Consider the following 144,179-nt stretch of genomic DNA (forward strand, 5'->3'; position numbering starts at 1 on the left):
CGCCTCCCACCAATCCCAGACAATTCCTTACTCAGGAGTTAAAAGAGGGAATGTAGGATGTGTCTGATGTTTCAGCTGTTATCTTTCAGGATAGCAAAACTCAGCTTTCTTACAAAAGGATCTCCACAACTTAGGATAATACTTGGATTCACAGCACAGGATATACAGGATATTCCATGCACCTGTTGCAGTGTATGAGCACAGTAAAAATGCACGATGAGAATTACGCTATTTGAACTTCATTGAAGTGCAACTAATTGTCAGGGTTTTTTTTTTGATTTATTAAAGTAGGGACAGGTGCCAAAGACTATCGCATTCCAAACTGTCAGGATAAATTTGCGAATTTCTATAATAACGTTCAGTATTAGAATTCTCATTCTCTTCCACACTGAAGTATATGACGTGTCAGGAGTATTCCATTTCTAATTTCACATTTTGTAGATCATTATGATTGAACTCCGTGTCGCAGTGATGAATTTGTAAAAAAAACTTTGGCCATCCCCTCATCATCATAAAACCGACATTTTATCCGAAGGAATCCTATGTTCTCAAGATATAAAGCATAATTTCGTATAATTTATTCAAAACTGGAATTGTGAAGTCCTGGAATCTTTGCCAACTATGGAGTGGGAAATCTGGCACTGCACAGAGAGGTAATTATATATTGAAAACAGGTTATGGACAAATGGCAACCTGTGAGGCTATTGGAGCTCTGGCATATTCTTGTTAACAAATTATTAAATATGTTTTGTTTAATAGAGGGTATCTTACAATGAATGAAAATCATGCAACATAAGTAACACTGGAAAAGCATTGATATCGTTTCTGTGGGATTTGATCATTTAAAGCAGTCTAACTGTGCTGGGTTATTGGATTACAGCTCTGTCCCCCTCTTTCCACAAACACTTAAATTCTTTTCTTCAAGTGCACATCTGTTTTCCCCTGAACCTTTCCTCTAAAGCAAAGAATTCCATGCTCCAACAACCTTTGCATAAAGAAGTTTCTGCTAATCTCTCTGCTCATTCCCATTGTGAACATGTTAAGCTTTATCACCTTTATCACTGACTAACCAACTAGGCAGGATAATCTCCCTCACTTCATTTCACCAAAACTGTGCATAATATTTAAATCCAATATCAAGTTTTCTCTTAGCTTTCTCTTCTCCAGTGCATTTCGATGCAATGTCCTGTTTTTCATCATCGATACGGTTCTGATCCCTGGCACCATACAGGTGTGTCGACGTTATCTGCTCTCTGCTCGAAAAGCCTTTCCAAAAGACGGAAGATATATCTAGTAGCCTAACGGCGGCCTTAGCAGCTTTTTACTTGTTTACTCTTGTGGTTTTACCAAATTTTTGTTGTTTTATTTTTGTGTACTTTGCACATCTGTGTCCCTTGAGGGTGTTGTTCATCCATACCCTGCAGCTCCTTTTCATTGAGAAGCTGCTCCTATTCTTTGGAGTTCCTGGCAGATTGAAGATAGATGGCAGATGAACAACTTGTAATTGATTCAAACTCCTGGGTATTTATTCTATTATTTTGTGGAATAATGTGCCAACGCATAATAAGCTGATTATTACCAAAACTCCTTTCTGACTGTCTGCAGACATTCAGTTAAAGACCAAATGTTCAATGTCAGTTTGACATTTTTTTGAATTTGACAGTTTTTTTGCATGTAACTTTATTCGAATATAATAGTTAATAACTTTATGATAAATTATTTATTACTGCATTTCATTAACATTTAGTTTCGGAAACTGGTACAGGATAGCAATACTAGTACTCATGATACTGTTATCAACTGTACAAGATGAAAACAGCAAGCTCTATCGATGATGAGTGACAGACACCAGTCAGTGGACAATCAACATTTCAATTCAGTATCTGGGGCAAAAGAATTGAAACGTCACATTGATCAGTGTCGAGTTCTGACAGTCTCCTCCATTCAAAAACTTCCCTGAATTATCGCAGGACCTTTGTTTCTGCACTAAGTGAAGCCTTACTGATTAATTTATCTTGTGTACCCAATACCAGTATTTCGAAACTAAGGTGGTTCCCTCTGTTACCCACATGCATGACGCCACTGCTGAAATCCATCATTGTTATCTTTGAAACGTGAACTTGAAATGTGCTGAATTTACAGGAATAAGTGATGTTTACTCAATGAATGATGGGTGAAGAAAGAATGTAATGAAAGAATAAAACGTATGCTACAAAATGGAAGAACAGTGCGCAAAAGAGCTCATCTAATTTTCAAATTTCCGAAAAGAAGGATCTTGTACGGTAGGAAATGTGTTGAAATTGAGCTTCAGATGTGAACAGGCTTTCTGTAATTTTATCTGCATTTTCTAACTAATTTCAAAAGTACTGCCTGGGGAGATTTCAACACATTCTTCAGCTCTTCTCTGAATTTTCTCTGGGTCACTACATAAATACATGGGTTTTGAATACAACTCAAATTTTTAAGGCAAGTTCCGGTTTCATAGGCGATATATTCGGGAGCCCTGCGGTCACCACGGTAATTATTAGTGTCGGTTAGTCTGGTCAACACAAAACTCACGGCAGCTGTCAACCACAACAGTATAAAACTGCCCGATACAGTGAACAATAAAATAATGGATTTCCTGCGGTTCTCCATTTCTGAATCACTGAGATTCTCACTCCTGTTACCTCGGAGTTTCCTGTGGATTCTATTGGCCACTAAAATACGTCCAATGGTTGAACAATTAAATGAGACAATTAAAGTAAAAGGAAGCCAAACGAGCCAGGCGCTGTGAAACCAGACACACGCTGTACCAAGTGGTGAAGAAAAAAATTCCACACTTGCCCGACAGCCCAACTGCACCTTGTTAATTATTTGCTGAGGTTTGTATGCAAATAAAAAGAGAATGTTCTTGACAAAACACAAGAAACAGAACACTGTTATAACCACGCCTGCACTTCTTGCTGTGCAATATCTTGCTTTAAACTTCTGGAAGCAGACAGCTACAAAACGGTCAAATGTGAAGGAGACTGTGAACCAAACAGACAAATCAAAGGTGATAGTTGTCATGTATATAATAATCCTACACACTGGAGTGTAAGACAGGAATGAAAGTGGAAAGTGATAACTAAAAATACGATACACCATGACATTGATGATCAGAACCAGGAGATCTGCTGTTGCCATGGACACCATATAAACAAAAATACATTTGGAAAGGCCGCAGTTTCTTCGGGAGAGAATCACAATCGCCACCAAGTTCACTGTAAAAAAGAGAGACGAGATAAATAACATTTTAGTGGCTGTTTGAAATATATATGGTGATATCTCTTAAAAGCATTTTACTCCATTCAGTATGATTATATCAGATTAGTTGTGAAGTAATTTCCTGGGAAACCTGACCATATATTTTAATGAGCTGCTGTAGCGCTCGCTCTGCGCGAGTAACACTTGATTCTTTCTATAGGACCTTGAAAGAACATTATAACATCAGTAAGGCTATCAGATTAATGGAAACAGAGAAAGTGTGGATACCCAGTTCACGAGTTTGCTCCAGTAACCACCGATTGTGCAATGCTGACATCGGAGAAACATGTTATCTTATTCAACATACAGTATAAACAAAGTGATAGTTTATACAGATTATGAACAAATAGTTTATGATGGCTCACCAAGGACACCCAGGGATGCGAGAAGCGGGTAGTAAATGTCCTTCATCAGCAGAATAGCTGGTTTCCCCATTTTATGTGAGAATGGATGGAATCTGTAGGAGCTGAAAGACTGGTACACTTCTGAACTTGTGCAAGGGAACCTATATTTATAAAATAAATATTCAAATTCCGATGAAGGGTCACAGACCCGAAACGTTAACTCTGCTTCTCTTTCCACAGATGCTGCGAGACATGCTGAGTGATTCCAGCATTTCCTGTTTTTATAACCTATATTTATACTCGCTTTAATCCTCCAAGGAGTCAATCTGCTTTAATTATAATTAACATTGTTGGCAGTCATTTCATAAATAAACTCGGTAAATTGATTTCTGACATTTCAGAATTAGGGAAAAGATTAACACTAAGGCAATTTTAAAAACACAGCATTAAAACATTATTTAAAAATTGAATGACTGTGGATCCTATTCCCACAGGACCAGCCAATGTCGCTCGCTTTGCACGAATTGTCCTGACGCTGACCTTCACTCTAACCTATTGATTCAACACCTGTAGATCAGGCAGCAGAAGAACTACTGCAATATTTGTGATAAAAATGGTCCTGCAGCAATACAGGGGAGTATAGTTTTCTGAGACTAGTAGGACCACTACATGTAAACAGAGGTCTTCAGGCTTATCCTTGTTAGAGTGACACCACATTCACACTAGAGGTGGCCATATGCCTCCAGAACTGGTGGTACCCTTCGATTATGCCGGAGGATACAGGATGTCCCTGTAATAGTGGTGTGACATCACTTACTCTAGAGGTGACCATGTTCCTTTCATACTAATGGCACCTATGATTACAGTAAACGTGTCCATCTTCCTCTGAACTAGTAGTACCTACACTGACAGGCAATGTGAACATCCTGCTCCAATACTAGTGGTTCCCTACACTTGCAATGGAGATAAAAACCATTGTCTGATACACGTAATTCCCTTTATTTACTGTCGATGTAGTCAATGGTGGTAACCCTACACTAATATAAGGTACATAATTACCTATAATTGCAATGGAGGTAACAGTGCTCCTCCGTTACAAATGGTTCCCTGCACTGACATAAGAACTAAAGAGCATAAGAGATATGATCAGGAGTAGGCCATATGTCTCTCAAATCTGCTCTGATACTCAATGCGATCACTGTTGATCTTTTTTCTCAACTCCACTTTTATGTCCACTCTCTATAGTTCTATTCCATGAAAGGCTATGAATGTGTCTATCTCAGCATTCAGCATATTTTTCAAGGATGGCGCATCCACTCGTCTCTGGGGTACACAATTCCAACGATTCACAACCATTTGAGTGAAGAAATGTCCCTTCAACACAGTCCGAATCTTAACCCTAACCCTTATCCTGAGACTGTGGCCCCACATGTTCTGGATGCCGCAGGATTGCAATTCAAACCGTTTAGTCTAACAAACCCCTTCAGATTCTTATTTGTTTCAATGAGACCGCCTGTCATTCTTCTAAACTCCAGAGAGTATAGGCCCAATTTACTCAGTCTCTCATCATAGGACAACTCATTCATCCCAGAAACCAATCTGGTGAACTGCTTCCAAAGCAATTATAATTTGCCTTTGATATGGAGACTGAAACTGCGCAAAGTACGCAAGGAGTGGTCTCACCAGAGCCCTGTACAATTGTAGCTAGACATCCTTATTACAGTATCCTGATCTCCTTGCAGTAAAGGCCAACATCCCATTTGTCTTCCTAATTGCTTGCTCTTCCTGCATGCTATTTTGTCAGCGTTCCTTGTACGAGCATACCCAACCCCCTCTGAACATCAGCATTTCGAAGTTTCTCAACTTTTTAAAAAATCAGCCTTTTTTCCTTACTACCAAAGTGAATGACCTTACACTGCCCTACATTATACACCATCTACCACCCCTTTGCCCACTCACTTAACCTGTCTATATCTCTTGCAGTCTTTTTGTGTCCTCCTCACAAACGAAAGGTGTATGTCCTACTCCAGCACAAGTGCAGCAACTACAATTGCACTGGAGGTGATCGTGCATCTCTGGTCCTAGCAACACTCTACACTTACACTAAAAGGTTTTCCTCCAGTATGAGTGGTAGACCTGCACATGAATTAGAGGAGACCATGCTCCTCCAGTACAAGTAGTGACCTGAACTCACACTGGAGATGGACTGCCAACCCCGATGTGAGTGCAAACCTAAACTTACTTTCGAGATACCATTCTTCTTCCAGTGCCAGTGATAACCCAACATTTACACTAGAGGTAAAAATGTTCCTCTGGTACTGGTGGTGCTCAATCCTTGGGCGAGATAATACAGTGTTCCTCTGGAATATAGTGGAGACATATATGCTGCTTCAGTACCAGTGGTACCCTGCAATTGCACTAACGATGACAATTGTCCTTTGGTGCGAGTGGTAAACTGCACTTATACAAGAAAGGAAAGTGTCCAACCGGTACCACCAGTAACACACAGTTACACCAGAAATGTTCATGCTCTTCTGTTACTCGTGCTGCAACATCAACTACGCTTGATCTGACCGTGCTGTTCTGGTCCTAGCAATGCCCATACACATACACCAGGTGTGATCGTGCTCTTCTGGCACGAGTGCTGTTCCTGCACATGTACTGGTTGTGAGTAAGCTCCTAAGTAACTAATGGTTCCCTACACACGTATTATAAGTGACTGTGCTCCTCCGTTAATAGTGTGCTTGACAAACACATTTGCAGGAAGTGTAACCAGCTGCAGAAGCTTGAACTCTAACTGTGGCTGGAGTCACTGTGGTGCATCCGCGAGGTAGAGAACGACGTTGAAAGTGTATTTCAGGAAGTATTCACCCCAGAGCATAGGAAATCACATGGAGAGAGTGACTGGGTGCTGCCAGACAGACAGGAAGGTCAAGGCAGGAGACCCCAGGGAACATCACACTTTGTAACCAGCATTCATTACTGAGTATCGATTGGAGAGAGGCTTGCTCTGGAGAGTGCAGTGAAAGTCATGACCAGAGAACCATGGATGGAACCAGGGAGCAATAATAACAGACAAGAGAGCAATAGTGGTAGAGGATTCCATAGTTAGTGGAACAGATAGGCGTTTCTGTGGTCGCAGACATGATTCCAGGATGGTATGTTACCTCCCTGGTGCAAGGGTCATGGATATCACTGAGTGGCAACAGGGCATTCTGGAGGGCGAGGGTGCACAGACAGAGGTCGTGGTCCACATTGATACCAACACTAGAGGGAGAAAGAGAGATGAGGTCCTGCAGGCTGAGTACAGGGAGTTAGGAAAGAGATTACCAAGCAGGACCTCAAGGGTCATCATCTCTCGATTACTCACAAGGCCACTTGCGAGTGAGTATAGAAATAGGAGAGTACACCAGATGAATGTGTGGCTGGAGAGATGGGGCAGGAGAGAGGGCTTCAAATTTCTGAGACATTGGGACCGGTTCTGGGGAAAGTGGAACCTGTGCAAGCAAGATGGTCTACACCTGAATAGGACTGGGACAAATATCCTTGCAAGAAGGTTTGCTCGTGCTGTTGGGGATGGTTTAAACTAGTTTGGCAGGGGGATGGGAACTTGAGAGCAGTTTCAGATAGGATAATTTCAGGCCAGGGAACGGAAGGCAGAAAATTAGCGGGTGACTCAGCAAAACAGAAGAAGCAATGGTGAAAAAGTGTGAAGAACAGGAATTTGGCAGTGTTAAAAGGTATTTATTTAAATGCGTGGAGGATAGTAAATAAAGTCGATGAGTTGACGGCACAGATAGACAAGGCAACACAATATCGTTGCTATAACGGAAATTTGGCTTAAAGTGGGGCAGGAATGGCAGCTCAGCTTCCCTGGATATAGAGTTTTTAGGTGGGAAAGAGAGGAGAATAATGAAAGGAGAGGGTATAACATTATTGGTTAAGGAATCAAATACAGCTGTGAGGAGGAATGATCTGCCAAATGATTCATCAAATGAGGCCAAATGTGTGGAAATCAGAAATAAAAGGACCAGCCACAGTACTGTGAGTGTACTGTAGACCCCCAAATAGTGAGAGTAAGATAGAGTAACAAATATGTAGGCAAATGTTTGAGTGTAAAACTCTACAGTGATAATAATTGGGAATTTCAGTTATCCTAATATCAACTGGAATACAAACAGTGTGAATGGCACAGAGGGCACAGAATTCTTGAACTGCATTCAAGGGAACTTTTTCAGCCAGCACATAACAAGCCCAATGGAAGGGGGTGCAATTCTAGATTTAGTCTTCGGTAATGAAGCTGGGCAAGTCGATGAAGTGGCAGTGAGTGATCATTTTGGAGTTAGCGATCATAACAGTTAGTTTTAGCATAATCATGGAAAAGTACAAAGATAAGACAGGAGTGAAAAGTTCTAAATTTGGGGAAGACAAATGTTATGAAACTGAGAGGCGATCTGGAAAAAGTGGACTGGATACAGCTACATGAGGGAAAATCAATGGCAAACCAGTGGGAGGCATTCAAAAGTGAGATTCTACAGGCACAGTGCAAGCATGTCCCCACAAAGGTAAAGGGTGGTACGGCCAAACCTCGAGCCCCTGGTTATTAGATTAGATTAGATTAGAGATACAGCACTGAAACAGGCCCTTCGGCCCACCGAGTCTGTGCCGAACATCAACCACCCATTTTTTATACTAATCCTACACTAATCCCATATTCCCAACAAACATCCCCACCTGTCTCTATATTTCCCTACCACCTACCTATACTAGTGACAATTTATAATGGCCAATTTACCTATCAACCTGCAAGTCTTTTTGGCTTGTGGGAGGAAACCGGAGCACCCGGAGAAAACCCACGCAGACACAGGGAGAACTTGCAAACTCCACACAGGCAGTACCCGGAATCAAACCCGGGTCCCTGGAGCTGTGTGGCTGCGGTGCTAACCACTGCGCCACTGTGCCGCCCTTAAGAGGCTTATATGGTAAGATGAAGCACAGAAAGACTTCACATGACAATCGCAAGAAAACGTAATACCTTAGAAAGTGTAGAGGAGTATAGAAAGTGCAGGGGTGAAGTAAAAAAGGAAATTAGAAAAGCAAAGCGAGGGCATGAAAAAGTATTGGCGGGTAAAAGCAAGGAAAACCTAAAGATGTATTATCATATTCAGAGCAAGAGGATAACAAAGGAAACAGTCGGGCCTATCAGAGATGTATAAGGGAAGTTACATGTGGATGCAAATGATGTGGGCAGGGTTTGTAATGAGTTTTTTGCCTCTGTCTTCACAAAGGAGAGGGATGATGCAGACATTGTAGTAAAAGAGGAGGAGTGTGAAATATTAGATACAATTAGCATAATGAGAGAAGAAGTACAAGAGGGACTGGCATCCGTGAAAGTGGATAAATCACCAGGGCCAGACGGATTGCATCCCTGGTTGTTAATGGAAGCCAGGGAGGAAATAACAGATGCACTGAGGATCATCTTCAAATCCTCACTGGATACGGGTGAGCTGCCACAGGATTGGAGGTCTGTGAACGTTATACCATTATTTAAAAAAGGAGCAAGTGATCGGCCAAATAATTATAGGCCGGTCATTCTAACCTCAGTGGTGGGTAAATTATTGGAATCAATTCTGAGGGACAGGATAAATTGCCACTTAGAAAGGCACGGACTGATCAGGGACAGTCGGCATGGATTTGTTGGGTGAAGTTCATATCTTACTTCCTTAATTGAATTCTTTGAGGAAGTAACAAGGAGGATTGATGAGGGTACTGCAGTGGATTTTAGTAAGGCATTTGATAAGGTGCCACATGGCAGACTGGTCAGTAAAATGAAAGCCCATGTGATACAGGGGGAATGTGGCCTGTTGGATCCAAAATTGACTCAGTGACAAAAAAAAACAAAGGGTAGTAGTTGACGGATGCTTTTATGAATGGAATGTAGTTTGCAGCAGCGTTCCACAGGACTCAGTGTTGGGCCCCTTGTTGTTTGTGGTCTATATTAATGATTTGGACTTAAATATGGGAGGCATAAATGGGAAATCTGCAGATGAGACAAAAATTGGTCGTGTAGTTGATAGTGAAGAGGATGGCTGTAGACTCCAGAATGATATCAATGGTTTAGTTGAGTGGGCAGAAACGTGGCAACTGGAATTCAATCCAGAGAAGCTCAGGTCTAATTAGATAGACATACACAAGAATACAATCAGACACTTAAGATATAAGGTCAAAAGGACAGAGATAGAGAGATTCATACACAGAGATAAAGATTCATCTGCAGGGTTACAGGAGTCAGGCACAAAGCAATGCAGAGTTAGTCAAACTTGAGAGCAGAGTTGGACACGCAGGCATAAAGCGTCAGACAGACTGCAACAGAGAGACAGATGCACCAGTACACTTAATTCATACAGGGAAACAATGTCAGACATACTGAGATATACACCCAGACTCATAGCACTAAATACGTCAGACACACCGAGATACAGTTTCATTGACTCCGGGACACATAATCAGACACATGACGGTTCATAGTCAACTACAGTGTGATTCCGAATCACGTGAAAAGGTATGAAGCGTCAGACACACAAACATAAAAAGTCAGACATGAAGGGGCAGAGACAGACACACTCGGACACAGAATCAGACATGCAGGTACAGAACACAACACATAGAGAACCAAAGTCAGACTCACACAAGGGTACAGAGAGAGAGAAAAAAATACGACACAGGCTCAGATGCACAAGAATATATAAAGAGGTGCACGGGGATATGGAGTCATAAATACAGTGTCTCAGAGTCAGAGACACAGGGATACAGAGCCAGTCAAAATATAGTCAGACACACAGGAATATAGAGCGGAACACGCAGAGATAGATATTCAGAAAGGTGGGGTACAGAGTCAGAGACACTTGGATACAGAATCAGGCACACTGGAATACAGAGTCACAGACACGGAGATTAAAGGATCACAGAGACTCAGAGCCATACAAACAGAAATGCAGAGTCACAGAGATAGAGGGTCAGACAGAGGTACAGGGTCATACGCAGAGTGATACAGGGTAATACACGCAGAGCTAAAGAGCCACAGAGATACAGAATCAGATACACAGTAATACAGAGTCAGATATGAGAGATTCAGAGTCAGACACATAGAGATACAGAATTATAAACAGAGAGATACAGTCATATGCATAGCATTACAGGGTGAGGCACAGAGACACAGAGTCATAGAGATACAGGATCGAATACACACAGAGGTACAGAGTTACAGAGATGCCGGCAGAGATGCAGAGTCACAGAGATACAGGGTCAAACGCACACAGAGGTACAGAGTCACAGAGATGCCGGCTGAGATGCACAGAGATACAGGGTCACAGAGATAGAGGGTCAAACGCACAGAGGTACAGAGTCATAGAGATACAGGTTGAGATGCATAGAGATACAGAGCCAGAGAGATACAGGATCTAATACACAGCAACATAGAGTCGAGGGAGACGGTGGTGTATCGGTAATGACACTCAGCCTGTGCTTTAGTGGCCCAGGCTAGTGCTGTGGGGAGATGGGTTCAACTTCAACTATGGCAGCTGGTGGAACCAAAATTGAATTAATTAATAAAAGCTTCAATGATGAAATTGTCATCAGTTGTTGTAAAACCCCATCTGGGTCACTGATTCTCCTTAGGGAAGGAAATCTGCTTTCCTTACCTGGTGTGTGCTACATGTGACTCCAGGCCGACAGCAATGTGGCTGACTCTTAACTCCCGTCTGATATGGCCAAACAAACCACTCCCTTGTCAAAAGCAAAATACTGCGGATGCTGGAAATCTGAAATAAAAACAAGAAATGCTGGAATCACTCAGCAGGTCTGGCAGCATCTGTGGAAGGAGTTCCGAAGAAGGGTCACTGACCCGAAACGTTAACTCTGCTTCTCTTTCCACAGATGCTGCCAGACCTGCTGAGTGATTCCAGCATTTCTTTTTTTTACTCCCTTGTTAAGGATGGGAAGAAAATGCTGGCCTTGCTAGTGATGTCCACATCCCATGAAAGATTAAAAAACAAAACAGAGATACAGAGTTGTATTGATACAGAGTCAAGCAAACAGGAATACACAGTCTGAGATACTCGAATAGAGAGTCAAACTCACTTAAATACAGAGGCAAATGCACTGATAGATTGGGTCAGGCTCATGAGTATACAGAAACAGGTGTAGGGAGCACATTTTAATGATAAATGCATTAAAAACGTATCTTGCTAATAGAAACAAAAACAGATATGTATGTTTGTGAAGAAGCTTTAAATGAGAAGACCAATTTGTTGACTTAACTCTTTCGTCACAATATTGAAAACTGATTTACTGATACATCTGGCATTATTTTTGCTTACATAAGTAGTTAATCTCTGTCCATGCACCGAACGAAACAATGCAGAGTATTCTGGATAGAGGTCCATCTTTCAGGAGAAACCTTGATTTCTCTCCCCCTCCCCCACCCCTCTCACTGCACTGTGTGTGTATGTAGCTCGTTCTCTCTCCTCTCCCGCACCCTCCCCACTCCCATCTCCTCGAGCTCTAAGGGACACAGATTGAAAGCTTTGTGAAAAAGATGCAGGGGGAATATGAGGAATCACTTTTTTACACAGCGGGTGGTAATGACCTGGAACCTGCTGCCCACAAGGGTGGTGGAAGTGGAGACAATCATTGATATCAAGAGTAGGTTGGATGGCTACCTGAATCAGATAGACTTGCAGGGCGACGGAGATCGAGCCAGGGAGTGGGACTGACAGCAGAGCTCTGTGGAGAGCTGGCATGGACTCTTTGGACAGAAGGAGGCGTCCTTCTGTGCCGATGTAAATGACTTTTTGACTCTCTCTCCCCTCCTCCTCTCTCTCTCCCGCTCCCCCTTCCTCTGTCTCCTTCTCCCTATCTCTTTGGCCCTCTCCACCCTCCCTCTTTCTGTATCTTTGCCAACTCTCTCTCTCTCTTCATCCCCGTGTCTCCATTGCTCCCTGCTGCCCGGTCAGTGTTCCCCACTCCGCATTTCTGACTCTCCACTTCATGTTACTTGCTCAGTGTTCCCTGCTCGCCACTCAGTGTTCCCCACTCCCTCTGCCCGTCGGTTCCCCTGTATCGCTGTTCCCCCTTTCACTCTCTCCCTCACCCTTCTCTCCCCTTTATGCTGTCTCTCCCTGTCCCCCTTTTTTCTCACTCTCGCTCTGTCCCCTCTCTGTCTCTCCGCCCTCTCTCTGTCCCTCATCTTTCTCTCTCTGCCCTCCTCTCTCTCTCTCTGTCCCTCCTATTTATCTCTCTGCCCCTCCTCTTTCCCTCTCTGACCCTCCTATTTCTCTCTCTGCCCCTCCTCTTTCTCTCTCTGCCCCTCCTCTTTCTCTCTCTGACCCATCTATTTCTCTCTCTGCCCCTCTTCTTTCTCTCTCTACCCCTCCTAACTGCTCTCTGCCCATTCCTCTTCCTCTCTCTGACCCTCCTATTTCTCTTTCTGTCCCTCCTCTCTCTCTCTCTGCCCCTCCTCTTTCTCTCTCTGCCGCTCCTCTTTCTCTCTCTGCCCCTCCTCTTTCTCTCTCTGACCCTCCTATTTCTCTCTCTGCCCCTCCTCTCTCTCTCTGCCCCTCCTCTTTCCCTCTCTGCGCCTCCTCTTTCTCTCTCTGCTGCTCCTCTTTCTCTCTCTGCCACTCCTATTTCTCTCTCTGCCCCCCTATCTTTCTCTCTCTGACCCTCCTATTTCTCTGTCTGCCCCTCTGCTTTTTCTCTTTGACCTTCCCCTTTCTCTCTCTGACCCCCTCTTTCTTCTGATCTCTCTCTCTCTGCCCTCCTCTCTCTCTTCCTCTCTTTCTCTCTGTCCTCCCTTTTCCCCTATCTCTGTTCCCTCGCTCTTCTTCTCTCCGTTCACCCTCTCTGTCTCTCTCCTCCCTCTCACTTGCAGAGAGTGGAATGCTGAGTGGGTGGCTTTAAAAACATCGCGCTGTCAGTTTCACAGGTGTCAGCTGCTGATATTAGGAACAGTCGTTTCCCAACAGACTCGGGGATTTTCCAGCAGTTTCTCACTTCGGAAAACCCGAAGCTATTGGGAAACGGCTGTTCCCAATATCAGCAGATGACACCTGTGAAACTGATAGCTCTGTAAGAAGAAGACAACGGGAAATGTTTCATCTCCAGTCATAGTGAGGACGAGGACCAGGCCGAGGAACAGTTTACAGCCGTGGGCTGTATGGAAACCTTCGCCAGGTCAAATTCTAGCCCGCGGGTCATATGTGGATAACCGTGGAACAGAGGGTCAGATATTCAGGAATGTAGAATCCAAGCCAGAGGGATAAAGAGTCAGACATACTGAGATACTGTGCGATTGACACATGAATGCAGTTAGACACACCACTTTACAGAGTCAGATAGAGTGGGATTCCGAGTCACATAGACAGTGATACAGTGTCAAACATACGAATATAAAGAGTCAGATATGAAGGGGATAGAGTCAGCCACACTGGAATGCAGAATCAATCATAGATTCAGTCAGAGGTGCAGAGTCAGAAACACCAGTCCACAGAGTCAGAAATTCAGAGAAATAGAGACAGACAAACAAGAATACAATTGGACTCACAGTGTATAAAATCATACACAGAGTTACAGAGTCATAACTACAGAGATACAGAGTCATGCACACAGGGATGCAGTGTCAGAGGCACTCAGATACAGAATGAGGCACACTGGAACATAGAGGCAGATCCACCTGTACATGTATTCAGCCACAAAGGGATACAGTGTCAGACAGACTGGGCAGCAGACTCAGATAAACGCAGGTCTAGTGTCAGATATACTGAGATACCGTGTTATTGACACGTGGATGCACATTCAGATATACCACGATGCAGAGTCAGATAAACTAGAATAGCAAGTCACGTGGACTGGTATGCAGTGTCAGAATCACAAACATAAGGACCGAGACACCAAGAGATAGTGTCAGATGCACTAAGACAGAGTCAGACACATAGAGGTACAGTCAGATGCACAGCATACAGAGTCAAAAACTCATCAATATGGAGTCTGGAATCTAGAGGCAGACAAATAGAGGTGTGGAGGCAGACACACCATGATACATAGTCAAATACAGAGATTTTCAGAGTCAGTCACACAAAGATACAGAAACTGGCAAAAGTTTGGAAGAGACAAACAGAGATACAGAGTCATATACACGTGTACATAGTTATACACGTGGGTATATAGTCGGACATACAGGGTTAGAAACGTACGTAAAGGGTCAGAAAAATGGGACACAGGGTCAGACACAGGGATACAGACACAGGCACACACGGTACATAGTCAGCTGCACTGGGATACAGAGTCAGAGGACTTGGATACAGAGTCAGGAATACAGAAGGTAATATATTGGTACACTTAGTCAGACGTACAGTTACACAGAGTCAGACACACGGGTATGCAGAAATAGATTCACACACAGACAGAGTCAGACAGTCAGGCACATAGAGAGACCCACAAGAACACAATCAGATACATGGGGTTTGGAGTTGAACACACAAGATGCCAGGTCATACACAGAGGGGTCCAGAGTCATACATACAGATACCGTCTCACACATAGAGACACAGGCTCAGACACATAATACCTGAATGGTCAAGGGCATATTGGATGACATCCTCAGCGGTCACCCCTTCATCCCAAATTTCCGTATCAAAATTAGCTTTGATATTGTTTGACAATTCACTAAAGAGCATTTTCTTAAGGTCTCCCTCTTCTAATTCGGGGTGAATTCTTTGAAATGTTGTTCACAGCTGTTTCACAGCGATTGGGCTGTCTCCGTTCTAAATGGACACCAATTCTCGAGCCAAGCACTCTGCATCGGAATGAGTCAGAGGTCCTGACTCCGTTCTGGTGTTTCCTCCCAGTGAGCCCGGGCCTTGCCTTTTCACAACCATTGTCAATACAACATCCTGTGATGCCTGAAAGTTAGTTGTTCCTCTTTCCTCAATCTGATACCACTCCCTTCCCCAGTCTTCCCTGAAGTTCCAAATCTTATTTTTTAAACATTCATTCTCCTCCTCCTGTTGTTTCAATTGACTTTTATTTTACTGAGGTCAATCACGGCAGTGTCAGCGTTCAGGTTGCGTTCAGATTTGCCGCTGCTGCAACAGAGCAATCGTACACTTGTAACACAGTGGAAAATCTCGAACCCGCTGGTTCAGTCGCTTAACCTCTTTATCTTTCTGAGTAGCGGTCTCTTGCATCCACTGAGTGCTGTAAGCCAGAAGGTTTGTTGCCTTCTTTATCTTTAACTTCTTCTGGCCTATCTTATCTTGAATGAACTCGATAACTTCCTTGCATTTATGCTCGAAAATCCGTTGAATATCTTTAGATAGCAGGACTTTATTTATATAAAAACGAAATACTGCAGATGCTGGAAATCTGAAATAAAAACAGAAAGTGCTAGAAATACACAGCAGTTATGTATTTTAGCATCTGTGGAGAGAGAAGCAGAGTTAACGTTTCTGGTCTGTGACCTTTCATCAGAACTGGCAAAGGTTAGAAAAGAATTAGGTTTTAAGCAAGTGAGGTAGGGGGCGGGAGCTGGTGGGAAAGAGAGCAATGGGGACGATGTGTGATAAGGCAGAGGGGAGGAGAGATTAAATAAGAAAGCTGTCATGGAACAAAGGCAAAGAGCGAGTTAATGATTGTGTTGAAATCCAAAGCTTTAGTCCAGTGACAGTGTTAACAACAGAATAATGAACAACTCTGTCCACGTGAAATACAGGCACATGGTTAAAAAATAAAATGAAATATATACAAAAAAGGCCTGCCGTACTCTGAAATTATTGAACACAATGCTCAGTCCACAAGGCTGTAGAGTGCCTAATCGAAAGATCAGGTGCTGCTCTTCGAGTTTGTGCTGATGTTCACTGGAACACTGGAGCAGTCCAAGGACAGAAATGTTGGCATGAGAGCAGGGTGTGTATGTTGAAATGACAAACAACCGGAAGCTTGGGCTCATGCTTGGCATTTCAACATCTTTGTTCGCAACATACGTGGAAAGTGTTAGAAATCAACAGTTCAGAGAAGGGTAGATTTAGGGATGAGTTGATCACCTCTTACAAGATGATGAAGGAAATATATTGTGTTCCAGTTGAGTTTGTCCCAAATAAATAGGTTCAAGCGGACGCTGGGTCAGAATTTGAAATTGTACAAGGCAAGGTCTAGGTTTGATGTCAGGAGATGGTTCATCTCACAGAGAATATTGGACCTTTGCACCAGGCTGCTTTCTCATGCGGTGGATAGCGATTCACTGAATTCTCTCAAGTGAGAGTTGGACCTGCTTTTGGTTGAGGCAGGTATCACCTCTTACAAAAGGATAGGGAGCCACAAGTGAACAGGGGATAACATGTGGAAGGTGGGGGTCTGCAAGTAATATTTTAATCCTGTCCCATTTCAAAGTTTATTTGTTGAAATCATTTTTTGTCTTTGCCCTTCACAAAGATGGCGGTCTCTGAGGGATGACGATGCCTGCCATGGCCGCCATTGTTGACGAGGAGGATTTGGGAGGGCACAGGAGTGAACCAAATGTATCCATCTATTCAATAGCACCATCGGGAGCTTGTGGCCATCAAGCAACAGTCATCAGCTTGCTTTGTTTGATTAAAATAGATATTAAACAAAATGCTACCTTTCCTACAGGCAATTTCTTCCTTAACTTCCCTCATTCAAGTGCCCAATCATACTCTGTGAAAGCAGACAGGGAGTTTTGACAGACTGTGCGGCCAAGGAAGGCTGCAGAACTAGGCCAGGTCTTGGAACTCCCTCAATAACCAACAACTGTGGGGGCTCCTTCGCCAGAAGGAACAGCAGCTGGTTTAAGAGAGAACACCATCTCCTCAAGGAGCAAGTAATGATGGTCAATTATTGCCGGCATTGCAAGGAATGCCCACATCCCGCGAATCAAACAATACAGTGAAAGAAATGCTTCCACAGACGAATATTATTTATTTAATGTTTTTCACAGACCCTGATGAGTGGAGAATTATTCTGCAGTATGTAATCAAGGTCTGTGAGTCTGTACATATGGTTATGGAATGGGTTCATCTGTAGTCTAAATCTCACAGTGCCACTCAGTGTTTGCTGGTGGGTGAATATTGCCCGTCACCTCCTTTGCCTCAGCTCATCTGCTGCTGAAATCCTCATCTCTGCCTTTGTTATCTCCAAACTTGCCAAATCCAACGTTCTCCTGATTGCCACCCCTCATTTTCCACCTTTCTACTTCCCCCATGTCCTACCTCACAGCAGGTCATGTTCACCCATCTCCCCGCCTTCACGAACCGACATTCCCTCCTGGTCCAACAACATCTCAATTTTAAAATATTCATCCTTGTTTTCAAATCCCTCTGAGGCCTCGCCCACCTTACCCCCACCCCCATGTTTTTAACCTCGTCAAGCCCGACAACATCCTCCAGTCGATACATTAGTCCCTATTTGTGTGACCTCCCCCAGACCCTGCATTTCGCCCTATCTCTGAAACCTCCTCCAACCCAGCCACCAACGAGCACTTTTTCTGTAACTTCCTCCAGCCCCTACCACCTTGCCTATCTTTTTAACCTTCCCCATTCATATCTCTGTAACCTTCTCCAGCCCATACAATCCTCCATATCTCAGTAACCTCTTCCATCCCCACAATCCTCCCTATCTCTGACCACTTCCAGCCCCTTCAACCCTCCTAGATCTCTGCACTCCTCTATTTCTTGCACCTTGTGAATCCCCCAAGCACCCCCACACACACCACTGTTTGACTTGAGGAAAGAGATAGACTGTGATGGCATTGTCTAGCTTGGAGGAATGGAAGGGAGTCAATAAAGAGTCCCCTAAATTAAAGCCATTAATAATAATCAACTGACACGAGAGCATTTCCAGCAGCTGCAGCATTTTACTTTTGTAAGAAAAGATTTTGTTTCCTTAGCAGATGTGAGGAACTGAGAATGGAATCATGCAGGTGAAGGAGAGTCTGTGTCTATTGTTGGCCCTGCTGCACTGTAGAGGGCGCGCTGACTCACTTCGTACCCCTTTCTGCCCGCTCCTCAAATGGACACCTCTTGCCGACTGCCCCACTGCTCTTTGGCATGTGTGACCTCCCTGCCCATTCTGCACCCACCCGCAAGTGTCTTCCATCCTGTTGTCAGTCACGTGTTGTCTGCAGCCCTGCTCCCCTTTGCCCTTTCTGAGGTCCTCCCACCCCCACCCCCGCCAGTATATTTTGAGCTGGGGGTCACCTCTTTCCCTCTTCACTGCTGCTCTTTTCCGTGTGTGACGCACCCGGACAATGTATTTAGGATCATCCAGCTGTCAGTCACCACTTGCCCATTGAGGATAAATGTTATATTCATGGACTGGAAACACTGGGATCTGTTTCTGGGTTGCTCTCAGTTATATTGTTTATTCATTCATTGAATAATTGATGTCAGTGGATATTTCACCGCGCTCTTGACCTGCTCCCTAAACTTGGACTGTTTCGTCCCATAAATGAATGTGTTTGTGCAGATACTTAAATTCATCAGCATCCAGCCGACTTGTTGAAATATATATTCAGAATCCTTGTAACTCCCGGGAGCTGGTCCGATTGTGGTATAATAAAATAAATCTATAACATACACCAACCACAGAAGTATAAAGCTGCTGGATATGGTGAAGAGTAAAATCACAGACTTCCTTCTGCTCTCCATCTCTGGGTCACTGTGTTTCTCTCCCTTGCTCTGAACCCTCAGCCCCTTACGGATACGACTGACTAAAATGTGTCTGACTGTCAGAGCGTTCAGCAACAGAATTAAAGCGAATGGTAGCAAAGGGGTTAAAACTGTAGTAAACCAGTCAAATCCCACCCATCCGGGCTCAGTAAAAAGGCTAGACTTTGCAGTACAGCCCCATGGTACACTGTCAATTATGTCTCCAGGTTCATATATGAAGTAGAATGGGACATTTTTTAAACAGAACAGAATGCAGTAAGTTGATAGAATCACTGCCGCAGTTTTCTTGGTGCAATATTTTGTTTTCAGCTTCTGGCAACAAATGGCCACATGTCGATCAAAGGTGAAAGTAACAGTGAACCAGACAGAACAGTCAATGGCTGCACGGAGCAGGACAATGATAACAGTACACACAGGGGTGATGCCCAGGAAAGATCCCGGGAAATAATAAAAACTGATCCTGTACAATATGACCTGAGTGATAATGATCAGTAGATCCGCCGTTGCCATGGCCACCAGGTAGAGAGTGGGACAGGTGGAGAGTCCACACTTTCCCCGGGACAGGATCACAATCGCCAGTAGATTCACTGTCAGAGAGAGAAGGGAGAAAAGACTGGAAATTACTGATCAAATATTCTCCGTGTCAGAGCCAAAGCAGGACTTTAGCACCAAAAACAGGTGGGTTGGAGGCGGTTCAGAGGTTGAAATTTAAAAATCTCAAGCTCAACTCCAATCCACTTCCCACCTGCCCACAACTGGGATTAACGGAGTTGGGAGAGGGCATGGGCAGACAACCACTACCAGAATGCTTATTGGCAGTTTCACCACTTCAATGAGGCTGGAGGTATCTGATTTTAACTGTTTTCCAGGTTTTACTATGACTGGCCATGTTTCCCTGTTATACCCCATTCCACACAAAGGTAATGGCATTCGGAACCATTCCGCACCCGGGTCCGACACTCCCCCGGGAGCAACACATCAGATCCCACTACCCACTACCAGGATTGGACCACCCCAGGATTGGACCCTCCTACATCAGATGCCCCCAAAGGATTGGATCACCTTATGGCATTTAAACACCCCCGGGATCAGATCACCACCCCCCCAAAATCGGTCACCCAAAGGATCAAGACTACACATCGAGTCTTGGATCAGACAGTCCCACCACCCCCTCCACCTCCCCGGACTCAGATCACACTCCAGGATTGGAGAACCCTACCCAAGGTTGCGGATCAGACACTCGCTCTACCTCTTCCCATTTCCCTTCACCATGTCAGACTCAGGTCACACTCCAGGATATGAGACCCACTCCCCGTGGTTGAGAATCAAACACTCCCCATTACCCTTCCTGTCTCCAGGCTCAGATCACTCTCCAGGATAGGCTAACGCTCCCGACCTTGACAGCTCAACCATTAGAGATGTCTCCACTCTCTTCCCATTGCACTTAGTGATTGGACACCACCCACACCCTCCCCAATATTAGGCAGATTCCCCCATACCCCGGGGTGAGTATTTGGACGGCCCTGGTCCTGGGGCCTGTTCCACTGTCCTCCCTACCCGGCTGGAAGCCAAGCCTGTCACTCAGGCTCACTTCAGGTGGGGAACTGTCAAGGGTAAAAGAGGCAGTCTGTGGAGTTCAAACTCTGTTCCCCAACGATGTCACTCACCCCTGTTAATATCTAGGCCTAAGCATTGGAGAAAAAAATATATAAATACTGAAAATCTGATAAAATAGGAGAATGTTGGAAACACTCAGCATGTCAGGCAGATTCTGTGGAGAGAGAGAAACAGAGTCAACGTTTCAGGCAGATGGTCTTTTATCAGCATTGAAAGATGTAAGAGATTAACAGTTTTAAAGTTATCACAGAGCCAGGGAAAAGTGAGATAAAGGGGAGGGAAAAAAGGGACAGGTCTGTGATTGGGTGGAGGGCAGGAGTGATTTAATGACAAAAGGGATGATGGTGCAAAGCATATGGGAAATTTAAAAACAGGATGGATCCAGAGGAGGTGTAAATGGTTCCATCAGAAAAACAGGGCGGGAGGGGAGCGGAAAATCTGGCAAAGTGGAGAAGGCTCCAGTGTTTCTGAAAAGTGACAATGTTGCATAGACCAGCCTGGCAGCTGTGTACCAACAGGGGATCCTCACCCCAAGCACCAGCCCACAATCCTTCCACTCCCAGTGGCTCTGGTTCAGGCATCTTCCATGATCAGCACCAGCCGTCCAAGAAGGTGAGAGCAATAGTTATAATATGAAGCTTTTAATCTCAGTATTGTGTTCGACAGGCTATAAAATGTGTAATCGAAAGATCCACTGCTGTTCCACATTGTGTTTCAGTGGAAGAGTGTACGAGGTCGAGGGTAGAGCGGGATATAGAATTAAAGTGAAAAGTCACCGGAACCTCAGGGTTATGCTTGCAGACTGAACAGAAGAGTCAAGCAAAGCAATCACTAATTCTATGTTTCCTCCTCTCCCAATGCCCAGGAGATACCATCGTGACCAGTGAATGCTGCTGCTAAATTGTAAGAAGTAGAAGCAAGTCCCTTTATCACTTAGAAGAATTGTTTGGGGCTTTGGTCAGTGGGAATGGAGGAGGTGAAAGGTCAGGTGTTACATCTCCTGCGCTTGAATGGGAAGCTGCTCTACAAAAGGGAGCGGATGTTCTGGATGATTGAGGGGTAGGCCAGCGTTTCACAAAGAGCTTGGGGACCGGAGGGAAGCAGTATATATGTTTGGTGATTAACTTAGCTGGTCGTGGCATAAATGTTGTAGGACATTGCGTAGCATATGAAAGCTAGAAATCATAGAAAGTTTAAGGCACAGAAAGAGGCCACTTGGTCCATCGTGTCTGTGCCGGCCGAAAAACAATCCACCTATTCTAATCTCACCTTCCAGCATTTGATCCATAGCCCTGCAAATTACAGTATTTGAGGTGCGTATCCTGACTCCTTCTAAATGAATTAAGGGTCGCTGCCTCAACTACCCTTTCAGGCAGTGAGTTCCAGACCCCTCTGGGTGAAAATGTTTTTCCTCATGTCCCCTCTAATTTGTCTACCAATCACTTTAAATGTACCCCGCCGCTGCACCACTGATGTTAGACTTACTGGACTGTAATTACCTGGTCTGTCCCTGCTACACTTCTTGAATAATGGTACCATATTCACTGTTCTCCAATCCTCTGGCACCTCTCCAATGGCCAGAGAGGATTTGGAAATTCGTGTTAGAGCCACTGTGGTTGACAGAGCCCTCAACCGTGTCCGGCCCATTTCCCACACCTCCACCCTCACCCCTTCCCCTCCCTCCCAGAACCATGACAGGGTTCCCCTTGTCCTCACTTTCGAGCCCATCAGCCTCCATATCGAAAGGATAATCCTTCACCATTTCCGCCACCTCCAGCGTGATGCCACTACCAATCACATCTTCCCCTCCCTTCCCCTGTCGGCATTATGAAGGGATCATTCCCTCCGCGACACCCTGGTCCACTCCTCCATTACCCCCACCACCTCGTCCCCGTCCCAGGGCACCTTCCCCTGCAATCGCAGGAGGTGTAATACCTGCCCATTTACCTCCTCTGTCCTCATTATCCCAGGCCCCAAACACTCCTTTCAGGTGAAGCAACGATTTACTTGTACTTCTTTCAATGTAGTATACTGTATTCGCTGCTCACAATGTGGACTCCTCAACATTGGGGAGACCAAGCGCAGACTGGGTGACTGCTTTGCGGAACACCTCCGCTCAGTCCACAAGCAGGACCCCTGAGCTTCCAGTTGCTTGCCATTTCAACACTCCCCCCTGCTCTCATGCTCAATACTCTGTCCTGGGATTACTGCAGTGTTCCAGTGAACATCAACGCAAGCTCGAGGAACAGCATCTCATTTACCGATTAGTCACACTACAGCCTGCCGGACTGAACATTAAGTTCAATAATTTCAGCCCCCCATTTTACTTTCATTTTTATTTACTTTTTCTTTTGTTACATTTTTTACAATCTTTTTTTTGCATTTATTTCATTTCATCTTAGTTTGTTCAGTTTGCTTACCCAGTGTTTTTTTTCAGGTTTGCACTTGCTGTTGCTCAATATTCAGTCCGTTAACACCTAATCTGTACTAATGCTTTGTCTTTCAATATACCATTAACATATTGTTTGCTCCATGACCTTCTGGTCAGCTATTCTGTGGCCTTGTCCAATCTACACCTTCTCCTTTGTTATCTCTTGTCCCACGCCCACCTCACTTGCTTATAACCTGTGACATTTTTAATATTTGTCATTTTCTAAGAAGGGTCACTGACCCGAAACGTTAACTCTGCTTCTTTTTTCACAGATGCTGCCAGACCTGCTGAGTGGTTCCAGCATTTCTTGTTTTTATTTCAGATTTCCAGCATCCGCAATATTTTGCTTTTATATTGCATTCTTCCTTGCCGGTTTGCAAGAAATTGTTAATTCACTCACTCAGCAGCTTGAGGATAACCAAATCGATGGTTTATGAATGAAATTGATTTTGATCCGAACTGGGTTAAATGCAAACCAAGTCAGACATCAAACATCCTTATACCTACACTGGGATGTAAACACCACGCCTCCCTCACCCCACCCCAGGTAATTGCTTAGTCAGGAGATAAAGGAGGGAATGAAAGATTTGTCCGATTTCACAGCCTTTATCTTTCAGGACAACAAAAAACACCTTTCTTCCAACAGAATCTCCATGTTTTAGGAGAATACTTGGATTTAGTGCACAGGAAATGCCATGTGCCTGATACTATGTATGGGTTCGATGCAACAACAAAAACTAATTTTTCTGCTTGTACTTCAATAAAGTGCAAATATCTGGGTTGACAGGTTTTGATTGGTTAAAGTAGGAACAGGCGCTGCAAACTATCCCACTCACAACTGTCAAGATAAATGTGTAACTTTCTACAACAATGTTAAATACTGGCTTTTCCTTGTTAAATAGCATCAGAATCTGGGAATGTCTGTTCCTGCCATGGCTGAAGGTTCAAGCAGAGGGGAAGATTCAAAGTGAACAGGATAGAGGATGAGTAGAAAGAGGGACTTAGTGACCGCCTATTGGGGTATCGCAGTCACAGGTGGAGGGAGTCCTTGAGTACTGGAACTGTCCGATAGATACCTGGCATTTGGGACTGAAAGCTGGATAGAGACGGATCTTCCTGAGTGACAGCGTAGCACCATGGCTCAGGGGACCATTTCGAGTGGCGTGGGGTGAGAAGCGAAGCAAAAGGGACACAAGAATAGCAGAGCAACAGAGCTGGTAAATTCTCTCGAGGGTGGGGGGGGGGGGGATAGAGAAACAGATTTGCAGACAGCAGCAGGACCTGAATGGAAAACGGTCTCACTGGTGCCAGAGGAAAGAATATCCTGGAACGGGTGGCATCATCTGTTTGATGAAAATGAGAGCAGACTCTAGTCATGGTCAGAACCAATAATACAGATAGAAATACATTTATAAGGGGAATATTAGGGCCTGAGCTGTAAACTAAAACAAGACATCATGGTGGTGATTTCGAGATTGTTTCCCACTGCGCTGTCGATGGATGGAAATATAAGGCAGGTGTGGTAGCAGTGCTGGTGCAGGAGGAAAGGCACCTTGTTTAGGCACGAAAGTGAGTTGAGGGGGAAGGGAAGGGATGGCTGCGATCTGAACTGATCACCAAAAATGGATTTACAGGAAAAGTACATGAAGCCATTGAAGGACCATTAGCCTTTATGACTGGATGAGTGAGCGGGAATATCCGGATCCGAGACTAGAGAGCGGAATTAATAGTATTGTTGGAACAGAAACATAAAAAAATATAAAATGGTGAAAATGTATTAGCAGGAGTAAGGAATGTGGCTTTGAAATTGTGAGAGGGAAATGCTGGGTACTTTTAAAATTAAAAAGTCAAAATTACTGAAAATTGGAGTGATTGTTGAATGTTTTGTCTGTGAATGTCCAAATCATTCAAACATATTTGGAAAGCCAGAAGTATGAGAGATGTTATCTACTATCTATTCGATAGAGCCTGGGTTTTTTCAGGATTCAGAGAGAAATGTTTCTGTTTTCCAGCACATTTTGAGGGGATAGGAAAAAAATGTGACCCTTTCAGAACTTTCCATTGCTCCTTCTTTGGCCTCTACAGCATCTCCCACTTCTTCCAGCCGCTATTGGCAGCTATTCCTTCAGTGTTTTAGGCCCAAACCTCGCTGCCTCTTTCTCATACTTTAAGACGCTCCTGAAAGCCTATCTCATTGACCAAGCTGTTGGTCATCTGTCCTCATATCCCCATAAGTGGAACGAAGGCAGTTTCCTCTGAACAATGTTTTCAAGAAGTTCTGCACTAAACTCTCAACATCAAGATTGGCTGGATGGAAGCTCTCAATTTCTTCAAAGAGGCCCACTTTCTCCGGATCAAACCGCTCTCCCTGAAAATTGTGGTGAATTCAGGAGAAATCTCCCAGCTAATCCCATATCTCCATCAGTCTGAGAGATCAACCTCTACACTGAATATCACTTTGATGTCACTATCAGCAAAAGAAAAGTCGTTATCTCAAATATTTTGTCTGAAAAATCTGGTCACAGCTGATTCAGTCGGAACTTTCAAAAGGGAACAGGATATATACTTCTAGCGGAAAACATTGCAGCAATGTCGGGGAAGAGCAGGAGAGTGGGACTCATTGGCAGTGTGTCAAAACCTCCTTAAAAAGTGTTCAAAGCCACAGGTTGCCAGAAAGGGAGTCAACGTTTTAAGAAGTATATAACAACAAATTAACTTATAGAAATAAGACCTCCATGAATCTGTAGCCCAGTCTGCGGTGCACAAAGGAGAGAAATAGAGAAAACAAATTGTGTACAAGTTACATGACCAGATGCCATGCACGGACCACAAAGTTTGCTCTACATCACAGATCATTTTTTGAAAGAGTCAGCACAGACAGTGATGGGTGGAATGCTGTTCCGATTGATTCTCTGGCCCCTATTTTGCAGTCAGCAGTGAAGTTACTGTGCTTGCCGCTGACCTCGACCAAAAATGTCAACTTCCCGAACTTTATGATCCAGGTGAAAATTGTAATGGGATTCCCAGATGATTTCCTCAGGATGTGGGTCCCACCAGATCTCTCCGGCACAGTTCAATGTAATTGTAAACGTTAGAGCATGTACAGGAGTGAAGAGGAGACAGGCTCACGGAATCAGCCAAAACTAACAGCAGCATAAGGCATGTCCCAAAAGTTACCTGGAGCTTACAGGAAGGTGAGTAGTGTTTACCTAACCTATTAAGTCCTTTTTCCCTTAAAACTGGTGAGTAAAACTTTTATAAACGTTGATTTTTTTAAATTTTCCAAAACATTTTGAAAACGTTTAAATAAATGGCAAAGTGTATTGGACTGTTTGTAAAAAAAACATTGAGCTAACATAAATAACAGTTGTTAGAGGTGTGCAAAATAATTAACAGTCATTAAAAGACATGGACGGAAACAAGAAATAGAGGGAACCAGAAAAAGTAATATGTTGGCTTGGAAGGAGGTGGCATGGAGAGTCGACGAATGGCAGAGGAGTTTGATTCATGAAACATGATCTATTAGAGCCGAGGAGCGCCAGGAGACAGAGAGCAGCAATGGCCGAGGAGTGGCGGAGCCAGGAAACATCGAGGTCTGGGGAGTAGCGGGAGCCAGCAAGCAGCGATACCCGAGGAGCAGTGGAAGCAAGGGTGTGGCGATGACAGAGGAGTGGAAAGGACTGGTGAGTGGCAGGAGCTGGGACAGGGCCCAGGACCCGAGTTGAATGTTGAGGCGGGCATTACTGGGAGGGTCCGATGTTAAGGCTGGGTTTCACTGAGGGAATTTGATGTTGAGGTGACTTTTTATTTCTCAGCGGGTTGAATGTTGAGGTGGGCAGTACTGGAGGTGTTAATGTTGAGGTACTCTCAAACCCAGACAAGAAGTTTTTAACAGCGGAAAATGGAATGTGAGGACACCCGACCAGAGTGGGAAAATAGACATCTGCATGAAAGAGTTGTTTAGACTCAACATCAATAATTTAGAAGAAGGGTCACTGACCCGAAACGTTAACTCTGCTTCTCTTTCCACAGATGCTGCCAGACCTGCTGAGTGGTTCCAGCATTTCTTGTTTTTATTTCAGATTTCCAGCATCCGCAGTATTTTGCTTTTAGATTTTCTGATGATCAGTGAAAGAAACAAGAACAACATCAAGAAAGCCATCACTTGCCCAAGTACAACCATTAATTCAGATCATTGCCTGCTTGTAATGACGATGAAGAGGGGCAGTAACTGCAGTGAGACAAGGACACCAGGAGATGGAGATGGTGAGAGGGGGCAGTAACTGCAGTGAGAGAGGGACACCAGCAGATGGAGATGGTGAGAGGAGGCAGTAACTGCAGTGAGACAAGGACACCGGGAGATGGAGATGGTGAGAGGGGGCAGTAACTGCAGTGAGAGAGGGACACCAGCAGATGGAGATGGTAAGGGGGGCAGTAACTGCAGTGAGACAAGGACACCAGCAGATGGAGATGGTGAGAGGGGGCAGTAACTGCAGTGAGCCAAGGACACCGGGAGATGGAGATGGTGAGAGGGGGCAGTAACTGCAGTGAGACAAGGACACCAGCAGATGGAGATGGTGAGAGGGGGCAGTAACTGCAGTGAGACAAGGACACCAGGAGATGGAGATGGTGAGAGGGGGAAGTAACTGCTGTGAGAGAGGGACACCAGCAGATGGAGATGGTGAGAGGGGGCAGTAACTGCAGTGAGACAAGGACACCGGGAGATGGAGATGGTGAGGGGGGCAGTAACTGCAGTGAGACAAGGACACCAGCAGATGGAGATGGTGAGAGGGGGCAGAAACTGCAGTGAGACAAGGACACTGGGAGATGGAGATGGTGAGAGGGGGCAGTAACTGCAGTGAGGCAAGGACACCAGGAGATGGAGATGGTGAGAGGGGGCAGTAACTGCAGTGAGACAAGGACACCAGCAGATGGAGATGGTGAGAGGGGGCAGTAACTGCAGTGAGAGAGGGACACCGGGAGATGGAGATGGTGAGAGGGGGCAGTAACTGCAGTGAGACGGGGACACCGGGAGATGGAGATGGTGAGAGGGGGCAGTAACTGCAGTGAGACGGGGACACCAGCAGATGGAGATGGTGAGAGGGAGCAGTAACTGCAGTGAGAGGGGGAGACCAGCAGATGGAGATGGTTAGAGAGGGCAGTAACTGCAGTGAGACGGGGACACCAGCAGATGGAGATGGTGAGAGGGGGCAGTAACTGCAGTGAGATGGGGACACCAGCAGATGGAGATGGTGAGAGGGGGCAGTAACTGCAGTGAGACAAGGACACCAGCAGATGGAGATGGTGAGAGGGGGCAGTAACTGCAGTGAGATGGGGACACCAGCAGATGGAGATGGTGAGAGGGGGCAGTAACTGCAGTGAGACGGGGACACCAGCAGATGGAGATGGTGAGAGGGGGCAGTAACTGCAGTGAGACGGGGACACCAGCAGATGGAGATGGTGAGCGGGGGCAGTAACTGCAGTGAGACAAGGACACCAGCAGATGGAGATGGTGAGAGGGGGCAGTAACTGCAGTGAGACGGGGACACCAGCAGATGGAGATGGTGAGAGGGGGCAGTAACTGCAGTGAGATGGGGACACCAGCAGATGGAGATGGTGAGAGGGGGCAGTAACTGCAGTGAGATGGGGACACCAGCAGATGGAGATGGTGAGAGGGGGCAGTAACTGCAGTGAGATGGGGACACCAGCAGATGGAGATGGTGAAAGGGGGCAGTAACTGCAGTGAGACGGGGACACCAGCAGATGGAGATGGTGAGAGGGGGCAGTAACTGCAGTGAGATGGGGACACCAGCAGATGGAGATGGTGAGAGGGGGCAGTAACTGCAGTGAGATGGGGACACCAGCAGATGGAGATGGTGAGAGGGGGCAGTAACTGCAGTGAGATGGGGACACCAGCAGATGGAGATGGTGAGAGGGGGCAGTAACTGCAGTGAGACAAGGACACCAGCAGATGGAGATGGTGAGAGGGGGCAGTAACTGCAGTGTTTGGGGACACCACAAGATGGAGATGGTGAGAGGGGGCAGTAACTGCAGTGAGATGGGGACACCAGCAGATGGAGATGGTGAGAGGGGGCAGTAACTGCAGTGAGATGGGGACACCAGCAGATGGAGATGGTGAGAGGGGGCAGTAACTGCAGTGAGATGGGGACACCAGCAGATGGAGATGGTGAGAGGGGGCAGTAACTGCAGTGAGATGGGGACACCAGCAGATGGAGATGGTGAGAGGGGGCAGTAACTGCAGTGAGATGGGGACACCAGCAGATGGAGATGGTGAGAGGGGGCAGTAACTGCAGTGAGATGGGGACACCAGCAGATGGAGATGGTGAGAGGGGGCAGTAACTGCAGTGAGATGGGGACACCAGCAGATGGAGATGGTGAGAGGGGGCAGTAACTGCAGTGAGACGGGGACACCAGCAGATGGAGATGGTGAGAGGGGGCAGTAACTGCAGTGAGATGGGGACACCAGCAGATGGAGATGGTGAGAGGGGGCAGTAACTGCAGTGAGATGGGGACACCAGCAGATGGAGATGGTGAGAGGGGGCAGTAACTGCAGTGAGATGGGGACACCAGCAGATGGAGATGGTGAGAGGGGGCAGTAACTGCAGTGAGACAAGGACACCAGCAGATGGAGATGGTGAGAGGGGGCAGTAACTGCAGTGAGATGGGGACACCACAAGATGGAGATGGTGAGAGGGGGCAGTAACTGCAGTGAGATGGGGACACCAGCAGATGGAGATGGTGAGAGGGGGCAGTAACTGCAGTGAGATGGGGACACCAGCAGATGGAGATGGTGAGAGGGGGCAGTAACTGCAGTGAGATGGGGACACCAGCAGATGGAGATGGTGAGAGGGGGCAGTAACTGCAGTGAGATGGGGACACCAGCAGATGGAGATGGTGAGAGGGGGCAGTAACTGCAGTGAGATGGGGACACCAGCAGATGGAGATGGTGAGAGGGGGCAGTAACTGCAGTGAGATGGGGACACCAGCAGATGGACATGGTGAGAGGGGGCAGTAACTGCAGTGAGATGGAGACACCAGCAGATGGAGATGGTGAGAGGGGGCAGTAACTGCAGTGAGATGGGGACACCAGTAGATGGAGATGGTGAGAGGGGGCAGTAACTGCAGTGAGATGGGGACACCATTCCCACTGACCGAGAGAGAGAGAGAGAAACCCACACCGAGACACATATATTCACATTGACCAACTTAGACAGGTAAACACAAACACTTCCCTCTGTGTAAATAATGTTTTTACAAACATCAAAATCTCTCTTTTTATCCTTTCATATTTCACTCTTGGGGTTTAAATTTATTGTCAATCTGATTTCAAAGGGACCAGAAGTTTTGCTTTCCTTTTCCTGGGGTCAGGGGGTTATGGGTCAATGCCTGTGTCTGTGCAGTCTGTGACCCCTGACCCAGTGTTGTGACCCCGAGGTGGAACAGGGAGGGGGTTAGTCCCAACCTCTTAAAGGGACCCCGCACCGCCAGAACTGCTCCTCAGATTTAAACCTTCGAGTGAGTCAGTAGGAATTTGAACAAGGATGGGAACAAAGTGACATTGAATCTTCAAATATTTATTTATTCAGTGATGTTAATAAACAGCAAATTATCTGTCAACCCAAATTCACACAAGTAAAATTGTGAATTCAGATTAATAATTTTAAAGGAGAAATTATTGTTAGTTAATTCCATTTAATTGGCTAAAAATGATCATCACTACCTTGTTTAGTTCAGTATTTAATATTAATAAAGCCCTTAGGAAGAGAGGAGTAGGCCGTTCGGCCCTTCGAGCCCGTCCTATCACTTTGAGATATTTTATTCCTCACCCTCTCCCTTACTGTGTGTGTCTCTCTCTGTCCCTCAGCCAGTCTCTCTCTCTCCTCCTTACCTGTCTCTCTCCCTCCCTCACCCTGTCTCTGTCTATCTCTCTCTCACCCCGTCTCTCTCTCTATCACCCCATCTCTGTATCTTTCTTTCTCTCTCTCTCCCAAACCCATCTCTCTCTCTGTCTCTCCCTCACCCCATCTCTCTCTCTCTCTCTTACCCCATCTCATTCTCTCTCTCTCTCAGAACAGGACCATCGAATCATAGAGTACTATAACACATTAGGAGGTGATAGGATCAGTAATCTTAAAGGGGTAACTATTGTCAATTAATTCCATTTTATTTATTCAAAATTATCATCACGACCTTGTAATATTAGTAAAGCCCTTAGGAAGATAGGAGGAGGCCCTTCGGCCCCTCAAACTTGTTCCATCCCTTTGGGATATTTTATTCTTCACCCTCTCCTTCACCCGGTCTCTCTCTCTCTGTCCCTCAGCCAGTCTCTCTCTCTCTCTCTCTCCCCCCCACCCCCCCCCCGCCTCAGTCCGTCTCTCTCTCTCTCTCTCCACCAGTCTCTCTCTCCCCGTTTCTCTCTCCCTCCCTCCCACTCTCTCACTTGCCCTCCCTCTCCACCTCCCACTCGCTCTCTCTTTCTCCCCCTCCCGCCCCCTCTCTATCTCTCTCGCTCTCTCTCTGTCCCTCTTTCTCTCTCTCTCTGTCTTTATTTCAGTTCTTTCAGATATATGGATAGATTGGAGAGCTTGGGTTGTTCTTCATAGGCTCTTCCTGTCCACTGTATCCAGGCTCTTCACAATTTTATACACCTCCATTAAATCTCCGCTCAGCCTCCTCTGTTCCAAAAAAAATAACTCCAGCCTGTCCAATCTTTCCTCACAGCTAAAATTCTTCATTCCTGACAACATCCTCTATAAATCTCCTCTGTATCCTCTCTCCTACAATCACATCCTTCCTGTAATGTGCTGACCAGAACTGTATGCAGTACTCTAGCTGTGGTCTAACTAGTGTTTTATGCAGTTCCAGCACAACCTCCCTGCTCTTATATTCTATACATCGGCCAATAAAGGAAAATACAATCGAAAATCCTGTGAGTAAAACAATCCCTATTGTTAAAAAAAACTGCTAACAATTGTCACAGTGCAACACAAGTGTGATTTATTAAACTTTAACACAACAGAGTTTGTTACTCAGCCGTGTAAAATGCATTGCACTGTTACTGACCTTTACTCCAGTCCCTCAATCCCACTTCATCTCTGGGAGATTGTTATAAGATTCACCCCATCCTTTCAAACATAAATATTACCCACATCAAACCAGAGCAATTAGAAATTGTATACAGCGGCTGATAGCTAGTAACAAGACTGAAGATATTCTAACAACTAAAAATGATTCCATCTCCAACCGAGACAAATATATATCTTTATTTATATTAATATCCATCCATCCATCTGAATGGAGTCAAATGGAGGTCAGGCCTCTCCCATAACAACATTGTTTAACCATTTCACTTTTTATGACAGACTGAAAGCTTTCACCGATCTGGTCTCTATTTTACTCCAATTCTCTGTCTGATATTAATGAGTTGTTTATTTCTGTAGGATCTGCGATGACCTCTCCCATGACAGAGAATCCTGTGACAAGAACATCAGGTGAAACCTTTCTCTCCTGAAATCCCTGTTTCCTGTTTGTTTCTTGCTGTCTTGTTGCCAATTCCGTCTGGAGGGAGCTGAGTGAAAAGGCTGAGGGGATTTACGGGGAAGGAGGTTTTTTTAAATCTCAAACTGTACCAGAGTGGAACTCTCTTCCACAAACAGCAATTGATGCTGAGCCACTTGTTAATGTTTAAATCTGAGTTTGATAGATTATTGTTAACCAAAAGTATTAAGTGATAAGGGGCCAAGACGGGTATATGGTCTTAGATCACAGATCAGCCATGAGCTTGTTTAATGACAGAACAGGGTTGAAGGGCTAAATGGCCTCCTTCTCTTCCTATATTCTGTGACAAAATTACTGCTATCACTCTCTGTGTCTCACTCACCCTCTCGGTCTGTGTTTTCTCTCTATCTGCCTGTCTGACTCTCTCTCCTCTCTCAGAACGTAAAGACCAGACATCAGTCAGACATTTTAGGTTTGTTCTGTGTTCTCTGTTCAAAGTCATGAGGGGTCCAGACAGGTTAAAAGGTTGGGACAGTTCTGGCAGTGCAGGGTCCCTTAATCTGAGGCAAAATTTTGTGGATGCTGGAAATCTGGAAACCATCTCTCTGTCTCTCTCCCTCCCTTTCGCTTTCTCTCTCTCTCCCTCCCTCTCTCTGTTTCTGTCACTCTCTCACTCCATGCCTCTGTCTGCCCTCTCTTACTCGCTCTGTCTCCCTTGCTCTGTCTCTGCCTCTCTCTCTGTCTCGCTCTCTTCTCCCTCTCTGCCTTTCTTTCACTCCCCTCCATCTATTTCTCTCTCTCTCTCTCCCTACATGTCTCTCCCTCCCTCTCTTTCTTGCTCCCTCTCTCTGTATGTCTGTCTCTTTACCCCTCCCTCACTTCGTCTCCCATTCCCTCCCTCTCTGTCTCTCTCTCTCTCCCTCCCTCCCACTCTATGTCTCTCTCTCACCCTCCCTCTCTCTGTCTCTCTATGTCCCCCTCTCTCTCTCTCTCTCCCTCCCTCACTCTCTACATCTCTCTTTCTCTCTTTCCCCCTTTGTCTCTCTCTGCCTCCCTCTCTGTCTCTCTATGCCTCCCTCACTTCGTCTCCCTCTCTCTGTCTCTCTGTTTATCTCTCCCTCCCTCTCACTGTCTCGATGTCTCCTTCTCTTTGTCTCTCCCTCCATCCCTCCCTCTTTCTCTCTCTCCCTCCCTCTCTGTCTCTCTCTCCATCTCACTCTGTCTCCTTCTCTCCATCTCTCTCTCTCTCTTTCCCTCCCTCTCTCTGTTTCTGTCACTCTCTCACTCCATGCCTGCCTGTCTCCCTGCTCTGTCTCTCTCTCTCCCTGTTCTGTCTCTCTCTCCCTCTCTTTTCCCTCTCGCTCGCCCTCTATCTCGCTCTCCCTCTCTCTGTTTCTGTCACTCTCTCACTCCATGCCTGTCTGTCCCTCTTGCTCTGTCTCTCTCTCCCTCTCTTCCTCTCTCGCATCCTCTTTCTGTCTCTCTGTCTCTCTCTCCCTCTCCCTCTGTCTCTCTCTCTCCCTGTTCTGTCTCTCTCTCCCTCTCTTTTCCCTCTCGCTCGCCCTCTATCTCGCTCTCCCTCTCTCTGTTTCTGTCACTCTATCACTCCATGCTTCTGTCTCGCTCCCTCTCTACCTCTCTCTGTCTCCCTTGCTGTGTCTCTCTCTCACTCTGTCTCACTCTCTTTGATGTGTCACCTCTCTCTCTATCCCACCCTCTCTCTGTCTCTCTATGCCTCCCTCTCTCTCTATCTCTCCCTCCCTCGCTCTCTCTAGCTCTCCCTCCCTCGCTCTCTCTAGCTCTCCCTCCCTTGCTCTCTCTTTCTCTCCCTCCCTCTCTCTGTCTCTCTCCCATCCTCTCTCTCACTCTCTCTGCCTCCCTCTCTGTTTCTCTCCCTCCCTCTCTCTGTCTCTTTGTCTCTCTCCCACCCTCTCTCTGTCTCTCTCTATGCCTCCCTCACTTCTGTATCTAACATTGACCAAGAGACAGAACACAGAGAGTAGTGGTGAACGGTTGTTTCAGACTGGAGGGAGGTATAGAGTGATGTCCCCCAGAGGTTCGTATGGGACCACTGCTCTTGTTGATGTATATTAATGACCTGACTTGGGTTTCCAGGGCAGAACATCAAAGGAGTGTGAGCTGTGAGGAGGATGCAGAGAAACTCCAGTGTGATTTGGACAGGTTGAGTGAGTGGGCAAATACATGGCAGATGTGGATAAATGTGAGGTTATCCACTTTGGTGGCAAAAAACAGAAAGGCAGATTATTATCTGAACAGCGATAAATTGGGAAAGGGGGAGGTGCAGCGAGACCTGGGCGTCCTTGTGCACCATCGCTGAAAGTAAGCATGCAGGTGCAGCAGGCAGTTAAGAAGGCAAATGGTATGTTGGCCTTCATAGTGAGAGGATTCGAGTACAGGAGCGAGGATGTCTTGCTGCAATGATACAAGGCCTTGGTGAGACCACATCTGGAGGATTGTGTGCAGTTTTGGTCTCCTTATCTGAGGAAGGATGTTCTTGCTCTGGAGGGAGTGTAAAGAAGGTTTACTGGACTGATTCCTGGGACTGACGTATGAAGAGAGATTGGGTTGATTAGGCTTGTATTCGTTAAAGTTTAGAAGAATGAGAGGGGATCTCATAGAAACCTGCAAAATTCTAACAGGACTGGACAGACTAGATACAGGAAGGATGTTCCCGATGGGGGGGGGAGTCCACGACCAGGGGTTACAGTCTAAGGATAAGGTGTAAGCCATTTAGGACTGAGATACGGAGAGATTTCTTCACCCAGAGAGTGGTGAACCTGTAGAATTCTCTACCACGGAAAGCAGTTGAGGCCAAATCACTAAATATATTCAAGAAAGAGTTAGATATAGATCTTAGGGCTAATGAGATCAAGGGATACAGGGAGAAAGTGGGAAGAGGTTACTGAGTTTGGATGATAAGCCGTGATGATATTGAATGGCGGAGCAGGCTCGAAGGGCCGAATGGCCTACTCCTGCTCCTATTTTTCTCTGTTTCGATAACACAAAACTTTGGAAATGTAGTAAAGAGAGAAGAGAATAGTAGCAGACTTCAGGAAACTATTGGCAGTCTGGTGAATTGGACAGACACACGGCTGGTTAACTTCAATGCTGAGAAATGTGAAGTGATGGATTTTAGAAGGAAGACTGTGGGACAGGCAATATAAACTAAATGGTACAATGTTAAAACGGGTACAGGAACAGAGAGACTTGACGTTCTACCCACAGTACGTTACACATACTGGAGCAGGCAGTCTCTCTGTCTCTCTCTGTCTTTCCATTTCGCTCACTCTCTTTCTCTTTCAATACCTATCCTGACTTTTCTCTGAATAATTCTTGGTTGAGTAGGCTCCTGAAATATTTCAGTCTCAATGTTTAAAATACAGCTGACGTTTCTTTCTTTCAATTCAGACATTCCTGCATTGTGGAACTGTCAGTTATCTGTGCAGAGACAGGATATCAGGGTGTTTGAATGAAGTTGAAGATTTTGTTTGATTGAATATGCTGTGAATTCGATTGTGGATTGCGTCCCTTGCAGATACACACAACTGAAGGTCTTTACAGTAGATGTCCTGAGAGATTGAAGTGGTTCACAATGTCTGACTAACATTAGACACATGAAAGAAAAAGATTGGGGACAATATACGATAGCGACGTTTAAGAGGCATCTTGACAAACACATGAATAGGATGGGAATAGAGGGATATGGTCCCCGGAAGTGCAGAAGGTTTTAGTTTAGACAGGCATCAAGATCAGCGCAGGCTTGGAGGGCCGAATGGCCTGTTCCTGTGCTGTACTGTTCTTTGTTCTTTGTTCTAATATGCAAAAGCTGAGACAGTCAGTCAACAGTAGGAAGGTGAATGTCTTTTGTGAACTTGAATTTCTCTGAAAATAAAAAATAAATCTGGAATAATAAATCCTCCAAGATGAAATGATTCCCTCTCACTGCTCTGACACTGATTTACCTTCAAGTAGGTTTTCCCAGTCCACTTTTTCTAACTCGCCTTCCAGCGGCCCAGCTTCATTCCTGAAAACTAAGTGTAGAACTGACCCATCTCTTGTTGGCCTTGCTACGTACTGGCCTAAAATAGTTTCCCTGAATGCATTTGAAGAATTCTGCATCCTCGCTACCTTTTACACTAGCCTCAGTTATCAATGCACTAGTTAGGATTGCACTAGACCCCATCTTACACATGGCCTTGTCTCTGTTATAAAAATTGGGTTAAAATGTGAGAGGTGTATGTGGCCCCGCCCTCCATTTTACACATCTGGTGAGAACACCCTCCATTTTATACACAAGATCATAAGAAATAGGATTAGGACTAGGCCATTCAGCCCCTCGGGCCTGCTCTGCCATTCAATAAGATCATGACTGATCTGATAGTGGCCTTAACTCCATTTCCCTGCCTATCCCCTGCCCCCATAACCTTTGACTCCCTTGTTGCTCATAAATCTGTCTAACTGAGCCTTGAATATATTCAATGACACAACCTCCACTGCTCTCTGGGGAAGAGAATTCCAGAGTCTAAACAACTGCTGAGAGAGAAAAATTCCTCCTCATCTTTGTCATAAATGAGAGACTCCTTATTTTTAAACTGTGCCCCCTAGTTCCAGACTCCCCCACAAGGGGAACATCCTCCCAGCATCCGCCCTGTAAAGTCCCCTCAGAATCTTGTATGTTTCAATAAGATCACCTCTCATTCTTCTAAACTCCAATGTGTACAGGCCCAACCTGGTCAATCATTCCTTATAGGACAACCCCTTCATCCCAGGAATCAGCGTAGTGAACCTTCTCTGAACTGATTCCAATGCATCCAGGCCTGACCATTTATTCACTTTCAAAACTGCCAAAAACCTTAATATTTCCCTCTCACTCTGTTTATCCCATCCAATATTTCACACCCTCCTCTTTAACTGCACTGTCCGCATCATTCCCCATCTTTTATGAAGCCAGACATAATGTATTCATTAAGAACCATGCCCACATCATCCACCTCCACAGGTAGGAAGAAGGAGGAGAGGCAATCTAAACTAAAGGATACAGTTATAAAGGGGCTAACGTTATATGCCTCTTCCTTTGCTCTGATATAATACTGGAACAATTTACTGAGGTTCTGTCAAGGTCCATTCACATTCTTTATCTGTGTCTGTGTCTCAGAGAGATGGTGAAAAAACTATTGATGTGTTTCGTTCAGTTAAGTTTGATGTCAATGTTTCCCCAGGATGTTGATGCTGGTGGATTCAGCAATGGGATAATGCTTTGAATGCCATGGGGAGGTGGTTGGATTCTCTCGTATTGCAGATGGTCATTGCCTGGCACTTGGGTAACGTGAATGTTAATTGCCACTGGTCGGCCCAAGCCTGAATGTTGTCCGGGTCTTGGTGCATGTGTCTCTGGATTGCTACATTATCTGAGGCAAAATACTGTGGATGCTGGAAATCTGGAAACCATTGAGCTGAATCACTAACTCTGTTTCTCTCTCCACAGATGCTACTTGCCCTGCTCAGTATATCAAGCATTTTCTGCTGGGATCTCAGTTGAAGATGGTTGGACTGAGGACATTACCCTGAGGAACTCCTGCAGTGATGGCCTAGGACTGAGATGATTGACTTCCAACAACCACAACCATCTTCCTTAGTGCACGGTATGATACCAACCAGCAAAGCGTTTTCCCCCTGATTCCCACTGACTTCAATTTTACTCAGGCTCCTCGATGCCACACTCAGTAAAATGCTGCCTTGATGTCAAGGTCAGTCTTTCTTCCCAGTAGCAGACAGGTGTGAATCATTTCCTTTGACCCGTTGTGTACTGAACATGCTCTGCTTCCTCACAGCCTGATACAGGACTGTACACGTCCAATTAATGTAGCCCATCAAACACTCCATTGAATGCCGGAACAGGGTTGTGGGGTTAAATTGCATCCTCCTCTTCCAATATCCGATGTTAAATATCATTCTTTCACTCTCAGTCACCCTGTCGGTCTGTGTCTCTCTGTTTCTGTCTCTCTCTGTCTCTGTTTCGGACAGTGTAGAGTGAGATTCACTCTGTATCGACCCCATGATGTCCCTGACCTGGGAGTGTTGGATGGGACAGTGTAGAAGGAGCATTACTCTGCATCTAATCCATGCTGTACCTGTCAGGGGAATGTTGATGGGAAAGTAGAAACAGAGAGGTCTGGGACCAGGGTCCTCATGGGGAGGACTTAATGGTGCCTCATAATAAACCAGTGAGCAATACTAGTGCTCCATGGATGAAAGGGGCTGTGGCTGAGTGGATATGACATTGGCTGAGAGAGTGGACAATGGTTGTTTCAGACTGAAGGGAGGTATACAGTGGAGGTTTATATGAGGACCACTGTTCTTTTTGATATATACAAATGACTTGGACTTGGGTTTACAGGGCATAACTTCAATGTTTGCCAACATTTGTGTCATCTGCAATGTAATAAACAGGGAAGGGAGTAGTAGCAGACTTCAGGAGGATAGAGGCAGTCTGGTGAAATGGAACACACAAGAACAAAATAAATCGGAGCAGGAGAAGGCCATTCGGCCCCTCGAGCCTGCTCTGCCATTCAATGGCTGATCTGATTGTGACCTCAACTCCACTTTCCTGTCTGCCCCCATAACCCTTGACTCCCTAATTGATCAAAAATCTATCTAACTCAGCCTTGAATATATTCAATATCCAGCCTCCACTGCTCTCTGGGGAAGAGAATTCCACAGACTAACCACCCTCTGAGAGAAAAACATTTCTCCTCATCTCAGTTTTAAATGGGATGCCCCTAATTTTTAAACTGTGTTCCCTAGTTCCAGACTCCCCAACAAGTGGAAACATCCTCTCAGAATCCTCCCTGTCCAGTTCCCTCAGGACCTGAGATGTTTCAATAAGATCACCTCTCATTCTTCTAAACTCCAGTGAGTATTGGCCCAACCTGTTCAACCTTTCCTCATAAGATAACCCCTTCATCCAGGAATCAGCCGAGTGAACCTTCTCTGAACTACTTCTAATGCAATTATATAATTTCTTAAGTAAGGAGACCAAGACAGTCCACAGTACTCCAGATGTGCTCTAACTTATGTCCTGTACAGCTATCGCAACACTTCCCTACTTTTATATTCTATTCACCTTGCAATAAACAACAACATTCAATTTGCCTTCCGAATCACTCGCTGTACCTGCATAGTAACATTTTGTGTTTCATGTACCAGGACACCCAGATCCCCCTGTACTGTACAGATCTGCAGTCTCTCTCCATTTAAATAATATACTGCTTTTTATTCTTCCTGCTAAAGTGGACAAGCTCACATTTTCCCACATTATACTCCATCTGCCAATGTTTTGCTCACTCACTTAACCGATCGACATCTCTTTGTAGACTCTTTGTGTCCTCTTGACAGCTTACTATCCAACCTATCATTGGACAGACACATGGCAGGTTAACTTCAATGCTGAGAAATGTGAAATGATGCATTTTGGAAGGAAGACTGAGTGATATAAACTAAATGGTACAATGTTAGATTGGGTGCCAGGACAGAGAGACCTGGGATTTCATCTATGTTACCTTTTCTACCGTAAAGCACAATTTGGGGCTTGGAATCTGTGAGTTGTAACTAGCTCCTCATCTTGAAACGTGTTGGGAAATGTGTCAAAAGCTGTTTCCATTCAGACATTCCTGCATTGTGGAAGAGTGAGCTATCTTTACAGAGACAGGAAATAGGGGTGTTTGAATGGACTTGCAGGTTCTGGTTGATGAGATAAGGTGAGAATTTGATTTGTGTCCCTTGCAAATACACAGAATTGAAGGTATTTACAATTCAATACATGAAGGGAACAATATACAAAACCTGAGACAGTCAGGCAATAGCAGTAGGAAAGTGAATCTCTTTTTAATGGTTTTAATTTGAAGGCCTGAGCTGATGATTGAAAAAAGCCAGGGTTCAAATCCCACTGTTGGCAATTTGAATTGTTTTTTCTTTCAAAAAAACATAAATCTGGAATTAAAAACCTCTAGGATGGAATGATTCCCTCCTGTCTGCTGGTACAAAGCCCGTGTGTGTCTCAGTTTTTCTGTATTTATGAATGATTGAAGATGATGGGGGAGAATGCCACATACCCAGGTTTGCCATTGACACAGAAATAGGCAGCATTGTATGCAGTGTAGCTGGAAGCATAAATTTACTAAGAGATATTAATGTCTTAAGTGAATGAGCAAAACTGTGGTGGATGGATTTCAATGTCAGCAAAAAAGAACAGAACAGAATACTTTATAAATGGTGAAAAACTAGAAACACTGGATGTGCAAAGAAACTTGGGGGGTTCCATGTCCATTTGAGTGCAGTGTAGATTTACCAGAATGATAACTGGACTCCAAGGGTTAAATTACGAGGTGATATTACACAAGCTAGGGATGTGTTCTCTAGAATTTAGGTGGATCAGGGCTGATTTGATCAAAGTTGTTGTGATATTGAAGGGAATTGATGGGGTAGTTTGGGTAAAACTATTTCGGTAGGTTGGGGAGTCTGGGACGAGTGAGCATAGTCTAAAAATGAGAGGCAGACATTTCAGGAGTGAAGTTAGGAAACACTTCTCCACACAAAAGGTGGTATTAGTTTGGAAATGTCTTCTTCAAATACTCATTTATGCAAAATCAATTGTTCATTTTTAAATCAAAGATTGACCTCATTGAATTCCTTTTGGAAATTTAAAAATACTTCTGTCGCTCTCTGTCCCTCAGTCACTCAGTCTGTGTGTGTGTTTCTCTGTCTGTGTGTGTTGCTGTGTCTGTATTTGTGTGTGTGTCTTCACCAGTTGCTCTCTGCTCTCTCAGAACCTCAGTAAAACTGCACATACATCTGTTTACCATTTTAAGTTATAGATTGTGCATAGATCTTTGAATGTGGCAGGGCATATTGAGAGAGTGGTTTGTAAAGTATGTGGGATCTTGGGATACAAAAGCAGGGAAGTTATGATGAAACTTTATAAAGCTCTGTTTAGGCCCCAACTGGGGAAAACTGTGTCCAGTTCTGGTCACCACACCTCAGGAAGGATGTGAGGGTCCTTGAGAGGGTGCAGAGGAGATTTACAAGAATGGTTCCAGGGATGGAGAATTTAGTTACAAGGTTAAGTTGAAAAGCTGGGTTAGTTTTCCTTAGAACAAAGGAGATAGAGGGGAGATTTAATGGATGTGTATAAGATTATGACAGGCTTAGATAAGTTAAACAAGGAAAAGCTGTTCCCATTAATAAATGTTACAGGGCTTGGGGACACAGATTGAAAGTTTTGTGCAAAAGATGCCGGGGGAATATGAGGAAACACTTATTTACACAGCGGGTGGTAATGACCTGGAACTCACTGTCCACAAGGGTTGTGGAAGTGGAGACGATCAATGACTTCAAGAGGAAGTTGGATGGTCATCTGAGAGAATTAGACTTGCAGGGCTACGGGGATCGAGCCAGGGAGTGGGACTGACAGCACAGCTCTGTGGAGAGCTGGCATGGACTCGATGGGCTGAATGTCCTCCTTCTGTGTTGGAAATGACTAAATCACTGTAAGACTCAGTGGTAACGAACGGAGTGGACGGAGAACCACAGTCTGATATTTTAAGCAGCGACTTACGGACACAAGGTGTATTGTATTTACTTACAATGCTTACTGTTATAACCTTGTAATGTATCACCATAACTGCTAGACTAACCTTTTTACATGTGTTAAATTCAACGGTTCAATCCATATCATATTTTAGTTGAATTATTTGAAGTAACACAAAACCCTGAAATGTAAATACTGAACTCAATAAGTGTAAGGTGCGGTGCCCAAGAGATCAGAAAGATTACTCGCCCCTTTGCTGAATGTTTTCAGAGTAATTTAAATAAAGCAGCCAGTTTAACAAGTAATAAAAACAGGAAATACAGGTAACATTCCCCGGCTGAGGCAATACCTGGGATTTCACACTTTGCCTTAGTTTGTCTAGTAAACCGTTTTCAGGGCTGACTAATGGACTGCGTACGAATAGACCAGCTTTAACAATAATAAGAGGCCAATCAACCTGCCGTCTCTTAATTCAATTTACTCACATTTGTTTCTTAACTCTTTCTGCCTTTTTGCTCTCACATATTCTCCCTCTAGCTAATAGTGAACAAATGTGTCTGAAATCAACAATTCGAACAGGTCCGAGACCTTCCGTTGTATAAATCCTCCTGGGGCATAAATGAACAGTATATTAATCTCATCTCTGTGATTATAACAACTCAAACATGACGACTAGGAGGTCATTCAATCACACTGTGTGTTAAACCCATTGACCAGCCTTTACACATTGTCTAACTCATCAGTCAGGTCCATCAATATGTTTTCACTTTTCAAATACACCCTCAGCATCCACAGTCGTTTCGGTGAGGATCCAGATTCCCACTTTTCTTATTGGGAGAAGTGCTTCCTGACATCACCCTGATCAGCCTAGATCTGATTGTAACTTTATAACCCTGGTCAATAGTAAACTTCAACAGAGATGCAGTAGAGTGTGAAAACAGGTGACCTGCTGTGTGAGAAGTAAAAGATAAACACCTTAGCAGAATCTCAGAGGCTCAGATATAGGTTGTGCCGAGGCAAATTAGCTGGATGTTAAGGCCACATCATTTCTACTTGCTTTTACCAGGCGTTCACATTCGAGCTGATAGGAGTCCGAGTGTGGGAAGTCAGAGATTTTGAGATTCTGACCTGGTTCGGGTGGACAGATCGTTTCCTAATTGGACAATTCAAACAATAGTGAGGTCACGATTGAATGAACTCAGTCTCCAGAGGCTTTTCTATGACCAGAAAATATAAGAAGGGATTCCATGGTCAAAACTCTCTGAAACTATTCTCAAATTTGAAGTTGGTAAGAAGTCCTGAGATGTACTTGTTAAGATAATGCATCATTTAATTCAACATCACACAATAACAATTCTCATCAGTACTGTTACATCATCCAGGAGGCAGTGATACAGAGGTGAAGTTTAATAAAACATTTCCAAGTGGAAGTCATTATACAAATCCAGGTGAGTACAGGTAACAAGTCCGTTCATCGACCCCTCAGTTTCCTCAGGATATTTCACAGGGTCATTGCACCTTTTCACAATCTCATGGTTTGCAGTCTCAGGTGATTCCGTTTGAAAATTCAGTCCTCAGTAAGTTTAGTTTAGAGATACAGCACTGAAACAGGCCCTTTGGCCCACCGAGTTTGTGCTGACCATCAACCACCCATTTATATTAATTCTATACTAAACGCATATTCCTACCACATCCCCACCTGTTCCTATATTTCCCTACCACCTACCTATATTAGGGACAATTTATAATGGCAAATTTACCTACCAACCTGCAAGTCCTTTGGCTGTGGGAGGAAACCGGAGCACCCGGAGAAAACCCATGCAGACACAGGGAGAACTTGCAAACTCCACACAGGCAGTACCCAGAATTGAACCCGGGTCGCTGGAGCTGTGAGGCTGCGGTGCTAATCATTGCGCCACTGTGCCGCCCTCTTAGATCGTTTCCTACTTGGACAATACAGTCTCAGGTGATTCCGTTTGAAAATTCAGTCCACAGTAATTACACAATGTTTAATTTCCATGGTAACACCAGTATCTGCTCCCATGTTGGTGTCACAAACACGTTAAGTTCAGGATCCTTAAACACTACAAATGCTCACCATCACCCAGACAGAACAGTGGGATTCCCGACTGGCACTTTCCCTATTTCTCCTCTCGCAGTGCTGACCCATCCTGGGTGCACCAGTTTCAGGAACCTCCCCAATAGGATACTCCCTCTGGGTGACCCCATACACTGGGTATTGGTATCTATTGGACGGTGGGATCTATCCAAGCTGAACAGAGCCTGTCTCCATCCTGAACACACACAGGTTCACTTCCCAGCAGGGTCACTGGGTACTGATACTGAGTGTGAACCCTGGATAATGTAATTCCCAAACCCTGGGATATTGAGTGTAATTACCAGTGTCCCACTGCAGCCCAGACTGAGCCCCACCCTGGACCCTTCCTGTCTGTACATTTCCCCAGTTCCCCATTGGGGAACATTCAGTCCCAGATATCCTGCAGAAACAGCGCTGTGGGGCCGGGCGGCTGAGTCACGTGACCCTGTTGCTGGGCCTCTGATGTCACAATGGGAGATGACACTCGCTCAGCTCGAACTGGAAACAGTGAAACAGCCAATAGGATTTAAACCTGGAGCGCGGCCAATTAAAGGGGAAGGACAGAAAATTGGCCAAAAATGTTCATTTTGAGAGACCAGTGATGTTTACAAACTGAAATATTCACACAAACACATTTAGTCCAGGTCTTCTGCCCTGCAGTGACTTCAGCTGATTCACTCCACTTGAACTGAACTGGTTCCACCTCAACCTGAAACAGATTAAAGATTAAACAGGAAATAAACAGATTTAACAATAGTGTAAATAACAGGGAGACTGGGATTAATATTTTAATAATAATTTGAGATATTACTGATAAGAGTGACTGAATCACATTTATATTTTATTTATTACATTAAACATTAACACAAACACTCACTCGATATGTTTCAGACTCCTGCAGTTCAGTATGAGGCGGCTCAGAGCGGGGACAGATTGGTCTGTGAAGGAGTTTTCTCCCAGGTTCAGAAACGTCAGTGACTGGTTTGTACTGCGAGCAGAAGCGAGATCCTCGGCACAAGAATCTGTGAGTCTGACCCGCTGTACCCTGGGCATCAGGGAGAGAAATAACAGGAATCAGTGTAAATCTCCAAGGTTCATTGATAACACAATTACTAATACGAATAACAACTTACAGCGTTCATTCCGAACACTATTACTAATGCTAAGAATAATTTATACTGTCCTTTTATTATAAACATAATGTCACACAGTCTGGTACTTACTGTTCTACTCTGTAAAGCAGCTGGTGAAGTATAATACTGGAGTTAATCTTTACTCAGTCCTACATATATTTAGAGTTAAACATTACAAGCACACACCTCCTCACTCAACCACACACAGTTTCAATAAGTGTCTCAATGTATCTGCTCAATTGAAACCCCTGTTAATGACGACCGCCCACATATTAAACACCATTAATAGACAATTAACAAATTCCCTTCTTTCTCTTTAAATAAAATTAATTGATATGCACAAAGAAAATGTCAGCAAAAAATCAAATCAAAAACCTCCATATTCTGTACAAAACATTACATTTTTATATTTATATTTAGAGATACAGCACTGAAACAGGCCCTTCGGCCCACCGAGTCTGTGCCGACCATCAACCAACCATTTATACTAATCCTACACTAACCCTATATTCCTACCACATCCCCACATGTCCTTATTTTCCCCGACCACCTACCTATGCTAGGAGCAATTTATAATGGCCAATTTACCTATCAACCTACAAGTCTTTGGTGGTGGGAGGAAACCGGAGTGCCCGGCGAAAACCCACGCAAACACAGGGAGAACTTGTAAACTAAACACAGACAGTACCCTGGTCGCTGGAGCTGTGAGGCTGTGGTGCTAACCACTGCGCCACTGTGCCGCTCATTGCGAGACCCCTCCTCAAGGACCACTAACAATTTCTTCACACAAGAATTTCCTTTTGTAAAACAATCAGACAGTTGATGACTTGTATCTACCCATTTAATTTTAGAGATTTTCTTTCTCTCTGGCATTTCTCTCAAGCCAGCAAGGTCGACTCTGTAACCTTTTCTGACACTTTTAGTAGAATGTGCATCAGCCAACAATGAACAATTATCTACTTAACATTCAATGAGTATGTGATCTTCAGTAAACCCCTTGTATAGAATCTCACTTACAATATTTGACATACAATCCCATATCCACTGTTTCCACAAGGGCTGGTGTGTCAATCAGCGGAAGTACTTTTAACAATCCTTTTTATTTTCTGAGCTTCCCAAGCTGAAGGACAGTATCTCCCATTTTCACCCATCAGTAATATTATGAAACTAGCTGCACTAGAATACCCATCAGGAAGATTAGCATGTGAACCATCGCTAAAAATGACTAGTTTCATGTTCTTTGGGTCACCTCGGGATGGGAACTTAAACACACATTTCTCCAGATTTAATCAATTTAATTATAGAGTGTTTTAAGGGTAAATAAAACATTCTCGACTTTAGGATGTTTCATTGTAGCACTTCACTCCAACACATAAAAACTAGTCTCTGGTCTCATCTGAGTGTCTAAACAGTTCAACTGACCAATCAAGCTTCACAATTGTTCTGTCTCTTCTTCAGATATAACATCATCTTTCTGTGATGTCCGAGTACGATTAACTGGGAGGGGAGTAACACCCACTAAATAGGATTGTTGATTCAAAATTATTTCAGAGCTACTCTGCTTAACAACTAAACCAATATATTTAAAAGTTCCACAAGCCTGACTCTCGATTTTAAATTCTAATCTAATCTTTTTAATAATACCTTTCTCAAATTCAGCAGTATCACCACATCAGAAATCAACATGTATCATAAAGATGTCTGAAAGTTTCCCTTTATGATACCAATAAAACATTGTGGGATCTGTTTTTAGTTGAACACAATGTATTTCAGCAAAACAGATCTCACTGTAAAATACCACACACTGGAAGTATCATCCAGGCCACACGTGCCTTTGTTTAGTTTTCATAGTTTCCCTTCTGCATCTGCTGTCTCTTTGGGAAGTTTCAGAAACTCAGCTCTCTGAAAGGTATCGCCCTGCAGAAATGCAGCTTTCAGGTCAATTGATCTACACTCCCATGAATATGTGACCAAAAGAGCTAAAAGGATTTTCAACATTACTTTTCCAGCTGTAGGAGAGCCCATTCCAACATCTGTATCACCCAGTCATTCTTCAAAACCCCGAGCAACCAGCCTGGCTTTAGCCTAATAAGACCCATCTACAAGGATCTTTTCAGTACAAATCCACCTATGTGACAAGGCAGCTTGTCCTTGATCTGGTATCACAGAGTCAACTCCAACTATCTAATTTCCTTTGTTTTGCTTCTCTTAATAGTTTGTCCTCATGTTTATTGGCAGTCACTAAAATTTCACAATCATGAGGACTTCTGCTTCTAGTTCTGTTCAGAGACTGTTCTGTGACTTGAATTTCATTGTGTAATCTATTTAAGTTACAGCCTCTACCTGCACTTTTATGTCTGTCGGGATGATTACTGTGAGATCTCCCTCTTACACTATCGAGGCTCTTTCTCCGGTATCTGACTTTTTTCTGATACAAGAGTCACCTCCAGATCCACTATCAGAACGTGCACTGTGCTTTCATACCCTCCACTCTTTCATCCCATTCTACCAGTTCACAGACCTCACTTCTTGACCATCATCCTGTACATTAAACAATATTTAAATTTACCAGTAGCTTTTCCTGCACGTCCCACAATTGTCATATTCCTGCATTAACTTGACCCCTCTGGAATATGTGTCACCCAGGTTTCTGAGCAATTGGTCTTTGGATGTGATAGCTCTGTTCTGTGTGTCATGATCACTCACAGTACCACTAACCAGCCCTTGATCTACTGTTTTACTGGTCCTCAGGACTCTCATTACAAAACACACGAACATTTGAGGTACAAGGTGCCTCGTTTACTTCTATCGGCTGCTCAGAATCCAAGATATAATTAATCCTGATTAATCGTGAGGAATGAACCTGAACAGTTTGATATGTTTGATAAGGACTGTTTTACCATCATGGCCTATTACTTTACCCAGGCCTTTCCGTTCCCTATGACCCTCTCTTTTATAATAGAGCAAATCTGCTGAATTATATTCTATCTCAGATGGTCTTATATGATGCCTCAGAGCTCTCTGAATGTTCCACAAGACCTCAGAATTGATGAAAGCCCATTGTCACACATGTAAAATATTCAAATGTGTTGTAAAAATTGAACTAATTGTAGTGCCTTCTGGAGCAGGAGGACTATCACACAGTTCAGGAAGTAATTGTGAATATTCCCTATCGGCCAATTGACAGGGACTAAACCCTCCAACCATCTGGAGTGAATTCTTTATATGAACCTTCAATGCTCGGCCGATTGTCAACTTGCAGTCTGGTTGATCAGCTAAGATTTTATGCAGCATTTCATCAATCACCACATCATTCCTGTCACAGAGTCCATTACTGAAAAGACTTTCAGCTGCTGTATTCATGACCAGAATGTTCATGTTTTCAAACATGTCATTGAACTCATCATTGGCAAATTCCCTCCACGATCAATTAGAAACTTTGCTCGTGCCCCAAGTCTGATCCCTATCCATTTCTCCATGATTTTATCTATAATCACCCTTTTGTCCTTACTCAATTTTATTGCAGAAACACTAAGTCTGGTGGCCAGGTCTATAAAATGTAGGATGAAAATATTTCTTTCTTTGATCCACGCAATGACCTTGTTATAGCCGCGTGCCAATGGAAGGTTTACAATAGGACGTGGCAGCATCCTCCAATACTTTTTACATATTTCACACTTGACTAATCTCTTCTATTAGTCTTATACACTCTTCAACTGTACCTGTATCTTTTAGCAGGGTTTTAAACCTCTGACAAGCAGGGTTAGCAAATTGTCTATATTACTTCAAGCCAACTTGCCTTTCTACTCTCTGATTCTTCTCAACTGATGTCATTAATATTTGTCTAATACTCTGATAAGAAACAACAGGTTTTGTTAAGGGGACACAATAATGTCCTGATTGGGAAAACTGCAAATCCACTGACTTTCCAAAAGTAACTGCCTTATCACACTCCATGTCAAGTTTCATTTGTGCCTCTTTGATAGAAGGTTTACTCAACCACATAGATATCTCACTGGAGACATCAGTACTGATAACATGGCTTACTCCAGCTATTTTGTATGGAATTATGACTCTCCTTAGTGACCTTAATGCTCATCATCACGAAACTGAAACAAGTAGTACTTTTATACTTTTTAACGGTGCATCAATCCTCATTACTTAGTGAATCTAAATGACATTTTAACCAATCTGTTCAGCAAACTGTTGAAGTGCAAGCACTACTAGCACAACACAGTTAAACAAGTCTGTGAATGACATATTCAATATTGGACTAAAACTCCTTGTGACTTGTACAATTTGTTTGGACTCATCCACGTCTTCATCTTCTGCCTCAGAATCTTCATTCCCGTGAGTCATTTCGAGGACTCTGCCGCTATGCTTTGTGCAGTTCATGGCATAATGGGATTTGCAGCCACACCTGATGCACCTATTAACTGCTCCTTGGCCTTTGCTGGGTTTCAGTCGCCTATTATTGCGGTTCTAATTTTGTATTCGCAATAATAGCCAGATCTACTAAAGGTGCTTTCATCCTCATTCTGACTGTCCATAACCATTCCATTGTACTTACACCTGCTTCCAGGATCTGGTCCATTTCTAAATCTGGCAATTATTGTGTCTTTTATTCTTTGTGTTACTGCGGAATGTCCCGTTTGCTCCACCAAGGCCCCAGGAATCTTTTCAAGAGAGCAGACATCTGATCCAACAGGGAGTCTCTCTCTCTGAGAACTGAAAACCAGTTAGAACCTGGAGCATGTCCCTTTGCTACACTTTGGCACAATCCAGCAATTTAAGTGCTAGCATTGAACCAGGGATCTCTAAAGTAAATTTTGTCAATCTTTATACAGTCTGTTAAAGTACATGATATATTCTTCCTTTGACTAAACATCTGTCTTCCAAAACGTATCAAACTCTGACCATGCCTCAAAGATATTTAATAGATCACGTTACTTGTTTATTTCATCCAAGAACTCTAAAAGAAGATCCAAACCAAATCAGTTTTTCACTGATGGGGAGGCAGCTCACAAAGCATTTTACTTCTGGTCCGAAGCAATGCCAAGGCCATACCTTGTTTCCTTTCTCATCGGGACACAACCCATGTCCACATATCCACTTCATTCTTTATACTTATTTGTGCCATGAGATGTGGGCGTCGCTGGAAAGACCAGCATTTGTTGCCCATCCCTAATTGCCCTTGGGAAGGTGGTGGTGATCTGCCTTCTTGAACCTCTGCAGTCTATCTGGTGCAGGTACATCCACAGTGCTGTTAGAGAGGGAATTCCAGGATCTCGATCTAGTTGTCAGTGAAGGAACGGCGATATATTCCCAAGTCAGGATGGTGTGTTACTTGGAGGAAAACTTGCAGATGGTGGTGTTCCCACACGTCTGCAGCCCTTTTCCTTCTAGGTGGAAGAGTTTACAGGTTTGGAAGGTGCTGTTAAAGGAGACAAGGTGAGTTGTTGCAGTGTATCTTGCATCTGGTACATTCTGCTGCCTCTGTCCGTCCCTGGTGGAGGGAGTGAATGTTTAAGGTAGTACATGGGTGTTATCAAGTGGGCTGCTTTATCCTGGATGATGTTGAGCTTTCTGAGTGTTGTTGGAGCTGCACTGATCCAGGCAAGTAGTGTGTATTCAATCACACTCTTGACTTGTGCCTTGTCGATAGTGGACAGGCTTTGTGGAGTCGGGAGGTGGACTACTCGCTGCAGAATTTCCAGCCACTGACCTGCTCTTGTAGACACAGTATTTATACGTCTGCTCCAGTTCAGTTTCTGGTCAAAGGTAACCCCCAGGATGTTGATAGTGGGGGATCCATTGATCTATATGCTGTTGAATGTCAAGGGCAAATGGTTAGATTCTTTTTTGTTGGTGATGGGCATTGTCTGGCACACTTGTTTGGCATGAATGCTACTTAGCACTTACCAGCCCAAGCCTGGATGTTATCCAGGTCTTGACTCTTTGGGAAGTAGACTGCTTCAATATCTGAGGAGTTGAGAATGGTAGATGGAGTACAATGTCAGGAAGTGCAAAGTTATTCACTTTGGTAGTAAGAATAGAAAAACAGAGTGCTTTTTAAAAGGTCTACATCTTGTAAGTGTTGGTGTTCAAAGAGACTTGGGTGTGCTTCAATGCAGGAAGTTAGCACGCAGGTACAGCAAGCAATTCGGAAAGCAAATGACATGTTGGCCTTTATTGCAAGGGGATTGGAGGACAGGAATAAAGAAGTCTTGCTACAATTGTACAGGGTTTTGGTGAGACCACATCTGGAGTGCTGTGTACAGTTTTGGTCTCCACATTTAAGAAAGGATATACTTGCATTGGAGGCGATACAGCAAAGGTTTACCAGATTGGACCCTGGGATGAGGGGGTTGTCCTATGATGGGAAGCTAAGTAAATTGGGCCCATACTCTCTGTAGTTTAGAAGAATGAGAGGTGATGTCATAGAAACATACAAAATTCTGAAGGGACTTAGTAGACACAGATATTGTTTCCCCTGTTTGGGGAATCGAAAACACGGGGCACAGTCTCAGGATTAGCTGCCAAACATTTAGGACTGAGATGAGGAAAAATTACTTCACTCAAAGGGTTAAGAATCTTTGGAATTCTCTATTCCAGAGTGTTTTGGATGCTCTATTGTTGAATACATTTAAGGCTGGGATAGACAGATTTTTGGACTCTCAGGGTATCAAGGGATATAGCGAGCGGGTGGGAAAGTGAAGTCGAAGCCTAAGATTAGCCATAATCGTACTGAATGGTGGAGCAGGCTCGATGGTCCATATGGTCTACTCCTGCTCCAATTTCTTGTGTTTTTGTGGCACTGTACACTGTACAATCATTACTAAACATCCTCACTTCTGACTTTATGATGGAAGGAAGATCACTAATGAAGCAGCTCAAGATGTTTGAGCCGAGGACACTACTCTGAGGAACTCCTGCAGTGATGTCCTGGAACTGAGATTAATGACGTCCAACAACTGCAACTAAAGCCTGGCGCGGGTATAAAATTAAAACCCGATCTGGGCCCAACCTGACCACAGCCAACCCGTATCTGACCCGAGCTCAAACCCTTTAATTTTTTTCGCGCCCAACCTGACCCTACATGCATCACCTTTATCTATTTCAGCAGCAGGCTGTCCCTGCAGCTGGAGTTATGGAGAATCATTGGTAAACTTGGCCCCATGACTTCCCGGAAGCAATGTCCAGCTCAATCCAACTGAGCCCGAATGCTGGACTCGGAATTTCCACCATACCTGACCGGAACCCAACACATGTAGTCGGATCAAGTCGGGTTTGGGTCGGGTAGCCAGGCTTTAACCACAACCATCTTCCGTACGAGGTGTGGCTCCAATGTTCTGAAGGTGCTTCCATTGTTAAAATATTTTTTGAGGACTCATATTCAAAAGTCTATGGAAATATCTGAGGAAATGCTTGACTTGCTTTTTAAAAAAGGGTCATTGGAAAGACACTTGAGACCTTGTTTAAAAAAAAACACTTACTGGAAGTCACATGTCTTAAGCTAGGTAAACAGCAAAGGCCTCACTGACTATTGGAGTTGATTACAGAGAAGTCACATGTTTTCGCGATGTCAGTCTCAACAGGGTTTGCTGAATGCTAGGGCTCAGCGGTGACATTCACTTCTTTAATATTTTACTTGCAAACTTGGTAGTTTTCACAGAAGATTCCATGATTTATGGTAGTCAGGAGTTGGTTTTGTTTAGAACTGTTTGAATGGACAGTTGGGGTGTCAGCCTGCTAAGTGAGAGAGGTCACCAGTTCATCCTATTCCACCTCTTTGAGAACTCTGAGAATCCAGTGTGAGAACTGGAGAAACTGATGCAGCATTTCTCCTGAGAAGTTTCTGCAAGACTTTCTCTTCACATCTCCTGAACGAACTGCTTCTGAAAAGATCCCAGTGACAACTGCATGTGACCAGTGACACCCGTCTCCATGGATCCAGACCAACTAGAATGCTCCATATCTTATCCTTTTTCTCCAAGAAGTAACAGGTACTTGGCCAAAGTTTTTTTTTTGTTTTTTTTGTAAAGTTGATCTCGCAGAGAAAGCATCTTTGTTTTTCCTTTAACTGGTGCGTTTGTGTAGGTGTGTTGGGTTATCTCGAAGGGAATATATTTATACTTTCATATTACAACCTGTGCATTAATAAGTGTTGCATATTTATGAAATGAGTCTTGTTTTATAATAAATTAATAATTTTGTTGATTATTAAAGAAACTTTGTTGGCAAATTTTTATTTAGAAACGAAAATAGATGAAGTATATAATTGGCTGTATCGGTAACTGGGTAAAACATTTACCCAGTAAATGTGCAGAAGTGGAACTAGAAAAAGACAGTGCACTCTTCCATCCCCGGTCATAACACCAACCAATGAAGCGTTTTCCCCCTGATTCCCACTAACTTCAATTTGACTCGGGCTCCTTGATGTCCCACTCAGTCAAATGCTGCCTCGATATCAAGAGCAATCACTTTCACCACACCTGGTCATATGGTTCAGATTCCGAGAACATCAGAGGGTAATCAAAGCCCAACAATTTACACTTGCTTTCGGCCATTTCTGATCATTGCTGATAGGATTGTAGTTTTTTGTCCGGTTTTTTTTCAGAATCTCTCCTGACAGTGCAGAGCATGTGCAAAGCGATCGCCGACGTTATCATGTGTCTGAACATTTGTCAGCTTACCAGTATGGGTCCATGCACGCGCATTAACGTCACCACGTAATGACGTCAGACGTAATAATGTCCGAGTGTTGCTTCACCCATCAATGGCCATGATCACAATCTCTATGCCTCCAACAGTACCCTGCTCCCTCCCACGATTGGCGCCTCAGTCACCAGTTTTCTTCCCCGCTCTCATCCGCTGTTCTCTCCTGTGCTCGCCTGCTTGTCGCTCTCGATTCTTTGCTGCTCCATCCCACCCCTGCTGCTTCTCTAGGTGATGAGATGGGGAGCGAGCAGCAGGAGGGGACAGCGGGCAGACGGGTGCGGGAGAGAACGGTGAAATGGAGTGGCGAGCATTCGGCAGCAGTGGGTAAGTGGATGTGGGAGGGAGTGGGTAAGAGAAGCGGCCATTGTGGGAGGGAGTGCTGTATTGTTGCGGAACGGGTGGAGGCGGTGATTGCGGCCTTTGAAGGGTGAGGGGGTTATTGTTCAACTGATTTTTTTACAGGCAGCTGCCTGAGACGTCGCAGACAGTGACGTTTCAGTCCGTGAGGCTGCATTTGCATGTGGCCATACTGCGACACCTAGTGGTTGCGTTGTCAGCAATCGCAGCCTTTTTTCATCGCCTTGGACCTTCATCTTGAGGCGACCATTCTCTGTTACCATATTCTACTCTGGAAAGCCAGTTGGTGAAGAAGATTACTGGAGTTAATCTTTACTCAGTCTTACATTAATTTACAGAGTTAAGCATTACACACATACACCTCCTCACTCAACCACACCACAGTATTTATAAGTTTCCAAGTGAAACCCCAGTTAATGCCCACTACCTGCACACAAGTAAACACAATTGATATACAATTAGCACTTACTCCAGTCTCTGTATTTTACAGTCTGGGTTCCTCAGAGCCTCAGACAGTAGTTTCACTCCTGAATCTCCCAGTTTATTATAACTCAGGTTCAGAAACGTCAGTGACCGGTTTGTACTGAGAGTGGAAGCGAGATCCTCGATGCAAGAAGCTGTGAGTGCGTTACTGGAAAGCCTGGATCAGAGAGAGAGAAATACCAGGAATCACAGAAAATTCCATGGCTTATTAAGAACACCATTGCTGATACTAATAACAACGTTTATTGATGACACAATTATTGATACTAATAATAATGTGCAGTGTTAGACATCCAGTTATTATAGACACAATCTCTCACAGTCTGGTACTTACTCCAGTGTCTGTATTTTACAGTCTGGGTTAATGCTCACCATCTGAATACAATTAAACATAATTAATATATAATTAGCACTCACTGCAGTTCCTGTATTTTACAGTCCGGGTTCCTCAGAGCTGCAGACAGTAGTTTCACTCCTGAATCTCCCAGTTTATTACAACTCAGGTTCAGATCCATCAGTGACCAGTTTTTATTCACAGCGAAGGCGAGATCTTCGATACAAGACGCTGTGAGTTCGTTATTGGAAAGCCTGGATCAGAGAAAGAGAGAAATACCAGGAATCACAGCAAATTCTATGGTTTATTAAGAACACCATTACTGATACTAGTAATAATGTTTATTGATAACACTATTATTGATACGATTAATAATGTGCAGTGTTAGACATCCAGTTACTTTGGAAACAATCTCACAGAGTCTGGTGCTTACTCCAGTGTCTGTATTTCACAGTCTGGGTTAATGCCCACCAACTGCAAACGTTTGAACATAACTAATATATAATTAGCACTCACTGCAGCTTCTGTATTTTACAGTTCAGGTTCCTCAGAGCTGCAGACAGTAGTTTCACTCCTGAATCTCCCAGTTTATTATAACTCAGATCCAGAACCTTCAGAGTACTGAGAGCAGAGGCGAGACCCCCGACACAAGAAGCTGTGAGTGCGTTACTGGAAAGCCTGGGATCAGAGAGAGAAATACCAGGAATCATAGTAAATTCACAGTGTTTATTAAGAACACTATTACTGATACTAATAATAATGTTTATTGATAACACTATTATTGATATTAACAATAATGTGCAGTGTTAGACATCCAGTTATTATAGACACAATCTCTCACAGTCTGGTACTTACTCCAGTGTCTGTATTTTACAGTCTGGGTTAATGCCCACCATCTGGATTCAATTAAACATAATTAATATACAATTAGCACTTACCACAGTTTCTGTATTTTACATTCTGGGTTCCTCAAACCTGCAGACAGTAGTTTCACTCCTGAATCTCCCAGTTTATTATAACTCAGGTTCAGATCCGTCAGTGACCGGTTTGCACTGAGAGCAGAGGCGAGATCCTTGACACGAGAATCTGAGTGATTGTTTTTTCCAGCCTGGAATCAAAGATGGAAAAGTAACAGGAATCAGAGTAAATCCGCATTGTGTATTTATAACACCAATTACTGACACTAGTAATAGCAGTGCTTAGCAATAACACAATTGCTGAAACTGATAATGTACAGTGTTTATTAATAATGCGATTACTGATATTAATTGCCTGTACTGGGACGAGGGAGCAGTACCACAGGACATGCGCGAAGCCAATATCATCCCTCTCTATAAAAACAAAGGTGACCGTGGTGGCTGCAACAACTACCGTGGAATCTCCCTGCTCAGCAGAGTGGGGAAAGTCTTCGCTCGAGTCGCTTTAGACAGGCTCCAGAAGCTGGCTGAGCGCATCGACCGTGAGGCACAGTGCAGCTTTTGAGCAGGGATATCAACCATTGACCTGCTGTTCTCCCTTCGTCAGCTACAGGAGAAATGCCGTGAACAACAGATGCCCCTCTACGTTGCGTTCATTGATCTCACCAAAGCCTTTGACCTCGTCAGCAGACGTGATCTCTTTAGACTACTAGAAAAGATCGGATGTCCACCGAAGCCACGAAATATCATCACCTCATTCCATGACAATGTGAAAGGCACAATTCAGCATAGCGGCGCCTCATCAGACCGCTTTCCTATCCTGAGTGGCGTGAAAGAGGGCTGCGTTCTCGCACTTACACTGTTTGGGATTTTCTTCTCCCATCTGCTCTCACACGCGTTCAAGTCTTCAGAAGACGAAATTTTCCTCCACACAAGATCAGGGAGCAGGTTGTTCAACCTTGCCCGTCTAAGAGCGAAGACCAAAGTAAGGAAAGTCCTCATCAGGGAACTCCTCTTTGCTGACGATGCTGCATTAACATCTCACACTGAAGAGTGTCTGCAGAGTCTCATCAATAGGTTTGCAGCTGCCTGCAACGAATTTGGCTTAACCATCAGTTTCAAGAAAACGAACATCATGGGACAGGACGTCAGAAATGCTCCATCCATCAATATCGGCAACCACCCTCTGGAAGTGGTTCAAGAGTTCACCTACCTCGGCTCAACTATCACCAGTAACCTGTCTCTCGATGCAGAAGTCAACAAGCGCATGGGAAAGGCTTCCTCTGCTATGTCCAGACTGGCCAAGAGAGTGTGGGAAAATGGCGCACTGACACGGAATACAAAAGTCCGAGTGTATCAAGGCTGTGTCCTCAGTACCTTGCTCTATGGCAGCGAGGCCTGGACAACGTATGTCAGCCAAGAGCGACGTCTCAATTCATTCTATCTTCACTGCCTCCGGAGAATACTTGGTATCAGGTAGCAGGACCGTATCTCCAACACAGAAGTCCTCGAGGCGGCCAACATCCCCAGCTTATGCACCCGACTGAGTCAGCGGCGCTTGAGATGGCTTGGCCATGTGAGCCGCATGGAAGATGGCAGAATCCCCAAGGACACATTGTACAGCGAGCTCGCCACAGGTATCAGACGCACCGGCCGTCCATGTCTCCACTTTAAAGACGTCTGCAAACGCGACTTGAAGTCCTGTGACATCGATCACAAGTCGTGGGAGTCAGTTGCCAGTGATCGCCAGAGCTGGCGGGCAGCCATAAAGGTGGGGCTAAATTGTGGCGAGTCGAACAGACTTAGCAGTTGGCAGGAAAAAAGTCAGAAGCGCAAGGGGAGAGCCAACTGCGTAACAGCCCTGTCAACCAATTTTATCTGCAGCACCTGTGGAAGAGTCTGCCACTCTAGAATTGGCCTTTCTAGCCACTCCAGGCGCTGCTCCACAAACCACTGATCACCTCCAGGTGCTTATCCATTGTCTCTCAAGACAAGGAGGCCAAAGACAGATGAAGAAGATATTAATAATATACAGTGTCAGCTGCCCAGTTATTATCAATGCAATCTCACACAGTCTGGTACTTACCCCAGTTTCTGTATTTTACAGGCCGGGTTCCTCAGAGCCTCAGACAGTAGTTTCACTCCTGAATCTCCCAGATTATTGCGAGCCAGTCTAAAAACAAACAGACAGAGAGTGAGAAACAAACTGAATCAAACCCTGGACCTGATACAATTCACTTTCTGTTGAATGTTACAGGAAACACTGAAAAAGACTTGAGGAAATTAACAACCAGATTTTCCCATCACTGACAATGAATCTCACACTGTAGAACTCCTCATATATTCAGGAGCTGTCAATAAACATCAAAGAGGGAAGTAACAGGACAGAAGGTAGATGATTGGTTGGTGAGTATTACAGTGTGTTTTTGTCTCTCTGAGTGACAGCGTTTGGATAAAGTATTACTTGGGGAAATAAATCTATTACTTTGTTAATTAATTGATGTATCTAATTAATTTAATACATTTATTATTGTTTTAAAAGACCTAATTACATTTATTCAGGTTATCAATAAGCAAATTAATGATAAAAGACTAGAGATGACAGGGCAGGCTACGTGTTGGGACTGTCGGATGTGGGAGTTTGTGGATAGTGAGACTGTCCCACATTCCCACACCAGCAGGAAATGTCTCCGTCTTCAGTCATTCCAGCTCAGAGTCAATGGGCTGGCATGTGAGTTAGAGACATTCCCAAACATAAGGGAGGGGGAGGAATGTCTTCAAGTTTTATCCAGAACACAGTCACAGCTCAGAGAAAATCACAGGTTCAAGAAGAGGGTGTAACCATTAGGGAGCAGCATGGTGAGGACTGAGGAGAGGTTGAGAAGGAGGTTCCTCAAACACAGGTCTTGTCCAAAAGGTACCATGTACTTGTTACCTGTGAGGACAAGGAGAATGACTGTGGGGAGGACAGTCACAATGTAGACCAAGGTACTGTGGCTCAGAAGACTGTCCAAGAGGGAAAGAGCAGAATAGAATGTGGTAGTGATAAGGGTTTCTATAATTAGAGGGATGGATAGTGTCCTCTGCAGCCATGAATGAGAATCCTGTCGGGTGCGTTGTCTACAAGGTGCCAGGGTAAGGGATATCTTATGGTGGCAGGAGAGCAATTTGGAAGAGGAGGCAATAATCCAGTTGTCGTTGTCGGTGTCAGAACAAACAACATATGTGGGAACCGGGAGGAGATCCTGCTGAGGGAATATCAGGTGTTCAGAGCTAAATTAAAAAGCAGGACCTCAAGGGACAAACTGGCTGGCTGCAACGAATTTGGCCTAACCATCAGTCTCAAGAAAACGAACATCATAGGGCAGGACATCAGAAATGCCCCATCCATAAATATTGGCGACCATGCTCTGGAAGTGGTTCAAGAGTTCGCCTACTGAGGCTCAACTATCACCAGCAACCTGTCTCTCGATGCAGAAATCAACAAGCGCATGGGAAAGGCTTCCACTGCTACGTCCAGACTGGCCAAGAGAGTGTGGGAAAATGGCGCACTGACATGGAACACAAAAGTCCGAGTGTATCAAGCCTGTGTCCTCAGTACCTTGCTCGACGTTAGCGAGGCCTGGACAACGTATGTCAGCCAAGAGTGATGTTTCATTTCATTCTATCTTCGCTGCCTCCGGAATATCCTTGACATCAGGTGGCAGGGCCGTATCTCCAACACAGAAATCCTCGAGGTGGCCAACATCCCCAGCTTAGACACCCTACTGAGCCAGCGGCGCTTGAGATGGCTTGGCCATGTGAGCTGCATGGAAGATGGCAGGATCCCCAAGAACACACTGTAAAGCGAGCTCGCCACTGGTATCAGATCCACCGGCCGTCCATGTCTCCTCTTTAAAGGCATCTGCAAACGCGACATGAAGTCCTGTGACATTGATCACAAGTTGTGGGAGTCAGTTGCCAGTGATCACCAGAGCTGGCGGGCAGCCATAAAGGCGGGGCTAAAGTGTGGCGAGTCGAAGAGACTTAGCAGTTGGCAGGAACAAAGACAGAAGCGCAAGGGGAGAGCCAACTGTGTAACAGCCTCGACAACCGATTTTATTTGCAGCACCTGTGGAAGAGTCTGTCACTCTAGAATTGGCCTTTGTAGCCACTCCAGGCGCTGCTTCACAAACCACTGACCACCTCCAGGCGCTTACCCATTGTCTCTCAAGACAAGAAGGCCAAAGAAGAAGAAGTAGAGTGCCAGAAGACTGGCTGATAGCTAACATTATACCTATATTTAAGAAAGGAGATAGAACATGTACAGGGAACTATAGACCAGTTGGCTTAACATCAGTGGTAAGAAAAATAATGGAATCCCGATTAAAGGTGGGAATAGAAGAATATCGAGAAACCAAAGATATAATAATGAATAGTCAGCATTGATTTGAAGTGAAAGTCTTGCTTAAGCAACCTTGTTGAATTTTTTGAAGAGGTGACAGAGAAAGTAGACAATGCTAATGCAGTAGATGCAATTTATCCCGATTTTCAAAAAGTCTTCGATAAAGTACCACAGAACAGACTAATGAATAAGGTCAGAGATTGCAGGATCAGGGAACAAGCAGAATGGACAGCCAGCTGGCTTCAAAACAGAAAGCAGGTTGTGGGATAAAGAGTAGTTACTCAGAATGGCAGAAGGTGGAAAGTGGTGTTCCACAAGGATCAGTGCTGGGATCACTGTTTTACAATTTATATTAATGATTTAGACTTTGGAATCAAAAACACAATTTCTAAATCTTCAGATGGCACCAAATTTGGGGTTGGGGGGATAGTTAATCTGAGGAGGATAGCAACAAATTACATGAAGATGTTCACAAACTTGCAGAATGGACATGTAATTGACAAATTAATATCAACATAGATAAATGTGAGGTATTACATCTTGGAAAGAAAAGTAAAGAGGTTACATATTACTTACAAAATAAGAATCTAAATGGGACAGAGGAGGTAAGGGATCTGGGAGTACAAATACACAAATCACTAAAAGTAGTTACACAGGTTAACAGTCAACCAAGCACTAAGGTTTATTCCTAGGGGGTAGAATTGAAAAGTATAGAAGTTATGCTAAACTTGTGTCAAACCCTGGTTGGACCACACCTGGAATACTGCATACAATTCTGTTCATCATATCATAAAAAAGATATGGAGGCACTGGAGAGGGTGAAAAATATTTACAAGGATGATACCAGAAATGTAGGGAATACCGATCCGGAGGGAATGAACAGGCTGGTCTCTATTTTCTAAACCAAGAGCAGGCTGAGGGGTGACCTAATAGAGGTGTTTAGAAGTATGAAAGGTTTTGATAGAGGAGACACAGAGAGAATGGTTCCACTTGTGGGGAAAAGCAAAACTAGAGGCCATCAATATAAGATAGTCACCCACAAATCAAACAGTGAATTCAGATTGGTCAGTCCTGCATGATGTGTTACCTCCCTGGTGCTAGGGTAAAGGACATCATGGAGAACATTCTGCTGTGCGAACGGGGTATACATCGGTACCAATGACATAGGGAGGGCTGGTATTGAGGTCCTACAGTCTGATTTTCAGGAGCTAGGGAGGGAGTTAAAAAGTAGAACATCAAAGGTAGGAATCTCTGGATTACTCCCAGTGCCACACACCAGTGAGAGTAGAAACAGGAAGATAGGGAGGATCAATGTGTGGCTTGAGACATGATGCAAGAGGGCTTCAGATTATTGGGATATTGGGATCTGGGGCAGGAGACATCTATTAAAAAATAAAAGCAAGATACTGCGGATGCTGGAAATCTGAAACAAAAACAAGAAATGCTGGAATCACTCAGCAGGTCTGGCAGCATCTGTGGAAAGAGAAGCAGAGTTAACGTTTCGGGTCAGTGACCCTTCTTCGGAACTGACAAATATTAGAAAAGTCACAGATTATAAGCAAGTGAGGTGGGGGTGGGGATAGAGATAACAAAGGAGAAGGTGCAGATTGGACCAGGCCACATAGCTGACCAAAAGGTCACGGAGCAAAGGCAAACAATATGTTAATGGTGTATTGAAAGACAAAGCATTAGTACAGATTAGGTGTGAATACACTGAATATTGAACAGCAGCAAGTGCAAACCTGAAAAAAAACCTGAAAAAAGCAGTGGGTAAGCAAACTGAACAAACTAAGATGAAATGAAATAAATGCAAAAAAAGATAGTAAAAAATGTAAAAAAGAATGTAAAAAAAAGGTAGAAAAAATAACTGAAAATGAAAGTAAAATGGGGGGCTGTCATGCTCGGAAATTATTGAACTCAATGTTCAGTCCGGCAGGCTGTAGTGTGCCTAATCAGTAGATGAGAAGCTGTTCCTCGAGCTTGCGTTGATGTTCACTGGAACACTGCAGCAATCCCAGGTCAGAGATGTGAGCATGAGAGCAGGGGGGAGTGTTGAAATGGCAAGCAACCGGAAGCTCAGGGTCCTGCTTGCGGACTGAGCGGAGATGTTCCGCAAAGTGGTCACCCAGTCTGCGCTTGGTCTCCCCAATGTAGAGGAGACCACACTGTGAGCAGCGAATACAGTATACTACATTGAAAGAAGTACAAGTAAATCACTGCTTCACCTGAAAGGAATGTTTGGGGCCTGGGATAGTGAGGAGAGGGGAGGTAAATGGGCAGGTATTACACCTCCTGCGATTGCAGGGGAAGGTGCCCTGGGACGGGGATGAGGTGGTGGGGGTAATGGAGGAGTGGACCAGGGTGTCGCGGAGGGACACTATTAAAAAGTGACGGGTTGCACCTCAGCAGGACTGGGACCAATGTCCTTGTGGGGACGTTCACTAGTGCAGTTGGAGAGGCTTTAAACTAAATTGGTAGGGGCACAGGCAACGCCACATAGAAGTAGAAAAGAGTAGAATCAGGTAATTAAAGTAGCGAGAGTGTTAGACAGTATTAGAGAAGGAAGTCGTACCATATTAAATAGGAGCTGACGAAGGACTACAGGGAATACAGGTTCAGAATGCATGTTTAGAAATGTAACGTGTGGTGAATGAAGTTGATGAGCTACAAGCACTATCACCTGTGTGGGAATATAATGTCGTGGAAATATGAGAAACGTGGCTTAAAATGGTGAGGACAGGGCACTTAATATTCACGGATCCAAAGTGTTCAGAAAAGATAGTGAAGGAGAAAAGGGAGATGTGTGGCAGTACTGATTAGGGAAGACATTGTAGTGTTGGAAAGAGAGAACGATCTTCAGGGAGCAAGAATATAATACATTTGGCTACTGTGGCCAAAAGAAAGGATGTGATCACATGACTGGGGGCAATCTACAGGCTTTGGAATAGTGACAGAGAGAAATAAAGGAGCAAATCTGCAGGGAAATCACAGAAATGTGTTAGAACTTTAATTACCCAAATATCGATTGGGATAATGTTAGAGTAAAGGGAAAGGAGTGGTTAGGAATTTCTGAAATGTTTTCAGGTGAACTTCCTTGACCAGTATGTTCTCAGTCCAACTAGGAAGGAGGCATTGGTGGATCTGGTGCTGAGGAATGAAGTGGACCAAGTATCTGTGGGGCAATACTTGGGGAAGAGTGATCATTGTTTCATAGGTTTTAGATTAGTCATGGAGAAGAACAAGGAACAATCTAAAGTAGTGAAAGATGGACAAGTTCAATGTGATGAGAGAGGATCTAGCCAGGGCAAAATGGAACCAAAGACTCAGAGGAAAAACGGTAATGGAACAATGGGTGATCTTTAAGGAGGAGATATTTCAGGTGTGGGCTAAGTACATTCCAACAAGCTGGAAAGGTAGGGGAACCAAAGCCAGGGCTCCTTGGATAATAAGCGAGCTAGAGAATTTGACGGAATAAAAACAAGGGTGTATGATGCATGTCAGGTGTGTTCTTCAAGAGCAAACCAGGCCAAACACAATGGGCTGGATTTTACCGAGCGCCTGATGTCAGGCTCCATGACGCGGGGCCCAGAAGATGCTTCTGGCAGAGGCTCATCACGGAGCCCGACGCCAGGAGGGTCCGGCCTGATCCTCCTGAATCTTCCAGGTCCGCCACAATCTTCAGTGTGGTGGCCAGCACTCCTGCACCTTCACTTCCCCGCCTGGGAAAAGCAGGCATGACACTGGTGCGGGGTGGCAGGGAATTAAGAATTTTAGTGTGGGGGGTCGGTGATGGGGGGATGGGGTCAAATGATCATCATCAGTATAGGGTATTGTTGGAAGGGGAACTTTACACTTTGTACAGTCTGGGCGGGTGCAAAGGTCACAGTTCAAAGGTAAGTGTTTTGTGGGGGGAAAGGGCAAATATTTAATGTAATTTTTATTGGGAGTGGGAAAGGGGCGTTACAATTTTATTTGGTTAATTTAAGGGCGGGGATACTTCGTTAAATATTCAAATTGGCGGCAGAACTGGCTTCCCTGTAAAAATGGCACCAGCGCCTGCGCACAGGCATCTGTCACCATTGCTGGCGTCGGACAGCCCGCCCACTCCACATTGTGCGGGGGGAAGAGGGCCATGCTGTCTATTTAACTGAGCTGTCATGCAAGTTTGCGGCAGCTCTGATGTACCTGGCCCGCATTTTCCACCGGCTGCCAGGAGCAGTGGCAAGTCTTAAAATTCAGCTCAATAAGTTGAGGGGGGAAGTGAAGAGCAAAGAGCATCAGACTGGCAAAGAGAGAATCTGAGAAAGGAATGGCAGTTAACGTGAAAGGGAACCCAAAAATCTTCTAACGGCATGTAAATGGTAAGAAACATAGAAAAAAGTACTGCTCAGAAGGAGGCCATTCAGCCCATCGTGTCCGTGCTTGCCAAACAAGCTATCCACCCAAACTAATCCCACCTTCCAGCACCTGGTCCACAGCCACGCAGGTTACAGCACACTCGGTACATGTCCTTTTCAAAGCATTGAGAGTTTCTGCCTCCACCACCATTCCTGGCAGTGAATTCCAGACACCACCACCCTCTGGGTGAAAAAGTTTCCCCTCATGTGCCCTCTAATCCTTCTACCAATCACCTTAAGGGCTTAAGGGGGTAGTAAGATGTCGGGTGGGGCATATTAGGGTCAAAGAGGGTGGTATAAAAACCTTACCTCGGGGATTCGCGGCATACATCCAGGGAGAAGACTCGGAGGGCAGAGTTCCGGACCGGTAAGTATAGAAAAAACTTACCTCGGGTGAGAAAAAACCTGGAAAAAACTAAAAATAAACTGGAAAAAGTGACGTCACAGGAAAGCTGTGACCTGATTGGCTGGTAGGGAATCTGTACTGAATTTGAAAATAAAACATTGATTAAAATTGATTAAACCCCTAATTAAATAATTAATTAATAAGTAGAGGAGTTACTAAACCGGAGGGAGGAGATTACTCTATTTAGCATTTCATATTTATAGTAGAAATCTAGCGCAAAGGACCATATAGTTAATTGTAACTTAATTTAGCAAGGATTTAATAAGTATTTATTTTAAATTAATTTATTAATTAGTGCTAGAAATGTCAGTTAGAGGGGTAAAGTACTTCACCTGTGAGATGTGGGAGGCCCATGACGCTTCCAGCGTTCCGGACGACTACATCTGCAGGAAGTGTACCCAGTTGCAGCTCCTCACAGACTGCATGGATCGGTTGGAGGAGCAATTGGATGCACTTAGGAGCATGCAGGTAGCGGAAAGCATCATAGACAGGAGTTTTAGAGATGTGGTTACACCCAAGGTGCAGACAGATAGATCGGTGACCGCTAGAAGGGGCAGGCAGTCAGCGCAGGAATCCCCTGTGGCTGTCCCCTTCTCGAACAAGTATACCGTTTTGGATACTGTTGGGGTGGATGGCCTATCAGGGGAAAACAGCAGCAGCGGCCACAGCAGTGGCACCACGGCTGGCACTGTTGTTCAGCAGGGAGGGGCAAAGCACAGAAGAGCAATAGTTATAGGGGACTCTATAGTCAGGGGCACATATAGGCGCTTCTGTGGATGTGAAAGAGACTCCAGGAAGGTATGCTACCTCCCTGGTGCCAGGGTCGAGGATGTCTCTGAATGGACAGGGAACATTCTGAAGGAGGAGGGTGAACAACCAGAGGTTGTGGTACACATCAGTACTAACAAAGAGTGATGAGGTCCTGCAGGGGGAGTTCAGGGAGTTAGGTAGAAAGTTAAAAAACAGGACCTCGAGAGTGGTAATCTCGGGATCACTCCCTGTGCCACGTGCCAGTGAGGCTAGAAATAGGAAGATAGTGCAGCTAAACACGTGGCTGAACAGCTGGTGTAGGAGGGAGGGTTTCAGATATCTGGATCATTGGGATCTCTTCCGGGACAGGTGGGACCTGTACAAGAAGGACGGGTTGCATCTAAACTGGAGGGGCACACATATCCTGGCTGTGAGGTTTGCTAGTGTCACTCAGGAGGGTTTAAACTAGTGTGGCAGGGGAGTGGGAACCAGAGCAGTAGGTCAGCAGGTGAAATAACTGAGGGGGAACTAGTAAATAAGGCTAGTAAGACTAAGAGGAAGAGCAGGCAGGGAGATGTAGCTGAGCACAGCGGGACTGGTGGTCTGAAGTGCATTTGTTTCAATGCGAGAAGTATAACAGGTAAGGCAGATGAATTTAGAGCTTGGATTAGTACTTGGAACTATAATGTTGTTGCTATTACAGAGACTTGGTTGAGGGAAGGACAGGACTGGCAGCTAAATGTTCCGGGATTCAGAGCTTCAGGCGGGATAGAGGGGGATGTAAAAGGGGTGGGGGAGTTGCATTACTTGTTAAGGAGAATATCACAGTTGTACTGCGGGAGGACACCTCGGAAGGGTCATGCAGCGAGGCAATTTGGGTAGAGCTCAGGATTAGGAAGGGTGCAGTCACGATGTTGGGGGTTTACAACACGCCTTCCAACAGCCAGCGGGAGATAGAGGAGCAGATATGTGGATAGATTTTGGAAAGATGTAAAGGTAACAGGGTTGTAGTGGTGGGTGATTTTAACTTCCCCTATATTGATTGGGACTCACTTTGTGCTAGAGCTTGGATGGGGCAGAATTTGTAAGGAGCATCCAGGAGGGCTTCTTGAAACAATATGTAGATAGTCCAACTAGGGATGGGGCCGTACTGGACCTGGTATTGGGAAATGAGCCCGGCCAGGTGGTCAAGGTTTCAGTGGGGGAGCATTTCGGGAACAGTGACCATAATTCTGTAAGTTTTAAGGTACTTGTGGATAAGGATAAGAGTAGTCCTCGGGTAAAGGTGCTAAATTGGGGGAAGGCTAATTAAAACAATATTAGGCAGGAACTGAAGAATTTAGATTGGGGGCGGCTGTTTGAGGGTTCATCAACATCTGACATATGGAAGTCCTTTAAATGTCAGTTGATTAGAATCCAGGACCGGCATGTTGCTGTGAGGAAGAAGGATAAGTTTGGCAAGTTTCGGGAACCTTGGATAACAAGGGATATTGTGAGACTAGTCGAAAAGAAAAAGAAAGCATTCATAAGGGCTAGAAGGCTGGGAACAGACAAAGCCCTTGAGGAAGACAAAGAAAGTAGGAAGGAACTTAAGCAAGGAGTCAGGAGGGCTAAAAGTGGTCATGAAAAGTCATTGGCAAACAGGATTGAGGAGAATCCCAAGGCTTTTTATACGTATATAAAGAGCAAGAGGGTAGCCAGGGGAAGAGTTGGCCCACTCAAGGACAGCGGAGGGAATATATGCGTGGAGCCAGAGGAAATGGGCGAGGTACTAAATGAGTACTTTGCATCAGTATTCACCATAGAGAAGGACTTGGTGGATGGTGAGTCTAGGGAAGGGAGTGTAGATAGTCTGACTCATGTCGTTATCAAAGAGGAGGAGGCGTTGGGAGCCTTGAAAAACATTAAGGTAGATAAGCCCCAGGGCCTGATGGGATCTACCCCAGAATAGTGCGGGAGGCAAGGGAAGAAATTGCTGGGGCCTTGACAGAAATCTTTGTATCCTCATTGGCTACACGTAATGTCCCAGAGGATTGGAGAATAGCCAACGTTGTTCCTTTGTTTAAGAAGGGGAGCAAGGATAATCCAGGAAATTACAGGCCGGTGAGCCTTACGTCAGTGGTGGGGAAATTATTGGAGAGGATTCTTCGGGACAGGATTTACTCCCATTTGAAACCAATGAACTTATTACCGAGAGACAGCATGGTATTGTGAAGTGGAGGTCGTGTCTCACTAATTTGATCGAGTTTTTTGAGGAAGTGACAAAGATGATTGATGAAGGAAAGGCAGTGGATGTTATCTATATGGACTTCAGTAAAGCCTTTGACAAGACCCCTCATGGCAGACTGGTACAAAAGGTGAAGTCACACGGGATCAGAGGTGAGCTGGCAAGATGGATACAGAACTGGCTTGGTCATAGAAGACAGAGGGTAGCAATGGAAGGGTGCTTTTCTGAATGGAGTGCGTGACTAGTGGTGTTCTGCAGGGATCAGTGCTGGGACCTTTGCTGTTTGTAATATATATAAATGATTTGGAGGAAAATGTAGCTGGTCTGATTAGTAAGTTTGCGGACGACACAAAGGTTGGTCCAGTTGCGGATAGTGATGAGGATTGTCAGAGGATGCAGCAGGATATAGATCGGTTGGAGATTTGGGCGGAGAAATGGCAGATGGAGTTTAATCTGGACAAATGTGAGGTAATGCAATTTGGAAGATCTGATACAGGGGGAAGTATACAGTAAATGGCAGAACCATTAGGAGTATTGACAGGCAGAGAGATCTGGGCGTGCAGGTCCACAGGTCACTGAAAGTGGCAATGCAGGTGGATAAGGTAGCCAAGAAGGCACACGGCATGCTTGCCTTCATCGGTCGGGGCATAGAGTATAAAAATTGGCAAGTCATGCTGCAGCTGTACAGAGCCTTCGTTAGGCCGCACTTGGAATATTGCGTGCAATTCTGGTCGCCACACTACCAGAAGGATGAGGACACTTTGGAGAGGGTACAGAAGAGGTTTACCAGGATGTTGCCTGGTCTGAAGGGTATTAGCTATGAGGAGAGGTTGGATTAACTCAGATTGTTTTCACTGGAACGACGGAGGTGGAGGGGCGACATGATAGAGGTTTACAAAGTTATGAGTGGCATGGACAGAGTGGAAAGTCAGAAGATTTCTCCCAGGGTGGAAGTGTCAGTTACTAGGAGACATAGGTTTAAGGTGCGAGGGGCAAAGTTTAGAGGTCATGTGCGAGGCATGTTTTTACACAGAGGGTGATGATTGCCTGGAACTTGCTGCAAGGGGATGTGGTGGAAGCAGATACGATAGCGACGTTTAAGAGGCATCTTGACAAATACATGAATTGGATGGGAATAGAGGGATACAGACCCCGGAAGTGCAGAAGGTTTTAGTTTAGGCTGGCATTAAGATCGGTGCAGGCTTGGAGGGCCGAATGGCCTGTTCCTGTACTGTACTGTTCTTTGGAACACAAAATGAGTACTTTGTATCAGTGTTTACTAAGGAAGTGGAATCTGACAAAATACCAGTTCAGGCGGAGATGGTAGTGGCAATGGATGGGGTGAAAATTGATAGACAGGATGTACTGGAAAGGCTGGTTCTGATCTTTGCCCACTCACGTAACCTATCTATATCCCTTTGTAGCCTCCTTATGTACACTTCACAACTGACTTTCTTATCTATTTTTGTGTCATCAGCAAATTTGATAACCATAACTTTGGTCTCTTCATCTAAGTCATTTATATAAATTGAAAAATGTAGAGGCCCCAGCACTGATCCCTGTGACAAACCAGTCATTACATTTTGCCGACCAGAAAATGACCTATTTATGCCTACTCTCTGTTTCCTGTTAGTTAGCCAATCTTCGACCCATGCCAATATGTTACCCTCTACACCGTGAGCTTTTAATTTCTGCAATAACCTTTGATTTGGCAACTTATTGTTATTATCTCCTCGGAGCAAAGAAGGTTGAGAGGAGTTCTGACAGAGGTGTATAAGATTATAACAGGTATTGATAAGATAGACAAAGAAAATCTGTTCACATTAGCTGAAGGTACAAATTTCAGATTTTGATCAAGAGATACAGGGGGTTTGTGAGGAAGAACTTTACTTTCCACAGTGAGTAGTAATGACTTGGAACTCGTTGATTATGAGGGTTGAGGAAGTGAAAAGGGAAATCAAAACATACTTGAGGGAAATAAACTAGCAGGAGGAATAGGCCTGACTGAATTGCTATACAGAGAGCTGGCATGGACTCAATGGGTCGAATGGCTTCCTTCTGTGGCATAATGAGTCTCTAATGAGAATGTGGAACCCGCTACCACAGTAGGTGTTTGAGGTGAATAGTTTATGTACATTGAAGGGGAGGCTAGATAATCATGAGAGAGAAGACAATAGAGAGTTATGCTGATACAATTAGATGAGGAAAGACGGGAGGAGGCTCGAGTGCAGCATAAATGCCTGTATCGACAGGTTGGACACAATGGCCTGTTTCTGTGCTGTATATCCTATGTAACACTGTACTGTCTGTGTGAAGTCTTTAACTGTCCCTCAGTCTGGTCTCATTACCTGATGATCAGAATTACCCTCCTGGAGATTAGTGACCAGCCTCGTCAAAATGGTCTCATTTCTGTCACTTCTTAAATCCTGGATTTTATGGGAATGGGGTGATTTCCCATGAATTAAATGATAAAATGGTGATTTCCTGTACTTTTTACTCTGTACAGTATATCAATCTGTATAATACCTGGGGTGAGTTATATTGTGAAATGGTGCTAACTGCTGCTGTAAAATCCATTCTCCCAGGATTTTATATAACAAGGAGAATTGATTCTGTCCCATTGTAAGTTTTAAATGTGTCTGTGCTCCTATTTTACAGGGAAGGGGAGTCTCTCACGTTATTCCCCATAAAACTGGCGCTAAATTTATTTCAAGTGTAACTGATCTGACAATTTCTGGGGAATGTTTGGAAGTTCATCCCGGATTGAGGCTTCACACAAGGGGATGGATTATGGGAAATTCCCGGTTTCAGGCCCCAGGTTTTTCCCAGGAGCTGCTGCTGTGAGGCTCCACCACTGACCGGTGTGTGTCTGTACTCCGGGGTTCATACCCCACAACATGTTAGATTGGAGCCTTTTTATCAGCAATGTTCAGGACTGTGAATTATTCTAAACATTTACAGCTACAATAATTCCTATTTCCCCAATACTCCCAATCCAGGAAACGTCTCCTTCGACATACACATCCTGCATGGGATTGGATTAAATATCTAATGTTAATTATTTAAACTCAGTTTTCTGTCCTGTTTCTAGTTAAAATGGTGGATGTGGAAAATATTTGACATTAATTTTCTGTTCTGCTGGTTTATATTTTATATTTACATTCTGCTGTCCAGCCTTATTAATGATGATTTATTGTAATTAAATTATCAGACCCTTTCAGTGACCTGTATTTACTGATTCCATACAGATTGTAAAATCCCTAATGGTTCACAAGGATCCATTTTAGATTTTCCAGTCCTGATGGTAAAACTAAACAATCCTCTTATTATTTGTCATCGTTATGTTGAATTTGTTTCTCTCTGGTTTAACAACTGTTTCTTTCCCTTCATTACGGAGCAACAACACAATCTGTGACTGTTCTCCAATTCACCCAACAGTTCGAGACAAATAAACAGTTACCTCAACTCCTGGCATTTGTGCAGTACGGGTCCCAGCCGCTGGAGTCCTTCAAACTGAATGTTGCAGCAATACAGATCAAGGTTTTTTATGGTATCACAGAGACCACTAACGTGAGACAAGACGGCACAGTCAATTGGGGTCAGTCGCAATTCCCTAAATGTAAGTATTTCCACAGATCCCACTGTGTCCTGAACCAGTGCTTTATTCTGACACTCAAACAGGTAGTGCAATGTGTTCAGGAGGTTCCTTTTACCAGTTTCACTCCTTGTGTTTCTAATCTCTCCTTTAACCTTCTCCTTCACCCAGTCAATCACTCGGCAGGTTGTTTGATGAGGAAATCGACCCAGAAACTCTTCCAGGGGTCGAGCTGCCTGTGGGGAGGAGAGACCAGCAACAAAACGCAGAAATATCTCAAATCTCCCATCTTCCTTGCTGTGAGCGCTGCTGAGGAGATTCCGGATGTTCCCGGGATCTGCAGTCAGGAATTGTGCGAGTGCAGCTACAAACTCTTGGATGGTGAGGTGTGGGAATGTGTAAACCACACTCTGGACAGAATCATCTCTCTCCAAAAGTTCCATCAGGAATCCAGACAGGAACTGGGAAGGTTGCAGATTGTACTCGGTCAAATCTCCATTTCCAAACACAATCTTCTTCCTGGAGACTCCTGTGAAGGCCATCTCACCGATCTTCAGTAACACATCACGGGGGTTTTCAATCTCTTGGCTATGGTTTTTCAGAATGTTGTAAATATAGTAGGAATATAGCTGGGTGATGGTCTTGGGAACTTGCTGCTGTTTCCTGTCTCTTTGTGTAAAGAAGGAACCCAGTGACAGACAGAGGATCCAGCAGTAGGAAGGGTTGTAGCACATGGTGTACAGGATCACGTTCTCCTCCACGTGTTTGAAAACAGCTGCTGCCACCGTCTGATCTTCAAAAAACTTGTTGAAATATTCTTTCCGTTCATCACCAACAAATCCCAGGATTTCAGCCCAGACACTGATCTCAGCCTTTTCCAATAAATGTAATGCAGTGGGACGACTGGTCACTAACACAGAACATCCTGGGAGCAGCTTGTGTTGTATTAAACTGTACACAATGTCAGACACTTCACACCAGCATTCGGGATCTGTGCATATGTACTGAGGTTCTGTATTTCTCCGATTGTCAGTAAAATCAATCGTGTCCTTGAATTCATCCAAACCATCAAATATAAACAGCAATCCCTCTGGATTCTTCCAGAGCTCTCCCAGGGCATTCCCAAAGTAAGGATACTGCTTCAGTACCAGATTCCTCAGGTTTATTCTGCAGTTAATCGTGTTCAAATCCCGGAATTTAAAACTGAAAACAAATTGAAAGTTTGGGTATATTTTCCCAGTGGCCCAGTCATAAACAATCTTTTGTACCATTGTTGTTTTTCCCATCCCCGGAACTCCACTCACTGCTGCTGAACTCCCAGATTTGGATTTTCTGTGGGAAAAACTGCTCTGGAATAATTGATCAGTTCGAATTTTTTCCAGTTCTTTCCGGAGATGTTTCTCTCTCCACTCTTCATGGTCTCGGCCTCTTGCCAGCAGTTCATGTTCTACAAGTGTCCGATCTCGAACAGTAGAAATGACCGTTAGCTCAGCGTATCGATCAACCAGCTGGAAAATCTTAACCTTCTCCTTTATTAGGATAGTGTTCACTCTCAGTGTTTCAGTTTGTACCCGGAGTGTTTCCTTGTGTTTCTGTTGAACATCTTCAATTAGAACAGTCAGAAAGTGGTTTTCAATGTTAGTTGTGTTTACATAAATAATTTCTCATTATATTTCAATGAATGGACATATTTAATTCACAGTTTCAATAGAGATGCATATTGGATTTAAAACTCAGTTATTGGAAGTTGCTTGAGAGTGAATAATCCTGAGAAAAGTTTCAAACTCTCCCTTGATTCTAATATTTACTGAATCTAGAAATTCCTATGAAGGTGATATTTTCCCTCTGATGATTAATACTATCCAGCCTGCCCTGTACTATAAACATCTCATTACAAATCCACACATGATCCTAGTGTGCAACAGTAGATGTTCTCGTGGATCAATCTTCACAATGGTCAGTGGTGCTGATCTTCTGCAGCAATGGGAAACAGGACATTGGATATCAGTGGGAGAGGAACAGACTGTGACTGTTCCTGAGCTCCACTCATGAGGCCTTAGAATCGAATTTAATGATACAAAGCTTACGGCACAGAAAGAAGCCGCTTGGCCTATCATGCTGAAATAAAACAGTCTATTTCACTTTCCAGAATTTGGTCCATTTGGTTCTGCAGGTTATGGCACTTCAGGTGAATATCCAGGCACCTTTTGAATGAGATGAGATTTTCTGCCTCTACCACCCTTTCAGGCAGTGAGTTCCAGACCCCCACCACCCTCTGGGTGAAAAAATTACCCTCATCTTCACTGAGCCCTCTGCCAAGCTAAATCGGCCCTTCCCATCTGCTCTTTCCAGGCCCCTGTCAAATTTGCACATCTCAATCAGATCTCCCCCTCAGCCTCCTCTGTTTGAAGGAGAACAACCCCAGCCTACCCAATCTTTCCTCATAGCTTCATTTTCCTATTCCTGGCAACACACTCATAAATCTCCTTTGTACCCTCCCCAATGCAATTACATCCTTTCTTCAATGAGGTGTCCAGAACTGCACACAGTACTCAAGTTGTGGCCTAAAATATGAGTTATTCAGTTCCAGCATAACCTCCCTGCTCTCAAATTGTATACCTCAACTGAAAAAGGAAAGGATTCCATATTCCTTCATAACCTGTCGTGATACCTTCAGGGATCTGTGCACATTCACTCCAAGATCCCTCACTTCTCAGTGTCCTCCCTTTCTAACCTGCCTTGGGCTGATTACTTGAATTATCAGCACTGGGTGATGAACAGACAGTGAATGGAGATAAGTTCCACATGACATCCTATCTGAACTCTGAGCTTCTAACTCCATATCCTCACCATCACAATGACCGCCTGTCTCCACTTCACCTCATTTGCTGCTGAAACCTTCATCAATGGTTTTGTTAACTCCAGACCCAACTATTCCAATGATCTCCTGGTCGGCCTCCCACCTTGCATCATCTGTACCTCAGCACCCAGAAATGGATTTTCACTGGGAAAAACTGCTTTGGAGCAATTGATCAGTTCGGATCTTTACAGTTCTCTCTGGAGAAGTTTCTCACTCCACTCTTCATGGTCTCGGCCTCTTGCCCCCAGTTCATGTTCAAAACTGAGTTCATCCAAAACTCTGGTATCTATATCCTAACTCTCGCCAAGTCCCATTCACCTATCAACCCTGTGCTTGCTGACCTACATAGGCTCCCGGTCCAGCAACGTATCGACTTAAACATTATAATTCTTGTTTAAAAATCCCTCCACGGCCACACCACTCCCTTCCTTTAACCTCCTCCAGCCCTAGAACCCTCCTAGATCTCTGCGATTCTCCAACTCTGGACTCTTGCGCATCCTCAGTTTTCAATGTTCCACCACTGGCGACCATGCCTTCAGCTTCCTTGTACTCAGCTTAGGCAGCATGTGTGGAGAGAGAAACAGAGTTAATGTTTAACGTCTTTTGTCAACTGGAAGATGTTAGAGGTGTAAAAGATATTAAACAAGTACAGAGGCAGGAAAAGGTGGGGGGCAGGGATAACAACAAAAGTGAAGATCTGTGATAGGTTGGGAGGTAAGGGAGATTAAATGACAAAAGTAATGATGGCAAAATGAGATGACAATAGGGCAAGTAAAGCAATAAAAGATGAGTCCAGAAGAGAGAAAATGCTGGAAATACTCAGCAGGTTGGGCAGCGTCTGTGGTGACAGAAACAGTTAGTGTTTCAGGTTTGTGACCTTTCATCAGAACAGTTCGGTTTCTCTTTCCACAGATGCTGCCAGATCTGCTGAGCATTTCCAGCAATTTATGTTTTTATTTTGGATTTCCAGTAACTGCAGTGTTTTGTTTTTGTTTGGAACGAGAGGATGTGTGAATACAAATAGCAGCATCATGACCAATAGCTGCTGTCCAGAAAAATGGGTGCAGAGATTATGAGCTGTAATTATTAAACTGAAGGTTGAGACTGGAAGGCTGTAATGTGCCTAATCGAAAGCTGAGGTGCTTTCCCTCAAGCTTAAATTGACCTTCACTGGAATAGTGTAGGACAAGAACAGAAAGTTAAGAGTTGGAGTGAGGCAGAGAATTAAAATAATAGGCAGCAGAGAACTGACTATGGCACCGTGGTACAGGAAGCCATTCAAGTGAGAGGAGTAAATAGGAATGTAGTGGTAGTCGGAGACAGTATAGCCAGGGGATAGACATTGTTCTCTGTGGCCAAGAGTGAGAGTCCAGAAGTCTGTATTGCTTGCCCTGTGCCAGGGCAGGATGGAGAGGAACTTGCAGTGGGAGGGGGAGGAACCAGTTGTTGTGGTTCATGTGGGTACCAACAAACACAGACAGGACGAGGAAAGAGGTTCTGCACAGAGCGTATGAGTATTTAACTAGGGGTTAAATTAAAAAGCAGAACTTCTAGGTATTGTTCTTCTTCTTTGGCCTTCTTGTCTCAAGAGACAATGGGTAAGCGCCTGGAGGTGATCAGTGGTTTGTGAAGCAATGCCTGGAGTGGCTATAAAGGCCAATTCTAGAGTGACAGACTCTTCCACAGGTAAGAAATGGGGGCAGATAAAATTGGTTGTCGGGGCTGTTACACAGTTGGCTCTCCCCTTGCACTTCTGTCTTTTTTCCTGCCAACTGCTAAGTCTCTTCGACTCGCCACACTTCAGCCCCACCTTTACGGCTGTCCGCAAGCTCTGGCGATCACTGGCAACTGACTCCCCGACTTGTGATCAATGTCACAGGACTTCATGTTACGTTTGCAGACGTCTTTAAAGTGGAGACATGGACGGCTGATGGGTCTGATACCAGTGATGAGCTCACTGTACAATGTGTTCTTGGGGATTCTGCCATCTTCCATGCGGCTCACATGGCCAAACCATCTCAAGCGCCGCTGGCTCAGTAGGGTGTATATGTTGGGGACGTTGGCCACCTCGAGGACTTCTGTGTTGGAGATACGGTCCTGCCACCTAATGCCAAGGATTCTCCAGAGGCAGCGAAGATGGAATGAATTGAGACATCGCTCTTGGCTGACATACGTTGTCCAGGCTTCGCTGCCGTAGAGCAAGGTGCTGAGGACACAGGCTTGATACACTCGGACTTTTGTGTTCCATGTCAGTGCGCCATTTTCCCACACTCTCTTGGCCAGTCTGGAGATAGCAGTGGAAGCATTTCCCATGTGCTTGTTGATTTCTGCATCGAGAGACAGTTAACTGGTGACAGTTGAGCTTAGGTAGGTGAACTCTTGAACCACTTCCAGAGCGTGGCCGCCAATATTGATAGATGGAGAATTTCTGGCGCCCTGTCCCATGATGTTCCTTTTCTTCAGGCTGATGGTTAGGCCAAATTCGTTGCAGGCAGCCGCAAACCAGTCGATGAGACTCTGCAGGCACTCTTCAGTGTGAGATGTTAATGCAGCATCGTCAGCAAAGCGGAGTTCCCTGATGAGGACTTTCCGTACTTTGGGCTTCACTCTCAGACGGGCAAGGTTGAACAAACTGCCACCTGATCTTGTGTGGAGGAAAATTCCTTCTTCTGAAGACTTGAACGCATGTGAGAGCAGCAGGGAGAAGAAAATCCCAAACAGTGCAGGTGCCAAAAAATCAGCCCCGTTTCACACCACTCAGGATAATCTTTGCATTATTACCTGAGCCATGAGCAAATTGGAGTCGGGTAAATAACATTAGAGCATCAAAGTCGTGGCTGAAAGATTGATGTGAGAGAAATGGGTTTTGATTGATGGGGCACTGGCACCAGAACTGGGGATAGTATGGCAAAGCCTGCCCTGTCGACCCTGCAAAGTCCTCCTTACTAACATCTGGGGGCTTGTGCCAAAGTTGGGAGAGCTGTCCCACAGACTAATCAAGCAACAGCCGGACATAATCATACTCACGGAATCATACCTTACAGACAATGTCCCAGACACTGCAATCACCATCCCCGAGTATGTCCTGTCCCACCCACAGGACAGACCCAGCAGAGGTGGTGGCACACTGGTATACAGTAGGGAGGGAGTTGCCCTGGGAGTCCTCAACATCGACTCCGGACCCCATGAGGTCTCATGGCATCAGATCAAACATGGGCAAGATAACCTCCTACTGATTACCACCTACCGTCCTCCTTCAGCTGATGAGTCAGTACTCCTCCATGTTGAACACCACTTAGAGGAAGCACTGGGGGTGGCAAGGGCACAAAATGTACTCTGGGTGGGAGACTTCAATGTCCATCACCAAGAATGGCTCGGTAGCACCACTACTGACCGAGTTGGTAGAGTCCTAAAGGACATAGCTGCTAGACTGGGTATATGGCAGTCGGTGAGGGAACCAACAAGAGGGGAAAACGTACTTGACCTCGTCCTCACCAATCTGCCTGCCGCAGATGCTTCTGTCCATGACAGTATTGGTAGGAGTGACCACCACACAGTCCTTGTGGAGATGAAGTTCCGCCTTCACATTGTGTGGCACTACCACCGTGCTAAATGGGATAGATTTCGAACAGATCTAGCAATGCAAAACTGGGCATCCATGAGGCACTGTGGGCCATCAGCAGCAGCAGAATTGTACTTAACCACAATCAGTAACCTCATGCCCCGGCATATCCCCCACTCTACCATTACCATCAAGCCAGGAGACCAAACCTGGTTCAATGAAGAGTGCAGGAGGGCATGCCAGGAACAGCACCAGGCATACCTCAAAATGAGGTGTCAACCTGGTGAAGTTACAACACAGGACTATCTGCATGCCACACTGGGTAAGCAGCATGCGATAGACAGAGCTAAGCGATCCCATAACCAACGCATCAGATCTAAGCTCTGCAGTCCTGCCACATCCAGCCATGAATGGTGATGGACAATTAAACAACTAAGTGGAGGTGGTGGCTCCGTAAATGTCCCCATCCTCAATGATGGGGGAGCCCAGCACATCAGTGCAAAAGGTAAGGCTGAAGTATTTGCAAAAATCTTCAGCCAGAAGTGCCGAGTTGATGATCCATCTCGGCCTCCTCCTGAAGTCCCCAGCATCACAGATGCCAGACTTCAGTCAATTCGATTCACTCTGCTTGATATCAAGAAACGACTGAAGGCACTGGATACTGCAAAAACTATGGGCCCTGACAATATTCTGGCAACAGTACTGAAGACCTGTGCTCCAGAACTTGCCACACCCCTAGCCAAACTGTTCCAGTACAGCTACAACACTGGCATCTACCCTGCAATGTTGAAAATTGACCAGGTATTTCCTGTACACAAAAAGCAGGACAAGTCCAACCCGGCCAATTACCGCCCCATCAGCCTACTTTCAATCATCAGTAAAGTGCTGGAAGGTGTCATCAGCAGTGCCATCAAGCGGCACTTGCTTAGCAATAACCTGCTTAGTGACGCTCAGTTTGGGTTCCGTAAGGGCCACTCAGCTCCTGACCTCATTACAGCCTTGGTTCAAACATGGACAAAAGAGCTGAACTCAAGAGGTGATGTGAGAGTGACTGCTCTTGACATCAAGGCAGCATTTGACCGAGTATGGCATCAAGGAGCCCTAGCAAATCTGAGGTCAATGGGAATCGGGGTAAAACTCTCCTCTGACTGGAGTCATACCTAGCGCAAAGGAAGATGTTTGTGGTTGTTGGAGGTCAATCATCTGAGCTCCAGGACATCACTGCAGTAGTTCCTCAGGGTAGTGTCCCAGTCCCAACCATCTTCAGCTGCTTCATCAATGACCTTCCTTCAATCATAAGGTCAGAAGTGGGGATGTTTGCTGATGATTGCACAATGTTCAGCACCATTCGTGTCTCCTCAGATACTGAAGCAGTCCATGTAGAAATGCAGCAAGACCAGGACAATATCCAGGCTTGGGCTGATAAGTGGCAAATAACATTCGCGCCACACAAGTGCCAGGCAATGACCATCTCCAACAAGAGAGAATCTAACCATCTCCCCTTGACATTCAATGGCATTACCATCGCTGAATCCGCCACTATCAACATCCTAGGGGTTACCATTGACCAGAAACTGAACTGGAGTAGCCATATAAATACCGTGGCTACAAGAGCAGGTCAGAGGCTCGGAATCCTGAGGCGGGTAACTCACCTCCTGACTCCCCAAAGCCTGTCCACCATCTGCAAAGCACAAGTCAGGAGTGTGACGGAATACTCTCCACTTGCCTGGATGGGTGCAGCTCCAACAACACTAAAGAAGCTCTACACCATCCAGGACAAAGCAGCCCGCTTGATTGGCACCCCATCTACTCTCTCCACCTCTGACGCACAGTGGCAGCAGTGTTTACCATCTACAAGATTCACTGCAGCAATGCACCAAGGCTCCTTAGACAGCACCTTCTAAACCCGTGACCTCTACCAACCAGGAGGACAAGGGCAGCAAATGCATGGGAACATCACCACCTGCAAGTTCCCCTCCAAGTCACACACCATCCTGACTTGGAACTATATCGCCGTTCCTTCACTGTTGCTGGGTCAAAATCCTGGAATTCCCTTCCTAACAGCACTGTGGATGTAGCTACCTCAGATGGACTGCAGTGGTTCAAGAAGGCCGCTCACCACCATCTTCTCAAGGGCAATTAGGGATGGGCAATAAATGCTGGCCTGGCCAGTGACGCCCACATCCCATGAATGAATAAAAAAACAAAAAGTGGGAGCTGTCCCATTAGGACAGTCTTCATCTGAACCGTGCTGGGTCCAGTGTTTTGGCAAATCGTATAACTAGGGCAGTAGAGTGGGCTTTAAACTAAATAGTGGGGGCAAGGGATCAAGTGATGTTCAATCTTGTTTCTCCAGCCTTTGATTTTCTGATTCCCAGATTCTGTCAATCTCTGAAACAAACGGCTACAGTCAATCATTCTGATTCTGGGAAGTGAAATAAACAGTTTGAAATCTCCATGTCATCACTTACCTTTCAGGTCACTGGGTATTTCAGATAAACCTCCTGCGATGTCCATATAATCAAATGAATCACAACCTGTTTAAATCAATCAATTTTCATGAAATCAGATTTGTGTAATATTATAGTAAATTCTGCAATGTTTGAATCTGAAGTTGAATTCAGTGTGTGATTTTACCGTACCGAGTTCCTGTATTTCTTTCAGTATTTTCTCCAACTTTGGTAATCTGTCGCACATTTTCACAAAGGATTCCCACATCAGCCTTCGGGCCCAAGAGTCTTTCTCCATCACCAGATTTAGGAGAAGTTTGGAACTGTCCGCCCGGTTTCCCTTCTCCACGAGCTCAGTGACTTTCTGTAAAGAATAATAATGAATATCTGAATTCTCAGTTTTAAGCACAGAAAGCAGTCACTGGGCCGAGTACTGATCCATTCTGAACATGGGCTGAATATTCTGTAAACATCTTGATTCAGACATTAATGGCAAATAAATGTGATAAAACTAAATTCAAAATCAGATGTATTGTTCTAGGAGAGTGAGGAATCACTAAGAATCTGCAGTATTTTAATGGGATTAGTTTTCTCTGTCGTTCAGTATCCAACATGACATCAGATACTGATTGACAATATGATCCACTTGTTTCTCACACTTATTTCCTGCTGTCACACTTTGTGATTTACTCAGAAATAAAACAGCAGTGAATCAGAACTCAAGTGACAGGGAAGGATGATTCTGAACTGAGGGAAACAGCGAGAAAACTGTCTGAGAAATTATCACTAACCAATCGAAACAACCCCTGTTGATTTATCAGTCAGGAGAATTGACCAATAATAATAATACTGAAAATCCAATCACTCCATACATATTCCCCTCAGTAATTGAAATGTCAGATACTCAATGTTTTGTACACCCACTGCCAGTATGAAACCTCAGTAACCGAGAGAACATATCCAGCAATGGATAGTCAGGACTTCCATCAACAGATTACATTTAATATAGGATTTTTAACATCGAGAAACAACCCAAGATGCGTCACAGAGACGGAATCAGACAACAGGCCCAAGCCAAAGTAGGATAAATTGGCACAGGTGACCAAAACATAACAAAAGATAAGTTTTAAGAAGGAGGGGACGGGGATCGGTTTCAGGAGTGAATTTCAGAGCGTGGGGCACAAGGTAACTGAAAGATTGGCCACCAGTGGTGATGTGAAGGAAGGGCTTCACAAGAGGACACTGTCAGAGCAATGAAAAATTCCAGTGGTACGAGAATTGAAGGAGGTTACAGTGATCGGAAGCATCAGGACCATCGAGTTATTTAAACAAAAGGATAGGAATTTTAAACTGAAGGCCTGAGGGTTAGAAGCCATTCTCGATGTGTGAGCACACATGTGACATCAGAAATGGGACCTGGAGGGGACAGGGTACAGGCAGCAGACTCTGAGTAGCTGAAGATTACAGAGTGTGTAAGGTGGGAGGCTGGGCAGGATAACATTGGAATAGTCGTGTCTGGAGGCATGGACGAGGGCTCAGCAGGAGATGGGCTGAAGTAGGGATACAGACTGGCAATGTTAAATAGATAGAGTAGGGGATCATCGTGATCGACAGCATATCGGTGGGTGGAGGTCGGGGAGGGACGGAGCCAGAGGGTGGGGATTGGGAGGGACAGAGCCAAAGGGTGGGGATTGGGAGTGACAGAGCTGGCGGGTGGGGATTGGGAGGGATGGAGCCGGAGGGTGGGGATTGGGAGGGACTGAGCTGGCAGGTGGGCGCAACTGCTTTTGAAACACCCTCCTATAAGAAGCTACCGGTCCCACGGGACGGCAAGTGTGGAGCTTCTCCCGGTGACAGGCCCGGGTTAATGGCCGCCAGCTTTCTAGCTCTTTTGGAGGAAGTAAAGATTAATAAACTGTAATGTCAAACCCCAAAACTTTAAAGAAACTTAGTTCAGTTATGAAGAGGATGGGGGAGGGAGGGAAGAACAATTTGAGACACAGCACAGGTGGGGTGTGTGTGTTAGAGAAAACCTGCTGGGAAGAGTGATCCAGAACGACAACAATTCCTTTCATTAAAAAAAACACCTCTGACCGAAACAGACGAGAAACTCCCCCCAGAATACTGGTTTAACATTCGAGAAAGGAGGATGATGGGAAGTTGAGTAAATGAACCGTTTCACAAAGACCGCAGCGATATTGCGCTGCTTCTGGTGTTAACTTTGTGAAGGACATCAATCTACACAGTCACATCTCATTCAAGTTTTGGACTGGAACACATTTTGTAAAGTCTAATGTGCATTAAGTGTCCTCAATGACTTGGGAAGTAGCTGTGAATTCTAATTCCACGTTCATGTTTTTTCCCGTTTTTGTTCTTACCCATTAAACAAGAACATGCTCAATGGGGAAAGACCACAGTGTAAGGTTCCCCCACCAAGCTGGACTGAGGTGCTGGATCCATGGGAAACTCCTCGAACTGTATCGTTAATATTCTCAATTGCTGTAAATGTAAAACTGTAATTGACATGACAATTGTGAAACGGAAGGGTTGGGAAGAAACTCATGACAGTATTGAAGGAAACTGATCTCCCTTGCAATGTTTGTATTTTTTGGTGCTGTTTGGAAACTGTTTGGCAATGTAATTTTTACAGATTTTTATGAATAAAGTATATTTTGGAAATAAAAAAAAACAAGAACATGGTGTTGAATTTGAAAAAAAGATTGTTCCATTCAGCTTGGGAAAGAGACTGTTGCTTCTCACAGTCTGGTTTTTATCACAAAATAGTTTAGCTCGCTGCCTATATGCTAATGTAATGTTATCACATGGTGTAGCTAGCTCTATTCTGTCAACAAAAGTAATTCACATTGGCATTGTGCACTGTTTTACTTGTTTGTTAGCTAATACAACTGTGCTCTTTTCCAATGATGTTTGGATGTTTAGCTTCCTTATTTATGGGGAGAAATGTGTTTTAAATTGACTCTGATTTGATGACATTAGGTTAGCTATATACTTTATATGCAGATTAATCCAAGAGCACATGGGCAGAAAATTACACAGAGAATGAGCTCAATTTACTGATATTCCACCTGCGAAGTGAAGTTCCACACCAATGGCACAGGGGAAAGTAACTGATCAGGTTGTGAACAGTTTTTGACACGTCATTATCAGAATTAAATAAAACAATCGAGACACTGTCCTGCAGATTCATCAGGATGTTACCAGGGACTAAGGAGTTAATGTAGGGATTTGAGAATTTAGGAATCATTCCTGCAAAGTGAGAAAATTAAGGGATGAGTTGATGGAAGTCTTCAAGACTGTAAGTATGTGATGAATTAAATGCACAGCATTAATGTGAAACCAGGTTATTCTGTCCCTTCAGTTATTTTTTGGGTTGTTTTCCCGTTTTGTGTTTCTCACATTTTCATCATTTCAGCTCTTTGTGTTTAAATGGCTTTTGTTTAACCCACAGACTATTTTTGTCATCTAAAGTTCCCCAATTTACTATGAAGTCGTTTCCTGGATAATTCACTGCCTTCCCTCTGAATCCTGTCTGTTGCCTCTGTTCACTCCTTGTTCCCAGTCCTACTAAAACTCTTCCCTTTGTTTTCATCCAGAATCCAGTTATACTTGAACCTCTACCCTGTACTTTGTACAGATACTGACGGATCCACTGATATTTTCACCTCTTCAGAACATTGTTTCAAATTCATGGTATTTGCCATTTTATCCATTCTTTCCTATTTTCCGGTTTATTTTCCTTTAACAATCTGCAATTCGAAGATCTAACATTTCAACAATTCTCAGTGGCTGCGTGGAAGCAAATTACATGTTGGGGTGTAGTAACAGCACAATACTGAGCTGAAAGAATGAGATAATCCTGTCAGTTCATAAAATCATTCATGTGACTGCACTTAGATGACTGTGTACAATTCCGGTTGCCTCAGTACACAAAGATTATTGTTGCTACTGAAAAGAGGAAGTAGAATAACTGAGAGAAGGGAGTGGGTTGGAATTGAGGAACTATTGTGTAATCTGGGAATGTCCTCACTGGAAAAGAGAATGTTGAGAGGTGATATGATTGCTGTTTCACTTTGTCCAGTACAGTAGAAACAGAGGACACAGCCTGAGCTTCAAGGAGGGTAAATTCACAACTAATCTCTCGTAATAATATTACAGAGTGAACAGTCAGTCTGTGGGACATACTTCCTAGGGAAGTTGTAGTTAGTATTGAGTCATTCAAATGTGAATTAGACAGATATATTTCAGAAAATAACATTTTGAGATGCACTATTAGTGTAATTTAAGATATGACAGTTTTTATTTATTCATTCATGGGATGTGGATGCCTCTGACCTGGCCAGCATTTATTGCCCATGAGAAGGTGGCAGTGAGCTGCCTTCCTGAACCGCTGCAGTCCATGTGGTGATGGTACACCCACACTGCTGTTAGAGTTCCAGGATTCTGACCCAGTGACGATGAAGGAATGACAATATATTTCCAAGTCAGGATGGTGTGTGACTTGGAGGGGAATTTGGAGGTGGTGATGTTCCCATGCACCTCCTTCCCTTATACTTCTAGGTGGTAGAGGTCATGGGTTTGAAAGGTGCTGTCGAAGGAGCCTTGATGAATTACTGCAGTGCATCTTGTAGATGGTGCACACAGCTGTCACTGTACGTCGATGGTGGAGACAGCGAATGTTTAAGGTGGTGGATGGGGTGCCAATCAAGCAGGCTGTTTTGTTCTGGATGGTGCCAAGTTTCTTGAGTGTTGCTGGAGATGCACTCATCCACGCAAATGGAGAATATTCCATCACACTCCTGATCTGTGCCTTGGTACTTGTATGGCACGAATGTTACTTGCCATTTATGAGACCAAGCCTAAATGTTGTCCAGGTCTTTCTCTATGTGGGCACAGACTGCTTCATTATCTGAGGAGTTGCAAATGGAACTGAACATGGTGCAATCTTCATCCCCATTTCTGACCAGATGATGGAGGAAAGGTCATCGCTGAAACAGCTGAAGATGTCTGGGCCGAGGACACTGCCCTGAGGAATTACTGTAGTGATGTCCTGTAGCTGAGATGATTGGCCTCCAACAACCACAAACATCTTCCTTTGTGCTAGATGTGACTCCAGTCAGTGGACAGTTTTCCCCCGGATTACCATTGACTTCAGTTTTACGAGGGCTCCTTGATGCCACACTCGGTCAAATGTTGTCTTGATGTCAAGGGCCAACACTCTCGCCTTTCTTCTGGAATTTGGTTCTTTTATCCAGGGTTAGACCAAGGCCGTAATGAGGTCTGGAGCCGGATGTCTGTGGTGGAACCCAAACTGAGCATCGATGAGCAGATTATTGGTAAGTGCCGCTTGAGAGCATTGTTGACGACAACTTCTATCACTTTGCTGATGATTGTGAGTAGCCTATGGGATGGTAATTGACTGGATTGAATTTGTCCTGCTTTTTGTGGAGCAGGACTGACCTGGGCAATTCTTCCAATTTGTCAGGCAGCTGCAAGCATTGGAACAGCTTCTTAGAGATCTGGTTTACTTCTTCAGCACTGCAGATGTGGTATCGCTGGGGCTCATAGAAGTTGCTGTGTCCAGTGCGCTCAGCCATTCCTTTTATCATGTAGGGTAAATCAAACGGGCTGAAGACTGGCATCTGTGAAGGTGTGGACCTCAGGAGGAGGCAGAGGTGGATCATCTACTTGAAACTTCTGGCTGAAGATGGCTGCGAATGCTTCAGCTTTGTTTTCTGCACTCTGGGCTCCGCCATTATGGACGATGCAGATGTTTGTGGAACGTCCTCTTCAGTTAGTTGTTTAATTGTCCAGCACTATATGACTGGGTGTGGCAGGACTATGAAGTTTTATGATTTGTTGGTTGTGGGATCGCTTGTCTGTTTACAGCATGCCACTTCTGCTGTTCAGCATGTAGTCCTGTGATGTAGCTTCACTATGTTGGCACCTCAATTTCAGTTTGCCTGGTGCTGCTCCTGACATGCTCTCCTACTCTCCTCATTGAACCAGAGTTGGTCCCCTGGCTTGATGGTAATGGTAAAGTGAGGGATACGACAGGCCATGAGGTCACAGAATGTAGTAAAATATCATTCTGCTGCTGCTCGTGGCTCCCAGCACCTCATGGATGCACAGTTTTGGATGATAGATCTATTCTGTATCATCACATTTAGAACAGTGGTAGTGCACACAACATGATGGAGGAGTCTTCAGTTCCCAAACGTGACTTAGTCTCCACAGGGACTGTGTGGTGATCACTCCTACCAATACGGTCATGGACAGATACATCTGCAACAGGTAGATGGGTGAGAACAGGTAGATGTTTTCCCTTCTGTTGGTTCTCTTGCCACCCTCTGCATGCCCTGTCTGCCAGATACGTCCTTCAGGATCGGCCAGCTCGGTCAGGAGTGGTTCTACCGAGCCACTCTTGATGGACATTGAAGATTCCCCACCCTCACCCCCTCCAGAGTAAATTCTGGGCCCTTGCTTCTTCCACGTGACATGAAGGAATACAGATTCATCAACTGAGGGAGGACAATCATGAGAAAGTGGTTTCCTCGTCCATGTCTGACCTCAGGTCATGAGATTTCATGGGATCCAGACCCTCATGACCAACTCTGTGTTTACTGTAAATCACTGGGCCAACATCTCCCATTGCTCTGTCTGGTTGGAAAGGATATACCTAGGAATATTGATGGAGGAGTCTGGCATGTTGATTGATGTTTATACTCTAAGAATCATACCGAGATCAGGCTGTTGCATGACTAAACTGTGGGATAAGTTCTTTCAATTTTTTTCCAAGTCTCCAGATGTTACTGAGGGTCAACTTTGGAGGGTCAACTGGCTGTGTGACAGAATATGATTCTGGTCGGTCCACCTGGTTTTACTATTATACTTTTTGTAGCAGTTTGAGTGGCTTCCCAGACCATTTCAGAGGGCAGTTAAGAGTCAACCACACCCCTGTGTCTGGAGTCACAGATAGGTCAGGCTGGATAAAGACGGCAGGTTTCCTTCCCTAAAGGATGTTACTGAACCAGATGGGTTTTGACGAATATCCAATATTATTTAATGAATTCAAACTCACAAACTGCCACAGTGAGATTTGATCTCAGGTGTCTGGATTATTGGTCCAGATCTCTGGTATAACAATCCAGTAACATGATCACTATGTCACTGTACCCAAACGTGGTGAGTGTAACACGCTTGGAAGGAACAGGTGACTTTAGACCTCTGGTTCCCAAAGCTCTCCACCTCTGGGCTTTTCCACATACCTGGGTCTGTTGTAGACTAGCTGATAGAGATCAGTTAACAATTAACAACTCCATTATCAGTGTAGTATGTGACTCCCGGATGTTAGAAGGTGAGTCAGACCTTGGTCATTTGTCAACCAGCATTTTCTTTGCTCCCATGTTATTATATTCTATCAGTTCTGTGACGTTAGAATAAATAAACTTCATTTTGTATCCCTCCCACTTACTTGATACTCTTGTCCAGTGAAATGGTCCTCGCCTGTTAATATGAGACTGAGTCCCTCCACTCCTTCTTCAATCGCCTGTTCTAGTCTGTCCCGGTAGAATTTCATCAACTTGAACAGCTGGTAATCGTCGCACTTTATCAGGAAATCAGTGATTGTGGAGTTCGGATCTGTGAACACAAATGGAGAAAACTAAACACATTGTCGGTATTCTATCCAGACTGTTACATTTCCTCTGATACCAAACAGCTGAAACCTCCTGTGAGTCACATTACCAAACAACTTCTGAAAACAGAGAAACACGTGTATCACATTCCAACAACCTGTATAGTCACTTCTTAAAAACAGGGGACAAGTTTGCTAAACATGACTGACCTTCAATTTATCAGCTCCAGCTCCCCAGATCCGCACCCGAACCCCACTCCCCAAACAATCCCCTGTATCTCTAAATGGTCACTAGTTCAAAACTGAAACACAGACTCCAGGAGCTTTCCTACAACTCCGGCCTCCCCCGCATCTTATCTTCATTCTCAATAGTCTGCAAAACCTATGAAGAAATGCGCTGTTTTCCTTTCTATTCTTTAAATGTTTTCCTATTGATTCCTTTGAGGGAACAGGAGAAGGTCATTTAGCCCCTGGTGCCTGTTCTATCATCCAGTGATATCCTGGCTGATTTGTGATCTAATTCTATATACCCCTCTTTGCCTCGTATCCTTTAATGCCCCTGGTTAACAGGAAGTTATCAATATCAGATTTAAAATCAACAATTGATATGGCATCACTTTCTGTTTGTGGAAGAGAGTTTCTTTGTGTGTAGAAGTGTTGTGTAATTTCACTCCTGATAGGACTGGTTCTAATTTTTTGACTACGTCTCCTAGTCCTAGACTCCATGTTTCATTGAAATAGTTTCTCTCTATTGACCCCATCTCTTCCCCTTAATATCTTGAAAACTTTGATCAAATCACCCCTTAACTTTGCAAAAAGCAGGGATTACAAGCCTAGTTTGTGTAACCTCTCCTTGTAATTTAACCCTTGGAATCCAGATATCATTCTGATAAATCTACGCTATACTCCTTACAACGCTAATAGATTCTTCCTTAGGAAGACAGTTCTCCAGGTGTGGTCTAACCAGGGCTCTGTATATCTGTAGTGTAACTTCTACCCCCTTGTTTTCTTGTCCTCTAGATATAAAGACCAGTATTCCATTCTCCTTTTTCATTATTGTTAGTACCTGTTCATTATATTTTAATAGTCAAGTCCATGGATTTCCAAGTTTCTTTGGACCTTCACTGTTTCTAGCTTTTTGCCATTTGGAAAGTACCGCTCTATCCATTTTAGAAAGTCGATGACCTCACACTTGCCTATACTGAAATACGTTTGCCACAGTTTTGTCTATTCACGTAGCCTATTGATATATCATTGTAATTTTCGGTTTCCATCTACACAGCTTATAATGCCACCAATCTTTGTGTCATCAGTAAATCTGGATATGTGGCTTTCTAATCTGTTATCTAAGTTGTTAATAAATACAGTGAATAGTTGAGGTCCCAATACAAACCTTGCAGGACACCACTAGTCACATCCTATCAATCAGATTACCTGCCCATTATCCCTACTCTCTGTCTCCTGTCACTCAGCCAATTTCCTAAATTGGTCAATAATCTATCTTCAATTCTATGAGTTTCAACAGTCTCTTCTGAGAGACTGATCACATGCCTTCTGGAGGTCCATATAAATAATATCCATAGACATTCCCCCGTTGAATACTTTCAGCACTTCTCCAAATATAAAATCAGGTTCTTCTGCCACGATCTCCTGTTGCAGCCACACAGTGAAGGGTTTGGGTGGTTCCCACTGTTCATCTCCCACCTGACCGCTGCAAGTGTTTTTGTAATTCAGGTATAACCCCTTAGTGTTTTATTGGTAAAATAAACAGTCAGTGATAGATATTCTTCCAGGTTTAAAGCAGAAGATTAATTATTTATTGAACAATACACCTTATTCTGAAATTGTCAGAACCGCATCCACTCACGCATTCACTCGCACACGAACACAAGAAGATACAGAAAGATAGGAAAGGGGGCAAGTAGTTTTCAGGTGAGATAGGGTTCCAGGGTTCATGGTAAACCTGTTGAATTATCTCTATAGTCAAGCTCTCGTTAGATGCAGGCCTGTGGTATTTGTAGATTTCTTTCTGGGTTGAAAGTTTAGTTTGAAGACAAAAGATCATTTCCAATTTCACTGCTGCAGAAGTTAAAAATGTAGAATTTTACAGCAGGGTGCCTCCCTTATGGTTTGCTGGATTTTCTCAGCCCTTACCTGGACAAGTTGTTTGGTGATGCTTCTTTCTAGGTCTCTCTCTCTCTCTATCTGCCTTCAGGGAGCTATTTTTAAGGTCAAAATAGTCTTATGTCTTGCCTCTGTTGGGAGACACAGCTCTCCCTCCCTATGGTGACCCACAGTGGCCCAAGATGTGGCTTCTTCACACCTTCTTTGTTTCAGGAGAACCCTTTCAATTCAAGATAATAATAAAATCAAAATACTGCAGATGCTGGAAACCTGAAATAAAAACAAGAAATGCTGGAAATACTCAGCAGGTCTGGCAGTATCTATGGAGAAAGAAGCAGAGTTAACGTTTCAGGTCAGTGACCCTTCATCAGAACTGGCAAAGGCTAGAAATGTAATAGGTTTTAAACAAATAAAGTGGGGGTGGGACAAGAGATAACCAAAGAGAAGGTGTTGATAGGACAAGGTCACAGAGAATAACTGATCAGAAGATCATGGGGCAAAAACAAACGGTATGTTAATGGTGTGGTAAAAGAAAAAGCATTAGTGCAGAGAGGGTGTCAATTGACAGAAGAATAGAACAGCCTGGCCCAAAGCACAAACATTAAAAAAGCAGTGGCTAGGCACATGGTAAAAGAATGAACGATGAAACAAAATAAAATAAAATAAACAAATAAAGAAAAAAATAAAATAAGAAAATAACTAAAAATAAGACACAGCATGCTCTGAAATGATTGAACTCAATGTTCAGTCTGGCAGGCTATAGCATTCCTAATCAGTAACTAAGATGCTGTTCCTCGAGCTTGCATTGATGTTCACTGGAACACTGCAGCAATCCCAGGACAGAGATGTAGGCATGAGAGCAGGGGAATGTGCTGAAATGGTAAGCAACTGGAAGCTCAGGGCCATGCTTTTGGACTGAGTGGAAGTGCTTTGCAAAGCAGTGACCCAATTTGTGTTTGGTCTCCCCAGTGTATTTGGAGACCACAATGTGAGCAGCGAATACAGTATACTACATTGAAAGAATTACAAGTAAATCGCTGCTTCACCTGAAAGAAGTGTTTGTGGCCTTGGATAGTGAAGAGAGAGGAGGTAAATGAGCAGGTATTACACCTCCTGTGATTGCAGGGGAAAGTGCTGTGGGAAGGGGACAAGGTGTTGGGGGTAATGGAGGAGTGGACCACAGTTTTGCAGAGGGAACGATCCCTTCAGAATGCTGACAGGGAAGGGAGGGGAAGATGTGTTTGGTAGTGGCATCACGCTGGACGTGGCAGAAATGGCAGAGGATGATCCTTTGGATGTGGAGAGGCTGGTGGGGTGAATAGTGAGGACAAGGGGAACCCTGTCGCACTTCCGGGAGGGAGGGGAAGAGGTGAGGGTAGAGGTGCGGGAACTGGGCCTCACATGGTTGAGGGCCCTGTCAACCACAGTGGAGGGGGGTTTGGGTGGGTGGAGTCCTGTCTTGAGGAAAAAGGAAGACATAGCAGAAGCGCAGTCGTGGATCATCAGAGCAGATGCGTTGGAGACGGAGAAACTGAGAGAAGGGAATTTTTACAGGTGGCAGTGTGTGAAGAAGTGTAGTCGAGGTAGCTGTGGGAGTCAGTGGGCTTATAATGGATATTGGTAGACAGCCTATCCCCAGAGATGGAGACAGTGAAGTCGAAGAAGGGAAGGGAAGTGTCAGAGATGGACTATGTAAAGGTAAGAGAAGGGTAGAAATTAGAAGCAAAGTTGAGAAAGTTTTCCAAATGATGTAGGGCATCAGAAGAGTCACAGATTTTTTTTTTGTTTGTATGTGGGCGTCGCTGGCCCAGCCAGCATTTGTTGCCCTCCCTAATTTCCCTTGGACTGGTTGTCTCTTGCCCCACCCCCACTTTATTTGCTTAAAACCTATTACATTTCTAGCTGCTGCCAGTTCTGATGAAGGGTCACTGACCTGAAACATTAACTCTGCTTCTCTCCACAGATGCTGCCAGACCTGCTGACTATTTCCAGCATTTCTTGTTTTTATTCAACTCGATTCAAGAATGTTTCAGGATGGGTGTAGGATGGGTGCAATGGACAGCTCTTAGCTTTGAAGGTATTCTTTGTTCTAAATAGACAATGTGCCAATATCCGAATGCATGTGCATTCCATTTTCTTGAAAGGCAAAGTCAATTTTTATAACTCTTCTGCTGCAGTCTGTAATTTTTCATTGTCACAATTCTCGAAAGCATGACACCTTACCCTTTACAGATCTCTGAAGGCTACATCTGATCAGCTGAAAATTTTCCAAGGTGTTCAGTCACTCTACATTTAATTACAGACTTTAGTAATTTCCTGATAACAGATGTTAGGCTAACTGGTCTCTAATTCCCTGGTTTCTCTCTCTCACCTTTCTTAAATAGTAGAGTGACAAGCACAATATTCAAATGTAAAGGAATGGTTCCCGACTCAAGAGAACTTTGGAAGATTTTTGTTAGGATATCTGCAATTCGAGTCACTCCAAATGACATTAAGAAATGTCTGAAGGCACTGGATAAGAACACAAGAAATAGGAGCAGGAGTAGGCCCTTCAGGCACTCAAGACTGCCCCCCACCCCCCCCCCCCCCCCCCCGCATTCAATATGATCATGGTTGATCTGTCCCAGGCTTCAACTCCACCTTTGGGCCCGCTCCGCATAACCCTCAACACCCTGAGAATTCAAAAATCTATATACCTCCTCCTTAAATACATTTAGTGACCTAGCCTCCACAACTCTCTGAGGTAGAGAATTCCAGAGATTCACCGCCCTTTGAGAGAAGAAATTCCTTCGCATCTCAGTTTGAAATGTGTGCCCCCTTATTCTGTAACTATGTCCCCTAGATTGAGATTTCCCCACCAATGGAAACATATTCTCAACATCTACCCTGACAAGCCCCCTTAGAATCTTATATGTTTCAATAAGATCACCTCTCATTCTTCTAAACTCCAATAAATAAAGACCTAATCTGTTTAGCCGTTCTTGATAAGATAACCCCTTCATCCCAGGAATCAGCCTTGTGAACCTTTTCTGAACTGCCTCCAATGCTAGTATATCCTTCCTTAAATAAATAAATAGCAAAGGTTATGGGCCCTGACAACACCTGACAGTAGTACTCCAGGACTATTCGCGCACTTAGACAAACTGTTCCAATGCAGCTACAACATGGGCACCTAACTGACAATGTGGAAAATTGCCCAGGTATGCCCTGCAACTTCGGGTGGTACAGTGGTGCAGTGGTTAGCATCGCAGCCTCACAGCTCCAGTAACCCAGGTTCAGTTCTGGGTACTGCCTGTGCAGAGTTTGCAAGTTTTCCCTGTGACCGTGCGGGTTTCTGTGGGGTCCTCCAGTTTCCTCCCACAGCCAAAGGCTCGCAGGTTTATTGGCAAATAGGCCATTGTAAATTGCCCCGAGTGTAAGTATGTGATAGGAGAAGTGAGGGAAGGTGGGGATGTGGTAGGGAGTACAGGATTGATGTAAGATTAGTATAAATGGGTGGTTGATGGTCAGCACAGACTTGGAGGGCCGAAGGGCCTGTTTCATTGCTTTTTTTCCTCTCTCTCTCTGTGACAAAAGGACAAATACAATCCAGTTAATTACTGCCCCATCAGTCTTCTCTCAATCATCAGCAAAGTTATGGAAGGTATCATTGACAGTTCTGACACTCAGTTTGGGTTCCACCAGAGCCATTTGGCTCCTGACCTCACTACAGCCATGAGACAAACATGGGCAAAAGAGCTGTACTCCAGAGGTGAGATGACAGTGACTAGCCTTGACATTAAGGCAGCATTTGATCAAGTGTGGCCTTAGGGGTATGAACTACTTCTGCATCACAAATTCATTTTTTAACACCTCCCACTGATTTGCTATAATTTTCCCTATTAACAGAGTTGCCATTTTACTGTTGACAGTCTCTGTCTCATCATAGTGAAGTCAGCCTTATCTAAATCTGGAATCTTAGTAGCTGCTTTGCATTTCTCCCTTTTTAAAACACTAATTAAACTCAATCATATTATCACTATTACATAAATGTTCACGCACTGTTAGGTTGCACGATAGGCTGCAGGAGTTCCTCAGGGAAGTGTCCCAGGCCCAACCATCTTCGACTCCTGATCAATGACCCTTCCTCCATTATAAGGTCAGGAGTGGGGATGTTCGCTGATGATTGCACTGTTTTCAGTACCATTCACAACTCCTAAGATACTGAAGCAGTCAATGACGGCAGGCGGGACCTGGACAACATTCAGGCTTAGGCAGTAAATGGCAAGTAACATTCACACCAGGCAAGCACCAGGTAATGGCCATCTCCAACAAGAGAGAATCTAACCACCACCCATTGATGTTCAACGGTATCACCATCACTGAACACCCCACCCCACCACCATCAACATCCTGGGAGTTACAATTGACCAGAAACTGAACTGGAGCAGCTCTATAACTACTGTAGCTACAAGAGCAGGTCGGAGGCTGGGAATTCTGCAGCGAGTAACTCACCTCCTGACACCCCAAAGCCTGCCCACTGTCTGCAATCAGGAATCTGATGGAATACTCTCCACTTGTCAGGATGAGTGCAGCTCCAACAACACTCAAGAAGCTCGATATCATCGAAGACAAAACAGTCAGCTTGATCAATACTTCATCCACCACCCTCCACCACAGTGGCAGCAGTGTGTACCATCTAAAAGATGCACTACAGTAACTCACCAAGCCTTCCTCAACAGCAACTTCCAAAACCACAACCTCTACCATCAAGTTGAACAAGGGCATGGGACACATGGGAATGCCATGGGCGCAGTGGCACAGTGGTTAGCACCGCAGTCTCACAGCTCCAGCAACCTGGTTTCAGTTCTGGGTACTGCCTGTGCTGAGTTTGCAAGTGCTCCCTGTAACCGTGTGGCTTTCTGCTTGGTGCTTCGATTTTCTCCCACAGCCAAAGCCTTGCAGGTTGATAGGCAAATTGGACATTGTAAATTGCCCCTAGTGTAGGTAGGTGGTAGGAGAATTGAGAGAAGGTGGGGATGTGGTAGGGGACATGGGATTAATGTAGGATTATTATAAATGGGTGGATGATGGTCGGCACAGACTCGGTGGGCCAAAGGGCCTGTTTCAGTGCTGTATCTCTCTATGACCACCACCTGCAAGTTCCCCTCTAAATCACACATCATCCTGACTTGGAACTAGATCACCTTTCCTTCACTGTCACTGCATCAAAATCCTGGAACTCCCCTCTTGACAGCACTGTGGGTTAACCTGCCCCACATGGACTGTAGCAGTCAAAAAGGCAGCTCACCACCACCTGCTCAAGGTTAATTAGAGATGGGCAATAAAATCTGGCCTAGTGAGCGATGCTCACATCCCATAAACATTTTTTTTTAAAAAGGACAGTTGGACAGAATATAAAAATGTGAGGAACTTGCAATGAGAAATATTTAAAGTGAGGTGTTGCACAGTGATTTTTTTTAGGAATATCTTGAGGAATTTACAAACTCACGAAATGTCATGAAGATATAAGTGGCAGATATGATCGATGTTTCATAATGTATCTGCCATTACCACCAACCACTCCACTCACCCCCCCCCCCCTCAAAAAATCCGTCTCCAGCCTCCCTTTGCTCTCCAAAATCCTTGGACATGTTGTCGTGCCCACCTTTCCTGGCACTCCATGTCTGAATCCCTCCGATCAAATTTCCACCAGTGACACATAACTGAAAGAGCTTTTATCACAGTCACAAATAACATGCTCTGTGACTCTGACAGTGGTAAATGATTTACTGTAATCCTTCTCAACCTATCTGCAGCCTTTGACACAGTTGGCCACACCATCATCCTCCATTGGCCAGCTGGGTGGAACTGTCTGAGTGGTTCCTGGTTTAATTCTTATCTATCAAATCATAGTCAGAGAATCCCTGGCATTGGCTTCTCTTCCTGCTCCCACACCATTACCTCTGGAGTCACCCAATGATCTATCATTGGTCTCCTTCTATTTCTCATCAACTTGCTGCCTCTCAGTGACATCATCCGAAAACATAGGATTAGGCTTCACAGAGACATTGAAAAGTAAATGTTTGGCTAAGACAAATGTGGGTCCATTACAGGCAGAGTCATGAGAATTTATCATGGGGAACAGAGAAATGGCAGAGAAGATAAATGATTACTTTGTGTCTGTCTTCATTAAGGAAGATACAAGAAATCTCCCAGAATTAGAGATCCAAGGGATTAGGGGGAATGAGGAATCAAAGGAAATTAGTATTAGTATTAATAAGAAGGTTGTATTGGAGAACTTAATGGGGCTGAAGGTTGATAAGTCCCCAGGACCTAATTTTCTACATCTAAGAGTGTTGAAAGAGGTAGCTATGGAGATAGTGGATGCATTGGTGATCATCTTCCAAAATTCTATAGTTTATGGAGCGGTTCCTGCAGACTGGAAGGCTGCAAATGCCAACCCACTATTTAACTAGGGAGGGAGAGAGAAAACAGGGAATTACAGACCTATTAGCCTTACAGTCATTCGGAAAATGCTTATATCTATTCTAAAGGATGTGATCAATGGACACGTATAATAATGATCTGATTGGACATAGTCAACATGGATTTATGAATGGGAATTCATGTTTGATGAATCTGTTGAAGTTTTTTGAGGATGTTACTGACAGAATTGATAAAGGGAGTCGGTGGATGTGGTATACGTGGAGTTCAGAAGGCATTTGATAAACTTCTCCACAAGAGATTTGTTAGCAAAATTAAAGCACATGGAATAAGAGGTAATAGACTGGCATGGATTAAGGATTGGTTAACAGGCAGAAAGCAGAGAGTAGGAATAAACGGGTCATTCTCGCATTGGCAGGCCGTGACTAGTGGGGTACTGCAGGGATTGGTGCTTGGACCCCAGCTGTTCACAAGATATATCAATGATCTGGATGTGGGGACCAAATGTAATATTTCCAAGTCCACGGATGACACAAAACTAGGTGGGAATGTGTGTTGAGGAAGGTACAAAGCGGCTGCAAGGGGATTTGGACAGACTTAGTGAGTGGGTAAGAACGTGGCAGATGAAATATAATGTGGAAACATGTGAGGTTACCTTCTTTGGTAGAAGGAACCAATGTACAGAGTATTTCTTAAATGGTGAGAGATTAGAAAGTGTAGATGTACAAAGGGACCTGGGTGTCCTTGTCAATAGGTCATTGAAAGCTAACATGCAGATTCAGCAAGCAAATTGGAAGACTAATAGTATGTTATCCTTTATCACAAGAGGATTTGCGTACAATAGTAGTGAAGTCTTGCTTCCAATATATAGAACCTTGGTTAGACCGCACTTGGTCCCCTTACCTTCGGAAGGATTTATTGCCACAAAGGCAGTGAAACGAGGATTCACCAGACTTGTTCCCGGTATGGCGAGGCTGTGCTATGAAGAGAGATTGGGGAAACTGGGCCTGTATTCTCTAGAGTTTCGAAGAATGAGAGGTGATCTCATTGAAACCAAAAAATACTTAAATGGATAGACAGGGTAGATGCAGCTAAGATGTTTCCCCTGGTTGGGGAGTCTAGAACCAGGGGACACAATTTCAAAATAAGGGGAAGCCACTTCGGACAGAGATGAGGAGCAATTTATTTACTCAGAGGGTTGTGAATCTTTGGAATTCTCTGCCCCAGACGGCTGTGGAAGCTCAGTTATTGAGTATGTTTAAAGCAGAGATTGACTGATTTCTTGATATAAATGACATAAGGGGATATGAGGATAATGTGGGAAAAGGGCATTGATGTGGATGAGCAGCCATGATCATATTGAATGGTGGGGCAGGCTCGATGGGCTGAATAGCCGACACCTGGTCCTATGTTGCTATGTTCTTGTCGATGACACCCAGCTTTACCTTACTCATGTCCCTAAACTCTGTTGCTCCTATCCTAACCCACACCAAGTCTCATTTCCCCATCACCTGTGGTCGCTGATGTATATTGCCTCCCAGTCTGACAACACCTCAATTTTAAAATCCTCATCCTTGCTTTTCAAATCCCTCCACAACCTCCCCCTTCCTATCTCTGTAACCTCCTCTAGTTTACAAGCCTTCGATACCTCTGCACTCCTCCAAATCTGACACATTGTGCAGCCTGATTTTAAATGTTCCACCATTGGCAGCATTGCCTTCAGCTACCAAGGCCCTAAACTCTGGAATTCTCTTCCTAATCCTCTCCATCTCGCTAACACACACTCCTCCTTTTAGTTTCTCCTTGAAACCAACCTCTTTGACCAAGCTTTGGTTCTGTGCTGTGATATCTCATTCTGTATCACAGTTACAGTCTTTATTATTGATAATGCTCTTGTTAAGCTGCATTTGCTCAGTGATTCAGTCTCAGATCAGCAATTTCCCAAACTACATAAGAGTCATAATGCACAGAAACAGGCCCTTCGACCCATTGTGTCTGTGCCGGCCATCAAGCACCTAACCATTCTAATCCCATTTTCCAGCACTTCACCCATAGCCTTGTGCTATGGCGTTTCAAGTGCTCATCTAAATACTTCTTAAATGTTGCAATGGTTCCTGCCTCCATCACCGCTTCAGGCAGTGCGTTCCAGATTCCAACCACCCGCTGGGTGAAAACATTTGACTCAAATCCCCTCTAAACCTCCTGCCCCTTACCTTAAATCTATGTCCCCTGGTTATTGATCCCTCCACTAAGGGAAGAAGTCTCTTCCTATCTAACCTATCAATGCCCCTCATAATTTTGTATACCTCAATCAGGTCCCCCCTCAGACTTCTCTGCTCTAAGGAAAACAAGCCTGCCCTTTTCAGTCTCTCTTCATAGCTGAAATGCTCCATCCCAGGCAATATCCTGGTGAATCTCCTCTGCACCCTCTCCAGTGCAATCGCATCCCTCCTATAATGTGGTGACCAGAACTATGCACAGTATTCCAGCTTACCTAGTGATTTATACAGCTCCATCATAACCTCCCTGCTCTTATATTCTATGCCTCGGCTGATAAAGACAAGTATCCCACATGCGTTCCTAACCACCTTATCTACTGGTGCTGTTGCTTTCAGTGATCTATGAACAAGTACATCAAGATCCCTCTGACCCCCTGGACTTCCTAGGGTCCTACCATCCATTGTATATTCCCTTGCCTTGTTTGTCCTTCCAAAATGCATCATCTCACACTTCTCAGGATTAAATTCCATTTGCCACAGCTCCAACCATCTTACCAGCCCATCGATATCGTCCTGTAATCTAAGACTTTCCTGCTCGCTATTTACAACACCACCAATTTTCATGTCATCTGCAAACTTATCTATCATACCTCCTATATTCACGTCTAAATCATTAATGTGCAGTTCAAGTTATTTATTTACTGAAACAGGCCCTTCAGTGCACCGAGACTGTGCCGACCAACAACCACCCATTTTATACTAACTCTGCAGTAATCCCATATTCCCTACCACCTACCTACACGAGGGGCAATTTACAATGCCCAATTTACCTATCAACCTGCAAGTCTTTGACTGTGGGAGGAAACCAGAGCACCCAGCGAAAACCCACACGGTCACAGGGAGAACTTGCAAACTCCGCACAGACGGTACCCAGAATCAAACCCAGGTCCTTGGAGCTGTGAGGCTGAAGTGCTAACCACTGTGCCACCACCAAGTTTGAGACAAAGTAAAATTCATTTCTCAGCTGTTTCACTCGTACTGACACTGGTATAATAAAAACACAACAAGAACTGACATTTCCATAGCATTTTAAACATCGAAAAATATCCCAAGGCACCAGACAAAAGATAGACGCTGAATAAAGGAGGAAGAACCAACAGTGGACAAAATATTGGTCAAAGATCTGAATTATAGGAGGGTCCAAATTGAGAAGAAGGAGGTCGAGAGGTTTAAGGACGGTAATGCAGAGCAGAGAGCTCGGACAGCTCAAAGTACGGCCGACACAGATGAGGTGAGGAGAGGGCAAAATGCACAAGTGGTCAGATTTGGAGGAAGAGCGAGAATTTGGTGATTGGGGGGCACTGCAGGGATAGAGGAGGTTACAGATGGTGGAGGGATTGCAGGGCTGCAGGAGGTTACAGATGGTGGAGGGATTTCAGGGCTGCAGGAGGTTACAGATGGTGGAGGGATTTTAGGGCTGGAGGAGGTTACATATGGTGGAGGGATTGTAGGGCTGGAGGAGGTTACAGATGGTGGAGAGATTTCAGGGCTGGAGGAGGTTACAGATGGTGGAGGGATTGTAGGCTGGAGGAGGTTACAGATGGTGGGGGGATTTCAGGGCTGGAGGAGGTTACAGATGGTGGGGGGATTTCAGGGCTGGAGGAGGTTACGGAGACAAGGAGAGATGAGACCATAAAGATGATTAAATAAGGTTGAGAGGTTTAATTTGCAGGTGCTAGTGGACCAGCATCCAATGCAGGTTCAGAATGACAGGGTGATCAGTGAGCAGGGATTTTGATTCACTTACGTTTACGAAAGGTGAAAGGGGCAAAGGTGCTCCAGAGAACCTCGGGAAATCGAGTGTACAAGTGATAAAAGTATGGGTTAGGGGATCAGCCACAGATGGGCTGAAGCAGGGTGAAGATGGGCGATGTTACAGAGGTGGAAGAAAGCGGTCATTATAATGTAGAGAGTATCGTCTCGGAAGCTCAGCCCGGACTCAAACAGAACACTGAGGTTGTGAACAATTTGGTTCAATCTGAGACATTGTCTGAGACGGGGACGGAATCACTGGCGAGGGAACAGAATTCATAGCGGTGGGGAAAGAACATGTCCTCAGTCTTCACAATCTTTAATGTGGGCTGCAGAATTAGAATAAATCTTCTGATATCAACAGAAACATTTCCACCCCGATCAGTCTTCAACATCTCTTTGCTTCTCCAAATCTGACACCGCGCCTGCACCCCACTCACCCTGCCCCGCGCCCGCACCCCACTCACCCTGCCCCGCGTCTGCACCCCACTCACCCAGTCCCGCCTCCGCACCCCACTCACCCAGCCCCGCGCCCGCACCCCACTCACCCAGCCCCGCGCCCGCACCCCACTCACCCAGCCCCACATCTGCACCCCACCCACCCAGCTACGCGTCTGCACCCCACTCACCCAGCCCCATGTCCACACCCCACTCACCCAACCCCGCGCCTGCACTCCACTCATCCGCACCCCACTCACCCAGCCCCGCGCCCGCACGCCACTCACTCAGTCCTGCCTTCCACTGACCAAGCAAAAAAATGGCAATATACTGCATCCCCCACATCTAGGGTACTGTCTACAGTTTTGGGCTCCTTACTTATAGGGAATATACTTGCATTGAAGGTAATTCAGAGAAAGTTCACTTGTTTGGATTCTGTAATGAAGGAGGGCTTTGTCTTATGAAGAAAGGTTGGGCACTTTGGACCAATACACATTGGAGTTTGGAAGAATGAGAGGTGATCTTATTGAAACATACAAGATTATGAGAGGGTTGACAGTATAGAAGCTGAGAGGATGTTTCCCCTGGTGGGAGAAATTTAGCTCGATGTAAGTAAGCAGTATTTGTATGACAGTGAGTGTGGAGTGAAGAATGCTGGTGAAAGAGTGTTTTGTCAACAGAAAAGTCAGGAATTTGGTGCATGAGGAAATTCTCTGTTAAGTATTTCTCAAGCTGAAATTTAGTTTTACATTTAGAAATTTACTTTGACTTTTACAAATTGTAAAAGAGCCTGCAAGTTAATGAAGATACCGAGTTGACAGAAACTGCCTGTTAGTGAGAGTTAACTGTCAATCAGCTGAAAGTGATTATCTGAATCGATGTTAATAACTGGAACAGGAAGCTGAGTTAACAGTTGAAACTTGGGTATGAGTTATAAACTCTATCTAAGTGAACAGTATTTACTGCCACACACACTGGTCAGGAAAGAGTGATTTGTTAACAGAGAGCTAAAGTCAAGAATTTGGTGCAAGTTGTAATTCAGTGCAGAGAGGAAAGGAGATGCTGCTTTTTATTTTTTATATACCTCCAGTAGCTGGTGAGGGTTGTTCATTTGTCTCTGATGCGAGGAAACTTTTTTGTGTTACTAAATTAGTAACTTTAACTGGAAAATCAATTAATGAATTAGTCTAAGATAATCAATTAAAATTAATCAAATAAATAAAGATTAAACAGCCATGGCAGGGCTTTAACGACAGCATGTGGGAATTTGTGGCGAACACTGTGATCGAGACAACCATATCTAACATTGTACCATTGTTAAAAAAGGCTGAAGGGGATAGACCAAGGAATTACAGACCAGTCAGTCTAACCTCAGTGGTGGGGAAATTATTGGAAGAAATTCCGAGAGAACAGGATAAGTCTTCACTTGGGAAGACACAGATTAATCAAAGGTCAGCACGGATTTGTGAAGGGAAGGTTGTGTCTGACAAACAGACATTTAAGGTACAGAAGGAGGCCATTCAGCCCATCAAGTCCATGCCAGCTCTCCATGGAAGTATCCAGTCAGTCCCACTCCCCCTGTTCGATCTCCGTAGCTCTGCAAGTTCATTTCCATCAACTGGCCATCCAATTTCCTTTAGAGATCATTGATTGTCTCTGCTTCCACCACCCTCGTGGGCAGTGAGTTCCAGGTCATCATCACCCAATGTGTACTAAAGGATCTTCCTCATCTTCCCCCTGCATCTCTTGCCCAAAACCTTCAATCTGTGTCCCCTAGTCTAATTACCATCTGTTAATGGAACACCTTTTCCTGGTCTAACTTATCCAAGCCAGTCATAATCTTATACACTTTTATCAAATTTCCCCTCAATCTCCTTTGCTGCAGGAAAAACAAGCCCAGAGTTTCCAACTTAACCTTGTAACTACAATCCCCCATCGCTGGAACCATTCTGGTAAATCTCCTCTGCATCCTCACAAAGACCCTCACATCCTTCCTAAAGTGTGGTGACCAGAACGGGACGCAATACTTTAATTGAGGTCCAACCAGAGCTTTATATAGATGTGGCATGTCTTCCCTGCTTTTGTACTCAATGCCTCTATTTATGAAGCCTGAAATCCCATAAGCTTTGCTAACCACTCTCTCAATATGCTGTGCCACCTTTAAAGATCGATGCACATGCACCCCCAGGTGCCTCTACTGCAGCACACTCTTTAGAACTGCACCATTAAGTCTATATTGCCTCACCCTATCCCTTCTGCCAAAATACATCACCTCACATTTGTCAGTATTCAATTCCATCAGCCACTTGTCTGCCCGTTCTGCTAGCCTGTGTTCTGTTGCAGGCAGTTCGTATCATCCTCACTGTCACTCCTCCAAGTGTGGTATTGTTAGCAAATTTTGAAATTCAACTCTATTCTAAGATCCAAGTTACTTATTTATAGAAATAAAATGCAGTGGTCCTAGCACTGACCCTTGGGGAATACCGCTGTCTACCATCCTCCAGTCCAAAAAACAACCATTTACTGCGACTTTACTGTTTTTGACTCTGTTTCAAATTATGTTGTAGAGTTATAAGCAGATATTCCTTTAAGGCACGAAACCCCACAAAAAGTGATCCAACCGTGGCTAACAAGAGGAGTTAAGTTATTATTAAACCAAATTAATTGCCTAAAAGAGCAATAAACCAGAGGAGTGCAGAATTAAGCAAAGGAAGACTAAGATATTGACAATGAAAGAGAATATAAGTGTAGATTAGCAACAGACATAAAACAGATTGTAATAGTGTCTATCGGTATGTTATTGAGTCATACAGCACAGAAACAGGCCCTTTGGCCCATTGTGTCTGTGCCGGCCATTCAATGGGATCATTCTAATCCCATTTTCCAGCATTTGGCCCATAGCCTTGTATGCTATGGCGTTTCACGTGCTCATCTAAATACTTCTTAAATGTTGTGAGGGTTCCTGCCTCCGCCGCCTCTTCAGGCAGTGCGTTCCAGATTCCAACCACCCTCTGGGTGAATTTTCTTTTCCTCAAATCACCTCTAAACCTCCTGCCCCTTACCTTAAATCTATTACCCCTGGTTCTTGACCACTAACACCCCCACCGCTAAGGGAAAAAGTATCTACCTATCTAAACTATCAATGCCCCTCATAATCTTGTACAACTCAATCAGGTCCCCCCTCAGTCGTCTCTGCTCCAAGGAAAGCAACCCCATCCTTTTCAGTCTCTTTTCATAGCTGAAATGCTCCAGCCCAGGCAACATCCTGGTGAATCTCCTCTGCACCCTCTCCAGTGCAATAACATCCTTCCTATAGTGTGGTGACCAGAACTGTACACAGTACTCCACCTGTGGCCTAACTAGCATTTTATTCAACTGCAACATAACCTCCCTGCTCTTATATTCTATGCCTTGGCTAATAAAGGCAGGTATCCCATATACCTTCCTAACCACCTTATCTACCTGTGCTGCTGTCTTCAGTGATCTATGGACAAGTACACCAAGATCCCTCTGACCTTCTGTACTTCCAAGGCTCCTACCATCCATTGTATATTCCCTTTCCTTGTTAGTCCTCCCAAAATGCATTACCTCACACTTCTCAGGATTAAATTTCATTTGTCACTGCTCCGCCCATCTTACCAACCCATCTGTATCTCCCTGTAATTTAAGGATTTCCTCTGCACCAATGACAACATCACCAATTTTCGTGTCATCTGCGAACTTACTGATCATACCTCCTCTGTTCACGTCTAAATCATTAATGTGCACGACAAACAGAAAGGGTCCCAGCACCAATCTTTGTGGTGCACAACTGGTCACAGGCTTCCAATCGCAAAACAGCCCTCGACTATTACCCTCTGCCTCCTGCCGCTAAGATATTTTTGGATACAATTTGCCAAATTGCCCTGGATCTCATGGGCTCTTACCTTCTTAACCAATCTCCCATGCGGGACCTTATAAAAGCCTAACTGAAGTCCAAGTATACCGCATCAACTGCTTTACCCTCATCTACACATCTAGTCACTGACTCGAAAGATTCAGTCAAGTTAGTTAGACACGATCTCCCCCTGACAAAGCCATGCTGACTATCCCTGATTAATCCCTGGCTCTCCAAGTGGAGATTAATCCTGTCCCTCAGAATTTGTTCCAATATTTTTCCAACCACTGAACTACTGTGGGCAATTTTGGTCTCTTTATCTAAGGAAGAACATAGTTGCCCTGGAGAGAGTGCAACACAGAGTCATTAGACTTGTTCCTGGGATGAAGGGATTGTCCTATGAGGAGAGATTGAGTAGGCCTATATTCCCTGGAGTTTAGAAGAATGAGAGGTGATCACATTGAAACATATAAAATTCATAACAGGTTTGACAGGTTAGAAGCTGAGAACATGTTTCCCCTGAGTGGGAAATCGAGAACATGGGGTCAGTCTCAGAATAATGGGTCAGCCATTTAGGACTGAGATGAGAAATTTATTCATTCAAAGGGTTGTGAATCTTTGAAATTATCTGCCTCGGAGAGCTATAGACACTTTGTTACTGAGAATATTCAAGACAGAAATTGATACATTTTGGGTACCATGGGAATTAAGGAATATGGGTTAGTGTGGGAAGATGGAGTTGAGGTCGAAGATCAGCCATGATGTTATTGAATGGTGGAGCAGGCTTAAAGGACCAAATTTCCTATTCCACCTCCTGTTTCTTCTGTTCTTGATATTGGTTCCAACCATGACCATTATCTGCTTTCCCTGGCTTCCCAGAGAAGGTCCCACCCGTCACAGGATGTTCTTCCCTCTGACACCAGGGAGGTAACTGACCATTCTGGACCTGCTCAGGGCTGTAGAAGAGTCTGTCTATTGCCCTGACTGTAAAATCTCCCATCACAATCACTCCCCTATCCCTGTGCCCCAACTACCTCTCACACGGCCCCACTCGGGGTGGCCTCCTGATCACACACTGTTGCTCAGGAAGACCCTTCTCTGAGTTACTGGGCTTGATTTAAGTCCCTTTCGGGGCTGGGATTGGACGTGGATGGGTGGGTGCTAAAATACCTCCTCCGTCTGGCACACTGGTTCCTCAGCTCCATCCTGGCTTCAGGTCATTTTCGTGGAGACGGGATGGGCGGAGGGAGGGGGCAGCAGGGCTACCCCAACACATGTAACAGTTAACCAACAAGTTCACGAAGAGCCTATTGCAGCGAAAACACATGTAACAGTTAACCGACAAGTAGAGCCTATTGCAGTGAATTAAAGGAGGTCAATTGGGATTTTCCATTTGGCCTTCAGATCATTGCAGGCAGTGGGAGCCAGTTTAACTGCCTGGAGGCAGCCTCCCAGCGGCAGACCAGGAGGGCCAGTGCTCCAGGAAAGTCTAGAGGCCCACCCTGCCTGCTTGGGTGAAGGAGCACAGTGGCGCAGTGGTTAGCACCGCAGCCTCACAGCTCCAGCGACCCGGGTACTGCCTGTGTGGAGTTTGCAAGTTCTCCCTGTGTCTGCATGGGTTTTCTCTGGGTGCTCCGGTTTCCTCTCACAAGCCAAAAGACTTGCAGGTTGGTGGGTAAATTGGCCATTATAAATTGCTCCTAGTATAGGTCGGTGGTAGGGAAATATAGGGACAGGTGGGGATGTGGTAGGAATATGGGATTTGTGTAGGATTAGTATAAATGGGTGGTTGATGGTCGGCACAGACTCGGTGGGCCAAAGGGCCTGTTTCAGTGCTGTATCACTAAACTAAAGTAGAGGGGTTCCCCCACTAACAATGGTGGTTTGGCTGCAAGATCCATTTGTATTTTCATTTCAGTTTTAAAAACTTGAGGATACAGAGGGTTCCTCCAATTTGAAGCATCATCACCCTCTATTGCAGCCTGCTACTCCTTTCAAGCTGGACGGCCTCTGACAGACCCTCCAGCTTCGACAGTCTGTCTGCTGTCATTAATTGGACTGTGAGCCTGCCTTCTCTTGCCATTAACTGTCTGGCATAAACTAGGGCTTGTGACTCCTTCCCCTGTGGGCAGGTGCGGGACCCAGAAACAATCCCAACCACTGTTTCCTTTGTTCCCCAGATGGAAAATCCTGCCTATTTCTCTCTCTCCCTTACAGTCCCAATAGCAGGTATCTTCATATGTTTGTATCTACTGGACAGTTCCAGTGCTCAGGGGCTCTGTCCACCTGTCAATATGATGCCCCTCTAGATGATCACTCACTCAGTCCCTGTCCTGTTCTTTCTTCCTGTGTGAGCTGCAGCTTCCTGCTCAGGACCTGGACACCTTTATCAGGACAGAAATTATATTTGAAGTATTTTGTGAACCTACCTGTGTCCATTCTCATTCTTTTTGAAGATGTTGGATCTTCTCCCCTATTTGAACCTTCAGCCATGGTGGTGACAGGCGTTCCCAGATTCTGATATTCTGTAATAGGAAGGTTGCACAGAAATATGAAAATGAGAGGTGGAACGTTGCCTTGTTAAACATGATAGCAGTCCCTCCTCCCCCATTAGTACAATAGCTGTTAGCTCCGGGATCGAGCATTTCACAAGCGTTATGATCCACCCACCACATCAGGTATGACACAGACAGCTGCCCAGTGAATCAGAGAATTATTTATGGCACAGAAGGAGGTCATTCAGCCCATCGAATTCATGCCAGTTCTCCATGGAACGATCCAGTCACTCCCCCACTCCATCCCGATAGCCCTCAAAGTCTATTTACCACAAGTGGCCATTCAATTTCCTCTTGAAATCATTGATTATCTCTGCTTCCACCTCCCTCGTGAGTAGCGAGTTCCAGTCATTACCACCCACTGTGTAAAAACATTCTTCTTCATATTCCCCCACTTCTCTTGCCCAAAACATTCAATCTGCGTCCGCCAGTCCTTGTACCATCAGTTAATGGGAACAAATGTTCCTTGTCTAACTTATCTAAGCCTATCATAACCTTGGACACTTCTACTAAATCTCCCATCAATCTCCATTGTTCTAACAAGAACAAACCCAGCCCCTCCAACACAACCTAGTAACTAAAATCCCTCATCCCTGGAACCATTCTGGTAAATCTCCTCTGCACCCACACAAGAACCCTCACCTCAGCTAACTCAGCCCACATCCCATGAAAGAAGAAAAAATGGTAACACAAGGTATAAGTGAGTTTGTATCCTTATTTAGGTATCCATGTGAGGGCATTGAACTTCTTCCTACACTGCAGTAGTGGGCTGTATTTCTGTTTGTGCCAGCCATCAAGCACCTATCTACTCTAATCCCATTTTCCAGCACTTGACCCGTAGCATTGTAGGCGGTGGCATTTCAAGTGCTCGTCGAAATACTTCTTAAATGTTCTGAGGGTTCCTGCCTCTAACACCCCTGCAGGCAGTGCGTTCCAGAGTTAAATCACCCTTTGGATGAAAAATGTTTTCCTCAAATACCCTCTAAACCTCCTGTCCCTTACCTTAAATCTATGCCCCCTGGTTATTGACCCCTCTGCTAAGGGAAAATGTTTCTTCCTATCTAACCTATCAATGCCCCTCATAATCTTGTACACCTCAATCACGTCCCCCCTCAGCCTTCTATGCTCTAAGGAAAACAACCCAAGCCTTTTCAGCATCTCTTCATAGCTGAAATGCTCCAGCCCAGGCAACATCCTGGTGAATCTCCTTTGTACCCTCTCCAGTGCAATCACATCCTTAATATAGTGTGGTGCCCAGAACTGTACACAGTATTCCAGCTGTGGCCTAACTAGCGTTTTATACAGCTCCATCATAACCTCCCTGCTCGTATATTCTATGCCTCAGCTAATAAAGGCAAGTATCCCAGATGCCTTCATAACCACCTGATCTACCTGTGCTGCTGCCTTCAGTGATCTATGTACAAGTACACCAAGGTCCCTCTGACACTCTCTACTCCCTAGCGTCCTACCATCCATTGTATATTCCCTTGCCTTGTTAGTCCTCCCAAAATTCATCACCACACACATCTCAGGATTAAATTCCATTTGCCACTGCTCTGCCCATTTTACCAGCCCATCTATATCATCCTGTAATCTAAGGCTTTCCTCCTCACTATTTAAGACAACACCAATTTTCATGTCATCTGTGAACTTACTGATCATACCTCCTATATTCATGTCTAAATCATCAATGTAGACTACTACAGGAAGGGTCCCAGCACCAATCCCCGGGGTACACCACTGGTCACAGGCTTCCAATCCCAAAAACAACCCTCGAACATCACCCTCTGCCTCCTGCCACTAAGCCAATTTTGGATCTAATTTGCCAAATTGCCCTGGATCCCATGGGCTCTTACCTTCTTAACCACTCTCCCATGCAGGACCTTATCAAAAGCCTTACCGAAGTCCACATAGACTACATCAACCGCTTTACCCTCATCGATACACCTAGTCACCTCCGGCCTGTAATTACCTGGTTTATCCTTGCTACCCTTCCTAATAATGGTACCACATTTGCTGTCCCCCAGTCCTCTGGCACCTCTCCTGTGGCCAGAGAGGATTTGAAAATTTATGTCAGAGCCCCTGCAATCTCCCCCCTTGCCTCACATAATAGACTGGGATACATCTCATCTGGGCCTGAGGATTTATCCACTTTTCAGCCCGCTAAAACTGCTAATACCTCCTCCCTTTCAATGCTAATTTGTTCAAGTATATCACAATCCCCCTCCCTGATCTCAACACCTAAATTCTCCTTCTCCATGGTGAACACAGCTGAAAAGTAATCATGTAAAACCTCACCTACGTCCTCCGGCTCCACACACTCATTGCCACTTTGGTCCCTAGTAGGCCCTACTCTTTCCCTAGTTATCCTCTTGCCATTAAAATCCCTTGGTAGTTTCCTTTATCTTGCCTGCCATTATTTTTTCATGCTCCCTCTTCGCTCTCCAAATTCCTTTCTTAAGTACCCGCCCACCCCCCCCCCCCCCCCACCCCCCCAACCTTACACTTTCTATACTCCTCTCGGGCCTCCGCTGTTTTCAGCACTCTGAATCTGCCATTAGTCTCCTATTTTGTCTTTAGCCATTCCTCTATATCCCTTGACATCCAAGGTTCCCTGGACTTGTTGGTCCTACACTTCACCTTTACTGGAACATGTTGGCCCTGAACTCTCATTATTTCCTTTTTGAATGACTCTCATTGGTCTGATGTAGACTTTCCTACAAGTACTGAAATGGGGGAAGACCGATTTCAATCTCATTTCAGTACCTTTATTTCTGGTCCATCTTTGTCCTTTTCCATAACTACCTTAAATCTTACCGTCACTATCCCAGAAATATTCCCCCACTGACACTTCTACCACTTGTTCGACTTCATTCCCTAAGATTAGATCCAGTTCCGCCCCTTCTCTTGCAGGACTTTCTATGTCTTTCTTACTTTTTTGTCTTTCTCAACTCAACAACATCAACCCTCTCCAGAGCTACAATAGATTTTTTTTGATTAATACTGCAAGCACCTCCCTGCTTCTTAATGTTCCCGAATACCTTGTAGTCATGAATATGAAGTTCCCAATTGGCTCCTTCTTGGAATATCTCTGCAACTGCCATTGTATTATTCTCCCATGTGGCGACGTGCACCTACAGCTCACTGACCTTATTTACCATGACACATGAATTTAGGTATTTGAACTCCAAACACATCTTAGACTGCTTCACATTCGGCTGCTGGCCAAACCCTCGTATTATTGCACTATTATTTAATCTGATGCTATTTGCCTCTCCAGTCCTCTGTGCATCTAGTTTCCCCTCACAACACTTCATTCTGGTGTACACCCCACTGCCTAATTAACTTAAACCCTCCCCCAAAGTACCAGTGAACTATCGAGTGAGGACACTGATCCCAGCTCTGTTCAGGTGTAACCTCTCCATTTTCTACAGGTCTATCCTGCCCCAGACCTTATCCTGCACTGTTCCTCCAGACACACATTAATCTGCAGTACTGTGGTCAGTTCTGGGCACCACATCTTATGAAGGATACATTGGCTTTGGAGGGAGTGCAGCACATATTTAATACAGCGATACCTGAACTTCAAGGGTTACATTTCAAGGAGAGATTCCAGAGGTTCGGATTGCATTTACTGGTATTCATTGGTGATGTGAGTGAAGTTTCCAACATATTATGGGAACAGTTAGGGTAAATAGAAAGAAGCCATTTCTGTTGGTTGGAGAATTTAGGATTAGGGGATAGAGTCTACAAATTAGAGAATGAGGTGTGTAGTAACACTTCTACATCTGAAGGGTGGTAGAAACTTCGAACTCTCTGCTGCTAAAACCAATTGATGCTGGGCCAAATGCTGAATTCACACCTCAAATTAATACATTTTTGTTCTCTAATCTCATTTAAAGGGATATCGGACAAAGGCAGCTCTATGGAGTGAGGTGAACGATCAGCTGAAACCCACATCCCAAGAAAGATTTTTTTAAAATATCCGGGTTACACTGATCACACCGGGTCCATCCTCCTCAGGTTACACACTGTCTGATCACACTGGGTCCATCCTCCCTGGGTTACACACTGTCTCATCTCACTGGGTCCATCCTCCCTGGGTTACACACTGTCTCATCTCACTGGGTCCATCCTCCCCGGGTTACACACTTTCTGATCACACTGGGTCCATCCTTCCCAGGTTATACACTGTCTGATCACACTGGGTCCATCCTCCCCGGGTTACACACTGTCTGATCTCACTGGGTCCATCCTCCCTGGGATACACACTGTCTGATCTCACTGGGTCCATCCTCCCCGGGTTATTCACTCTCTGATCCGACTGGGTCCATCCTCCCCGGGTTATACACTGTCTGATCACACTGGGTCCATCCTGCCCAGGTAACACACTGTCTGATCTCACTGGGTCCATCCTACCCGGGTTACTCACTGTCTGGTCTCACTGGGTCCATCCTACCCGGGTTACTCACTGTCTGATCTCACTGGGTCCATCCTCCCCGGGTTACACACTGTCTGATCTCACTGGGTCCACCCTACCCAGGTTACACACTGTCTGATCTCATTGGGTCGATCCTCCCTGGGTTACACACTGTCTGATCTCACTGGGTCCATCCTACCCGGGTTACTCACTGTCTGATCTCACTGGGTCCATCCTCCCCAGGTTGCACACTGTCTGATCTCACTGGTTCCATCCTCCCCGGGTTACTCACTGTCTGATCTCACTGGTTCCATCCTCCCAGGGTTACTCACTGTCTGATCTCATTGGGTCCATCCTCCCTGGGTTACACACTGTCTGATCTCACTGGGTCCATCCTCCCCGGGTTACACACTGTCTTATCTCACTGGGTCCATCTTCCCCGCTTTACACACTGTCTGTTATCACTGGGTCCATCCCCCCCGGGTTACACACGGTCTCATCACACTGGGTCCATCCTCCCCGGGTTATTCACTGTCTGATCTCACTGGGTCTATCCTACCCAGATTACACATTGTCTGATCTCATTGGGTCGATCCTCCCTGGGTTACACACTGTCTGATCTCACTGGGTCCATCCTACCCGGGTTACTCACTGTCTGATCTCACTGGGTCCATCCTCCCCAGGTTGCACACTGTCTGATCTCACTGGTTCCATCCTCCCCGGGTTACTCACTGTCTGATCTCACTGGTTCCATCCTCCCAGGGTTACTCACTGTCTGATCTCATTGGGTCCATCCTCCCTGGGTTACACACTGTCTGATCTCACTGGGTCCATCCTCCCCGGGTTACACACTGTCTTATCTCACTGGGTCCATCTTCCCCGCTTTACACACTGTCTGTTATCACTGGGTCCATCCCCCCCGGGTTACACACGGTCTCATCACACTGGGTCCATCCTCCCCGGGTTATTCACTGTCTGATCTCACTGGGTCCATCCTACCCAGATTACACATTGTCTGATCTCACTGGGTCCATCCTACCCAGATTACACAATGTCTGATCTCACTGGGTCCATCCTGCCCAGGTAACACACTGTCTGATCTCACTGGGTCCATCCTACCCGGGTTACTCACTGTCTGGTCTCACTGGGTCCATCCTACCCGGGTTACTCACTGTCTGATCTCACTGGGTCCATCCTCCCCGGGTTACACACTGTCTGATCTCACTGGGTCCACCCTACCCAGGTTACACACTGTCTGATCTCATTGGGTCGATCCTCCCTGGGTTACACACTGTCTGATCTCACTGGGTCCATCCTACCCGGGTTACTCACTGTCTGATCTCACTGGGTCCATCCTCCCCAGGTTGCACACTGTCTGATCTCACTGGTTCCATCCTCCCCGGGTTACTCACTGTCTGATCTCACTGGTTCCATCCTCCCAGGGTTACTCACTGTCTGATCTCATTGGGTCCATCCTCCCTGGGTTACACACTGTCTGATCTCACTGGGTCCATCCTCCCCGGGTTACACACTGTCTTATCTCACTGGGTCCATCTTCCCCGCTTTACACACTGTCTGTTATCACTGGGTCCATCCCCCCCGGGTTACACACGGTCTCATCACACTGGGTCCATCCTCCCCGCGTTATTCACTGTCTGATCTCACTGGGTCCATCCTACCCAGATTACACATTGTCTGATCTCACTGGGTCCATCCTCCCCGGGTTCCACCCTGTCTGATTTCACTGGGTCCATCCTCCCCGGGTTACTCACTGTCTGATCTCACTGGGTCCATCAACCACTTTACACAGTTGGCTCTACTGAAAACCAGACATCTGTAATCTCCGTACTTGAAAAGGAGAATTTACTGTTCATATTCAGTTTCCATTAAATTTTCCTGATTTTCTGAAGATCTCAAGCTTGCAGAAGTAATGAAAGAGGAAACTGATATTGAAGAGGTCTGGGAGATCCAACCGTTTGCAGCTGGGAGGAGTTTGAGACTTTTAATAACAAAGATTTTGCCATCATAGAGGAATGCGTTATGTCTAAGTGTGGTGTGAGGTTTTCAATATTTTAATAAGCAAATAAAATACCATGCTTTGTAATCTCGGGTATCAGCTATGTACACAGTGCTAGTTAGTTAATGGGAATTTCTTTTAGTTTAGTTGTTATACTAAAAGTCTTAGAACGTGAAATTCCATTGTGTAATTCTTTAAATTGGTCTGGGTGCTTAAATGTCATATTTTTAATGTCAATGGTCTTACTGAGGTCGTAACAGTAACTTTTTAAACACTGAGATGATGAGAGTGTTGATATGTGGAATATCGTAACGGGTTTTGCAATCTCAGGAAACACCAATAATATATAAGTACACATTGACAATTGTATACAATCATATTACCCCAACTACATGTGTGTCACACTGTGTATCTCCCCTCACCCGTGTGTTCAATTAAAACTATCAGTCAGCGTGTTTTTCTTTAACCACTGTGGAAAGGTAAAAGTGACTCAGTCAGATCAGTAATTTCTTCAAACTATAGCTGAAGTTATCTGCCGGCAACAATTTAGAATCATATCTGAGACCTTGTAAAATTCAGTTACCTACTGTTTCATTCACTAACACTGGGATAATAAACACACAACAACAAATTACATTTTCACAGCACTTTAAACATCGGAAACCATCCCAAAGCACTTCACAGAACCCAGATCAGACAAAAGATGGGCGCTGAATAAAGGGTGTCGAACGAGGGGTGGACAAAAGATTGGTGAATTCACTCATTTTTAAGGAGTGTCCAAATCGAGGAGAGGGAGGTGTAGAGGTTTAGGTGGGAATTGCAGAGCAGAGATCCGGGTCAGCAGAAGGTGTGACCACCATAGTTGGGGAGAAGAGAGGGTGAAATATACAAGACACCAGACTAAGAGGAATAGAGCGTTCTCAGAGGGTGTCTTGTTGGGCTGGAGGAGGAAGGAGATCATGAATGGAGTTAACCAGAAAGATGAAAATCTATTCTGTAATGATCAGTACAAAAGCAAAATAGTGCAGATGCTGGAAATCTGAAATAAAAACAGAAAATGCTGGAAATGCTCAGCAGGTCAGGGAGCATTTCTGAAGAGAAAATCAGAGTTAACTTTTCAGCTCTGTGACCCCTTTGTTTTTGTCTCCACAGATGCTGCCTGACCTGCTGAGTATTCCCAGCAGTTTCTGTTTTTGTATATAAAGATTATTGATGGGACCTCCTACCAGTTAGTAATTCAGGCAGTTAATTATTTTAAGCTTAATCATCAGGATCCTCCTATCTGTGTGAAAGACGGTTTTCAGCCCTGAACCACTTGGCATCTAAAACATTCCTGAAGTTTGTTTCTCTCTGGAGTCTGTTTCTATTCAGTCAGTTTGACAAATGATCTCATTAACATGAACTTATTTCAGTAAAAACACAAGTCCCTGCTCCATTCTCAGCTCATTCACATCCATTCCTAACTGTCTGAAACTGACAAACTGACATTGCTGTGTTAAACAATGATTCATTGTAATAATGAATCAGGAACAAGTTCTCTCTCGGAAGTTACTCCTATTCTGTGACTGGATTGCGTTCATTCCAGCCTCAAGTAACCATAGGCTGATTTTCCAGGTGGTTGGCAGAGAGGGATAATTTGCCAGTGCAAATGTGTTAATAGTTTACTGAGCTGAACTTTGTGTCTGGTCTGAACTTCTGATCCCGCCTTTGATCAGTTAAATTAAAATGTACCGGCAAATGAACAGTTCAGTAAGTCAAAAAGATAAAAGAAAATGTACCAGGTTTAACACAGCAAGGAAGGACAAGGTTCCCAACGCTGTCTGTCTGAACTGTGAATGCCATCAGTCGGAAGGAGGCGCCTCTGGACCAGAATGTGTTGAATCCCCAGAGTTCTTTTTTTTCCTGCCTTCTGATTCACAATCACTCTTCAAATGTACCTGTGGGTAGACTACTGGAGCCCAGTAGGGTTTAACCCTGATATCCCTGGTTTAAAATGTACTACTTCAGTCACTGTGTGAGCCCACAGCTGCAGAAAAGCTGCATCCCTGGCAGCCAGGCAATGCAACAGGCTTTAGAGAGGAAGAAACAAGAGAGAAATGAAAGAGTAAATACACAAATGAGACTTTGCTGCTACATGAACCTCACCTTGATGAAGCAGGAAGTTTTTATCTCTTTATTTACATGTGGATGTTGAAAGCTCTGTCCTAGTTATACTGAAATAACCAATCAGGCAGAAGTTCCTTGTTTGATTTTAACAAATTACAAACTGTGAATTTGATCTGATCCTTATTCTGTGAGATTCCGAGCTCCGGCCTCTGTGTGAAAATGCTTCCTGCCCTCAGGATGGATTTCAACTCAACTATTCCTCATTTGCTTCAGAACAGGGAAAGGCCTTTCTAGTGAAACTGAATCCAACCAGTTTGACAACTTGTGGCTAATTCAGCTGTGAACAACCTCAGTTATAATTTATTTTATCTCTTCTTCTTCCAGGGAAATGCAATGAAACAGACAAATGGTGAGAAATAAATTGTTACATTTCCATCTGGAAGATTGTTTGCTAAAATTCCTACTGAATTCCTGAGGTTTGCAGTTTGAGCCAGGGACTAGTGTCTTGTCTGTGAGCCAGTCCTCCATAACTTGTCGATCAAGAATCAGTCCAACTCGGCCATGAATATATTCAATGACCCAGCCTCCATTGCTCTCTGGGGTCGTGAATTCTAAAGATGAACAACCCTCTGAGAGAAGAAATTGCTTCTCATCTCCGTCTTCATTGGGAAACCCCTTATTTTTAAACTGTGCCACCTAGTTCTAGATACCACAAGACGGGAAACATCTGAAATCTAAAATACACACAAGATTCACTCAATCCTGTGTGTTTTGAGACAGAAACTGATCTCACTTCATAATTGATTGCTCGGCCTCATGCTGGATAATTGTATCGGTGGTCAGGCTCTGCCAGTCTCATTCTCACCATTTCCTGCCTTACTTGTAACCTTTGTGTACTGCCTACAGGACCAGTGTTTCTCAGAGTAAATTGGACTTTCTCTTACCTTTCTCTCCAGTTGATCTAGGACAGCTCTTTGAATGGGAAGGGTTCTCTCTGGTTGGTGCTCTCACAATCCTGTGCTGGTTCACCTGCTGTTGTTCCTCAGTCTAAAATCCCTGTTTACCTCCAGCTGTGGACCTTTCTCATCACTCCGTCATTCACCAGGAGATCTAATTATGGCAGGGCTGAAAATTAGAATAACATTGTTTCCTTCAAGATAAATGCAATATTCATTTGTTCTCTAATGTTTAGTAATAAAGGTAACAAACTTAAATACAATAAATATTTCATTGAATAAAAAACCTCAAGTAGCTGTGCTCCAACAATCCAGGTCTCAACAAAGCCGCAGCCACAAGATGTGAGAAATTAATTCTTCAGTCCCTGGTTCGATGGATCGTGCATTCCACGTGTTTCAATAGTCACTCCCTGGGTAGAGGCAGCTCATTCTCCATGTCTCGATTTTCAGTCCCCAGTTACTAACAGTTCAGCCCCCATGTCTCAAGGTTCAGTCCCCAGTTAGTAACAGTTCATTCCCCATGTCTCAAGGTTCAGTCCCCAGTTAGTAACAGTTCATTCTCCATGTGTCAAGGTTCAGTCCCCAGTTATAGACAATGCTTGCAGTGAATAAGTAAAATTGGAAGCCATCAGTAATGAACTTGCTTTTCTTTTACGATGAATTGTAATTTACATGCACAACTGGACAATATACGTATACATGTCTGGAATAAAATATCTATGAGTGAAAATTAGAATCAGTAACTGAATGATTTAAAGTAGATTGTGTAATTAAATACAGCCTACTCTTAGTCTGAAGATAAATCAAATCACTACCTTTAGAAATATGAACAGTCCTTGGGGAATTGGAGTTTGTGGATTTATCGGGATCACTCTTGAGATACAATAGATGTGATTGGGGAATTGGAGTTTGAGGATTTATCGGAATCACTCTCGAGATAAAATAGATGTGATTGGGGAATTGGAGTTTGAGGATTTATCAGGATCACTCTCGAGATACAATAGATGTGATTGGGGAATTGGAGTTTGAGGATTTATCGGAATCACTCTCGAGATAAAATAGATGTGATTGGGGAATTGGAGTTTGAGGATTTATCGGAATCACTCTCGAGATAAAATAGATGTGATTGAGGAATTGGAGTTTGAGGATTTATCGGGATCATTCTCGAGATACAATAGATGTGATTGGGGAATTGGAGTTTGAGGATTTATCGGGATCACTCTCGAGATACAATAGATGTGATTGGGGAATTGGAGTTTGAGGATTTATCGGAATCACTCTCGGGATACAATAGATGTGATTGGGGAATTGGAGCTTGAGGATTTATCGGGATCACTCTCGGGATACAATAGATGTGATTGGGGAATTGGAGCTTGAGGATTTATCAGGATCACTCTCGGGATACAATAGATGTGATTGGGCAATTGGAGTTTGAGGATTTATCGGGATCACTCTCGGGATACAATAGTTGTGATTGGGGAATTGTAGTTTGAGGATTTATCGGGATCACTGTCGAGATACAATAGATGTGATTGGGGAATTGGAGTTTGAGGATTTATCGGGATCACTCTCGAGATACAATAGATGTGATTGGGGAATTGGAGTTTGAGGATTTATTGGGATCACTCTCGGGATACAATAGTTGTGATTAAGGAATTGGAGTTTGAGGATTTATCGGGATCACTGTCGAGATACAATAGATGTGATTGAGGAATTGGAGTTTGAAGATTAAATGGAGTAATAAATTCTTTATGAAGGATAGAATCCCTTCAATCTTTGGGTGCTTGTATAAATGGGTCAGTATAGATCAATAGGTTACTGACCGACTTCATCTACAGAAACCTTCTTTACTGATCCATGATGAATTATTTGGAGATAAATTCCGGGACATTTAATTTACCTAAACAGATATTTAACTGAAGCTGTATACAATTGGTGACTGAGGTGGAGCACGCTCACTGCCAATACTGAGCCAGAACTCTGCATCAATTAATGATCCTCAGTTAGTCCGCTCCTCCTATTGCCTACAGATTGACAGCTCCTCCCATCAATCCGCAATCCGCGGAGCCCAAAGCCCCGCTCACACCTTTGATCAGCACTGTGTTACGTAGCTCTTATTTTATCCTTTCTTGGGATGTGGTCATTGTGGTCATGGCCAGCATTTATTTCACATCCCTAATTGCCCTTGCGAATGTGGTGGTGAGCCGTCTTCATAAACTGCTGCAGTCCATGTGGTGTAGGTACATCCACAGTGCTGTGAGGCAGGGAGTTCCAGGATGTTGACCCAGTGACAGTGAAGGAATGGCGATAGAATTCCAAGTCATAATGATGTGTGACACTTGCAGATGGCAGTGTTCTCATGCATCTGCAGCCCTAGTCCTTGTAGGTGGTAGAAGTAATGGGTCTGGAAGGTACTGTCAAAGGAGCCTTGGCAAGTTGCTGTACTGCATCTTGCAGATGGTACACACTGCTACTATTGTGTGCTGGTGGTGGAGGGAGTGAATGCTTAAGGTTGTGGATGGGGTGCTGATGATTCAGGCTGCTTTATCCTGTATAGTGTTGAGTTTCTTGGGTGTTGTTGGGAGCTTCACTCAGCTGAGAATAACATCTGTCATAGGGCAAATGTTTGAAGCTATTATTAAAAATGTTATAGCAGGTCATTTCGAAAAATTCAACGTAATCAGGCAGAGTCAACATGGTTTTGTGAAAGGGAAATCATGTTTAACCAATTTACTGGAGTTCTTTGAAGAAGTAACATGTGTTGTGGATAAAGGGGAACCGGTGGATATACTGTACTTAGATTTCCAGAAGGCATTTAATAAGGTGCTACATCAAAGGTTATTGTGGAAAATAAAAGCTCACTGTGTGGAGGAGTGGGGTGGGGGTGGCGGTGGGTAACATATTGGCATGGATAGAAGATTGGCTTGCTAACAGGAAACAGAGAGTAGGCAGAAATTGGTCATTTTCTGGTTGGCAAGATGTAATGAGCATGTGCCACAGGGATCAGTGCTGGGGCCTCAACTTTTTGCAATTTGTATAATTGACTTGACTGAATGGACCGAAGGTGTGGTTATCAAATTTGCTGTTGACATAAAGAAAGGTAGGAAAATAAGTTGTGAAGAGAACATAAGGAGGCTACAAAGGGATATCGATAAGTTACGTGAGTGGCTAAAGATCTGACAAATGGAGTATAATGTGGAAAAATGTGAAATTGCCATTTTGACAGGAAGAATAAAAAAGAAGCATATTATCTAGATGGTGAGAGATTGCAGAGCTCTGAGGTGCAGTGGGATCTGGGTGTCCTAGTGCATGAATCACTAAAGGTTAGTATGAGGGAAAACACGTAATTAGGAAAGCTAATAGAACGTTATCATTTATTGTGAGGGGATTTGAATACATAAGTAGGGAGGTTATGCTTCAGTTATACAGGGCATTGTTGAGACCACATCTGGAGTAATGTGTACAGTATTGGTCTCCTTATTTAAGTAAGGATGGAAATGCATTGGAAGCAGTTCAGAGAAGGTTTACTAGACTAATACCTGGAATGAGCGGGTTGTCTTATGAGAAAAGGGTGAACAGGCCAGGCTGGAGTTTAGAAGAATAAAGGGCGACTTGATTGAAACATATAAGATTCTGAGGGGTCTTGACAGCGTGGATGTAGGAAGGATGTTTCCTCTTGTGGAAGAATCTAGAACTAAGGGTCACTGTTTAGAAATAAGAGGTCACCCATTTAAGACAGAGATGAGGAGAGGGTTGTGAAATTTTGGAACTCTCTTCCTCAAAAGGCAGTGGAAGGAATGTCTTTGAATATTTTTAAGACAGAGGTAGATAGATTCTTGATAAGCAAAGGAGTGAAATGTTATCGGGGGTAGACGGGAATGTGGAGTTGAGGTTACAATCAGATCAGCCATGATCTTGTTGAATGACAGAGCAGGTTCGAGGGGCCGAGTGACCTACTCCTGCTCTTATTTCATATGTTTGTACGTTTATCCCCGTGGGGGATGCAGCAATGGTAATGTCAGTAAATGCCAAGGGGAGATGGTTAGTTTCTCCCTTCCTGGAGATGCTCTTTGCCCAGCACTTGTGTGGCATGAATGTTACTTGCCACTAGAGCATGGCTTCCCGACCCAAAACAGACAGGACCCGATGACGTGTCCGGGTCGGGTCGGGTCGGGTTGCTCTTCCGGGTCTGACATTCGGGCTCGGGTCGGTTCGCACCAGGTCGGACACACACTAACACTGTCACAGCCTTGTGTTACAATTGTGAGTGAAACATTGGAAACCGCAGATCTTTTGAAGTGTGCTTCCTACTCTGCTTGGTATTTCAACTTACTGTGTACTAATCAATAAACGGTTCTTGCGTACATTGTAGCAGAACTCAGCCCAGGCTCATAATTATCCGGTTAGCCCTTTCTTGCCCTTTCCTGATTTTAGGGGTGTTGAAAGTCCTGGCCGTTTTAATCTTAATGAAATATTTACAATGTAATCAGTTGCTGCAGTGTTATGTAATAAGATGTTTTTAATGAGTTCTATTTTTCATTGACACAAATTTAACCTTTTTGTGTTTTGGTTTATCTCTTGGTTTTCCTTCACGCTTTGAATACTTGGTGACAAAAGCAGTTTAACAGCTTCAATCTGCATTAATAGGAACTTGGCCCTTTTCTTTAATTGCACAGTTTGCAAATGAATTGACTGCGTCCCGTTAGGGGTTGGTAAGACTTCTCGTGCCTGCCTCAAAACATATTGTACTGAATAAAGAAAGTAAAGGAGGCTTGTGAGGTAAATTAAGAGATTTAAAGCGGAAAGACAACAAATTAGGCTTTGAATTTGGAATATATTTAATTAATTGTCAGACCTGATAAATCGCTGTTTTTAGTTTAATGTGGCCTCAGTGTTTATGAAATTAAGAGGCATTTTTCATATAAAAATCTGGGCATTGGTGCTTAACAGTTGATATAATTCTGAACATATTTTAATTTCTTAATTCATTAGATGCCGCTAAATAAGAAGCAGTCGAAAATCAGTTAATTTTTTTTTGCAAAATGTGACCTACTGGATTAAAATATTAAATCAAGAAGAGTCATTTCAAAGATTACTAGACTAGTAATCCAGAGGCCTGGACTCGATCCAGTGACAGCCAGAACGTCAAGGCAGGAAACACTCTGCACTAGTCTGCAGTGAGTGATTCTATCGAAGGTATAATATAGGAATGTATATTTTATAATAATTAATCTCTCAGTACCTTCCTGGTCTCTGCATCTCAGCTGCTCACTGGATAAACTTACAGCAACTATTTCAACCTGTAAAGCAGGAGTCTAGGTAATGTATAATGATATTTTCTGAGCCTTCGGGCAATGCTGTGTTTATTTTAAGCAATACAGATACTGGTACAGTGTGGGACAACCTGTCTGGACACAACTCCATGGGTTTCTGTTTAACTAGTGACCAAACAATCACTAACTTCTATGGTAACAATCTTCGGCTCACCTCCGCCAGCACGTGGCTCCAATCTTAATGTACTTTTTAAACAACCTTTCATGTCCAGTTACGGTTTTTGTTGCTTATCTGCAAAAGTTTTTTGGAGCAATATGTTGTGGAACCAACCAGAGAGCAAGCTATTCTAGATTTGGTGTTGTGTAATGAGGTGGGATTAATTAATGATCTCATTGTTATGGATCCTCCACGGAAAAGTGATCATAGCATGCTAGAATTTCAAATTCAGTTTGAGGGCGAGAAGCTGGAGTCCCACACGAGCATTCTGGAGTTAAACAAAGGTAATTATAAAGGTATGAGGACAGATTTGGCCCTAGTGGACTGGACAGGAAGACTACAAGGTAGGACAGTTGGCGAGCAGCGGCAGATGTTTAAGGAGATATTCAATTTATCCCAAGTAAAATATATTCCAGAGAGGAAGTAAGATTCGAAGAGGGGGAAAAACATCCATGGCTAAGCAAGGAAGTTAAGGATAACATAAAGACAAAAACTGAGGCATACCATATTGCAAAGGCCAGTGGCAGGCTGGGAGATTGGGAAATTTTTAAAGATCAACAAAGGGTTCCCAAAAATGTAATAAAAAGAGCAAAGGTAAATTATGAAAGAAAACTGGCGCAAAATATAAAAACGGATAACAAAAGCTTCTATAAGCATATAAAAGGGAAGAGAGTAGCTAAAGTGAATGTTGGTCCTTTGGAGGATGAGACTGGGGAGTTAATAGAAGGGAACACAGAAATGGCAGAGACACTAAATCAATATTTTGCTTCTGTTTTCACGGTGGAGGACACTAGTACCATCCCAATGGTACAGGTAATGTAGAGGTTTTAGAAAAGGAGGAACTTAGAACAATCATCATCACTAGAGAAAAAGTACTGAGCAAACTATTGGGGTTGAAGGCAGACAAGTCCCCAGGGCCTGATAGCCTACATCCTAGGGCCTTAAAGGAAGTGGCAATGGAGATAGTGGATCCATTGGTTATAATATTCCGAAATTCTTTGGATACGGGAAAGATTCCAGTGGATTGGAAAAAATCTAATGTAACTCCTTTATTCAAAAAGGGAGGGAGGCAGAAAGTAGGAAACTATAGACCAGTTAAACATCTTTCGTTGGGAAATTGTTAGAATCCATTATGAAGGAAGTAATGACAGGATATTTAGAAAGTCAAAACGCAATCCATCAGAGTCAGCATGAAAGACCTGGACATCATTCAGGCTTGGTCTTTATGAAGGGTATATCGCGTTTGACCAATTTGCTAGAGTTCTTCAAAGCTGTAACAAGCAAAGTTGATAATGGGGATCCTGTAGATGTAGTTTATCTGGACTTCCAGAAGGCATTTGATAAGGTGCTGCACAAAAGGTTAATACACAAGGTAAGATCAGATGGGGTTGGGGCAATTTATTAGCTTGGATAAAGGATTAGCTAACCAACAGAAAACAGAAGTCAGGATAAATGGGTCTTTTTCTGGTTGGCAAGATGTAACTAGTGGGGTGCACAGGGTTCGGTCCTCGGGCCCCAAATATTCACGGTCTATATAAATGACTTGGATGAGAGAAGGTACTATAGCCAAATTTGCAGATGACACTAAAATAGGTGGGTCAGTAAGTTGCAATAAAGAAATAAGAAATCTACAAATGGATATGGATAGATTAGATAAATGGGCCAAAATTTGGCAGATGGATTTTAACGTGGATAAGTGTGATGCTATCCATTTTGGTCGGAAGAATAGAAAGGCAAATTATTATCTAAATGGAGAGAAACTTCAGAGTACTTCAGTGCAGAGGGATCTGGGTGCCCTCATGCATGAATCACAGAAAACTAGTTTGCAGGTACAGCAGGTGATAAGGAAAGCAAATGGAATTTTGGCATTTATTGCTTAAGGAATAGAGTATAAAAGTAGGGAAGTGTTACTACAATGGTACAAGGCATTAGTGAGATCGCACCTGGAGTATTGCATACAGTTTTGGTCCCCTTACTTGAGAAAGGATGCAGTTGCATTGGAGGCAGTTCAGAGGAGGTTCACTAGATTGATTCCAGAGATGGGGGGTTTGTCGTATGAAAAGAGATTGAGCAGTTTAGGCCTTTACTCTCTGGAGTTTAGAAGAATGAGAGGAGATCTAATTGAGGTATATAGGATGATTAAGGGGATTGACAAAGTATACGTAGAGAGGATGTTTCCTCTGGTGGGGCAATCTAGAACGAGAGGTCATAGTTTTAGGATAAGGGGTAGCAGATTTAGAACAGATATGAGAAATTACTTCTCTCAATGGGCTGTGAGTCTGTGGGATTCACGACCCCAGAGTGCGGTGGATGCCAGGACATTGAGTAAATTTAAGGAGGAGATGGACAGATTTTTAATTAGTAAAGGGTTGAAGGGTTACGGAGAACGGGCAGGAAAGTGGAGTTGAGGCCGAGATCAGATCAGCCATGATCGTATTGGATAGCCGAGCAGGCTCGAGGAGCTGAATTGCCAACTCCTGCTCCGAGTTCTTATGTTCTTAAAAAGTGAAAAACGGAAGCTAGGTTAACTGAACATTCCGGTGATCGGGTCGGGTCCAACGCGGGAAAGAATGAAAGGACTCAGGCCCGGTCGGGCTCAGGTCGGATGTGGTTCTGTCGGGCTCGGATTGGGTTTCATTTGCAGACCCGAGCAGGCCTTTACTTTCCACTTACCAGCCCAAGCCTGAATGATGTCCAGGTCTTTCTGTCGTGGAGAGAGATGCAGCTGCTGACAGAACACCGGCGCAGGTTCAACCATTATGGCCCACAGTGCAACTCGAGGGTCACAATACTGAGCTGTTAACTCTGTTTCACTCTGCATAGATGCTGCAGGACCTGCTGAGTCTTTCCAACATTTTCTGGTTATTATTTTGTTTACAATCACTAGCAGAGCGGCCAGGCTCAAACACAGTCTGGCTTCCTCGAACACTCTGGACTTCCTGCACACGCACACTATTCCTCCCTGCTGGTAATCCAAGCATTTCCAGTGACATAACCAAAAACAGAAAATGTTGGAAATTCTCAGCAGGTCAGACAGCATCTGTGGAGAGAACAGCAGAGTTAACGTTTCAGGTCAATGATCTTTCATCAGAATCCAATTCACAGGAAGTATTAATAAACAAAATCTCACTAAGTCTTGATAAAAGATGTAGGTGTTAAGGAGCGTCTACAGGGAGGAGAGAGGTAGAGAGGAGGAAAGGTTTTGGGAGGGAATTCCAGAGTTTAGGACCTAGGCATCTGAAGACACTGCCCCAATGGTGAAAATCTGGTATGCAACATAATTTGAGGAGTGCAGGCATCTCAGAGGATTGTAGGGCTGGAGGAGATTACAGAGATAGAGAGGAGTGAGACCAGGGAGGGATATGAATGAAAAAGACAATTTTTAAATTGCAGCTTTGCTGGACAGGGAGCCAATGTTTGTCAGTGAGCACAGGGCTGATTGGTGAAGGGGACAAGCTGTGTATTAAAATACAGGCAGCAGAGTTTTGGATAAGCTGAAGATTATGGAGGACCAAGCTGGTATTCTGACCAGGAGACCACTGAAATACTTGAGTCGAGAAGTAACAACGATAAGGATGAATGTTTCAGCAACAGATGAGCTAAAGCAGTAGCAGAGGTCGCCGATGTTAAGAAGATGAAAATAAGCTGTCATGGTGATGCAGAGTATGTGTGGTCAGAAACTCAATTCAGGGTCAAAATGGAAACCGAGGTTGGAAACAGTTCGACTCGGCCTCAGACAGTTGTTGGGGAGCGGGTTGGTGCCAGTGACCAGAGAACAGAATTTACATCATGGCCGAAGACAATGGTTTAGGTCTCCCCAATATTTATTTAATTCAAGTAAACTTATGCTCATCAAATACTGCTTGTCAGACAAGCCATGTGAAAAATCTATGGCCAGTGTGAGAAGAGAAACCTTTGACAGTGAGTGAAGATGATTCTCTGGTTACTATTGTTTCAAGAGCATTGGAACCAGGAGAGGATCATCCCACCCAGTTAGACAACAGAGGAGAGGCGTTGTAGGAGGATGGTGTAGTCAACCATGTCAAAATCTGCAGACTGGTCATAGAGGAACTTTGAACAAACAAACACAGTCACAGAGGATATCATTTGTAACTTTGATAAGGGCCTGCATCTGTGCTGTGGTTTGGGCAGAAACCTGATTGGCGGTCGCTCAAACATGGTGTTCCTGGAAAGATGGCCATGCATTGTAGATGTGACAACACGTTCATGAGCTTGACAGGAAAGAGAGTTTGGAGATAGGATGGTAGTTTGCAACGACAGAGGGATCATGGGTGTTTTTGTTGATGAGAGGGTAATGACAACAGAAGCAGAGGAGGACAGTTCCTGAAGAGAGGAAGCCATTAACAATATCAACTCACATGGGGACTAGGAAGGGAAGGGGGTGGTTATTTAAATATATTGGGAGAATTATTTAAATAATTACAGAAGTAGCTGCAGGCACGTAGACTCATCTGAATCCCAGATGGAAAATATGAGGGGAAAACTGTATAAAAATTGATGTATCCATTTCTCTACAGTAAAGCACAATGATTGTTCTCATATAATTGCTGGTCTGGTCACTATCCTGATTCCAGCCCCAGAATCGACGGATAAGTCAGTGTTGTGGGTTCTGCAGGTAATGAACATACAATGGGTAAAGATCAGTTGCACAATGCAGTCTTCATCCTGATAAGCTTCGTCCTCCCCACCCTATTCTCTGGCACAGGGCTGAATCTGAATCGCACACTGTCCCATTCAGATTGGATTGTCCTGATCCTGTAACTAAAGTCATTAAAATTAATTGCATATACAATGACTAAACTGCCCCCAAACTGTTCAGAAGACCCCACACTGAAACCATGTTCTGTAGCTGGAATCAAATCTTTATCCTGAATTCGGTATAAACGGGCAGAGATAGCTATAATGGACAAAGATTGTGGTTAGTTTATTGGGATCACACTTCATAGAGAAGGGTAAAGTGAACCATCTGATTTAACACAGTATTTATTTGGAATTATCTTCCCTTTAGATCATGAGCTGCTTTTTGGAGCCGTTTCCAATTTACCAATAATGCAATATAGAATCCCAGCTGTATTAATCTCAGTATCAGGCTTTTTACAATGTTCCCCTGATCTGGATTGCCATGGAGTACTTCAATCCCCTTCTCCATCATTACAGTTAGTTTAAAAAGCTGGTCAGTTATTAGCAAGAGAACAATGATCATAAAATCGAAGAGACAATCTCCAGTTAATAAATAATAGTGTCGGCCCTGATCAGGATGTTCACACCCATGATTATCAGGTTCCAGGTTTCACTTACTGGAAATTAATCTGCAAATGCGTGTGGTAAACAAGCAAAACCTTTGGATGGTTAACTTTTATTGGTGGTATTGCAAATTTACCTTTTCATTTCATTTAAATAAAGATCTGACAGCAGATTCAATTAATTGTGAGACTGAAAAACTGAAATGTTAATGAATTTCAGAATTATAATTTACATTTAGCATTGCTGAAAATAGAGACATGTTGTCGAAGCTTTTCATCTTGTACTCATCAGGACAACAGGGTCAAAATCCTGGAACTCTCTTCCTAACAGCACTGTGGGTGGACCGACCCCACAGGGACTGCAGTGGTTCAAGAAGACAGCTCACCACCACCTTCTCAAGGACAATTAGGGATGTGCAATAAATGACGGCCTGGCCAGTGATGCCCACATCCCATAAACGAATCAAAAAAAATTCGAAAGAATACCAATGCAAGGGAAAGAAGCAACTTTACACTGTATGGCAAGACAATGCTGATTGATTGGTCGAGGCGTTGCCGCGGAGAATGCAGCAGTTTCTGGTGACTGACAGTTAACTGATAAGCTTTGATTGAAATTTAAACCAGGCAGCTTGACTCTGATTGGTCAATGCGTTGCCCTGATGGATGAACCAGCGAATGGCTGTCGCTTATTTTGTTTAGCTGAAACAGGATCAATGTGTGTATGTGTTCTTTCTGTCTGCAAAGAATAGGCCCCTGTGCATTGATATGCGCTTTTATCCAGTGCATGCAAATGTCCCACACTGCAAGCACGACTTACAATCTAAAGTTCGTTGTCAGCATAATTCTTAGCACACTGAGCATTATTTAGCAAATGGTGTCTAATCACGGAATCACATCTAATGTTAGACACTTTGTTTTGAGTTTTGAATGCACGGGCTGGTTGGGTACTGCCTGTACCTTGCCCTTTGTGAACAGTGGAAGGGACATGTTGTTTGATAAGATCCACCAGTCTTTGCAACGTAAGACCGATATACCTAGCATCACACTGGCATTGAATTTCACATATCACATTACTCATTTGTGTGATAAGCAGGTGAAGATAGATGTTTCACATTGCTACTCTGCAGTAGCAACACGTGTGGTGTTCACCACTAACAGGATGCTGCCATCAAGCCGAAAAGACATCCTGTTTCTCCTGATTTTACCTTCCCGCCTCACCTACAATAATCTTAATTCCCTTCATTTCGTCTTGCATGGTTGCTGATTCTGCCCCTGTATCCGTTTGCTCTCCAGCTCTTTATTTGATTCCCTCTCCACCTTTTCCAAGTCGGATCACTATCCCTGCTCCCCTCTCCATCCTGCTGAATGTTGGATTTCCCATCCATTGCAAAGATTTTCATCAAAGCTATTCAAAGTCTCCGCCAAATGTAGTTACTGGTTGGGAAAATGATACCTACAAAACTGGGCGAGCAATTGGCTAATGTTCCTCTTCAATATTACTTTATTTTTTGCTTACACATCTTTTTTTACTTATCGCTCGACTCCTCCGTTTCGATCTATCTTCTCTGTCCTCCCCGCCCTGTACAACATGGTCCTAATAATATTAAATGGCATTGAAATTACTAATCTTTTAACCATTGTAACAGTGACTGCAAGTCTCCCAGTTCTTTCTGTTTGTTTGTTCCGAAGGGAAATCGGGTTCCCTTGCCTGAATAATTTCTGTATCATCAATGCAATTTTAATGTTCACCATGAAACCTGCTGCTGTTTATAAGCTTTCCCACATAAACTGTCGTCTTACAGCCCAGTTCTTCAATTCCTTCAAGACAAGGAACTAACCCTGATTCTGTGGATCCATGAACATGCTTATCCTGAAATAAAGGGGCAACTACATGTGAGTTTAAAAGAAGTGTAAACTGCCAAGTGAGTAATCCTCTTTTAACTAGTTGAGAGATTGCCAGCCTCACAGAGTCACTGTCCCGCCAATTCAGTTCACTGTACTTGGTATTAACATGACGCTGAAATGGTGGAACACAGTGAATACTCTAGGTTGTGACTACATTCCGCCAGTAGCAGCTGAAGAGCTGAGCACCATCACAAGCTGTCTGAGCAAAGCAATTCCAAAGCAACTGACACTGACATATTGGACAATATAAAACATTGACCGGCTGTATCTTATCCACAAAGTCAAAACTTATCACCCTATCAGCCATCTCACAATGATCAGCGAAGTGATAGATGAACTCATCAATAGTGCCATCAAATATCAGCATTGACCCAACAATAACCTGTTTATGGGTGCTCAGTTCATATTGTACCTGAAATCTTCAGACTTATTCGCAAATGCAAGAGTTAAATTCTGGAGAAGTGCTGATCGCAACTCCCCCTTAACAAGGCAGCATTTGACTCACTTTGGTACCGAAGAACCCGAGCATCCTGAACTGAATACAGATTAAAGAGTGCCCCTACCCACAACCCCATAACCACCCACCTCTCCCCACCCGCACTACACCATACCCCCTCCCCCAAACTCAGGGCTGGAAACTTTGGATTTCGGTGATAGTTAGGGGTTTTTGAAGAGTTCCCGACTCTAACTTTGTCGTCATTACCATTTCATACACTAGAAATACATTTAAACATTATTTACAACAGTACAATGTTAGCTGGCGAGATTATATTTGGAAGTTTTTTATTGAACGGTGCTGCTTGCAGTAAGTTAATTTCTGAATAAAACAATTCTTTCTAACTCGATCCGTTATGGATATTACAACTAATCAATAACATTGAACAACTATGCAGAGAAAAGGCGACGAGTCCATTCGAGTACATAAAAACACTGTTATTTTGCTCAGTAAATTCAGGGTCCTTACCTTGTGTTGTGTCTCCTGATTCTGGTTTCAGAGTGTCTGGTGGGTTAGAGTTGTGTGTTCAACACACACCCGAGTTAAATATTAATTCCACATTCCAGTCATAAAGACTTTTCATTACAACACAACACGCCCTGTTCTTTGGAGCAAGGAGAATCTGAATCCCACATGGTCTCAGTCAAATTCGAACTGAATTACTGATATTTTATCTAATGTCATGGATTCTGTGTATGGTAACAATGTCTAAATTCCACTGCATCTGTCAGTGTGGTGGGAGAAGATTCGATCAAGGTATTCACAAGGGAATTAGACTGTTACCTGAACAGGAAGAATGTGCAGGGTTACAGGGAGAAGACAAGGGGGCAGTATTCGGTGAATTGTTCATTCAGAGAGCTGGTGGAGACATGATGGGCCGAATGGCCTCCTTCAGCGCTGTAATGATTCTGTGGTTCAGAAGACCCCACAGAAAAAGGGTGTTTCCGATTTCATTGTTCACCACAAAGACTGCTTATTATTGGACTATAAAAAGCAACAGATAGCAAGGGACAAAGATCACGATTCTTGGAATCAAACACCAGAAAAAAATGCACAGCCAACCAAACATTGTAATTTATTAACTATAGAGCAATGATTATAAAATTCAGCAGACAGTCTTCAGTTTATTGATCAGCCTTGATCAGGATGTTCACCCCCATGAATATTATACTCCAAGTCTCACTTACTGCAACTGAATCAGCAAATGTGTGTCATAAATAAGTGAAACAACTGTAACATTGACTAATTCCCTATTATTGGTCTGACTGTAAATTTATAATTTAATTTCATTTTTAAAAATCTGACATTCAATTCATTGAGTTTCAAGGAATTTAAAAATGTATTTCTTACTTAAAATTATATTTCTCCTGACTCCCCCATGTCTAATTCCCTTTCCTCTATCTCCGTGTTAGTCCTTCCAGGTTTGTCTCCCTTTTGTGGCCCTAACTTCTGAAGTTTTCATTCCTCACTCACCTCTTACAGTCCTAATTGTCCCATAAAACCATAGAACCATAGAAATGTTAAGGGACAGAAAAAGGCCATTCAGCCTATCGTGTCTGCACTGGCTGAAAATAAATCTAGCTTCCCAATCTAATCTCACCTTCCAGCACCTGCTCCATAGTCTTGCAGGTTACAGCAGCACTTCATGTGTAGGTCCAGGTACCTTTTAAGTGAGTTGGGGGTTTCTGCCTCCACCACTGATCAGGGCAGTGAATTCCAGATACCCACCACCCTCTGGGTGAAAAAGTTTATCCTCAAGTCAACTCTAATCAGAAATTCAGGGAGCTAGGGTGGAAGCTTAGAGCGAGAACAAACAGAGTTGTTATCTCTGGGTTGTTGCCCGTGCCACGTGCTAGCGAAGCGAGGAATAGGGAGAGAGAGGAGTTGAACACGTGGCTGCAGGGATGGTGTAGGAGGGAGGGTTTTGGTTTCCTGGATAATTGGGGATCTTTCTGGGGTAGGTGGGACCTCTACAAACAGGATGGTCTTCACCTGAACCAGAGGGGTACCAATATCCTGGGGGGGAGATTTGCTAGTGTTCTTCAGGGGGGTTTAAACTAATTCAGCAGGGGAATGGGAACCTAAATTGTAGTTCCAGTGTACAGGATGTTGAGAGTAGTGAGGTCAGGGATAAGGTTACAAGGACGCAAGAGGGCACTGGCAAGCAAGAACTTGGTTTAAAGTGTGTCTACTTCAACGCCAGGAGCATCCGGAATAAGGAAGGCGAGCTTGCAGCATGGGTTGGCACCTGGGATCTCGATGTTGTGGCCATTTCGGAGACATGGGTAGAGCAGGGGCAGGAATGGATGTTGCATGTTCCGGGATTTAGATGTTTCAGTAAGAACAGAGAAGATGGTAAAAGAAGGGGGGGTGGTGTGGCATTGTTAATCAAGGAGAGTATTGCAGCGGCAGAAAGGACGTTTGAGGACTCGTCTACTGAGGTAGTATGGGCCGAGGTTAGAGACAAGAGAGGAGAGGTCACCCTGTTGGGAGTCTTCTATAGACCTGGACAAAAACTGACCCATCTAAAGTACTCGAACTATAGTATTTCCAGTCAATATTTGGAAAGTTAAAGTCCCCCATAACAACTACCCTGTTACTCTCGCTCCTGTCGAGAATCATCTTCGCTATCCTTTCCTCTACATCTCTGGAACTATTCGGAGGTCTATAAAAGACTCCCAACAGGGTAACCTCACCTCTCCTGTTTCTAACCACGGCCCACACTACCTCAGTAGACGAGTCCTCAAACGTCCTTTCTGTCGCTGTAATACTCTCCTTGATTAACAATGCCACACCCCCCCCCCCCTCTTTTACCATCTTCTCTGTTCTTACTGAAACATCTAAATCCCGGAATCTGCAACATCCATTCCTGCCCCTGCTCTACCCATGTCTCCGAAATGGCCACTACATCGAGATCCCAGGTACCAACCCATGCTGCAAGCTGACCCACCTTATTCCAGATGCTCCTGGCGTTGAAGTAGACACACTTTAAACCAGGTTCTTGCTTGCCAGTGCCCTCTTGCGTCCTTGTAACCATATCCCTGACCTCACTACTCTCAACATCCTGTACACTGGAACTACAATTTAGGTTCCCATTCCCCTGCTGAATTAGTTTAAACCCCCCCGAAGAGCACTAGCAAATCTCCCCCCCAGGATATTGGTACCCCTCTGGTTCAGGTGAAAACCATCCTGTTTGTAGAGGTCCCACCTACCCCAGAAAGAGCCCCAATTATCCAGGAAACCAAAACCCTCCCTCCTGCACCATCCCTGCAGCCACGTGTTCAACTCGTCTCTCTCCCTATTCCTTGCTTCGCTATCACGTGGCACGGGCAACAACCCAGAGATCACAACTCTGTTTGTTCTTGCTCTAAGCTTCCACCCTAGCTCCCTGAATTTCTGTCTTAAATCCCCATCTCTCTTCCTACCTATGTCGTTGGTGCCTATGTGGACCACGACTTGGGGCTGCTCCCCCTCCCCCTTAAGGATCCCAAAAACACGATCCGAGACATCACGAACCCTGGCACCTGGGAGGCAACATACCAACCGTGAGTCTCTCTCATTCCCACAGAACCTCCTATCTGTTCCCCTAACTATGGAGTCCCCAATGACTAATGTTCTGCTCCTCTTCCCCCTTCCCTTCTGAGCAACAGGGACAGACTCTGTGCCAGATACCTGTACCCCATTGCTTACCCCTGGTAAGTCGTCCCCCGCAACAGTATCCAAAACGGTATACCTGTTGTTGAGGGAAACGGCCACAGGGGATCCCTGCACTGCCTGCTGGTTCCTCCTCCTTCCCCTGACGGTAACCCATCTACCTACTTCTTTTACCTGAGGTGTGACTACCTCCCCATAACTCCTCTCAATAACCTCCTCCGCCTCCCGAATGATCCGAAGTTCATCCAGCTCCAGCTCCAGTTCCCTAACGCGGTTCTCGAGGAGCTGGAGTTGGGTGCACTTCCCACTTGTCAACAGGAATAGTGCCGGAAGACTGGAGGATAGCAAATGTTGTCCCCTTGTTCAAGAAGGGGAGTAGAGACAGCCCTGGTAATTATAGACCTGTGAGCCTTACTTCGGTTGTGGGTAAAATGTTGGAAAAGGTTATAAGAGACAGGATTTATAATCATCTTGAAAAGAATAAGTTCATTAGCGATAGTCAGAACGGTTTTGTGAAGGGTAGGTCGTGCCTCACAAACCTTATTGAGTTTTTCGAGAAGGTGACCAAACAGGTGGATGAGGGTAAAGCAGTGGATGTGGTGTATATGGATTTCAGTAAGACGTTTGATAAGGTTCCCCACGGTAGGCTATTGCAGAAAATACGGAAGGATGGGATTGAAGGTGATTTAGAGCTTTGGATCAGAAATTGGCTCACTGAAAGAAGACAGAGGGTGGTGGTTGATGGCAAATGTTCATCCTGGAGTTTAGTTACTAGTGGTGTACCGCAAGGATCTGTTTTGGGGCCATTGCTGTTTGTCATTTTTATAAATGACCTGGAAGAGGGTGTAGAGGGGTGGGTTAGTAAATTTGCGGATGACACGAAGGTCGGTGGAGTTGTGGATAGTGCCGAAGGATGTTGTAGGGTACAGAAGGACATAGCTAGGCTGCAGAGCTGGGCTGAGAGATGGCAAATGGAGTTTAATGCGGAAAAGTGTGAGGTGATTCACTTTGGAAGGAGTAACAGGAATGCAGAGTACTGGGCTAATGGGAAGATTCTTGGTAGTGTAGATGAGCAGAGAGATCTTGGTGTCCAGGTACATAAATCCCTGAAGGTTGCTACCCAGGTTAATAGGGCTGTTAAGAAGGCATATGGTGCGTTAGCTTTTATTAGTAGGGGGATCGAGTTTCGGAGCCACAAGGTCATGCTGCAGCTGTACAAAACTCTGGTGAGGCTGCACCTGGAGTATTGCGTGCAGTTCTGGTCACCGCATTATAGGAAGGATGTGGAAGCTTTGGAAAGGGTGCAGAGGAGATTTACTCGGATGTTGCCTGGTATGGAGGGAAGGTCTTACGAGGAAAGGCTGAGGGACTTGAGGTCGTTTTCGTTGGAGAGAAGGAGGAGGAGAGGTGACTTAATAGAGACATATAAGATAATCAGAGGGTTAGATAGGGTGGATAGTGAGAGTGTTTTTCCTCGGATGGTGATGGCAAACATGAGGGGACATAGCTTTAAGTTGAGGGGTGATAGATATAGGACAGATGTTAGAGGTAGTTTCTTTACTCAGAGAGTAGTAGGGGCGTGGAACGCCCTGCGTGCAACAGTAGTAGACTCGCCAACTTTAAGGGCATTTAAGTGGTCATTGGATAGACATATGGATGAAAATGGAATAGTGTAGGTCAGATGGTTTCACAGGTCGGCGCAACATCGAGGGCCGAAGGGCCTGTACTGCGCTGTAATGTTCTAATTCTAATTCTAATCCTTGTACCAATCATCTTAAATCTGTGCCCCCTGGTAATTGACCTCTCCAGCAGGAGAAGCAGGTCCTTTGTGGTAACTCTGTCTAGGCCCCTCATAATTTTGTACATTTCAATTAAGTCATCCCTCAGCCTCCTCTGTTCCAAGGAAAACAAACCTACCCTCTCTAATCTTTCGTTTTAGCTGCAACTTTCAAGCCCTGGCAACATTCTTGTAAATCTCCTCTGTATTCTTTCCTGAACAATTATGTCCTTTCTGTAATGTGGTGACCAGAACTGTACGCAATACTCCAACTGTGGCCTAACCGGCATTTTATACAGTTCCAGCATTACATCCGTGATTTTCTATTCTATACCTTGGTCAATAAAGGAAAGCAATTCGTATGCCTTCTTCACCAATCTATCTCCCTGTCCTTCCACCTTCAGGAACCCGCGACATGCACACCAAGGTCTCTCACTTCTTCTACCCCTCTCAATATCCTCCTGTTTATTGTGTATTCCCTTGCTTTGTTTGCCTTCCCCAAATGCATTACCCCACACTTCTCCGTCTTGAATTCCATTTGCCACTTTTCTGCCCACTCAACAAAACCATTGATATCATTCTGGACTCTATGGCTATCCTCTTCACTATCAACTATACGACCAATTTTTGTTTCACCTGTGAATTTCCCAATCATGCCTCCCACATATAAGTCCAAATCATTAATATATACCAGAAACAGCAAGGGACCAAGACTGAGCCTTGTGGCATGCCACTGGAAACTACCTTCCATTCACAAAAACATCCATCGATCATTACCCTTTGTGTCCTGTCACTGAGCCAATTTCGCAAACGATTCTCAGGGTCACATTGCAATGGTTGTCCTGAATAAAGTTCCACTCACCTGTTCACTGCCCTTGTGCCAAGTTCCACTGGCTCCCAGTCCACCAGTAAATTGGTTTGAAGATTTTTGCCTGCTTATTACAACCCCTTCTTGCCTGATTCCCTCCCTATTTCATTAATCCCTTCCAGCCATACGTCACTGTACATGCTCTCCGCTCCTCCGGATGTTCCTGTGGAACAATTTTGTTCCTCATTCACCACAATCTCTGCTCCAAGCTCAGCAAATATTAGTCAAGAAACTATAGCCAGGACATCTGGAGCTCTTAGGAACATCGGGACAACAGTAGAGACATAGAATCATCGAGTTATCCAGCACAGAAACAGGCCCTTCGGCCCATCATAACCATGCAACCATCAAGCCTATCTATTCTAATCCCATTTTCCAGCACTTGGCCCATAGCGTTATATGCCATGACATTTCAAGTGCTCATCTAAATACTTCTTAAATGTTCTGATGGTTCCTGCCTCTACCACCTCTTCAGGCAATGTGTTCCACATTCCAACCACCCTCTGGGTGAATTTTTTTCCCTCAAATCCCTTCTAAACCTCCTGCCCCTTACCTTAAATCTACACTCCCTGGTTATAGATCTCTCTGGTAAGGGAAAAAAGTTTCTTCCTATATATCCTATCAATGCCCCTCATAATTTTGTATACCTCCATAAGGTCCCGCCTCAGCCTTCTGTGCTCTAAGGAAAATAACCCTCGCCGATCCGGTCTCTCTTCATATCTGAAATACTCCAGCCCAGGCAACATCCTGGTGAATCTCCTCTGTACCCTCTCCAGTGCAATCACATCCTTAATATAATGTGGCGACCAGAACTGTACACAGTACTCCAGCTGTGGCCTTACTAGTGTTTTATACAGATCCATCATAACCTCCCTGCTCTTATATTCTTGCCTTGGCTAATAGCGACAAGTATCCCATATGCCTTCCTAACCACCTTATCTACCTGTGCTGCTGCCTTCAGTGAGCCATGGACACGTACACCAAGGTCCCTCTGACCTTCTGTACTTCCGAGGGTTCTACCATCCATTGTATATTCCCTTGCCTTGTTAGTCCTCCCAAAATGCATCACCTCACACTTCTCAGGATTAAATTCCATTTGCCACTGCTCTGACCATCTTACCAGCCCATCTATATCATCCTGTATTCTAAAGCTTTCCTCCTCACTATTTACGACACCACCAATTTTCATATCATCTGCAAACTTACTGATCATACCTCCTATATTCACGTCTAAATCATTAATGTACACGAGAAACAGCAAGGGTCCCAACACTGATCCCTGCGATACACCACTGGTCACAGGCTTCCAATTGCAAAAACAACCCTCGACCATCACCCTCTGCCTCCTGCCACTAAGCCAATTTTGGATCCAATTTTCCAAATTGCCCTGGATCCCATGGGCTCTTACCTTCTTAACCAATCTCCCATGTGGGACCTTATCAAAAGCCTTATTGAAGTCCATATAGACTACATCAACTGCTTTACCCTCATCTAAAGACCTCGTCACCTCCTTGAAAAATTCATTCTAGTTAGTTAAACATGATCTTCCCCTGGCAAAGCCATGCTGACTATCCCTGATTAATCCCTGTCTCTCCAAGTGGAGATTAATCCTGTCTCTCAGAATTTTTTCCAATCGTGTCCCTACCACTGATGTTAGACTTACTGGCCTGTAATTTACTGGTTTATCCCTGCTACCCTTCTTGAATAATGGTACCACATTTGCAGTCCTCCAGTCCTCTGGCACTTCTCCTGTGGCCAGAGAGGATTTGAAAATTTGTGTCCGAGCCCCTGCAATCTCCTCTCTTTGCACACATAGCAGTCTTGGATACATTTCATCTGGGCCTCGGGATTTATCCAATTTTAAGCCCGCTAAAACCGTTAATACTCCTCCCTTCCGATGCTAATTTGTTCAGGTATATCACAATCCCCCTCACTGATCTCTACACCTACAGTAGGTCATTCAGGCCTGAGAGCCCTTTCTGCCATTCAATGTGATCATGGATGATCACTCTATATAACTGCCTTTGCCCAATAACCACAGAATCACAGAATTGCTACAGCACAGCAGGAGACCATTCAGCCCATCATGTTTGCACTGGCTGTCCGAGTGAACAATTCACTTAGTGCCATTCCCCCGCCTTCTCCCCATGACCCTGTACATCCCTCCTTTTCAGATAACTATCTAATTCCCTATTGAATGTCTTGATTGAACCTACATCCACCGCACTCTCTGGCAGTGCATTTCAGATCATAACCACTCGCTGCATGAAAAAATTTTCCCTCGTGTCACCATTGTTTATTTTTGCCACATACCTTATGTCTGTGCCCTCTCGTTCTTGATTCTTTCAGGAGTGGGAACAGTTTTTCCCCATCTACTCTGTCCAGAAGACTCATAATTCTGAATATTTCTATCAAATCTCCTTTCGGCCTTCTGTTCTCCAAAGAAAACAGTCCCAACTTCTCCAATCACTCTTCTTAGGAAGGAAGTAAAGCTGGTAGCAGGAGGCAGAAAAGTAGCAAGTGACATCAGAAGGCAGGATAAACAAAGGTGAGCATCAACGTGGCTTAAAATGCCGAATAATGTCAAGAAGCACACAGCATTTGCAACAAGGTAGATAATTTAAAGACGCAAATAGAGGTATAGACGTAAATGGGTATGATCTAATGAGAGGGTAGGCGGTGGCGTAGTGGTATTATCACTGGACTAGTAACCCAGAGACCCAGGATATTTCTCTGGGGAAATGGGTTTGAATCCCACCACAGCAGAAGGTAGAATTTGAATGGCAAGCAACCGGAAGCTCAGGGTCCTGCTTGCGGACTGAGCGGAGGTGTTCCGCAAAGCGGTCACCCAGTCTGCGTTTGGTCTCCCCAATGTAGAGGAGATCACATTGTGAGCAGCGAACACAGTATACTACATTGAAAGAAGTACAAGTAAATCGCTGCTTCACCTGAAAGGAGTGTTTGGGGCCTGGGATAGTGAGGAGAGAGGAGGTAAATGGGCAGGTATTACACCTCCTGCGATTTCAGGGGAAGGTGCCATGGGAAGGGGATGAGGCGGTGGGGGTAATGGAGGAGTGGACCAGGGTGTCACGGAGGGAATGATCCCTTCGGAATGCTGACAGGGGAAGGGAGGGGAAGATGCGTTTGGTAGTGGCATCACGCTGGAGGTGGCAGAAATGGCCACTCAGTCTGAAAGCATGACCCCAAGCTTCCGGTTGCTTGCCATTTCAACACTCCCCCTTGCTCTCATGCTCACATCTCTGTCCTGGGATTGCTGCAGTGTTCCAGTGAACATCAACACAAGCTCGGGGAACAGCATCTCATCTGCCGATTAGGCACAGCACAGCATTCCAGACTGAACATTGAGTTCAATAATTTCAGAGCATGACAGCCCCCCATTTTACTTTCATGTTTAGTTGTTTTTTCTGTTTTCTTTCTTTTTTTTTTACATTTTTTACAACCTTTTTTTTGCATTTATTTCATTTCATCTTAGTTTGTTCAGTTTGCTTACCCACTGGTTTTTTTCATGTTTACACTTGCTGCTGTTCAATATTCCATCCGTTTACACCTTTTCTGTACTAATGCTTTGTCTTTCAACACACCATTAACACATTGTTTGCCTTTGATCCATGACCTTTTGGTCAGCTATGTGGTCTTGTCCAATCTACACCTTCTCCTTTGTTATCTCTTGCCACACCCCCACCTCACTTGCTCATAACCTGTGACATTTTTAATATTTGTCAGTTCCGAGGAAGGGTCACTGACCCGAAACGTTAACTCCGATCCTCCTTTAACACCTCTCCTCCATTGTCCAGCTCAGAGGGACTGACCTCACTTGGTTTGACTTTTATCCATCCAATGACAGCCAGAGAATCTTGTTCACTGGCTTCTTCTCTCAATCCCGCACTGTGACGTCTGGAGACTCCCATGGATCTATCCTCACCCCCTCCTATTTCCCATCGACATGCAGACATTATCCGAGGACAAGTGATCAGTTTTCACATATACACTGACAACACTCTGCTCCACCTCTCCACCACCTCTCTCAAAACCTCCAATGCCTTTGCTTTCTCGTGCTGCTTGTCCAACATCCAGTCTCAAATGTATTGCACATTTCTCCAATGAGTCATTGGGAAGACTAAAGACAATGTGGAGAATTCTGATTGTAACACAGCAGTAAAATCTATCACTGAGACATTTATGGCATTTTCTGAGATTATAAAATCCATCATGATATTTCACAGATCAATGCTGTGTATCACCTCACTGTTTATAGTTTCATAATTTATAATATTCTACATTAATGTTAATATTAGTGGAACAGTGGTAAATGTCTTCACTCCTACAGTGTTCGTTAGTCAGCTGCTGACACCCTGTGCAATATGGTAAATATATTCAAATAGAAACACCAACCAGGACACATCTGCATGAACACACGGACAATGTCACTGCTCAGAGACCAGAGGAATCATACCCAGCTATTTATTGTGTTTGTGAGTAGATATTATATTCATAAAACACCATAATTTAATACTGAAACTCAATAAATTAAAATATTAAACACAAAACTGTAAATAAAATACTACAATACCACCAGACTGTATAAAACCGAGTGAAGGATCATTTCATTAATCAAATATTAACTGCACCATATTTCCCTGTAGAATATTCACTAACTCAGAACTGTGCACTACACCTTAGAATAGATTTACATTTTATCATTTATTTGTAACATTTAGAAGGTTAAGGGGTGATTTGATCGAGGCTTTTAGGATTTTGAAAGGAATTGATGGGGTAAATAGAGAAACATTTTCAGCTAGTGGGGGAGTGTAAGACAAGGGAACATAACCTGCAAATCAGAGTCAGGCCATTCAGGAGTGAAGTTCAGAAACACTTTCACTCACAGGCTGGTGGAATGTGGAACTCCCTCCCAGTAAAAACAGGATATCCGAGCTCAATGAATCATTTCAGATTGAGATTATAGATTTTTGTGAAGCAAGTGTATTCAGGGATATGGAGCTAAGACGGGTGGATGGAATGAGGATACTGGCCAGCCGTGATCTCTCTGACTGACAGAACAGGCTCGAGGGGCTGAATGGCCTACTCCTGTTCCTGTGTTCCAGTGAGGCTGGTTTTGCCCCACATTGTGTGAGTAAATATTACCAATGGGTGTTCCAGTGCAGAGTCTCAGATGACGAGACCCCATCTGGAACTGGGTTGCAGAGATCAAAATTATGAGGGGCCTAGACAGGGTAGATAGGAAGAAACTTCCAGAAACTTTTTCCCTTCGCAGAGGTGTCAATAACCAAGGGGCATAGATTTAAGGTAAGGGGCAGGAGGTTTAGAGGAGATTTGAGGAAAAATATTTTCACCCAGAGGGTGGTTGGAATCTGGAACCTGAAGAGGTGGGAGAGGCAGGAACCCTCACAACATTTAAGTATTTAGATGAGCGCTTGAAACATCATAGTATACAAGGCTACGGGCCAAGTGCTGGAAAGTGGGTTTAGATTAGATAGGCTTGATGGCTGGCACGGACACGGTGGGCCGAAGGGTCTGTTTCTGTACTGTGTAACTCTTTGAATCTATGACTGTATCAGCAGGACTCACTGGGCTGTTGTCTCTGTCACACCTGATGTGGAGAGTTTATTGTAACCCTTGGGAAATGCTCAATCTCACAACTAACAGCTGCTGCACTGATGGGGGTGGGTGGGGAGGAACTGATATCATGTTTAACAAGGCAATGTTCTCCTTCCCATTTTAATATTTTTGTTTGACCCTATTATTAATATTACATTTATTACAGAGCATCAGAATCTGGGAACACCTTCACCAAACAGGGAGAAGTTTAGTTTAGTTTCGAGATACAGCACTGAAACAGGCCCTTCGGCCCACCGAGTCTGTGCCGACCATCAACTACCCATTTATACTAATCCCATATTCCTAGCACATCCCCACCTGTCCCTATATTTTCCCTACCACCTACCTATACTAAGGGCAATTTATAATGGCCAATTAACCTATCAACCTGCAAGTCTTTTGGCATGTGGGAGGAAACCGGAGCACCCTGAGGAAACCCACACAGACACAGGGAGAACTTGCAAACTCCACACAGGCAGTACCCAGAATTGAACCCGGGTCGCTGGAGCTGTGATGCTGCAGTGCTAACCACTGCGCCACTGTGCCGCCCCGAGAAGATCCAACATTTTCAACAAGAATGAGAATGGACACGGGTAGGTTCACAAAATACTTTAAATATAATGTCTGTCCTGACAAGGGTCCAGATCTCATAGAAGAACCTACAGCTCACACAGAAAGATGGATCAGGGCAGGGGCTGAGTAGAAAAAGGGAAGTGAGTGACCATCTAGAGGGCACTGCAATCACAGGTGGAGAGATTCCCTGAATACTGGAAGTGTCCAATAGATATCTGGTATTGGGGTCTGTAAGGTGGATAGAGACAGTGACTCAGTGGAAGGTCTCCCTGAAAAACACTGTGACACCAGGAAGCAGGAGGCCACCCCGAGTGGGGTGGGGGTGAGAGACATTTGGGGCACAGGAATGGTAGAGTGATAGTGGTGGGAATCTCTATAGTCAGGGGAATAGACAGACTCTTCTACCGCCCTGAGCAGGTCCTAAATGGTAAGTTATGACCCTGGTGCCAGAAGGAAGAACATCTTGGAGCAGTGGGACCATCTCTGGGAAGGAAAGGAGAGCAGAGAATATCCAGGGTTAGAACCAGTAACACAGATAGAAATAGGGTTATAGAAGGAATATTAAAATTTCGATTCTAGGCTGGTAAACAGGGCTTCAGGGTGGTGATTCTGGATTGTTTTGCACTGGCTGTTTAAGGAGGTAAATATAAGACAGGTAAAGGTGCAGTTGTAGGGCTGGATCAGGACGGAA

General features: G+C 44.4%; 3 protein-coding genes across 3 annotated transcripts; all 3 read right to left on the reverse strand.

The window, feature by feature from the left end:
• Positions 1-2,232: 2,232 nt before the first annotated feature.
• LOC137361454 (probable G-protein coupled receptor 139) lies at positions 2,233-3,723 on the reverse strand. Its single transcript, XM_068026316.1, has 2 exons — positions 3,654-3,723; positions 2,233-3,245 (listed from the first exon to the last, which is right to left on the reverse strand). The coding sequence occupies exons 1-2, from the start codon at positions 3,721-3,723 to the stop codon at positions 2,335-2,337; spliced, it is 981 nt and encodes a 326-aa protein (XP_067882417.1). The 3' UTR covers positions 2,233-2,334.
• Positions 3,724-19,072: 15,349 nt separating this feature from the next.
• Positions 19,073-22,636, reverse strand: LOC137361450 (probable G-protein coupled receptor 139). The gene is made up of 2 exons (XM_068026312.1): positions 22,489-22,636; positions 19,073-19,959 (listed from the first exon to the last, which is right to left on the reverse strand). Exons 1-2 carry the CDS (start codon positions 22,634-22,636, stop codon positions 19,073-19,075), a joined length of 1,035 nt encoding a protein of 344 aa, XP_067882413.1.
• A 22,629-nt stretch (positions 22,637-45,265) lies between these two features.
• On the reverse strand, positions 45,266-116,658 carry LOC137361460 (NACHT, LRR and PYD domains-containing protein 3-like). Its single transcript, XM_068026322.1, is given in 13 exon segments — positions 45,266-45,353; positions 45,522-45,689; positions 55,325-55,495; positions 55,756-55,926; positions 56,189-56,350; positions 56,611-56,780; positions 58,672-58,762; positions 72,214-73,951; positions 81,242-81,307; positions 81,413-81,584; positions 88,713-88,879; positions 108,200-108,295; positions 116,541-116,658. Coding segments are annotated over 13 exon segments (3,324 nt in total). The 5' UTR covers positions 116,605-116,658.
• Positions 116,659-144,179: the final 27,521 nt, after the last annotated feature.

The sequence above is a fragment of the Heterodontus francisci genome, unplaced genomic scaffold (assembly GCF_036365525.1).
Source record: "Heterodontus francisci isolate sHetFra1 unplaced genomic scaffold, sHetFra1.hap1 HAP1_SCAFFOLD_106, whole genome shotgun sequence".
In the NCBI taxonomy this organism is placed as follows: domain Eukaryota; kingdom Metazoa; phylum Chordata; class Chondrichthyes; order Heterodontiformes; family Heterodontidae; genus Heterodontus; species Heterodontus francisci.

What these genes read in the sequence shown, in the direction of transcription:
- LOC137361454 (XM_068026316.1), bottom strand. Translation starts at nt 3,723, where the DNA reads ATGGGGAAACCAGCTATTCTGCTGATGAAGGACATTTACTACCCGCTT. An exon ending in CGCATCCCTGGGTGTCCTTG is followed by an intron (nt 3,246 to 3,653) that starts GTGAGCCATCAT and finishes TCTTTTTTACAG; the next exon opens with TGAACTTGGTGGCGATTGTG.
- LOC137361450 (XM_068026312.1), bottom strand. Translation starts at nt 22,636, where the DNA reads ATGGGCCGGACACGGTTGAGGGCTCTGTCAACCACAGTGGCTCTAACA. An exon ending in GTGTAGCAGGGACAGACCAG is followed by an intron (nt 19,960 to 22,488) that starts GTAATTACAGTC and finishes TCTCTCTGACAG; the next exon opens with TGAATCTACTGGCGATTGTG.